General features: G+C 43.8%; 3 protein-coding genes across 11 annotated transcripts; 2 read left to right on the top strand and 1 right to left on the bottom strand.

Annotated features, from left to right (window-relative positions):
* Nucleotides 1-7,776: 7,776 nt before the first annotated feature.
* Nucleotides 7,777-41,329, bottom strand: timm50 (translocase of inner mitochondrial membrane 50 homolog (S. cerevisiae)). The gene is made up of 11 exons (XM_084950416.1): nt 41,075-41,329; nt 39,279-39,435; nt 36,026-36,057; nt 29,968-29,989; nt 23,292-23,350; nt 22,984-23,103; nt 19,059-19,163; nt 18,744-18,842; nt 10,691-10,847; nt 10,383-10,489; nt 7,777-10,306 (listed from the first exon to the last, which is right to left on the bottom strand). The coding sequence occupies exons 1-11, from the start codon at nt 41,279-41,281 to the stop codon at nt 10,208-10,210; spliced, it is 1,164 nt and encodes a 387-aa protein (XP_084806542.1). The 5' UTR covers nt 41,282-41,329; the 3' UTR covers nt 7,777-10,207.
* A 4,647-nt stretch (nt 41,330-45,976) lies between these two features.
* LOC146372848 (NACHT, LRR and PYD domains-containing protein 3-like) lies at nt 45,977-79,464 on the top strand. Of its 7 annotated transcripts, none has more exons than XM_084950652.1 (18): nt 45,977-46,556; nt 53,147-57,465; nt 57,571-57,774; nt 58,328-58,389; nt 58,532-58,553; nt 60,855-60,965; nt 61,061-61,174; nt 61,496-61,574; nt 61,717-61,945; nt 63,468-65,253; nt 65,361-65,534; nt 65,621-65,791; nt 67,550-67,723; nt 71,061-71,234; nt 71,339-71,512; nt 72,959-73,132; nt 76,731-76,777; nt 77,692-79,464. In XM_084950652.1, the coding sequence occupies exons 4-18, from the start codon at nt 58,365-58,367 to the stop codon at nt 78,261-78,263; spliced, it is 4,026 nt and encodes a 1,341-aa protein (XP_084806778.1). In that variant the 5' UTR covers nt 45,977-46,556; nt 53,147-57,465; nt 57,571-57,774; nt 58,328-58,364; the 3' UTR covers nt 78,264-79,464. The 7 variants fall into 7 exon arrangements, with proteins under 7 accessions (XP_084806778.1, XP_084806777.1, XP_084806780.1 ...); XM_084950651.1 differs by having other exon boundaries at nt 53,315-57,465; XM_084950654.1 differs by having other exon boundaries at nt 53,315-57,465; nt 57,579-57,774.
* Nucleotides 79,465-83,858: 4,394 nt separating this feature from the next.
* On the top strand, nt 83,859-102,921 carry clip3 (CAP-GLY domain containing linker protein 3). Of its 3 annotated transcripts, none has more exons than XM_084950297.1 (15): nt 83,859-83,969; nt 88,041-88,454; nt 90,004-90,143; nt 91,782-91,875; nt 93,042-93,203; nt 93,290-93,408; nt 93,799-94,035; nt 95,556-95,606; nt 95,866-96,001; nt 96,627-96,782; nt 96,866-96,997; nt 97,149-97,272; nt 97,543-97,610; nt 97,724-97,796; nt 98,025-102,921. In XM_084950297.1, the coding sequence occupies exons 2-15, from the start codon at nt 88,064-88,066 to the stop codon at nt 98,077-98,079; spliced, it is 1,938 nt and encodes a 645-aa protein (XP_084806423.1). In that variant the 5' UTR covers nt 83,859-83,969; nt 88,041-88,063; the 3' UTR covers nt 98,080-102,921. The 3 variants fall into 3 exon arrangements, with proteins under 3 accessions (XP_084806423.1, XP_084806425.1, XP_084806424.1); XM_084950298.1 differs by lacking the exon at nt 83,859-83,969 and adding an exon at nt 87,006-87,777; XM_084950299.1 differs by lacking the exon at nt 95,556-95,606.
* The last annotated feature ends 23,493 nt before the right edge of the window (nt 102,922-126,414 follow it).

Consider the following 126,414-nt stretch of genomic DNA (forward strand, 5'->3'; position numbering starts at 1 on the left):
AATAATCTTTCTTTATCTAACACTCGCCCTCAGGTGCAGCCTCGGAGCTGCTGTCTGAAACAAGCTCCTCGTTCCTCCGCTTTTGCGCCTCCAGGCTGCCGTAGATGAGGCACGCCTTACACACACTTCAACAAATGAGATTTCAATCTAGATTACATGCACCTTAGTGTGTGTGTGTGTGTGTGTGTCTGTTGGGGTCTCAGCTGTATGATAATGACCCACCTTCAGGCCGTGGAGCTTCACTGATGTTGCTAACTTGTCACCAAAAACAGAGCCATAAACTCTCTGCATACAGTGTCAACACATGAGAGTAAATAAGGCCTGCTGCATTCATTCATTCATTCATTCATTCATTCATGTATTACTGGTAATGCCTGAGCCCTGAGCTCACTAGGTGTTTCCAGGGGTGTTTAAATGCACACAGACTTGAGTTTTAACCAATCAAAGCTGTTGTTGCTGCGTTGCTGTGAAGGTGCCAGTTTTCAGCTGGCTGTGTTCTGTTTGCAGCTAAACAGCTGCTGCTGCTGCTGCTGCTGCTGCTGCTGCTGCTGGTGGTGGTGGTGGTGGTGGGGTCTAATCTACAGAGAGAACTTTAAACCAGTTTAACAGCTGTGGAGCTTTAAGGTGACTTTTGAAAGTTACTCTGGTTAAATTTAGAAGAATAAACCTGATCTCAGAGCTCCTCCGGAGCTTTGAGCTCACAGGTTTGAAGAGCACTTCCATAAACACCGATTTCTGCTGTCAGCTGTGAAAATAAAGACACTCCTGCTCACTTTCAGGAAAATGTTCAGCGAATGGACCGAAACACAGAGCTCAGGCCTCCCCTTCACCTCAGGTGTATGAGGAGGAGGCGCTCATGCTGATGAGCTGTAGCTTTTGTTGGGCTGCCACCCCCACCACCCAACCCCCCACCTCCACCATTTGTATTTGAATGAGGGCAGCGCGTGCCTCTGCTGGTCCTGAATTCAGCCCCCCTCCTTCCTGGCACGAGGCACGCTTCATCACACCCTATTGTCTGTGTGTGTGTGTGTGTGTGTGTGTGTGTGTGTGTGTGTGTGTGTGTGTCGTAGGGATGAATTCTATAATATAAACCAACAACAACAGATGTTTGGCTCGAGACGAGTCGGCAGAGTCTCAGGGAAACAAGAAGGAGGCGTGAAAACTCCTCCGAGCTGTAAACTGGATGTTTCACACATAAACCGGTCACATGACCCCAGACCATGTGATGTCACTGAGGAAGAACAGGAGGAAGAGCTGAAAGTCAGAGCATCATTTTTCCAGCTGTGCAGGCTTCAGGGTGAAGGTCTGATCTTATCCTCAGACCACAGCACAACGTCTCATTTCAAGAATCAAGTGCAGTTTTTCCCAAACCCTAAAACACGTTTGCAGAAACTTTTGACTCGGCTGCACATCCGAGTCCAACAACATCCCAGAACCAACTCTGCCGTTTGGTTTCATACATGTGCAAAACCACAACGTGTCACAGCTCTGCCCCTCACATCGTCTACAGTTCATATTAACCTTCATCACGTCGTGCTGTTTAAGCAGGGAGCTCAGTGCTGCTCGTGAATCTCAAGGAGGATGTGCAGAAACATCCAATCAGAGCTGCAGGTGATCGACATGCAGGTGAAAACTGCTCAAACCACATTCTCACATAATTTATTGAATCTGCTAGAAAGAGAGGAAGTGCTTTAGTGCACGAATGCATGTTTAAACATTCGAGTCAGACCGTCTCAGTCCTGAAGCAGCCGCCTGACGCTGGAAACACGTCAGCTTCATGCAGTGTTTGTGTATGGATGCACGGTGGTTGGATGCATCGGGAGGGGTGATGAGTCAGAGTACCGGGCTGTGGTCGACTCCTTTGTCACGTGGTGCGAGCAGAATCATCTGCAGCTCAATGTGGCAAAGACCAAGGAACTGATTGTGGATTTTAGGAAGACCAGGAAACCCTTGACCCCGTTTCAATCCACAGGGTCAACGTGGACATTGTGGACGACTATAAATGCCTCTGGGGTTAAAAACACTACTACACTTTACAGGAAGGGCCAGAGTCATCTCTATTTTCTGAGGCGGCTGAGTTCCTTTAACACCTGTCGAACTATGCTCTGGATTTTCTACGAGTCTGTTTTGGCCAGTCCTCTATGCCGTTGCATGCTGGGGCAGCAGGTTGAGGTTTGTTGATGCTAACAGACTAAATAAACTGATCCACAAGGCCAGTAATGTTGTGGGGCTGGAGCTGGACTCCCTTAAAGTGGTGTCGGAGGCGAATGTTGTCCAAGATAAAGACAATGTTGGACACCCCCTCCCACCCACTCCATGACGTGCTGGCTAGCCACGGGAGCACGTTCAGTGAGAGGCTGAGGTCACCAAAAAGCCCCACTGAACGACACAGGACATCATTCCTGCCCGTGGCCATCTCCCTGTACAACTCCTCCACCTAACACACTGTAAACACTGCAATAGTTACACCCTTTCTCTTTCTTATTCGGTAATGTTGCTGTCAATTTTCAAGATATTTACTTATAATCACACCTGCCAACCCTGGATATTTATTATTTGTTGATTTTTATATATTGTGCTATTCCTTATATCCTGACATATTGTATTGTTAAATAGTTTAGTCTGTTTTTGTTAATGTTACTGTACTGCAGCAACTGCAACCCACATAAATTCCTCAGGGATTAATAAAGTATGCTGATTCTGTTATCTGTGTGTGTGTGTGCGCGCGTGTGTGTGATTTATGAATGAAATGATGAAAAATGGCCTCCGTTTATTAAATGAGTGAGTTCTAATGTGGCGCATGCGTTTCTTTTTTTACCTGATGAGCACGTGCAGCGTCGGCACCCCGGGGAGTGAGGGCGCGTGCACACACCAGCAGGAAGCATCAGCGGACAATATGCACATATTCAATCGCGCGCCATCTGCTTATCGATCAGACCTCCCCCTCCTCCTCAGACACACGCGCGCCACGCGCTTCGCCTCCTCCAAATGAGTATGTGCGCGTGCCCCTGCGCACGGGAGCGACAGGTTGATGCAGGTGAGCCTCAGTTGCTGCTTTTGTTTTGGTTTTGTTCAAAGCTTTATTGATCAGGTGAAACGCCGCGGACTGCGTCACAGCATCGCAGGTAAAGCTTCGTTTACACTGAGCGAAAGTCAGAGGTTAAAGGTCAGCAGGTTTCCTCGTGTGTCTGTGTCTCTGAAGTGAGGAAGAGGAGGCCCAGTGCTCCATCAGCCCGAGCTCTGCTCCTCCTCCTGAGGAGGTTTTACTGCCGCCGGAAGGACCTGAAAGGCTTCACACCTCCATCGCCTCCTTTTGTCCTCCAACACGTGCCCAAATGGCCCGACGATAGGCGGCACGAGCTTTTGTTCAGGTGAGACGACACATGGCGTGTGCCGCCCGCGAGGAGGAGGAGGATAAAGGAGGTGTCTGGGGGGGAGGCAGGCCGTGGGAAAGTCTCAGGTGTGAACAGCTTGGTGCGTTCACAAAAGTGAGCGAGGCGTCAACTCTGACACCTGAGCAGACATGCGCAGATAAACAAACGCTCTGCATCAGGAGGAGGGGGCGTAGTCTGGAGGGTCCTGAAGGAGCAGGCAGGTAAATGACAGAGCACGGTGAAGTCTCACCTGTGAATCAGGGACTGTGTTAGCCCCGCCCACACGAACAAAGTTACATTTTTTATTTGTTTAAAGGTTCATTTAGTTAATTTTATAGTTCACTGAATTTATGGAATTCATAATTTAGTCTCTGAAAAATGTTATTCTACTGTAGACGTTTTTTACTCAGTTTTTTTAGAATATTTAATTTATATATATTTTTATATTTTCTTATATATTTAAAGAGTTTTTTCTTTTTTTTTCTTACTTTTAGACTCAAAATTTTCATTTAATTTTCTTACTTTAAATATTTCTCCTGTTTTTTTGTTTTTAACTGTCATATTATCTCCTTTGTTTTATTTTACTTTTTATAATTTACTTGAGCGCTTGTCTTGTGAGTAGTTTTACCTTTAGCAGATATTTCGCTTTGTCATATTGATAATAAAATGTTGAAATTATCCCCCTGGTGTAAGTAAAGTGTGTTTCAGTCTAAATGCGACACCTGAGCTGGTTTAGTGTTTTTGGGGCTGCAGTCTGCTGCCTTCTGTTAGCGTGTGACAGCTGAACAGCCGTGAGCTGCTGTGAGGCAAATGGAGGAGTCATAAAGCTCTGCGGCAGCCTCGGCGTTCCCAGGTTCACACCTCCACACTGAGCTGTGGGAAGTCTGAGTGAAAGCACATTTAGGTCCCAAACCTCCCAGCCTGCACTCAGAAACGAGCCGCGGCTCAGATCAGTGCAAATGAAGCCAAACTTTGTGTTATACATATGTATATTTAGTGTGTACATGTGTGTGTGTACATGCCTATAAATAGGAATAGTAGTGGTACAATAGCTATATCAAGCTATATAGTTTATGTCTTCCATATTTCCAACCATATCCATAATCACATACTGTGTATGCTACCATTGTATATAGTGTATTATCTTACTTTTTTTCATCGATTGTACTTATTTGTACTTTTGTATTTCCTTCTGATATCTGTACCTGAGCTGAGGTGACGCAAAAATTCCCCCGTTGTGGGATCAATAAAGTCTTATCTTATCTTGTTTGTGAACATTTCGACCACATCACGTGTTCTTCTTCGTCTGTCTGCCCTTTTATCTCCGCTCTTATGTGAGCTTTCTCAGATCGGGGAATCAAACGAGCAGCTCAGGGTCCAGTCTGGCCCACTGGAGCTTTTGCAGTGTCAAAAATGCAGTAAACTCTTGAATTTCTCAGAAAAACACAGCACAGTACCTGCTGAGGCGATGACAGCATGGGTGGAGATACTGTTGGAACGTCTGTAGATATGTAGATCATGCATGTAGATGTAGATCATTAAATGTGAACTTTTACTTCTTATGGAAGTTTGACTCCTGGAAGCCTCAGACTTTGAGTCATGGCAGTGAGTTTGGGATGAAAAATGAAGCTGTTATTAATCAGGTGGTTCTTCCATAATCTGATGGTTCTTTCTGTGTTTGTGAGTCCATCAGTTTTAACAAAGATCTCCAACACCACTGGCTGACCTACAGCCCAAACCATGACAGAGCCTCCACCGCAGCTGGCTGCAGACTGACTGCTGAGCCTCTCTCCTGTCCATGATGTGGACCCATTTCTCCATCAGACCTGTTCCTCTGATCTTCAGCCCAGTTCTTGTGTCATTTTCATACCTCCAGCCTTTCCTTCAGTTTCCTTTCATTAAGCACGGCTTCCTGACAGCTGCCCATCCACTGAGACCATTTTGCTGAGGCTTCAGTGAGCAGTAGATGATCGTCTCTCAGGTTCTGCTGTAGAGTTTTTTATAAACAGGTGACCGTCACAGATTTGTTGTTTAATTAAAGGAAAACCTCCAACATTTGGAAGATGATCTTTGATGAGTCTTTTTTGTGGGTGTGTTTTTAGCATGAGCGGTTTTTATCATCTGGGAGTTCATTAACGGTTTAATCTCACGGTCTGAATGACGTCACCAGAAATGATCACAAACTGATCAGCTGCATTGATCTGTGAAAGAAAACCTATGGACCTGATGGTTTCTGTTTAAGGTGGAAGCGCCACAACTTAAAAAGGACACACGCACACACGTGGAGCGGCGGATTTGGGCGCGCGCTCGCTCACCTCACTGCCTGTTTGCAGGTGGGCACTCTCACAACATCATGTGCTCGTTGTGTCCACGTTTATTTTAAAGCAAATCAGGACATTTCCAGCATTTCAAGCAGGAACCAGCAAATAGTCGGTGTCGGGATGATCACACCTTCCTGCATCAGTCAGCAGATGGAAGGAGGGGGGCGGGGCTGATGCTTACCATTAAAATGGAAATGAACTTTCCATTTCTGGTGTGAAACGGGAAGTTCACGAGCCTCACCTGGCCGTCAAACACTAATCAGCTAGTTAACCAATCACAACAAGTCTCTGCAAATGAGTCTGAACTTCAGTCACATCGTTTCTGAGTTCAAATCCTCTGCAGTGGTGCACAGACGCAAAACTACATCAAATCTTTCGTTGTCATCGTGGATCTCACGCCACGTGCACAGAGACGAAAATCAAAGCTTCATTTTTACTGAGAACATTTCAGAAGAACAGATTGTTACTGTTGTTATGAAATCGTGCTTTTGTGTTCCTTTATGAATGTCGGTGCTACATTTAGGAACACAGCGTGCATTCGTGCTTTATGTGCATCAGTTTGCATCAGCAGGAAGTTAAATCTCAGACTTGGAGAACAGGACTGAGAATTGAAAAAAAGCTCCTGGATCCTGCAGATCTGGATCTGTGTCATGAGTCTGACAGAGCATCAAATGTGATGAGTTTGAGCTGAGGAGCCGTGCTGGCGGGTTGTTTTAATCACACTGAACTAAATGTAGAAAAACACTCATTTTTCTCTGCTGCTCATTATAAACGGACGGGTCATTAAATGTGAACTTTTCCGGGATGCACTCGTACTGATTTCACACCAAAATAAAAGAATCTGGAGCTATTTTTGTTATTATGCAGCAACTTGAGATTTCAGGGCCCACCTGTGATTAAATGAACCGCCCCTGCTCTGTGAAGTCAGCCCGTGGTTTCCTTATTTAATCCTGTAATCTGTAAAAACAGACTTTTTAAACCACTCCATCCTCAGCAAACCGTAGCATGTGGGGGGGCTCATCACCCACTCTGGATAAATGAAGATCTGCTTTAGTTTGTGTTTGACTTTCTATTTAATCTGTTTGCCTTAAACCCCGAGCAGCCCACAGCTCCCACTGCACAAACAGCAAGAAAGTGGAAAGTTACTGCTTCAATTATTTAAAGACGGCCGCCTCCCCTTTGCTAAGAGTCCAAAGTAGAGTTTATGAGAGGGATTTATTATGTCTAATATATTTCCAGTTGAGTTTGGCAGGACTCTGTGTGTATTTGCACTTTATGAGCAGTTAGGAGGGTCAAATATTTGGAATCTGAATGGCAAAGTGTTCCAAATATGCTATTTATACATTTATTCACACAGGAGTGTTCTGGGCTTCATCGCTGCCTGAAGCAAACACCAGGAAAACATGCAAAAATAACCCTGAGCCTACCCAGCACATAGCCTGGACCAATTCATACTTTTCAGTGATAATTTAACACGTATAATACATATAAAAACAAATTACACCGAGCTAAAAAAAAAAATCCTGAACGATGTTTTGGTGTCTGACAGCGGCGGGACATCTGCATCTCACAGGTGGTAACTGTCCCGGCGCCTTCACGGGACATAAACGTGCTGTGAAGAGAAAAACATATTTACAGGTTCTGGGCATCACGGGGCTCCTGCTGTAACTCCAGCAAAAAGCACATTTCTCACGTTCGGACCAGCGCCGGCCTCATTTTCCGTACGTTAAACGTATACAGCAGCGCTGCACATGTTCTATTAAAACTCAGCACGAACGCTTCTGCGAAGCCCGAGGAGCAGCCAGAAGATCAAAAGCATCCCGGCCGTGTCCTCCTCTGTCCAACGCGCTCAATAACAGCATGTTTCAGATGCATTTGTTAGAGGGAAGCATCCTGAACCAGCAGAATCTCATTAGAAGAGGGAAAATTCAAAGCTTGTAAACAGCGAAGGGAAAACTATAAAACCTAAAATGATTCATATTATGAGCCTGAATAGACTGAAACGCCAAAGATTCCACCGATTTACACTTTAAAAAGACCGAACAAAAACAGGAAAATCCACACATCATCACGCTGGTCGGTTTGATTTATTCTGGGTTTATTACCAATGGTAAGTTTACATCAACATGCATATTGAGACAAATGATCTCTGGACTCGTTGCTCTGGAGAAAGAATAAAACTCAGAGGCCTCGGAGGGCGGCAATCATCGGTTTATCTGCAGCAGATCTGACTGAAAGTCTTTGTTTTTTCCTAAATGAGTGTAAACCAGAAATGCAGCACGTCGTCCTCTTTGTAAAACACGCTGCTGTTTAAAGCCAAGAACGAGCCACCGCATCAGACTCGTGTACAGCGCCGTGCGCAGGTCTTACGCCTCTCCTCTAATCTTTATACTCTGCAGGAAAATGAGAACCAAGTGCAGCGATTTATTGAAACACGGTCTCTATGAGGCAGAAACAGGTAAAGACACGAATGCATGTTTAAACATTCGAGTCAGACCGTCTCAGTCCTGAAGCAGCCGCCTGACGCTGGAAACACGTCAGCTTCATGCAGTGTTTGTGTATGGATGCACGGTGGTTGGATGCATCGGGAGGGGTGATGAGTCAGAGTACCGGGCTGTGGTCGACTCCACAGCCCGGTACTCTCCAGCACAGGCTGTAAAATCTCTCCAGGCTTCTTGAAGGACACTCAAAGCTCTTCTGTTTTTGTTCTGCTCTGCCGGGATGACCCCACACTGCTTCAGTAATGCTACGCTGCAGGAGGCTCCACTGTGCGCTTTCACTGCGTTGGGATCATGGTCAGGCTTTGCAGAAGGATCAAATTCAGTCTGATGGTACTTTGTTAAAACTGATGAATCGAACGTCACTGACTGAAATCCAGACCCGGCCTCCACTGTGGCCTCACTGTTGGACCTCCTCTGTACATATCGCCACAGATTTGGACTCATCGCTCCTTCTGACCTGTTGTTACCGATTTTCAGTCCAGTTCTTGTGTAGTTTGGATGGTTCAGCTGAAGGCTCTGTGATTTTTAGGCTGAACACTTGTTTTGTCCAGTTTCCTCAAATTTTTTAAGGACACACTGCACTCCGTGCGAGATCCGCCAGGTTTTCTGCTAATAGTTCAGAGAATCCATTGTTGGTCCATAAATGACATTTTATGACAAACTACTATCTTCAGGATTTTTCACAGATTCAACTAAAGAAACTAGAATAAATCATCGGTTTGTGTGACAGGCTGCTTTCATCAAAGAGCCTGAAGATAAAATTTAAGATGGATTCTGGCAGGTCGTTATGTGCAGAGACATAACGACTTTACCTCGGAGCCTTTATGATGCCTGAGTGATGAGGTCAGAGTTAAATGGAAACAAAGAAAAACGTCTGAAAATGGTCAGGTACGAGGACTGGACTGGAAACGAGGGAACACTGAAGGATCTTCAGAAAGCTGGAGGAGGATTCTTTGTGAAAAATGACAAGTCTGACTGCTTGGAAGCAAAATAGAGAGAAATGAGGGGTTGCTTAAGACTTCTGCACAACTGTGTACAGCATAAGAACCAGGCGTGGCTCGGCATGCATCTTTGGTAGCTTCGTCACGTGGAGGTGATCTCTGTGGATCGATCACATGTTCAGTCAGGGTGGCAGGTCGGGTCAACACTTCAGGCTCTCTGACGTGTTCCCGAACACGTCTGCTGGTGGCCTAATATTGCTGAGCTATGCAAGCTAACGTGATCTAGTTTGATCTAATGAAGCCCTCATAGGACCAGACCAGGTACGACAGGTGAGCCACCCCGAGCCAAACACTGTCGCCAAGATTTCCTCCACTCCTCCAAAACAGTCTGTTGTTCTTCCTCAGAGTCACGTCTCATCCACCAGGATGTGCTCACACAGACAGAACATCAGACTTCAACCTCTGTGGAAATGAAAGACCTCATCCCTCTCGCTGTTACGCCCTGGACGCATATTCGTCTACGCCACAGCGCCCGACGCCGCTTGGCGCTCTGACATATTCACCAAACTCTCATAAATGCTACTTATTGTTTATTTGTATCATTATAAACAATATTCATGATGTGACGTTCGCCTCCAACAGCACAGTCTGAGACACACACACAGGAATAGAAAATAAAATACACATTCTCAAAGTGTGGCAGATGACAGCTGATCTCAGGTCAGATCCAGCGAGTGGCGAGGCGACCGGAGCTGGAGTGGCGACGGCAGCGCTGATTCCCGATCAGCCTCCAACCACCAGCAACCAGAGTTTAGACCGACCTGGATCCTCTCCATCAGAGGCTTAAAAATGCATCAGGTGTCACAAAGATGAGGCCCCACCTCCACAAAAACCAGGAAGTGCAGGGCCAGTTAAAGTCCTAGCTCCGGTCCAGCGCAACAGCCCCGCCCACTGAGACGTCCGTGACGGCGGAGACCGTTCGCCTGCAGCACACGGGTCTCTCCCCTCCTCTCTCTCCCCTCACCTCGGACGAGTGATAGGTGGAAAGCGAGCAGGGGAGGGGGTGGGGCTCATTGCTGCTTGGAGCGCCAAAACCGCGAGGCGATGGAGCCGATCGAGAGTCCCTGTTTCTTCTGCTGGGAGAGCTCGGACAGACGCTGCTCCTCCTCCTGACGGGCAGAGAAAACAGAGTCAAAGCTGTTCCAGGTGAAACCTGTGACAGGTGCGTTTGATTTCTCCTCCTACCTGTGCCAGCTGAGCCTGTCGGCGCTTGAAGGCCTCGATGGGGTCTTCCTCCAGCGCGTAGTTCTCCAACACCGAACGCACGTCGTCCACGCCGCTCATAGCGATGGCTGATGGAGAGGCGGAGACGGAGGAGGTGAAACAACAACAGACAGGAAACACGGCAAGGTCAACCAATCAAATATGAGCTTAGTGACAGTAGAGGGATGCACTGACGAACACAAGAAGCAGAAGTCAACTACAAAAACAAATTAAATTAAAGAACGGCTGGGTGACAGGACGGTCCCTGAACGCCTCGCCGTGCGTCTTACTCTTGAGGAAGTTGGCGAGGTCGTAGAGCGTTCGGTCCTCAGAGTTTCCGTCCCATTTCTTCAGAGCCAGGCCGTTGAAAGGCTGCAGGCTGAACGCCTCCCGCTTACAGTCCACCACGATGACCTTACTGCTGTCGCGGTTCAGACACGACACATCCTAACAGACACACACACACACACACACACACACACACGTTTACTCTCCTGCTGCAGATAAAATCACTAATTCGATGACTGATGAGAGAAACGCCTCCTCCATCACTCCAGCCCGACTAAAGTTGACACTGGTGATCTTTCATGCCTCATCAAATTACCTTAATGACCCTTAAGGTAACACTTGCTAGCCCCAGCTGGTGTGTGTGTGTGTGTGTGTGTGTAGGTATTTTTCAGACTCAGGATGTGGTTTTGGTGCCATGGTTACAACTGGGTTATGGTTAGGTTTAGGCTCAGGGTTAGGCATTCACTTTTGATGGTTAGGGTAAAGGGCGAGGGGAAGCATTATTTCAATTAGATGTCCCCACAAGGAATGAATACCCGACGTGTGTGAGTGAGACAGATGGAGAGGGACTCTGTCTGTGGCCCAATCATCCTCCACGTCCTCACAGCTGATGAAAGAAGGCCGCTGTTCTCCTCCACGTTGTGTTTGTGTGAAGGAATCAAGCTGCCACTGAAGAATCGGACCTTCTCAGTCTTTTATGCCATTGTGGAGGAATTTTGCTCTTCTTTCCAGCATTGCTTCAGTTCATTGAGATTTGAACGGTGGATCTAAGCACAGCTCTCTGAAGGTGTCAGCAGGCTGGCCAGTCTGGACTTTTTCTTTTTCAGCCATTCTGTTGGAGATTTACTGCCTGGCTCAACTCAGCGACTGCAAAGTGCTTAAATCGTCATCCCTCGTCCACCTGTCGGTATGAGGCGTTTGTGCGGAGTTTGGATCTCTGCAGTTGAGGACAAACCTCTCCACATTGGTATCATCCATTTGAAGGACGCTGTTCCAGAAGTGGTTTATTCAGCCTTTGTAAACCTCAGTTAAGGAAATGGCCTCGTAGCCCTCCCTCAGCAGACGCTTCTCTAAGATCACTGCTGATTGCAGACCTGCAAACTGCCCAAACCTCTGCTTTTATAGGGAAGCTTGAGCTTTCAGATGATCAGTTAATCAGTGCATTTGATAGTCGACACCTGGCTGCTCCTTTCCCTCTTCCACATATTGTTTGTGCATTTCGTCTTCGTTTCAGGTACATGAATAATGACTATGAATGTATGTGTAGAGAAGATGCAATAGAGCAACATGGCGTGGACGTCTGACAACGATGGTCTCTGATCTTAATTAGAGCTCTTATGATGCCATGTAACCAATAAAAGCCGTCTGAAGCCTGTCATGTTGAATGTTCTAAATACTTGTCGATTCAAACTGTGAAACATTGGCTTCACTCTAGAACGGCAGCTGGACGGGACTAAAGCAGGAGTTTGCTCCAGGTTGGGGGTTAACTAACACACACACACACACACACACACACACACAGTTACGTCAATGAAAGGTCGCGCCCCGACAACTTCCCCAGCACCGCACTTCTCCGTCTTTGTATGAAAATTCCTCTCGTCAAATCTGCCGTGCGATGTTATTGGCAGGCGCCATCTGTGGCTGCCCTCTCCGTTGGGAGATTAGAAATAGGAATGACATCTACTGCTGTGCAGCGTCCAGCAGAGGAAACTTTGCCGTCACAGAAGCTCACAAACACCAGCGTGACTCCCTCCTGCGAGACCCTCGGCTCATGTTCTCGGCAAATTGGGCAGCAGCATTTTTACAGAGCCGGTGAAGTGCTAAGAAATTGTCGTGGTTCGAATTTTGAGGAAGAGACATACGACTGGAAGTCCATAGTGGGTCAACACAAATTATTTTATTAAAACACACAGTACAGTGTGGGAAGAAACTTGCAACAGCAATCTTACAATCTTCCTCGAGCAGACCGCTCCCCATCCTTATATTACCCTGATGACATCACAGTTAGATCTTACTCGAAATGATAACAGTTCAAAAAGTTCCCCTTATATAGACATCCGATACTACTTTAGAGACAAACAAGTGTGTGATATGTTGTGCAACTTTGTGAGACTGTGTGTCCAACCGAGAGATTGTCCTGAGACGACCTCCCTGTTCTTAATACGTGCGGGAGTGAACGTGCGTGTTTTACATGACTCTCTATGTGCATGTTGGTGTGGGCCTGAATCTGTGTGTAAGTGAATGTAGAAGGCCCTACTGGACCCACAGCTTCGAGAGGTGTGAATACAATAATTTGGATACCATTTGCAACATCTTAAGCAGATAGAAAGAATGATAGAGAACAACAATAGATTAATTAAAGTGATGATAAACTGTACTAATAAAGTAACGATGAAACAATGACAGTGCATGTAACTGATAACAAAGTCAAAGTGACCGTAAAATAACATGTTTTTCTTGACAAAATGCTGCACACACTCACAACTACAGTTTAGGTAAATGTATTATGTACTGTACTGCAAGCTGACAGTAAGATTCTACTTATCCCAATCATATCAGAGCCTGACTCCGCCCACTGCATGGTCTTGAAAAAGACCAAAACATTTATTTGGGTCATTTCGAGCTGGATGGCTCCTCCTCTCCAACATCTTCTCCCTCTGATGTCTTGGGGCACTGCAGTAGTTGGCAGATGCATCAGTTTGAGGAGTCCGCTTGTCCTGTTATTGATGGACCAGCATGCAGACTGAAACAGTGGGGCCAATACTTAGGCACACTTAGCTAGTACCGGGTTGAACCTTCTTTTTCCTTCAGAGCCGTTTTAATTCTTCATGTCTCAGATTCCTCGACATGACACGTGTCACACAGCTGCTGCACGTCTATGACCTCCCACTCCACTACATCATAAAAAAATGACTATTTGATTAAGATTAAGTGACTGTGGATGTTTGAGTGAACGTCACGGTCAAGAAACCAGTTTGATGATCTGAGTTTGTAACGTGGTGATTTATTCTGCAGCCACTCAGGACTGAGGAGAGAAGAGTCCACCAAGGAAATAACCCCACACCATCACACCAGCAGCCTGAACTGGTGACACAGGCACGATGGATCCATGCTTTCATGAGGTTTAGCCACATTCTGACCAGGTTTGTCTTTCCGGTCTTCTGCTGCCCAGATTTGGTGAGTCTGTGTGAGCTGTCGTCTCATTTTCCTGTTCGTAGCTGACAGGAGTGACACTCATTGTGGTCTTCTGCTGCTGTAGCCCAGCTCGAAGCTGTCGGTGCATTCTCCTCTGACCTCTGGTATCAACAAGTCATTTTCTCGCGGAGAACTCCTGCTCATAGGACATTTTCGAATTGGACCGTTTTCTGTAAACTCAGATGGTTGGTGGAAAAATCCCAGCAGATTAGCAGTTTCTGCACCGTTCAAAGTCACTAAAATCACATTTCTTTCCCATTCTGGTGCTCAGTCTGAACTTCAGCAGGTCTTCCTGGGCGTGGTTATATGCTCTACATGTACTTTAACCATAACTATTGTTGCAGTTCATTACTGCCTTTTTTAAACTGTATTTATTCTTTTTAACTGTATTGCTTATTGCACTGCAGAGGCTGGTGAGAAACAGTATTTCGTTTCAGGCTGGGTAACTCCATAAAAATGACTTCTTGAGTCTACATGTGACTGGCTGATTAAATATTTACTGAAACAATAAAATATCCTTGAAATTCAAAAAGCATTAAGTTTATTATTTAACTCTGTGCTTAAAAATGTTACTCTGAGCAGCTCTTTGTGGTTTCATTGGGATATTTTCTGAGTTAATGAGTGAAATGTACTTTATATTAATGTTAAATGTATTCTGAGTTTGTTATAACAGATTAAGGTCATTTTTAGAGCGAGAAGCGTGCACATGTACGTGAACCAATACAAGAGCTGGGATCCCTTCAGTGTGTTTTAGTGTCTGCAGACCTCCAGATTTGGGGTTTTGCATATATAAACTAAACATCAGGCTTAAAATTAATGATTTAAAAATAACGAAGTTAATCCAACTGTTGCGTTTCTTATCCGGCAGCAGCCAACAAATAATAAGACGTCTGATCCACTTCAGGCCAGCAGCCGACGCTCGGATGCAGGCCAGCCAACAATAGGCAGAGGAAGGGTTGACGCTGAGGTAATTATCTCATTGTGGTGTTAGTTTAATATTCCTGAAGGAATATCAGACAGTGGAGAATAAAACAGCTGGTAGAACAGGATCAGTACGCCTCATTAGACCGAACGTTCGCCACAAACCCAGATTATACTCTGAAATCAAAAGACAGCCATTGTTTTTCCAACTCAGCGATCAAGCATCCATGCAGAGCAGCTTTGCTCATTTTTAGGTGCGGAATAAGAAACAAAGCTAAAATAATAACTAATGTAGACGATGCACAAATATAATTACATTTTTAAGTTTTATTTAAAAAGCACCAAGCACCGCCAAGGTGCTCGTTATTGTAAGGTAAATATCCTAAATGATACAAAGAGAACCCCAACAGTCAGATGATCCCTGTGGAGCAAGCACTTGGCGACAGTGGGAAGAAAAAAACCCTTTTAACAGGGAGAAACCTCACAATCCACCTGACAAACGAAAGCATCCATAAAGACTGATCGGAGCTAAATATTTCCCCTAAATCTGAGGGACTCGGAAAAAACTGGAACCAAAACCGGAAAATTAGCCAAAATACATTTTTTGAAGTTTTCTCCAGTTACAGAAAAGAAAACAGACTTCAGATTGTGACTCTGTGATGTCTGTTTGAAGCCTGATGGTGTTTGTTTGGATCAAACTCGTCCACGGCTGCTAAAAGCACAGCCACAGGCATCATTAAACAACTGTTTTAATTTCACAGGGACTTAATAACTTTCTCTTGTTGCCATATACAGCACTTTAACTCTCTCTCAGCATCTGTTGCATTCAGCCTGTCTTGGCATTATGGAGATGAGCTGGTAAAGTGTGTCTTTGCTCTGGGAAGTAGGTTAAACCAGCTCCTTCCAGCCTCCACCCAGCTCTTTAATGCACAGAGATGGCAGTTGGAGGGAGACAGAAGGAGGAGGAGGACGAAGAAAGTGGGGTGAGGGAGGGTGAAAGGGAGGTGACATAAGAGGAAGAGGGGAGAAAGGAAGCAGAAGGTTAATGAGGCCTGAGAGGGAGAGCGAGGGGAGGAGGAGAAATCAATTTGTGCAGCAGAAGGCGAACATGGAGCGAGGACACGGGGGGTAACGCAGCACCGCCGAGCTGCTGTAACAGAGTTTAGAAACTTAAACGTCCTGCTCACGGTTTCATCTTCTGGAAGTAGCTGGAAAGTAAAAGTTTGGACACCAAACCTGATCAGGCAGTAGTAGTGGATTATCGATTAGTTTGGTCTGGTGGTGCAACAGAGGCGATTAAGAAACGAATGCTTCTTTGTTGTGGGCATAGAACAATGTTGTTAACTGTAAACTTCATGCTTCACTTGGATTTATCAGAAATATGTCCGCTCAGATTCTTTCTGTATTTTGTATAGAAAATGTGTTTCAGTGTATTTATAATTGAGCCATTTGTTAACTTTGTAATTTACTGTATTATTTAATTGGTTCAGTCTGTTACTGTCTTAGAGCAGGGGTCTCAAACTCGTGGCCCAGGGGCCACTTGTGGCCCACGTCACCCCTAGAATAGAATAATCTTTATTATCCCACGGATAAGAAATCTCGGCTACAGAGCGCTTACAGCACGGGAAAATAAAATAGAAAAGGAAGACACAAGGTGGTCCTATAAACATAAGCAACCAAAGTTCGTATATACAGGTAACAATGTACAGAATATGTATAGAAAAATTGAGAAAATTGTACAGAGATTTGTATAAAATGTACGGTAAACAAACAGCCTGGTGAGTAAGACGACCAAAAGCATGTTAAGCTGCATCACAGAGTCTGACAGCTGCAGTAAGAACGACCTCCTTCCTACTGCTGAACGAGCTGCTCCGTGTTCAGTCTCATGCAGGGGTGGGAGGTGATGTCCGTGATGGATGTTAGCTTAGACAACATCCTCTCCTCCCCAACCTGCTCGATGGACCTCAGCGGACAGTCCAGGACAGAGCTGGCCCTCCTGACCGTCCCTCTCTGCCACTCCACCATTACAGCAGACCGCAGCATAGAAACTAGCAGGCGCCACCACGGTGTCGTAAAAAACTATATTAATGTGAAGAAATAGAACTCAGTTTGACCCTTGAAGTGACTCTTTGTGTTCGGAGGATTTCTTTGTTGTTGAGTCCAATGTTGAAATAAGTTCTTTAAATGCTTGAATATGAAGCGACATGAGCAAAGAGCACAAACCTGCTGAGGCTGTGTTAGCTCAGTGAGAGTCACTTATGTCACGTTTGGGTTGTGTTAAATACGAACACAATGACAGCAGCAGTGCCGCCACGTGTGTGACGGACAGAGACGACCGATGGGTTTATTTGGCGCTTCAAGGCTTCAGTTAGTTAAGGGGGAGGAAAAAAATGTGTTCACGTTTGCAGTTTTGTTTTGTTATACAATATTTAAAATTTACAAAACAAACAAACAAAACGCTACAATTTAGGAAATATTTGTGGGCGTTTCCTTGTTTGTTTTTGTACTACTTGAACACTAAAGTGTCCTCCAATGAGACGGCAGTGTCAGCAGAGGCTCGCGGCTCATTTCAGTTTCAGACCCGTTTCTGAGCAGAGACGCTTTTATTACACAGAGCAATAAAACAATAAAACTGGGTTTAAAAAACTTTCTTTGGTCTGACCTTCAGGTAGAAACCGTGTGCGGAGGTACTGACGGCTAATGTAAATGTTATCAGTGTTTACCCCGACACTGGTAACATGATAACACACACCAACGACAGGAGGCATCGTTGGAGTGTTTTTCACTGCTGCAGGTAACGGGGATCAGAAACTAAACGACCACAGCACCCTGACCTCACCTGGAGCGGAGCAGCTCTATAAGAACCAGTCAACGAACCATAAACTACACAGTGAGTGTGTACGGACACCTCAGCGTTTTAATTAATGAAGGAAGACAACAGGAACAAAGACTACGTTAGTTATACGTGTTTCACTGTTAACAGTCGACTTAAGAAGCGAACGAGATGCTTTGGGATGATTTTAGTTAAACTCGTCACGCCCCGCCCTTCACAGAGGGGGCGCTGTCTCGTTTTAAAATTTACATTGTGAGATTATAATATTATCTTATGCCACGTTATGCCCCTGATTAATGATTGTGAGGTTATTATGTAGTTTTAGTTTGCATTATTCTCCTGAATTAGAAGAAGGTGATAACTATTACATTTGTTAAACTGATTGGTATTACATTGGACTGCTGATTTATTGTGAATGAATGATATTGTTTATGATGCATTATACTGCTGAGGTATAAGAAATACTGTTTGCAGAGTCAGGACTTTGCTTTTTCTGATAGTAGAGGAGCACATTCCACGGGAGCTTCACTCCCGCCGCTGTTAAAGGCAGACGAAACAGGGAGCCAAGGCCACAAGTCAGGCTCGTTAGGAGTTAGGAAAATGTGAATGTTTAGGCTTTTACGACTAGGTGGGGGTCAACAGTGGCTATAAGAGTTTGAGTAATGCTCCACCATTTGGAGATCGATGCTGTCGGTGGGCAGTGTTCATCTCCCCACGCGTGTGTTCATTAAAATCATTGTTTGACCGAAGCTCTTCTGGACCAGTGTTGTTTTTTGTGCTCACCCTCAACAACCCGTAACAACATCAATCCAGAAATCAGCACTGAAGATCGTTTAACACATGAATAGAGTTATCTAACACAAGCTGAACACTTCTTTAACTGAATCTCAAACTTTGACACTTTTTATTATTAAATGTGTAAAAAAAATTAGTTTTTGAACCACTGATGTGAAACATGAGATTATTCAAGAGCAAAGGTTTGTTGGTCAAAAACACCTTTAAATGTATGTTAGTGTCCTTTAAGTCAATATTTCTGTCATGTCAGGCTGACATAACACCACACAGACGAACACCTCAGCAGTAACCGCACACACACACACACACACCTTGATATGATGTCCCTCCACGTAACGTGTTGCGTCTCTGAAGAGACGGTACATGACGAAACCCTGAGGGTCGATGCTGTCGATCAGAGGATACGCCGTCTGCACACGAGAGGAAGCACAAAGCATGGATGCAAAGAGCTGATTTAATGTGTCGTCACGCCTCAGATTAGTAAATAAGACAGAAACACGCTCCTCCCCCCACGTGAGTTCAAAGTGGTACGATCCCATTAAAGAGGGCCGACCTGACGGCTCGTGTGGGAGCAGCAGGAGAGGGAACTGTAAGCTGTCTCTATGAGCAGCTGCTGAAACGCTCACCATGCCGGTCTCTGCGGTGAAGACGACGATCTCGTAGAGCGGCGCCACCTGCTGGAACAGGTAATCGATGCCCGGACGTTTCTTAAAGCGCCAACCTGTTGCCAACTGCAGAGAGAAAGAGCAGCTGTTTAAACACATCTGGATTGAAGCGTAGGGTTTCCAGCTGCTGCTCATCACGAACAAAGTCCTGCAGCTTTTTTTGCACTTTGGTGGACGCGAGCAGTTTGTTTCCCTTTCTGAGTTTCTCTGTTTATCATAATAAAGTTTTATCACATATATTGTTAAGAATACAACACAACACAGTGTCTGTGAGACCGGAAAAGAGTCATTAATAAAGGTTACATGAATCGTTTTGCAAAAGTATGAACGCGTGAGGCACCGACAGCTGCAGGAAGGAGATCTGACAGCCACTGTCTGGGCACGCTCAGAGGTCGTGACCTCGTCGCTCAGGCTGCTTTGAGTTAAACAGATAAAACAAGCTTTGTCCCATTATCACCTGTGTGTGTGTGTGTGTGTGTGTAACAGGAAGGAAGGCTGACACGGTCCAGCAGGTGAATGTGTTTGCCTGCTTTAACCGGCGGCAGGTGTTGGCTGCTGCGCACCTGTCAGGTAAGAGGCCTGTTTTACACGAGTGAAAAGGAGCAGACACTGAGACGAGCGGACAGGTGGTGGACACGCCTCCAGCACATCCTCCACCTGTCTCTCCTGAACTGTAACCTGTTTGTTAAAGGATCATTTCAGGATTATTCAGTCTTGAGGAGTTCACTGTAGCTCTTTGTGTGCTTCAAGTTTAAGGGAACGAGGACAGGAAACGAGGACAATAAGAGGCCAAACAAGCTCGCAGCAGCTTTCTAAAAAACACCAGGTGAGGAGCCGTGGAAGCAGGAAGCTACGTACCACAGCTCTAACTCTGGTTTCTTTGTTGGCGAACGGCCACTTGTCAAAAGGAGAAGACGTTTTAATGCTGCACGTGCCATTAAAGCGACTAATGGAGTTCATCTCCTGAGACGCTATTTGGCCAAACAATTAATATCCATTCTCTTCCGTTTATGTAATTCAAGGTCACAGGGGGAGGAGCCTATCCCAGCTGTCTCAGGGTGGGAGGCGGGGCACACCTTGGCCAGGTCGCAGGTCTGTCACAGGGATAACACAGCATCCATCCCGTTTTGGCTGCAGCAGGTCTCCTTTCTAGAAATCTGGCTAAATTTATTAGACCCTCCAAAACGTGACGATCCAGAGTTGCAGTCTTACACGCTTCTCTGCAGCTTCTCTCCTCCTGTTTTCCTCCAAAGCCCCATCAGAAAACATTATCTACAGCTACTCTCAGTACCATTGATATTTATTTAGTCTTCATCTCCAGTTCAGATCGTTCTGAGTAAACGTCAGTGATGACTTCCTCCAAACCATCAACGTGTCTTTTAGACGCCATCAGAAGACGTAGCACACACGCTGTGACACTATGCTGATGACACCCAGCTCTATCTGTCCATGAAGCCAGATAACACACACCAATGAGTTAAACTGCAGGAATGTCTTAAAGACATAAAGACCTGGATGGCCGCTAACTTTGTGCTGATGCCCGTTTCTGAATGATCACACCACCAAGCTTCTTACTGATGGTCTTGTAGCCCAACACAGCTGTGCAGGTCTATGATGAGCTCTTTGGTCTTACCCATGGTGGACAGGTGTGCTTTATACTAGAGTTGGATGTCTCGACGGACTTTGGTCTCGGTCTTGTTTCGGTCTTGCTGTCTCAGATCGACATAGTGGTCGGGAGAGAGTCGCTGCTCAGCTCTCACACAGTGGCTCAGCTATGCTCCAATCTAGAGATGGCACGATACCACTTTTTTATGTCCGATTCCGATATCATAAGTTTGGATATCTGCCGATACCGATATGAATCCGATATAGTGTGTTTTTTAATCAATAAAACGTTTTTTTAATATCTTGCTGCTTTTTGTATAAGTTCATACTCAAGTTAAAAAACAACAACACTAAAGCTATTCTGTTATACCTGTATGTAAAAAAACAAAAAACAAAACACACTGCACCCAAAATATTTCATAGATCAGCAACACTGATCAATCTAATAAACTTAAACCTACTCCATCCTCCCTATTCTGGTATTTTAAAGAGTACTTAGCAGAAATATTAAGCAACCTAACTAATAGGGTTGCAAACTCCCAGCAAAAGAAAATAGGGAACCAGCCTCTTCCTCATGATGCTTAATCGACGTAATCAACTTTAATTTGATGCAGGGTGAAAAAAATTCACAGAAATAAATTCTTTTTCAAGAATAATTAAATAGATTCAACATCTTTCTTCAACAGAACTGCAGACTGCACAGATGGTATCTTCCCAAAGGAAAAAGTACTATAGCTTACTAGGGTTTATTAGACTTAACAGTTACTATATACAGTAATGGACTTCTATACATTTACATCAGATTAAAACTTTGGGTGTAAGATTCGGATAATTATTTATTAAAAGCTCGACATTTTAAATGAGAATAAGAAAGAAAAGTATGTCTTTGTGCCCCCTTTTCCCTGTTCATGCCCTATCGGCCCCCCTGGCTAAACTTTGCTAGATCCGCCCCTGCACAGTTACCAGCCGTCAGCTGCGTAGAAAAAGATCCTGGTGTAGAAAGTAATATTAAATACATTCTAACAACAGCTTATCAAGCTTAAACGTGCTGCTGTTGTTCAGCCGCTGGTTTCCTCTTTCTGGCGCAAAGTGAGACAAAAACAAACAAGAGAGACGGACTCACGACAGAAAAGCCGATCAGCTGATCATTGATCAGTTTCACGATTGAAGTAGCAGCAGGAGAGAGAGAGAGAGAGAGAGAGGCAGTCGCTCCATATATCGGTTGTTAAGCTTAATGCTGGAATGCTTTACAAACATTCAGAGATGAACTTACACACTTGCTTTACTTCTCTCTGGGAAAACTTCCTCGGAGATGAAATGTTTGCTAGCAGGCTACAAACACACACAGCCGCTCTATCACGTGACCACACTGCTCCGACGTGCTGCGGTTATGAGCCGAGTTACGCCGTGTCGCAAGTTTTGTGAGGTGCTTTTTTTGATATTTAATGGATCGGATGACATTTTTTATTTCTCTCCGATATCCGATCCAGTAATTTAGGTCAGTATCGGACCGATACCGATACGTAATATCGGATTGGTCCATCTCTACTCCAATCCTTCCATATTGTGGCCAATCACATGCGAGGATATAGGATAATATCATTATGTGAAAAACAGAGGGTGAGAGACGCGACAGTCAAGTGGAGCGGGCGTCTGTCCTCTCAGTGAGTGAGTGAGACAGTGGACAGCGGTGAGGAGGGCTGTGCGAAAGCAAAAACACATAAATATGCCCGACACCCGTAAACGAAGCAGCATCTGGCTGCAGTTTAAAGACTTTTGTCTCGGTCTTGACTCGGTCTGTTTTAGACTTGTCATGGTCTCGATACCCTCTGGTCTTGGTATTGTCTTGGTTTAGGCGGTCTTGACTACAAGTCTACTTTATACAGATAAGGTGCTGGGATCAGGGGTATCTGTAATTGACCGATTATAATCTGTGGGGCTGGTTGTTAAGGATCAAATACACCACGTTGTTGCTTTGCTCCGAGTTCACACCTCTGCAGGGCTGACAGAGCATGCTTCTTCTGACAGAGCATGCTTCTTCTGACAGAGCATGCTTCTTCTGACAGAGCATGCTTCTTCTGACAGAGCATGCTTCTTCTGCCTGCTGATTCCTCACCTTCATAACGTTCTGAAGGAAGTTGGAAAAACTTGACTAATTTAACTTTAACAGTTTTTAGTTCTGTTCAGTTTCAGTGGGATTGCTGCAGTGTTACCCTCCAGCTTCCCATTGGACCGTTTATAATCTACAAAGGCCGTAAAGCTCTCGGAGAAGCAGACGTACCGACCACTCCGGGTGCAGCAGGACGTCTGTGAGCTCCAGCACCAGCGTGTAAGGAGGCTGGTAGTACGGCTCCTTCAGAGGGTCGGGGAGCAGCTTCGGGCTCGTGGGCTCGATGATCATCTGACATCATCAACGAGAGACAAACAAAGACGAGGTCACAGAGAGCCTCTAAAAGTCCTAAACAGGTAATGCAATAGTTCAACTGGCTGAACTAAAGCTGGGTCTTCACTTTAATCAGATCTTAATTGTTTGATTGTCATGAAAGTTTGTTCTGGATGTTTCCATGCACCGACGCTGACTGGACTCACCTGTCTGTAGTCCTTAAAGTATTTGTAGGTTCTTCGTAACTGTTGGATGACCGGAGGGTCTGAAAGAAAAGGGAAAAGTGCTCAGTTACATAAGTGAACTGACTGTGAGACGGAGGCTGACGGTGCAGTAAATGCTGAGGTGTCTGCCGCAAAGAAACAACAGCTGAGCAGGGAGATGATCAAAGAGGATGCGGGACTCCTCTGTTAGCTGCTTAGAGCCCATTTAAAGCCGACAGATGACTGAAAGTGAGCACAGCTGTAGTTCTAATGGCTTCTGAAAACTACATCTCCCTGAGGGGATGCAAACAGCTGATAAGATCTCAGCGAGTGCGCGTGGAGCTGGACTTCCAGCCAAGCCAAGCCGACGCTGAAGCCGCAGGTCTCCGACAGCTCGGCAAACATCACATATTCAAGTCATCTCCTCAAAAAGCAAACGACCATTTAATACGGAGGGGAAGATCTATTCTGTTGGGTGCGATTTCCTTCTACCAGTTTTGAACAAAGCAGCAGTAATTTTGGGGGAAATGAGACATTTTAAGATCTTTTTATTTAAATCTTTTTCTCATTTTTATTCATCGAGGTTCCCACGGGAACCCTGGTAAATAACAGCAAAACACACAGCATCCATGATCTTCTTCATACATTTCCGTGAGATGATTATTATGTATACACTTGTATTAATTTGGCAATTTTTAAATTCACTTTTAGCTTTAACAAATACTGGAGTAGCAGGAGGAGATCTGATTGGTCAGAATAAGACCCAAAGCTGAGCTGATTGGTTTTTATCAGCGTGGTGATCGGGGGAGACGATGCCGAATCTTTGTGCTAATGACTACTAAATAACAATGACTCCATTTCCCATGGGGTGGTGGGCTCATTACTGCACACCTCTATCCCTCATCTCCCTCTAAACACAAGCACTGAGAGACGCACGCTGTGCTCCCGAGGGACTCAGTCCCCCAGAGTTCATTGCAGGAAGCGAGGGAGCCATCTGCCTGATGTGATGACACGCTGAGGAGGTGGACACACACTGTGTGGAAATATGTACATGTATATATGGTTAATAATTAGAGAGGGGCGGAGCAAAGGAGAGAGTGCATGACTCCAAATTAGAAGGTCAAGCATCCATCCATCAAAACACGGACAGCAAAGATGGAGCCACCTCAGATTCCTTATCGTGTTCCACTCAGCCCTGTGAAGACGAGGTCTTCATTCCCACTGCACCGCTCTGCTTTGTGTCATTAACAAGAACAACAGATCTTTTAAAAGAGGACGGGAAGGCAAACAAAGCAAGCTTAGAGCATCCAGTTTTCAAAATAAAAGACCCTGTGGAGACCTGGATCGCTCTGCTCGAGCTCCAGCAGTGAGTCAGTCCTCATTAAAACTTTACAGCAGAAATAAAGGTGTTTGCAGCCTAATTTCAGCGTTCAGGTCCTGACAGCAGCAGAGAGGCTGACGTTTCCCTACAAGCCAATCACATTTCTATTAGAGCTGACATCACGGCTCATCTTGGCCCGACTTTGACCACCGTCCGAGCTCAAACACTGCAAAAACAAACCTTTACTGTCATTTAAGAACTTTAGTAATCCTGTCCTGTCTGTATTACTGTAGATTACTTTTCACTGTTTGGACCACACAGTCTTCCTCAGCTGGGCCGTCTCTCATATTCTTGCTTCCTTAATTGGCTTCCAGTGAAATCTGGTATTTATTTGAACATTTATAAATAATGTGCAACACCCTACATGGCTCCTGCTTATATCTCAGATCTCCTCTGATCTTATTCCAGCCGTCTGCCTCGCCGACCATCTAATCCACCACGTCCTTTTATATCCACATTTTGAGGTTGGATCACTTTGGAAAAGACTTCCTTCTTCCATCGGAGCTTCATTTTAAACATCAAGCTAGCTCAGTTTGTTCTGGTTAGATCCCCTGTACCGTTGTCTGTGTATGATATGTTGGTAATTCTTTAATGTTTGCTTTTATCCAAATAATAAAATACTGTAACTGTATCCAATCATTACTAATTCACCAACAATATGGCTGCTGAGTGAAATTCTGGGATTTCATTTGGATGTTTTAAAATTGCAGACACACAATCTTAAAAACAGCTGCACCACGTGAAGCTCTCTTCCACAGCATGTCTTCTTCCTGTCTTCCTTCTCTCACCCCAACCGGTCGCAGCAGATGGCCGCCCCTCCCTGAGCCTGGTTCTTTTGGAGGTTTCTTCCTGTTAAAAGGGAGTTTTTCCTTCCCACTGTCGCCAAAGTGCTTGCTCAGAGGGGGTCATATGATTGTTGAGTTTTTCTCTGTATGTATTACTGTACGATCTACTGTACAATATAAAGACCTTGAGGCGACTGTTGTTGTGATTTGGCGCTGTATAAATAAAGTTGAATTAAAGATGTCCAGAAGTAAACAAGGAGATGACCATGCAGGGGAGACTGACCACACTTAAATCTAGTTTCTGTTTTGATGTATACTCATATACGCATGCCATTTACAGACATAAAAAAAAGACAAAATGCCAACAAATATCCAGAAATATCCACAAAATAGAGAAAAAAGTCCAGACAAAATAACCAGAAAACACAAGAAATGACCTCAAAAACAGAAAATGAGACCAAAACACCTGCATTAAGATCCTAAGAAGCCCAGAAATAACAGAACAAAAATCAAAAACATGAAATGGCCCCAAAGAGACAGACAACAAACTCTAAGACACACAATGACCTGAAAGGAAAGATAAAACCTCCAGTGAGCATCTGCAGAAACGCGAGTGTTCAGATTACACACGGGGAAAAGTAGTGTGTGATGTCAGAGAAGGTATGTCCATCTTTTACATACAGGCTGTGGGGTCCTAGCAAACAGATGGTGTGAGTAATGAAATAAAAGAGGAGCAATAATATCCTCGAGGCTGAAGAAGAGGATGTTTACGCGTGCAGGCAGCGTGGCTGCTGAGTAACCTCTCCCCTGGGAGCCCCACCAAACACACCAGGAAAAGTGTGTGTGTGTGTGTGTGAGAGAGAAATCTAGGACGCCAGTGTGTGGGGATATCCTCCACAGAGGGGAGGGGGATTAATCTGGGCTTTTATCATGTTAATGGAGCAGAGGAGAGGTGATGGAGGTGGTGATGGGGGAGGAATCTGTCTTTCTGACAGTTTCTACGACAGAGGAGGAAGGTGGTGTTCGAGGCAACACCAGGATGTTAACCACATTTTACTGGATTACACTGGAATTTGTTTCAGGTGTCAAAATGCAGCCAAAGACACACCAAAGACTTCCTCACCAAATCTAATGAGTACACAACGTGACTGGTTTCGCTTCCTAAACGAGAATATTTTCCCTTTCTTGACTTTTCTTGTATTGTTTATGAGTTGGAAAACATGCAACACATGACCTATTCTACTGTTTCCAGCTCTGAAACAAGCTGTTTTAGCACCACCTTAGATGACCCTGTCTCTATGACCTCACAAAGATCCAAGAGAAGAGAAAACAATCTGAATCTGAGTGTTAAGAGCAGAGAAGCTCAGTAAGTTTTTACTGTTTCTGAAATAAAAAGGTGGGGGAGGAGGAGGTATGATGAAGACGACAAAGAGAGCGGGACAGAGGAGTAAGGGCATGAAGAAAGAGTTAAAGAGGGAGGTGTGTGGAGAGATGGAGTCTCTGGCCTTAAACAAAAGCCACGGTGAGGACGGGCATCTGCTGCACAACGCCACCTCCTCCTCCTCTTCCTCAGATATCAATCGTTTGCTTTCTCTCCGGGTGACAAACGACGGCACGCCGTGGCCTCTTCAATGTGTTGATACGAGGCCCCCGGGCTGACCGCGAGGGGTTATTAATGCTCCGGCAGCAGGACGCAGTACGAACGTGTCAGGTTCAAACACCACGGAGGGCTCGGCGTGGACAGAAAGACGGTTTTTAGGCTTTCAGCGCACACATCCACCAACGTATGAACAGCAGACATCCAGGGGACATTTTTAGGGCTGAAAGGCATTAAAGAGCTGTCAATGTGCCCAATCACAGTGTCACGATATGAAGCAATGTGAATATGAAGTGCATTCTGGGTAAATGTTGAAGGCTCATATCAGAGTGTTGGACAGGTGGCAGGACGTGAGATTTCCCCCTTTTCACCATCTCCAAGTCGTCTGTTGCTCTGAAGGTAAAACTCTGCATTGTGTGCGCGAGGCGTGTCACATGCTGGTTGCTATGGTATCCGACGCTCCTCAGCATCACAGACGCAAATGCCGCCACTTGGCACGCGAACAGATTCTGCAGCCAAACGTGTCCCAGAAGTCCCATTCGCACATCCATCGCCCCACTCACCTTCTGCTGCTCCCTGAGGAGGAGGAGGAGGAGGAGGAGGAAGGTAGAATATGAAAAGGAGTGAGGACTGAGGAGGATGAAAGATGTGGAGGCGCGTCTCCCTGAGGGGTGGTGAACTTTTAGGCCGCTCTCTAAGCTAATCAGGGATCATTTGCCCCTGGTTCCTAAGGTCCCGCAGGTCATGATGTGCATGAATCCACCACTCATCACCATTCTGACTTTTCTTCTTCTCCTCGCTGTGAATACATTAGGAGCCCCTCAGACCGCATGTGAGAACTAATGATGAAGGTCGGCTCTTCTTCAGCATCTTCAGTGTTCGTCGTAACTGATGGTCTGCTGTCAGAGAGCGTGAGCGCCAGCAGCGACTTCTACTCACGAAGCAAACCGGCTGCAAACACCAACGAGCAGTTTTCTCCTTACAGTCAGTATTAATTAAAATAGCAATAAAGTCCTTCTGTGTGCACAGTTTACACGTGACGCAGATCAGTTTTTGTCCGCTTCCATCTGCCGCGGGTTCGTTTCACGCGGCGGCGACGGCGCTGAAACTGAAGCCGACTGAGCTTTGAAGCCTGCAGACTTCTGTTTCACTTTATTCTTGCTTTGGTGTATGGATGTGGATTTAGATGCATCTGTGCGGCTAATGACCGTAGTGCTGTCGTTCACTCTTGTAAAAGGTTTGAATTTTCCTGTTTAAATAAAACAGACAACTTCTAATTTAAAGCTTTAGTTATTTTTTTTCCACTATAGATAAAATATCGAATATAAATCTGACAATGTTTTGTGCTTTAATCGTGCAGATTAACAGCTTTATGTAGAGACGTTAAACTCTTTTCTCATGTCTGACACGCCGAGGACACGGAGGGAAAATGATTATCTCTACAAAACTTTCCTTCTGTACAGAAACTTGAATTAAAACCAAAGTTTTGTGTATAAAAACAGTTTAAGAGTCAAACTGCTGGTTTAAGAAGATAAAACTGTGACGCGGTGAGCTGTCCACACTGTAAATGAGTGTGTGGTGGACAGCTGTGAGCGTCACATCAGCCCGGATCTAATCCACTCATCAATACTCAGTGTCCCTGAGCTTCAGTCCAACCTCGTCCTTCTGTTCATCAATCAATCGATCAATCCACACAGCCTCCCTCTCTCCCGTCTGTCCAGCCTCGGCATCGCGAGCTGACAGGCAGAGAGGGGGCGAAGGCGTCACCCACAGAGGGAGGAGAGACGGAGGTTTGCAGCCAGATGAGGACAAAGTGGACCTCAGGGAGCGATTTAGGCTGGAAAGGGAGGACTGGAGGAGAGGAGGAGGAGAAGAGGAGGCAGATTGGACCCCCGGGAGGAAGAGATATTGACCATCTGATTATTAGGTTTAATAAGCAATCAGAATAGCTTTTTAAGAAAGAGAGCAGATCAATGTGAAGAGCAGAAAGGCCAGAAGAATGAAGATTTACTCTGTTTACATCATGTTCTTCCTCCTGCATGTAGAAATGATGCAGCTCAGGGATTCACTCTCCATTCACTTATGAAGCACAAAATGGGAATTTAATTGACGTGAGCCACACATGGAAGCCGTTTAATCATTTATAGATATTAATCGTAAGATGAACTTTGTCGTCTTTGTTTCTAAAGCTTGGAAAACACGTCAGGAGAGATTATTTCTTTATTACTTCATCTTTAAATTAAGGTACCGCTTCAGTTTTATTGTTATAAACATCTTGTGAACCTGTTTGGGCGCGGCATGTAGTTTTCTGCACGACTCAACAATAAAACCAAATCAATAATGACTGACATGCATGAAGAGGTGTGCAGACGAGCATCTCGGATTGAGCAGAGGACCACACCCCGCCCCCCGGCAGTTATTTAAACCCCGCAGCCCGTTACTGTGACCACGCACGGCCACTTCTAAAAGCTAAAGGTGGTCCAGCCTGCTACTGGTCATCTGTATGTATGCAAACCTACTGCTGCACAGAACTGCACCTCAGCTAACGAACGCAGCTTTCCACACTCACACCTTCAGCATGCCAATGGTCTCCACATGTATTTTTAGCATTACGCCCATTATTCTGTCATCTTGTTAAGAGGCAGCGGGTTAATGGAGGAGGTGAGGTGTAGTCTGTCTCGCTGGATGGAAATGTGTGCATTTGTGCTGACAGGCAGCTCAGGGGTGGGCGGGATGAATGATGGGGCATATGGATGATTGGAACAAACACAGTGAGAACAGTTGGCACCGAGTGATCAATCATTCACACAAACAGAAAGCAGAGAACGCTCCGCAGAGAGCGCCTCAGCTGTGAGCAGTAAACACAGTTTAAGATCAGTTTAAATGTCAGAAAAAACATAAAACGTTTACACTCACCTTTGTCGAACTCGTCTGGAATCTGTGAGGAGGAGCAGAAAGGAGGTGGTTACAAATCTGCTCTCATCAATCACGTCTGCTCATCAGAGCTGTGAGGGCACCGTAAACATGCAGCTCCACATCTGTCTGCTTACTTATACGTGTGCTGATACACTGCAGAAAATAAAAGCTGAAGGGATGAATTATGTTTTATGTTCATGACACAGACTCAGACCTCAGGTGAGACAGGTACTGATCAGCTGATTATTAGCCAACAGGATTCAAATGAGATTTACTTAGAAACAAAACAGCAAAAAGCTCAATAAAGTCTGAATAAAATACAATAAAATGCATTTATTTATCGGGACAAAATAAAACAGAGGTAAAAATAAATAAAAAACTATCAAGTATCACAGGTATAATGTATAATTACTTATGTGGGACATGACTTCTATGATTCATCTACAGCTTCGTGACTTTTTCTGGGTGTAAAAACTACACAAAGATTTGTTTTTAAAACTTTTAAGAAGGACTAAGAAAATCTTTTTAGAGATAAAACAGAAATATAAGATAAGATGATGAAGAGAGATCTGAAGTCGGATCTGTGATGAAGGCCTCCCCCTGGTGGACATGCAGCGACACTGCAGTTACTACACTGGACCACAGGTACGTGTCACTGACTCCATTGGACTTTGCTCACTTTAAGACTTTTAGGAGTTTATTCTGGAAATAAACACTCTGGGATTAGAGACACGAGACTTTACTGCAAAGCAAAAAAGGAATGACAGTGTGGGCTCTTCATGGGAATTTATTACTGATCTGTATGAGACAATAAAATCTCCGACTTGCATCCACCTTTGAAAGATTTTCCAGGGATGGCAAATAAATAACCGTCCTCACCTTCAAGGTTTAATCAGTGAATAAGGAAAAAAATGAAATAACAATTAAACGTCTTATTTTAATTATATTAAGAGCTTTTTCTGTTTTCCTGGGAATAATCCTGATATTCAAACAGATTTCCAGGATTCCTACCAGCTGATGCTAAAAATGCACTTTGCTATTTTAATTCGACTCTTTAATGATTTTAATGTAATTCTGATGGGCAGATGTGTGAGAAAAGGGTGGATGCGCATGAACCTCCTCTGGTGAAGCTCTTTTCTTTTTACAGAGTGGAGAAAATGGCTAATTAGAGGAGTGCAGATGCCTTTGTGCGGGGGTGAAGTGATGTCAGAGGCGAGGAAGAGGCCGTTAAACCCTCATCGACACCTCGGTGCCACTGCAGAGCAGCCTGGGAGAGCGGGACGGGTTCCCACACTCCCCAAACTCGACGTGTCGAGGACAGAAAGTACAAAAACATCCCAGAATCTGAGCTGGCAAACGGAGACCACCGGCTGGACGCGATTCATCATTTAAACGTGTCACGCTGGCAACAGAGAGCCCTCAAACACACAGATAACTCCACACACACACCCAATAAAAGCAAATCATTTCACTGTTCTAGTTTGTTTAACAGGCCAACCTGGCTGTGCAGGAACCTGCACGACTAGAACAGGAAGTAGTTTTCGGTGGTGGAGCTCACGTGTACGAAACATCAGAACTGTTTTTCTTTGTAAAAACGTTTCATTCTTAGAAAACTGAGATCGCTCGAGGACCGTTTATCCCAGCGGTGCCTCGTTTGTTCACACACGCCAGCTCAAACTTTATGCCCACGAATCAAACGCGTTTCATCAAGTCTGGGCTCGTGGATTTGTGTTTGTATTTGTTGTCATTTATGGCCATAACCACGCTGACCTCACACATGCACTGACCGTGTCACCCCTCCACACACAGACTACACCAGCTACGAAGTTACGTCCACCTGCAGAGCTTCACTCACTGCAGAGCAGTGAGAAACACCAATAACCCATAAACGTCGTCCTAATGATGAGAACCTCTCATAACATTTATATCTGATATAACTGACGACCTCATGATTACTTGAGTATGTAAAGACTTTACATTTTGTAGTTATGAGAAAGTCATTATGAAGTCAAAGGTTATCATTTCGCCTGCATGACTTACAGCGAGCCAAACCCTGCAACAGGCCAACAGCTTGTTCTTTAAATGTCTTCAGGAACACCGGGAGCTGGAAGAAGCCTCGGTGCTCACCACTTCTCCCAAAGCTGTCGGAGAGCTCCGGCAGGCGGCTGTTTGCTGCTCTTAATTCATTTGTGCTTCATTGGATTTTTACCCCGACGGCCGCCGAGCCGACCGTAACGTGTAAATCTGTTCAAAGTGAGTCCTCTGAAGGGTTTCTCCTCCTGACAGCCGGGTCATGTGACCTCACGAGGGGGGCAGGCTAGCAGGAAGGCGTGAGAAGTGTGCCTCGGCTTTGAAGCGGTCCGGCCCGCCTGCTGGCTCGACAGGATACAGCCGGAGGCTTTAATGTGAGAGAGCGGCCCTTACGGCGCAGCACGGAAAAGAGGCCGGCCTGCGGTTCCCGTGTCCTCGCGGCGCTTCAGAAGAAACCAAACGGCGCTGATTTTAGAACATTTACAGTTCCATCATACTGACCACAGTGTTAAATAACAGCAGAGGGTTCCCACAGGTCCGCTCAAGTGTGAGACCTTGCATGCAGACAAACCACAAGGACGTCCACAAAAACCCTAAAAACAAACCTGTGCGTGTCAGCGTGTCAGCGTGAGCCGCGGTCAGCAGCTGGACAGCAGCAGGTTTCCCCACGCTGCTTAAACAGCCAACGCTCTGGTTTAAGAGTATTTTAGATGCACTTTCACAGATTTACTCTCACAAATATTTTCACACATTAACGGGGCCTCCATGTTACTCCTGCCATGTGCACTAACGCCCACGAGCACCACCAGGGCGCTTTGTGCTGGGTTTCATGGTAAAGTTGGGCGATATCTAAAATTTTTCCAGCAGATATTCATCAGTCCAATAAATGATGATAGGCGATATATTCGTGCAGGTGACTTTTTGATGGGCGGAGCAATGTAATCATGCACGGACTGATTTGGGCGTTTAGAACACAGAAGAAGTCCAAGCATGGACGAATTAGTTGCCAAAAAAACCCCAAAGTCGCCCATCAGGGATTTTCTTTGGCTTTAAACCAGATGAAAGAGGCAAACCTGAGGGTGTAACCAAAGGGCTGTGCCGCTGGTGCACGCGTACAGCACCAGCAAACACGACTAACCTGCATGAGCATCTACGTGTCCACTATCCGGCTGAGTATGCTCGGCTATCACCAGCAGAATAGCAAAGTGCTCTTGCTAAAACGGTTGAATATTAACCCTGTCATGCATCAAGTATGACAACCTCAATCAGGACTTTTTTCTTAAGTATTTTTTTATTCATCTTTAGGCATGAAAAAAAGATTTTTGAACTTCTAAGAGGTTAGAGAAATTTACATTTAATTTAAATAAGAATCTTTTTGTGCACCAACACTGGCTGAACAGTGGGTGGCAGGGCTGGCTGTCCACTGTAGTGACCACCATGAACGGGTTAAATGGACAGCTCAGGTGGACACAGTGCACGCTAGCTGTATCTAAATATCTGTCAAAGGAAATGATGTCGCATCATACTGTGGAAAAGGATCACTCGTTGAATTGCTGAAAACTTTTGGCGAACAACATGTGCTTCCAGGACGGAAATATTTAATAACATAAACAGCCCTGTTACCCGTTTCACCACCGACCGCTTCTCTCAGCTTCAACCAGCATTATTAGCAACGACCGGTGAAAGGCTCAGCCGGTCGGCAATAAATTCCAACCTGAACGTCCATCCCAAAGTTTTAATATTGAATCGTTTCCTTTTGACAGTCCAGTCGGTTTCAGCAGATGAAGATACTGATGACGCCCCTCAGCCTCCTCACAGACACTGCTGTGGTATCACTCAAAAGTCCTCGGTGACTTTCTTCTCGAGTTACAGCATTCACAAGATTTTCAGAACACTTGACCTTTGACCTCGACATCACTGAGATTCAAACCTGTCTGAGATTTTCAGTAGATATCCCCTCCACCACCTGCAGTATTAATTTCACACCCCTACGTCACCTACCAAACTTGTGTGTCCATGCTGCCCGCCCACCGCGCGGGGTGACGACAACACCTCACAGCAGCAGGTAAAAACGTCTAAACAGTGAAGTGATCGTTTCATTTCATTACGTTTGTAGAAATGTGACATCGAGACGAATCACACCTGTGGTTTCAAACAGCAGAGAGATCAAACTTTAAACTGTGGAAAATAATTAAAACTTTATGACTAAAGAGCAGCTGAAACACACACACACACACACACACACACTTTCTGGGAAGTGTTTTCTGCATAAACACCTCTCCGAGCGCCGGCACACGCCACCGTTAAATGCCCTGAAGACGACAGTTTGAGGATGAGGAGTTGGTAAGTGTTAGCGCAGACACACTGCAGAAGACGGGCGTCACGGCGACATGAGAAGTGTGCCGTCTGATTGGAGCTCCTGACAGGAAGTCAGGTGAGATAGGTGTGCCCTTTGAAGAGAGAAATCCTCTCGCGCCGGGACAAAGAGAGCTCATCCTTCCCACATCCACACCTCATCTCATCACAGCCGGCCTCAAACTGAAACTATCCTACCTGACCAGACGGTCGATTCACATCCTGTCAGTTAAAGCTTGCACGGTCAGGCAGATCAGATTTTGAATTACTAAATGTACGATTTCTAATACAGTAAAATACATAATCAGGGTAAAAAAATGAAACACACCAGTTTCCTCCCTTCCAGTTTGGATCGTAGCTGATCCTGAGGTGGATGATTCACACGGAGATAAAGCACGACGCTGCCGTTTCCGGTGTGTGACTGATGCCCAATCAGGTGTGCTTCAGGTGTCCATCACTCTCTGCACGTCTGTTACCGAGCTGTCTCAGACGTCCCGAGATAGACGACCGGCCCGACCCACTAATCAAACCCAGCTTTGCACCAGAACAACCCCCCCCCGTCCGCCTGTTTGCTTTTCATTTAAATTCAGCTCGAGGACATCTGTCTGTAAAAGGACACTTTAGAAAGCTGTAAGTGTGCAGTAATGAAGTGCAGAGCAAGTTTATGAGTCAACTGAAGACAACAAACGACTGTGAAGTTACTGCAGGCTTCAGTCTGAGGTCCTTTTCTCCGACGCTGATGTCCGCGGCCGGCTCTTCTGTTCCCGAGCTTCAAATACACACCGAGCAAACGACACGCTCGCCTCTTTGTCACCAACAAAAGGATCCTAATGAGACTGAAGTGTGCCCTTTGAAGTGGCCATTAACACCTCCAACAAAGATCCTGTCCCTAAAGACCAGGATCACAGGAAACCGCAAAGCTCAAGCCAACCCCCCCACCCCTCTAATCTGACAGCTTGATCCAAGTCTTCAGCTGTTATTACTTTCAAGATCACCATCAGCTCAGGTCTGTCACACACAGACACTGCTGATGTCTCCAGATGCTAACAAACATGTGTTTCCATCAGTAAACACTGCCCTGTATCAGTTCACCACAGAAACACATCTGACTTGCCTTTCAGCTGGTTAGCAGCAACTGAGCTGAGCAAAGTAAGAGCGAGGAGACCATCTTATTACCTGAACAAAGCAAAGCTTCTGCACTGGAAAGGCTGGTTATCTGAACACAAACATGTATAATCTGAAGGCGACGGATGGAGCTGCGCATGTTTAAAATGCTGATGCTGCTCTCGCAGCCTGCTGAACATCTGGATCACCGTCTGGCTGGAAGTGCAGGTCGTTGTCCTGCTGAATCCCGTTACAGTATGAAAGCGGACAAAAGGTGAGATAAGTGTGCTGCTTCCTCTCCCACAGCGACACCTCTCACCCCTCCATCACGCAGCGAGCTGTTAAGTGTGCTCCTCATGCGCCAGATACCTGATTTGAATCTGAACAGGTGACTTCACAATCAAACACCGTCGCCTTAAAGCATGAGCACGACCACACGTGTGTGTGTGTGTGTGTGTGTGTGTGTGTGTGTGTGAGTGAGTGAGTGAGTGAGTGAGTGAGTGAGAGAGAGAGAGAGAGAGAGAGAGAGAGAGAGGGGGGGGGGGGGGGGGGAGACAGTAAAACTTACCGTGTTTCCTTGTTCATCCACTGAATTTGTGCCTAAAAAAGAAGAAAAATAAATCAGTTTATTGCCTCCATCCATTCTCTTCCACTTATCCTGGACAGGTCACCAGTCTGTCACAGGGCTAACACACAGACAACCATTCACACCTATGGGCACTTTAGAGCAGGGGTCCCCAATCCCAGTCCACAAGGGCCGGTGTCCCTGCAGGTTTAGATGTGTCCTTGATCCATCACAGCTGATTTAAATGGCTAAACGACCTCCTCAACATGTCCTGAAGTTCTCCAGAGGCCTGGTAATGAACTAATCATGTGATTCAGGTGTGCTGACCCAGGGTGAGATCTAAAACCTGCAGGGACACCGGCCCTTGTGGACTGGGATTGGGGACCCCTGCTTTAGAGTTACCAGTTAACCCGTCCCCACTAACTGCATGTGCTTGGACTGTGGGAGGAAGCCGGAGTACCCGGAGAGAACCCACAGTGTATCACCTGTTCAGGTTATTTACTAGATTTGAGGCAGGTGACACGCACACTTCACAATAATGCTTGAACCTTCCAGCAGAAATATTAGCAAACACAAAGAAATCATTAACGAGTGTTTGTTTTACATGCAGATTTTAAACTGTATTCACTATGAAAACAACCAAACCATCCAATAATCAACAAGCACCAACAGCAACATCTCATCTCCTCCCGGGATGTTCGCTTGTTAGAAATGGTTAAACCACTACACCGTGGAGCCGCTGTTACACACATTTAAAAGCTTCACTTATTACATTTCCAGGTAGGTGCCCTGCAGGTTAAAGGTCAGGTTACAGATCTATTTATACTCATCAGAAGCGAGCAGCTGTGGTTTGGGCTCTCTGATTTCTGTAAGCCTGACAAGATGAAACTCAGCGGTGTCGGTGTTTCCTGTTTCAGCTGCGTCTTCTCCTTTGCCTGCACCGACACCGAGGTCGTTTCTGAGTCAAGACTGCAGTGAGGCCAGGGCCCTCAGGTGCTAGCACACTGTCAGAGGCTGTGGTGGCTTCACGTGCTGCTGGTAATATCACACAGCGCCACCTCAGCCCTGACACAGGAAGAGAACAAGTCAGAACCAGAAGTTTTCAAACTGTCTCCCGCCGTGTCTCTGCCGATCTCTGAGCTTCTGTACCGACACGTCGTTACAGTCGTGGCTTCAGCACAGTGCTAACCTGCACACTGCACCAGGTTACCACAACCAGAAAAATAACTTGCACGAGCAGCTGGAGTGACCGAGGTGCAGGTGTGGAAGTGCTGCAATGGGCTGTGATGACATCACACGCATCACTAACTATGATGCTGATTATTATTAGTAACTCAGCAGCTCTTACACGAGTCTGATCACTGTAATAACCTCCTTTCAAAGAACCAATCACAGTCTTTACATATTTATGTTCATTTAAACCTTCGGTGCAGTCGCTCTGAGCCGAAAGCTACAAAGCAAAGCACAAAGAAACACACAGAGAAACAGCAGGTTATAATCCTGAACATCTCCAGGTATGAGCCACAGAAAAGATGTGATTAAAAACAAAATTATCCACCATAAAATCCCTTCTGGCATTCTCACAGTGCAGCACAAATTTCACAAACAAAGGAGAAAGTCAAAGTGAAAAAGGTGGAAAATCTCCAGGAGGAACGAACTTCAAAAGGATCCAAAATACGATCGAAAAGCGTGGAATTAAAGACATAAAATCCAATTCCTGTGAAGACCGAGGTCACAGAGACGCGTGCCACTGTCTTCAAAACACGCAGAGAAAAAGCAAATCAAAGAAAAATAAGAAAACCTCCAATAACTTCATGAACGACTTGGTTCTGAAGAGGACGACTCCCCAAAGAAATCCTTCCTCCTGTCCTCACCCGAGTCCGACTCCACCAATCAAAGATTACATTTCCATCCTCTCCTCCTCAGACTCTTTAAACGGATCACTCTAGGTCCATTTTTCTACTCGACAAACCTGTCAACAACGCCCTTCACCATCCTCAGTCTGACTCTCCTCTGAAGGACAGGCTGCTAGCTCCACCCATCTGTCCCTGCAATCAGGGAGCCAAGTGTGAAAACACCAATCACACCCACCTTTCCATCAGAGGAAGAGGAAGTTCAGAGGCCCAGCGCAGCCAGAAATACAGATTATACCTGTTCTTTTGTTATTTTGAAGATGGCTCAAAGAATAAAGACCTTCTGCTGCATCTCCTGTTTGAAACGCCTTAAACTGACGTGTTTAAACCCAGCAGCAGAACCAAACATCTGATCCATGTTTCATCCGTGACCAACAACCACGTGCTGGGTTCATGTTTTCAAACAGGGGTATGTATAAAAGCGCCCGGCCGAAAAGCCCACGGTGATCTTTCCAGGAGTTTAATATTACTGACCCCCAGGTAGCTGTGGCACATTTATTCCAACAAAACCGTCATTAAAATCTAAAGAGAAAAATACAGAGCTGCCCTGCATACATAAACCCTTACAGCACACTCGCATGAAGGAAACAATAAAAACCCTCTCTTCCTTTAAAAATGCCACACCACACTAGACTCTGTCAACTATTCGTTTAAAAACGCTCCTCAAACCTTTTCAAGAATTTCTGTTTGTCCTCAAACAAATCTCTTCTTTTCTTTACAGGGAAGGTTTGACATGATCAATCTGATCCAGTGGGAAACATCTGGATTACAGGCTTATTCTTGACTTTATTCCAGGGGTGGGGAACTCCAGGCCTCGAGGGCCGATGTCCTGCAGGTTTTAAATGTGTCCTTGATCCATCACAGCTGATTTAAATGGCTAAATGACCTCCTCAACATGTCGTAACGTTCTCCAGAGACCGGGTAATGAACTAATCATGTGACCTAGAGGGTCAACACACTTGAATCACATGATTAGGCGTCCTGCAGATCTAAAACCTGCAGGACGCCGGCCCTCGAGGCCTGGAGTTGGACACCCCTGATCTAACACATTTAAACTCTGCAGCTCTTGAATGTTTGTCAAGTTTCTGGGTAGAAACCAGGTAGAAACAGCTTTGTGTCTACTGAAATTTATTTTCAGCTCCTTTGTCACATCACCCCTACAGAAAGAGGTTGAACCGGATTTGAACATAGAGACCTGCTGCTGAGCAAGCTGATTGGCTGACAGTGACCGTGTTTCCACCTGTGAAGCAAACCGGCTGAAACTGACGAAGTGAGGACGCCGTTTCAGGAGAGGCAGCAAAGTCTCTCCCTCTGAGTGCACAGGACGAAGCTTAAAGACTCACCGAATATATAAACGATGGCAACCGCGCCGCCGACTCCCATGAATCCCGCCAACCGTAGCACCATCTTCTTAGCGTAGGTCGTGTTCTCCTTCTGCTTCCTGTCCTCTGCCTTCTCGCCCTCCCTCTCGCCCTCCCCTCCCTCTGGAGGAGGCTGACCCTGAAACAAAAACAAGCGTTTCTGTTTGACTCTGAACTAGCATTAATGAAATGTGCAGCACTGATGCGCTCACCTTCAGTCTGAACTGAGAGGAAAGCGTTAGAGACGTCAGCTTCATTCAGTTTAACACAAGGAAAAGTTTTTGCATCTCTTTTAAACAAACAAGCAAAAAAAAAAAACTTTATTCCCAAAAACAGAATTTACAGAAACAATAAAAACTGACAGGAGGTGGTTTGGTGTGGATGCTGGCACAGTCGACAGCGTGGAGGAGAGCCGTGCAGGGCAGTAGAGGAGTGCTGCATGAGTGCTACATAACAGCCTCCATCGTGCTCCTCGTGCATGTTTCGGAGCAGACTGTCAGAATCAGACTGCATGCAGCAGGGCCCGTATTCACAGCACAGTGCAGCAGAGGACAACAACCAACAGTCCAGCTCTGGTGGATGAGAGCAGGTTCACACTGAGCACAGGAGACAGGTGAGAGTCTGGAGACGAACGTTATGATACCTTCAGGCTCATCCAGCATGACTGGTTTAGCTGGATAAAGTCCTCAAACCCAGTCTCAGACCTGATGCTGCCAAACAGAACTGCAGACTGCAGCACGCACAGATGCACTGGTCCATGTCTGGGAGGAGATCACCCCCAAAACACCGTCCATCATCTCATCAGGAGCATGCCAAACTAACTGAAAAGGCATGGATGTGTGAATGTGTGCAAATGTTATACAGCATTTAAAACAACACAGACTGACAGAAACCAACATGGTCTAATGGAAGGCTGTTGATTTCCTTCATGTCCAATTAAATTCATGGATTTTAACAGATTTCAGCACTTTCTGTATCTGCTGCTGGGAAGAAGTGGAGTGGCAATTAATTAGTCTTTAACTAAAACCCTTATTACAGTTCGTCTGTAGATGTCACACTTTTATGTTTGGAGTCTGTGGGAAACACACGGTTAGGAGTCACGTGGTGGGTGGCTTCCTCCATGACCAGACACCACACTGAGCTGCACGGGGAGGAGGGTGGGGGTCTGCTCTGACCTTCAGAGCGAAACAAACCTCGGCTGTTAACGCGATTTATCCCGCAGATAAAATCAAGCTGTGGCACTGACAAACACACACACAGCTGCGGGTGAAGGGCAGGTAACCACAGCAGTGCCAGCTGCACTCACTGTCACACAGTTAGGGTTAACCCTACTGTTTACTGTTCAGAGGAACACACACTGTGAGGACACTCACGTGAGCCGGGCTCAGGTAATCTGTGTTGCTACAGCCAGACTAGATAAACGCATGCTAACATTAGCATGCTGGCTAGCTAGTTAATGCCAGGTTCATTCATTCAGCAGACAGCTGAGCCCGCGTGGGGTGGTGCTGTCATAACGTCACATTTCTGAAGATCACGTGTGTCGCGACAACCACCACAAAACATACAGTTCAGTCCGTCTGGGCCCGCGTGGGTCAGGAAAATAACTTTATGTAAGCTAGCTGTCAGTCTGAGCTAAGGTTGGAAATGTTCGTTCATGAGTTGATTTACATCACCAGGGCAGCTCGTAAGGGCGGGGTTTCACGGTCGGACCTACTACTTAATACAGTTACCCCCGTCGACGCCACTGAGTGCTGTTAAGGTTGTAAAATGAAGCGCACCTGAGTCGGCTGCTGGAGTCTCTCCTGGAGGATCGCCTGAGCTAACCCGCTCGTCGCACTGCCCGCTGCGGCCGGCGGCTTGTCCGTGGACAGTGTCCGGATGACGTCCACCATGGCTGGGGCGGAGGCACCCGCCGCCGCGCTCCTGAGCCGGAGGAGGCCCCGGCTCGCCCGCAGACACATGGGGAGCACACACACAGCCGACATGTTGGAAAGTAGCACTACAGCTAACGCAAATGACGCGAGTAAGAAGGACAAAAGCACCCGATTGGCCGAAGCCCTGTGAGGGGCAGGCAGACGCCCCAATCAGAGGAGTGGAAAGCCACGTGGGGCGCTAGGTGGGAGGGCCTTTTAGGGTTGGCACCAATCAGAAGAAAGAGTGAGTCTGACCTTCGATTGCGACATTAACCCTCATATTCTCCTCAAATATTACTAACACGTTTTACCACCAAGAGATATTTGCCTCAAGAAAATGGTTTGCATATGGCTGATGAGCAAGTGTTTGTGTCAGGCACTTTGTTTATTTATTGAATACATAAATGGCCCCTTGATAATGAAACTCTAGCGCCACCATCAGGTCAAACTTTTAATTTTAGATTTAATTTTAGATTTATTTTCTAATTATGTTTCTAATCAGGTGCTTCACCAGGGGATTTACCTCTGTATTTTTTTGGCAAATCTCTCTTTGACAAACGTCACTCCCTGGACAAAACCTGACCTGTAAATAGAGGTTTTAACCCACTTGTATAGCATAAGGTTTTATGATGGTCCCAGACCATTTTCCTCTCTCTCCGGTGTCTTTTCCCGCTGCCCCGCTTCACCTTTACAAACGGCACTTTACGAGTGACAGGGCAGAGGTCAGGAGACCCAGACTCCCCCTTGCACGGTATCGGTCAGTGTTGGCAGAGATGAACGGGAGAAATGTTGAAATTCATCTCGAAGGACTGAAATGTTAGGAAAAATTCTCGTGAGACACACAGAGTAACGAGCTCCAACGCATTTATTTTACTTGCAAGGAAGCAAAAACAGTAAACATCAAGAAAATATATCAAAGCTTTCAGAGCACAAATCAAAAATAATGCTTACATCAGTTAACCATTACTATACACGATCTTAGTGCAAAGAGATGCCATGATGGCACATGCACATGAAAAACAAAGTATGTCTGAATTCAGGGTGCTGAGGTTGGGGTCATCCTGTAATCTCTTACAAAGTAAGTAAGTTAGTAAAGGGTCAGTTCTACAGGCAGAAACACGGGTGTGCCGTGGGCCCAGTTTCACCCACCGTGGCCAATTTGTACATGGAAGAAGTGGAAAAGAGGGCTTTGCTATGAAGTCATTGGTTCAGGGATGTGGATGACACCTGGGTGAAAATCACATCTCAGGACGTTCCACAGTTCATTGATCGCACAATGTATGAGATGATGCATAAGCGTCCACTGTGTTGACTGCAACTATTACTGCAAAACACATGCATATGAATAGCTGTCCAGGGTTAAGATAACTAAGTTAGGAGAACTTAGTCATCATGAGTACACTGTACCATCTAATTAGTTTCTAGAACTTAAAAAAATATGCAAACTGGTTGCCTCAAAAAAAAAACGAAGTAAAATTCACTTAAGATGACTAAGTTAGTTCAACTTATTCAATTTGAGTACTTAAAATAACTTGATTATTTTCAGTAGTACTAACCCAAGTACTGAACAAGAGGCCCATCGGTTTGGTACTAAATGACTGAACTCTACTGGTAAAGACAGGTTAACCTATTATAATTTACTTTCCATTTCCAATGCATTTCCTTTCAGAATTGAAAATGTTATCAATTCTGCTCATGTTCAGTTGAAGTGCTTAAAAAATGAATAAAATCAAGACTGAACACTCTCAGTCGGTTTTACAGATAATAAACATATTTTAACAGGTGAACAATTTTACGACCATATTTAGTTTTTAGTTGTTTCGCTTTTGTACGTGGAGCCAAACATGGTCAACATGCAAAGGGCTGGTTTCCTCATTCCTGGTAAAGTTTTCTCAGGGACCGTTTGGAGTCGGAAAGTGAAAAGTCAGTTCTTATAAACCGCTCTTAGATCGACTGACTGCATCTAGAGATCAGATGCTCTATTTTCATTGTCCACTTTTCTTGTTTGCACCATTTGTTCTTTATTTTTCTCTCACTTTCTGTTTTTTAGTTTTCTTTTTCTAAACTTTTCTTTCTACTGTCTTTTCAGCTGCTGGCACTGTAGAGTCCCAGTGTTTACTGCCCAGATGCGTATCACATCTGGTAGGTGTGTTTCTTCAGGCTGAACCCCTACCATAAAGCTCTACCAGTTAAAATAAAATTTGTTTGTTTGTGTTGTAGATCCGGACCGTGGTCCGCCTGTTAGCGCTCTCTGATCTATGGTATCAAAAATAAGGTGTCGTCAATACAGGGAGTGCAGAATTATTAGGCAAGTTGTATTTTTGAGGAATAATTTTATTATTGAACAACAACCATGTTCTCAATGAACCCAAAAAACTCATTAATATCAAAGCTGAATGTTTTTGGAAGTAGTTTTTAGTTTGTTTTTAGTTTTAGCTATTTTAGGGGGATATCTGTGTGTGCAGGTGACTATTACTGTGCATAATTATTAGGCAACTTAACAAAAAACAAATATATACCCATTTCAATTATTTATTTTTACCAGTGAAACCAATATAACATCTCCACATTCACAAATATACATTTCTGACATTCAAAAACAAAACAAAAACAAATCAGCGACCAATATAGCCACCTTTCTTTGCAAGGACACTCAAAAGCCTGCCATCCATGGATTCTGTCCGTGTTTTGATCTGTTCACCATCAACATTGCGTGCAGCAGCAACCACAGCCTCCCAGACACTGTTCAGAGAGGTGTACTGTTTTCCCTCCTTGTAAATCTCACATTTGATGATGGACCACAGGTTCTCAATGGGGTTCAGATCAGGTGAACAAGGAGGCCATGTCATTAGTTTTTCTTCTTTTATACCCTTTCTTGCCAGCCACGCTGTGGAGTACTTGGACGCGTGTGATGGAGCATTGTCCTGCATGAAAATCATGTTTTTCTTGAAGGATGCAGACTTCTTCCTGTACCACTGCTTGAAGAAGGTGTCTTCCAGAAACTGGCAGTAGGACTGGGAGTTGAGCTTGACTCCATCCTCAACCCAAAAAGGCCCCACAAGCTCATCTTTGATGATACCAGCCCAAACCAGTACTCCACCTCCACCTTGCTGGCGTCTGAGTCGGACTGGAGCTCTCTGCCCTTTACCAATCCAGCCACGGGCCCATCCATCTGGCCCATCAAGACTCACTCTCATTTCATCAGTCCATAAAACCTTAGAAAAACCAGTCTTGAGATATTTCTTGGCCCAGTCTTGACGTTTCAGCTTGTGTGTCTTGTTCAGTGGTGGTCGTCTTTCAGCCTTTCTTACCTTGGCCATGTCTCTGAGTATTGCACACCTTGTGCTTTTGGGCACTCCAGTGATGTTGCAGCTCTGAAATATGGCCAAACTGGTGGCAAGTGGCATCTTGGCAGCTGCACGCTTGACTTTTCTCAGTTCGTGGGCAGTTATTTTGCGCCTTGGTTTTTCCACACGCTTCTTGCGACCCTGTTGACTATTTTGAATGAAACGCTTGATTGTTCGATGATCACGCTTCAGAAGCTTTGCAATTTTGAGACTGCTGCATCCCTCTGCAAGATATCTCACTATTTTTGACTTTTCTGAGCCCGTCAAGTCCTTCTTTTGACCCATTTTGCCAAAGGAAAGGACGTTGCCTAATAATTATGCACACCTGATATAGGGTGTTGATGTCATTAGACCACACCCCTTCTCATTACAGAGATGCACATCACCTAATATGCTTAATTGGTAGTAGGCTTTCGAGCCTATACAGCTTGGAGTACGACAACATGCATGAAGAGGATGATGTGGACAAAATACTCATTTGCCTAATAATTCTGCACTCCCTGTAAGTCTTATCAGGAAGTCATTCTCAAGAAAAAAACAGCTCAAAATTTGTGATTTTCTAACTTGTCCACATTATCAGCCATGAGCAAAACAAGCCCCTAACACCCCTCTCCATGTTAAACCTTAAAGCTAGGCTGGAACTGAATTGCAAGAAATTGTAGGAAAACAAATAGTATTGCAAGAAGAAACTACTTACTTCAAAAAGTCAATGAAGGAAGGGCAACAATTATGGTGATACTGACAGTAATGGGCAGTAAACTGAAGTACTGTCCTGCTGCACCAGGGTGGAGTCAGTCATGCTCCAGAAGAGACTGAGCGCAAAGTCCGAGCAGATTCATCAGCACGTCTAAATTTCAGGTGGAAAGTAAAGCCACGTTCTTTTCAAACATTAGTATTTGATCCATCTGCTGACACTGTAGTGCCCCTTCCCTGTATACAATAGAAACATATGTCTATAAAATCACCAAATCATCACGTCAGAGATTTGACTCACCTGCAATTTGCTGAAAACATTTCAAAATGAGTTGAAATTAGTAAGACATTTGAATATATGTGGGGTTATGAAACTTAATTATTTTAGCTTTTATTATTATAAAGAGACACCGACTTAAATATTAAAACATAGCTTCCAGTTAGGTTCTATAAATCATTAGCCATTGATTAATTAATAAAAATTAAGAAATGCATGCTTATATACGCTGCTTAATTGTTTATGTGTGTTATTTGTGCAAGAATTTACAATACTACTACTACTAATAATACATTTTATTTATAGGCGCCTTTAAGACCCTCAAGGTCACTTTACAACAGCGCAAGAACAATAGAAGCAGTAAAATATAATAAGCACAGCACAATAAAATATAGACAAAAGGTAAAAGGTTAAAAAAAGAAAAGGAAAAAAAAGGATGCAAACTATCAAAAAAAAATTCACAATCTGTATTTTTCACTGTTGGTGGAATCCTAAGTACCTGGAGAGAACATGCAAGATGCAAAAAAAATAAATCAGCCTCAAATTTACCCTAACTATGAAAATATTAGTGTTTACTCTGACATAACAGCTGGATTGATTTAGATTATGAGATAGGCGAGAAGAGGGAGAGGTGAGTGAGAAGACGGAAATCTAAGATGCTTGGAAAGACCAATAGGGCTTTGGAGCGTGATGTCACGGGGGTGGGCGTGGAAAGGATTTTGAGCTGATGCGCCATTTTCGGGGTCAAAACAAAGCGCAAGCGAAAAAGGAGCGAAGGCACACACAACAGCCACGGTTTGTGTTTGCTGTGTGGTCCGCTGCAATGTTCGATCACACGACCGGCAAGAGAATAAGCTTGAAAAGGGTTTGTGTTTTCATTCTTTCCCCACCTGGAAGCAACATGAGGCAGCTCGTGTATCGATGTTACCAAACAAAGGCGTCTAGCCTGGATAGCAGCTGTGAGACGAGCTGATATCCGGTTCTCTTCCATCTCCAAATATCTGTTGGTGCTCCAGACATTTTCATTCTGGTAAGTTCTAAATATGTTCATATCTTTATAGCCTATTAGTAGTGATGGGCAGATGAAGCACTGAAGCTTTTCATCCAATTGGTTCACCCCAGCACAAAGCTTCTTGAAGCTTCATTTGCTCTAGTAGGACACCTGCTGGACGTAAAAATATTAGTTGGCATGAATTTGAAGAGTGTGGCCTTTTGCACACAGCCTGTAAATGTCAACAACAAAAGGAGTGTGTAAAACATCTATATTGTAGTGATGCAGTATACTGTGTATATTTATACTGGCAGTATGGAAAATGATTATTTGGAAATGCTTAAAATGGAAATGATCATTTACTGGGAGGTGAGGTGTGGTTGGGTGTGGACAGTGGTGGTGCTTTTGTAACGTTGAGGTATGGACAGCTACCTGTTCACATTTTATTCTGTAAAAATTAAATTTTCACTGCTTTTATGACCTTTTTAGTGGGGAGAACATAGCTAGGATTTAATGATTGAACAAATCTTTTAAATCCTTTGTCCTCCACAATGCTAAATGGCTGGGAGTCCTCAATCACCATGCTAACCAGGTCTTCATCAATTTGAGATTGTTCTGAGGAAAGACAACAAAACCAAAGCACAAATATAAACATTCCCACACAGGGGAGGACATCCTCCTCTTCTTAGCCGGCTCCATTCTCTCCTGACTTTCTCTCCTCACTCTCATAAACCTCCAAACTGTCTCCAAACTCTCACTAACCGCAACTCTCCATCAAACACCCACATTTTGAATGGAGTCTGAGGGGTTTATATCGCTGTCATAGCTCGCAGCAAAGTTCGAACCACTTCATGAACCAGTCACGTGGTACAGCCGGGCAGCGAGGCTTCGGACGTCATCATTTTCAGCTCCTCCCATAAATGAAGCAAGCCTCGTTACGCGCATCGCGGAAACGCCCCCTCAATTACTCGACACAAGCTTTGAAGCCTCGATACAGAACGTCACATCACTACCTATTAGTCTTATTTTCGATGCACTCTGAGCTCATAGCAAATTAGAACAAACATCCTACTGAGTGATTTTGCAGAACTACCTTCTATTTATAGAGTTGCTAATTATTTGGCATTATTGCAGCAAACCAGCCAATGAAATGGATGAAACATCATGACTGGGTTCCAGCGCTACACAAGGGACCTGCTTCAAACATACCACCATGCCAATCAGATTACTTCTTCCATGTCAGGGTGAAGAGGTGACCCTTCTGGATAAGATGGTGAAGGTTTGCTGCGTTTGATGAACAGTGTGGTAATAAAACCAGGGAAAAATGAAACCTGCTCCTGTTAAATATTCTTAAGTCTTGTGCTCTATAAATAGCCGTATTTTTTTCAAAAGATACAGTAAATAAAGTTATGTTAGTAATGTTAGTAGTGGGTGATATCATGTAAACACTGACATGATTTTGTGTAAACATTTTGTCTTTTATAAACTATAAATGACATGGATTCTACACTGTAGAACATCACATCAGTTACAAAGTGGTTTTAATTTTTAAAAAAAGGCAAAAATTAGTTTGTTTCTTTATTCAACTTTTGAACTGTGGGACTCAGTCAGTACATATTCAGTTAATGCAAATTATTTACATGGCAGTGCACTACAGGCATAAATCTAGACCCCTATATAAAACATTATGGGTCATTCCCACAACCCACAGCTTTACTGTGTTCCAGCAAAGTATCCAATAGCAGTGACAACTCCTCCACAGTAGCAGGTGGGATTTTTCTGTTTTGAGGACGGCTTCTTTTACCTGTCACTACGGATGGTCTGTTTATGTTTTGATCAAGAGCCTTTTTTTGGGCAGCTGAAGAGGAGAAGTCTATCTTATGGCCAACCTCTGGCTGTATCTTGGTCACATTACCCAGCAAAACCCAGTATGCAGGTTCTGTAACAGTCCTTGTGCCACGATCAACACTGTTGCTTCTACATTAAACAGAAGAGCAGTGACGTGGCTGCAGGTCACCACGACTCCGGCCTTACAGGTGCAGTGGGCGGCTTCAACCTTCCCTGTGATGCTCACAGTGACCCGTGGCTGCAATGCTGGTTCATTCAGTCTTTGAGAGTGCAGGACCTGAAACATACACAAAGTTAATTTAAAGACAAGAACTATGAGCCAAGGCCGACATAAATGTGTTTTATCTACTTTATCATAAATGTAACAAAGTGTTTAGAAAGTTAGCACATACATGTCATTTTTCATTTCTTTATGTGTCCATCTATAGAACGCTGCATGTTATAGTGTAAATCTGCCTGTTCTCTGTCAGAAACCTGCCTGCAGAAAATGAACCTAAAGTATGCAATGCAAGGATGTAATCACTTCGGAGATGGAGAAAGCATAAAGTGACAATTATGAATCACTTAATATGATAAGGAGATTCTGCAGGTCATTAATCAATGTATAAAACTAAAATAAAATCTATTTTTAGTGACACAGGATACAAACATGGAAGCAAGATGTGTAATTAGAATTATATATAATAAATAATTAATTATTGCAATTTCTTTAACCATAAAGAATAACTAAATCCTTCAGGACAATGTCACATCAGTGCACTGAACTCACTATGTTATCCCTCTAACAGCCTCCACATGTTCTCGCTGTAATTTCCCCTCATGAATGAATTTATGCTGCACTAATCTGAATGTTCGGAGGGAAATCAAACGCATTTCACACGCAGTACTCGAGCTGACTTACCTTTGTTTGAATGACGACTTGTACGCGCTGATTCCACAGATAAGGTACGAGAATATGTCAGGCTACGTCAATAGCGGTTGGTCTTCAGGGTTTCTACTCCACGGGCGTATTTCATATGGGTCCACATTTCCAATGCACGCTATTTTCTGCAAGTACCGCTGCGTCGCCTCTGGACGCAGCCGGTGTCCCTACAGTCCATTCTCTTTTCAGCTGCTTTTAAGCATCTTTCTTGTAGTCGTCGTTCCAACGCAGTGTGTTTGTTTTGATTTGTGGACCTGGAAAATGGCGCCGCGTTCCCACTAGAGGTGGGAATCACCATACATCCCACGATACGATATTATCACAATACTTAACGCACGATACGATATTATTGCAATTTTTTTTAAATATTTTGCGATATTCAAATTCTGTACATAAAGGTAAACTTTATCAATATTCATTTTATCTAATAACAAAGTCTCACACTCAGTCTTTCTCTCATTTCAGTCAGTTTTATTGTTGACAAACTGAACGGTTTGTATTACAGTCTAGTCCAACTTAACTGAATGCAACCATCTGGTACAATTATAGCTATTCTGAACTATGCAATTTATGAAAACTGTGCAGCCCATTCAGCAACTGAAGAATTTGAAAGTAAATTAAAACAAAATATAATTTTACATTAAATAAAAAAGTTTTAAACTTAATTAAAATAAAACACGTCTTAAATTAAAATAAGTAAACTGTCATGTTTATTGCTGCCAAAAAAAAGTTAAACACATTTGGACAGTGTCAGGATGTCAGGAATGTCAGGATTCTTGCTCAGAAAAAGGATCAACATGCTCTGAAGTCAGAGCACAAAAACCTTTTTTGTAACAAAATATCAATTTCTGTTGTCCCTGTATCGATACATTATTAGCAAACAAAATATCACGATACTACACAGTATCGATTTTTTTCCCCCACCCCTAGTTCCTACAATACATTGCGGCGTGATGTCAACTCCAAAGCCCTATTGGTGGAGAGTCCTGGATTGTGAAGTCCTATTGGGAGTGTTCCTAAGAGGTTTCATTGACCCACTATTGATCATTTGCCTCATCACATCAACCAAGTGTGAAAAAAGGTGTGGGTTACCATCAGAGGTTTTGGGTGAACCCATTGTGAGAGCTTGCTGAGGTCAAATGGCCCCAGGATGTGAGTGGGTGTTAAGGCGTCTGGGAAGGATCTCAAAAGTGGATTATAAATGGCAGACAGTTAGCGTCGTAAGCCCCGCCCTCCGTTCAAAGATGGTCGTTCACAGTGGACATAGATGGCTTCTTTGTGAACTGGTTTAGATTTCTGGATTCCTTTGGAGAGTTAACCCCTGCGTATTAGCTTAAAAACACTACAAAGGGCCAAGAATAAAGGAGGACAAGATCTACCTAACTTCCAACACTACTTCTTAGCCAACGGGCTACAATTCATCCCAGGATGCCTAAATCACAGCCACTTAGATGAACCCTAGCTAGACACAGAACAGGCACTATGCAATATAAATAGAGACCTCAGACCTACCATTCATTAGCTCAAACATCAAATAACATGCATGCAAAAGCATCAACATCAGCTCCTCTCTGACAGCATGGTGTCTTCATTGATCCCAAGCAAACGTGCACCCATCTGGAACAACCCTAACATACTACAGAACAATAATATGATTAACTTCACAGACTGGAGTCGTAAAGGAATTAAATACTTGGAAGACATATTCGAAGGAACAGACTTTATTCCATTTGACAGATTAGTTATAGAATACATGATTAACAAGAATAGATTTTTAGAATATCAACAAATTAAGTCTATAGTAAAAAAGAAATTTAAGCCTAATCAAACGCCATCAAGTGTGGTACAAATTCTTTTACATCCCTGGGTACAGTTAATAAAATAATACATAGAGTGCACTATACAGATCAGTGGATGTTCAGGATGGGTTTTACGTCTTCTCACAACTGTTCGCACTGTAAAGGCAATGCACCTAAAAATTACATCCATGCTCTTAGGTTCTGGTGCTGGATATGCGAAGACTTATCAAAGTTTTTTGAAATGTAACATTCCAGCCTCCCCTTCAGTTTGCTTTTCGGGTCATTTAGATGATGTCACTGTGGAGATGATTACAGTCCACATGGCTCTCGCTGCCTTATCCATTGCTAAGAAGACTGTCCTCATGAAATGGAAAATAAAAATAATTTTAAGTTTAACCAATGTAGAGACCGTTTGTTGGACCATTGCCAGACAGGAATCAAATAAACAAACAAAAAATAGATTCTGGGAAGAGACAATGGAGTTAAAGTCAAATGCTCTGGACCTCCTCTCTCAGAGACAAACGACTGCCACGACCAGGCACTAACACTTTTTATTATGGGTGATAAACAAGATTACTAAAACAGATTAAGGTGGCCTTAGGTCTGATCTCGGCTCATGTTTCTTCTTCTGCAACTTTCTGGGCATCTCCTTATTTGGAGACACTGCTTCACCCATCACCATGGCAACCACCTCCTACCCTCCAGTCAGATCTGCATAAAGGAGGAGTGTATGGTGCATACCATCGCATAACAACTGATTTATCACCTTAGCTATATTCCACAGAGAGGAATGCTTCTCTCTGCTCATGTCTGTTATCATCAGAGTGAATCCAAAATGATTCCACAATACACTGTGTGCAGTAAAAGACAAAACACAAATATGTGGTGCTAATTATGCGACATTAGCCTTACAAGATAAAAATAAATCCCAACACTTGTCTTTAGTTGCTCACAGGTTCTTGTACTTACAAATTGGTTCAGTTTTGGTTGCTTTATGTTTTGAAATGTTGCATTTACATTTTTCTTTACTTTAAATAGTAATGAATTTATTATAATGATGCATTAAAAAACTGCATCAACTCTATGCCTTGAAAGCAGTCAGCTGACTTTTTCTATTTAGCTTTTTAATTTTTTAATGTATTTTTTCTATTAAAGATTTTACTATTATTATAATATGGAGGTAATTTCGTGCCAGATATGGAGGTCTCCCACTGTAGTTGTTTGATTTTGAAATGTGATGTCATGGTCCTCCAATTCTCCCTGGTTTCCTGTCAGTGCTTGTTATTGGCTGTATCCCAATTCAGGGTCTGCAGCCTTAAAGTACGCAGCCTTAACGGTCCACAAGGGCCGCGTACTCAAAGACTGCTAAGGCCGGAAGTTCGAGGCTTGTGAAATGAGACGGTCTAGCCTCCGTCGCGCGCCCAGGTTGCCTAGCAACCATGATACTAACAGCTGGAAACGTTTCATACAGCTTTGTTTGACAGAAATGAAGGAGAAAATCTTTTGTTCATTTGTTTGTTTGTTTCTACATGAGCTTTGATCATTCTCTGTAAGATTCAGCTCAGCTATTGAACGGCGTATATTTTAAAGTAAAGGCTTTAAAACCAAGTTAGTACAAACGTCACTAATGTCACATAACTTTGCCGACATGTGGCCAACAGTAATGTTTTAATGTTCTTCGTTATTAAACATTTGCACATAAATAAGTGACATAATATTCAGTACTTACTTAAAGTTTACTCTTCGGGCGCCCCTCATCCGCTGTTTTTTTTTTCGGCAAAATTATCCACACCCACCGCCGCGCTATGCATTCTGGGATATGTTGGGCCACGAAGTCTACACCGCCACGTCCTTAAAATTCAGGGAAATAAAGGACGCATTTGAGGGCCGCATTTCGAGCAGCCTTCGAATTGGGACAGCCTTCATCGCGTTGCTGTGACGTAATTGGCCTTAAAATGCGGCCTTTAAGGCTGCAGACCCTGAATTGGGATACAGCCATTGTGTGTCCCTCTCTCCCTCCCATCCTCACTCCTTTCCGCCTGGGTGGTGTTGCATTGCAGATTTCCACCTTCAGCCAACGCACCTGCTGGCAATCAACTCACCTGCTGCTCATCATCCCCATCAGACTGGTCACTACGGCGGCTGAGTTGTGGTCATCGCTGGCTCGTGTAGCCCCAGCTGTCACAGTATGTTTAGCTTCTAACCTGTTTCTCTTCTCCTTGGTGCAGACCTTCCCTGATCCCTCCCTGTTTCCCTTGGACCCTGTCGAGCGAGTGTATTCATGAGTGAGCGTCAGCGTGGAGTGCAAGTTTGGTCATGTAAGTGACTGGCTTTGTGAAGACAGGAGTTTGGGCGTGTTTCCCTTCTCTGGATTCTATGGAGCTCCTGTTCCCTTCACCATTGTATTAGCAGCTGGTGTCACTTAAATAAACTCACCTTTATTGTGAACATTCAGAGACCCGCGTTTGAGTCCTGTCAATCATCTTGACATGTGAATGGGCAGATTGAAGGCTCAGTCTGAAAGCCCAGAAACAACCTCCATAAAGTAGCTCTGCTTTTGTCACTGTGGACTGTTACCAGTATTATTTGTGTCACAGTAAATATTCAAATTTTCTTTAGATTTCTCTGTTCTCCAAGCCATATCAGTGACATATCAGCAAATCAGTTCTCTCTCTGTGGCACTGTTAGCTAAAAGTTAATAAATTAACACAGGGTGTTATTCTGAGGTTTTTTAATTTTCCCCTTTTTGATACAATGTAGTGACTGACATTAAAATGAAGCAAAATCTTACAAATTTAAAGGAAGGAGATAATGAAGAATTCAGAACTGATGAAAAATGGCAGGAGTAACTGTTAGGTAAGTCACATTGGCTGGTAAAAGCAAAGAGAAGTTCCTTCAGTGGGCTGGTTTCAGTCATTATGCAAATGTACTGTTTATAAGATTGGGGAAACCTGCAGTCAGCTGAGACTGAAGAAGTCACTTGGATGAGTGATGAAACGTTTCTCCCACTGAAAACGCTACGTCCAGATGAACAGAATCAACTATTTGGAGATCTGCTTACCTGGATGACTGAGCATGCATCAAGACAAAGAGAAGTTAACTTTTATTTAGTGATATGACCAAATAGCGAAATGGACTTTTTGGGAGGAAGTCTGCAGAATTGAACCAAAAGCAATCTGGAATTCTTCTTCCCCTTTGGATTTTTTATTTTTTTTGCAAATTTTTGTTCAGGCAAATATGTTGAAAGAAGCCTTTAATTGTCAAAATTCTTGTTTTGGACCTCTAATAAAATCAGTCATGTCTGATAGCTTGTCTGATATTGCTAAAAACCAAATTTGCTACCCTCTTCACTCATTTGGATGAGCAATTTAGGTTCTCACCACAGCGAGGACGCTGGTAGGTCAAAACTTGGAGTATCCCTAACACTTATATGAAGGAACAAATAACAGTGTATGGAGAAGAGCCATAAATATCACTTTATCATAGTTCAATAAGTTTAAAGTGATTTGTCTTTGAAAGCTTTGTTGTAGCTTTACTCTTTTTTCAATATAGTGTATTCAAAGTTCCTATTTTCAAATGGGTTCAAATGGAGCGTTCCAACATATACACCAAATTTGACAATCGTCTTATTTAACCTGTTTGTCTGAAACAGGTCTCTCAAACAGGTCTCTACCTGTATAAAGAAAGGTTAAATAAAATAAAATTGACTTTATTCAAACAAAAGCATACAACATCACTCTCAAACTGAGATTTTGAAATTTAGCATTAGTCCACTTTGTTTTTTTTCTCCTTTCTTTCAGCTCAATCTTCAATATGCTTTGTCCACTATCCCTCCTGACATATTCAAACCATCTCAGCATTGCCTCTTTATTTGTCACTTGGGTTTGGTAAAAACAAACAAACAAACAAAAAAAAACAATATTCAAGTACAATACAGATAGCTGAAAATTCTACTTAAGTACAGTAGTCATACCTGGGTCCTGGGTGAGCGACCAGACAAAAACATTCAAAAAGTCCTAGGAGTGAAGGGAACAGTTTACCCAGCCCAGGATAGGGTTACCACCCTGGAGCCAGGTCCGGGGAGGGGGCCTGGGGGCGAACGTCTGGCAGCTGGGCCTTAGTCCATGGGGCCCGACCAGACACAGTCCAATAAATGGACATTAGCCCAGACTCCTGTCGGCCCATCACCAGCAGTAAGCACTCTAGGGGTCGGGTGCAGTGTGTGCTGGGCAGCTGCCAGGGGATTCTCACAAACCATCAAGCGACTCAGGTTGGTTGACACACCTCTACAATGTTGCATGTAGATCGGGGCGGAACCTCTTGATTGGCAGACTGGGGTGGTGTTTTCTATCTTCAAGAAGCGGGGACCCGAGAGCATGCTCCAACTATAGGGGGGAAATCACACTGCTCGGCCAGAGTTCATCCATTAGTCGAATGTCGGATACCGGAGGAACAATGTGGTTTTCGTCCTGGTCGTGGAACGCTGGCCTTGCTCTTCACGCTCTTGAGGATACTTGAGGGTGCATGGGAGTTTGCCCAGCCAGTCGACACATGTTTTGTGTACTTGGAAAAGGTATTCAACTGTGTCCCTCTGAGTGTTCTGTGGGAGGTTCAGTGCCCACTCCAAGTCAGGGACCTGGAATCTCCTCCCCAAGTGGAGGACTTTAAGTATCTCTGGGTTTTCTTCCCAAGTAAGGGAAGAAGATGGATTGGTGCAGCGTCTGCAGTGATACGGACGCTGTACAGGTCTGTCATGGTGAAGAGAGAGCTGAGCATAAAAGTGAAGCTCTCAATTTACCGGTCGATCTACATCCCTACCCTCACGTATAGTCATGAGCTGTGGGTAGTGACCGGAAGAATGAGATTGCAGAAACAAGCAGCAGAAATGAGCTTCCTCTGAAGGATGGCTGGCCTTTCCCTTAGAGTGAGGAGTTTGGCCATCCAGAAAGGGCTCAGAATAAAGCCGCTACTCTGCCACAAGAAAGGATGCAATTAAGGTGGTTCGGGCATTTGACAAGGATGCCTTCTGGGCATCTGCTGGATGAGGTGTTCCAGAAATGTTGGAGGGAGGAGGCCCTGGAGCAAACCTGGGACACGCTGGAAAGATTATTTCGGCTAGCTAAGGGAGGTCTGGGCTTCTCTGCTTAGACTGCTGCCTCTGCAACTCGGCCCTGCATAAGCAGTAGAAAATGGATAGATTAAGAACCTTAACAAAATATTTGTACTTTGTTACTTCTCACCTCTGCTGATTACTGTCTTGACCCAGTTCAATACCAGTCAGTGAAGCTCTCCCAAGAACTGCTGATCAATATCTTGGTTATGTTTGGATTGATCTGTGCACTGCATCTACTACAACAATTATCCCAAGAACTGAACATTACAGTATTCATTTGTACAGCAGTCTGGATCCAGGTAAACTGTTGTCGAACAGATCCTGACTCAAGAGTCTGGGTCACTGTATCACAGGACAGAATCTTGTTTTGATTTCTTTTGAAGGAATAACTGGACTATAAGAAATTTCAGAGTCATTATTTTGAATATGAATCTGTCACAACGGAGCAGGATAGACTCACGCACAGACTGCGAATCACAATAAACAGTTCTTTATTAACACAACTCCAAGTGCACCATATACAAGTGGGGAAAAGGGGGTCCACTGCCGGTCCGCTCACTCCACATTGAAATCCTCCTCCTTCTACATGCCACACTTAAACTGCCACACTCACGTACAGGTTCTGAAACAGGGTCTCAAGACGGGGGCAAGGAGAATCTATATACAGGGTCAAGGTATTTAATACTAAGAAAACATGAATAGAACTCGAAATGTTGGAAAGGCCAGAATTACACTAAGGAGTGTTACACAATAGTCCAGCGACGAAGGGAAGTGGCAGACAGACAGGTTGATGAATCACAGGTGAGTAATTACTTGCAGGTGCGAGGACCAAAAGCAGGAGCCCATGATGAACTCCGCCCAGGCAAACTGTTGCGAGCAGGGAGGAGAGAGAGAGAGAAAAACCAGAACAAACACATGTAGCCTCACTGGGCCAACTGGGCAGACACAGGGACCATGACAGTTACCCAAGCAAAATAACAGAAACAAAAGAGTTGTGTTGTCATGGTCCTCCTGGATGTCCCCGTCCCCTCTCCCTCTGGTTTTTCTTTCTTTTTCTATCTGTCTGTGCTGTGTGGGTGCACTAACCACACCCTGTGTTTTAGAGGCGGATCTTCTGCCTACTCCAGCCAGACTGGGCACACCTGTTTCTGAACTTGTGATCTGCCGCTCCCTACTGAGGCTTGAGGAAGACGTCCATTTGATGCCAGACTGTTAGAGATTGGTGTCTCAGTATGGAAATGTCTTGATGCATGCTCAATCATCCAGGTAAGGAAATCCCAAAAAGTTGATTCTGTTCATCTGGAGTATGGAAATGTTTGTCTGCTTTTTCTGTGAGAGACTGCAACTTACCTTCTGCTTCTTTCTGCGTAGATATCTAGACCTGGGGTGTGAGTAAAAAGGAGGTTTAAGGATCTGTTGAACTGGCGGAGTGTCGTAACTGAGGAGTTATGGATCAGACGGCTTGAAGGTTCTGCTATCGCTGGCAACTTGATGTTCTAATTGTAAAAAGACAAAAACGCACTGAACTTGGATTCTGAGTCTGTGTTTTCAGTCAGAAAACCTCAAACATGACAGGTATAGTACATGTACATTTTAAAACAGGAGTTTGCAGTGTAACTAATCAACTAAGTGTTTTATAAAACATGTTAGTGAACTTGTAGTCAAGGTCCTAAACTTCAAAAAAAAAAAAAGGTTTGGTTTTTTGTTTTTATTGTGATAAACTTCTTCAAATTTAAAATTGTATTCAATTTTGGTTATTGTTATTGTGTCCACTTGTAAATAACATTTACGTTGTGCAAGTCTTACTTATTTTTCACTTTTTCTTTGTCATGCCACCTTTGTGCTGAACTGAATTTGGGTTTTAGCCCTTGTTGTTTATTTTTCTTGTCCTGGAGCTTCTAAATTATTCATTTTTGTCTTGAGACTTCTTTAAAGCTCTTGTAATTATGCACCCTGCAAGCTTCTCCTTTTACTACATTTCAGTTAACATTTGAACACTACTCAACAATTCTGTTTCTACTTGCTCTTGCTGGACTGGTTTGACAAGGTGTTAGAACTCAAGGGGCATAAGTAGCGTTTCTAATGCTGTTTGAATCTAATGAACTACTTTTGCAACTATCCCACTCAGATAAGTTTCCTTAGAAGTGCAGTATGCAGATGATCTGATGGATCCAAAAATGAATAACTCCAGTAAGTCCTATTATTTTCTTTTTCATATTTATTGTTTGTTTTTTTGTTTTGTTTTGTTTTTTGAGGACTTTTAATAATAAAATGAATAATTAAAATGATCTTCAACCTGAGTGCTAATTTAGTTTTTTCTTTTCGCTCTTAGGTGCATCCTCTAACAAGAAAAGGTAATCCCATGTTTATATCGTGCTTTCATTCCCTTAAACACATTTGTCATGTACTGATGAAGCTCATGATCTGAGTTGTTATGAAATTGAACACATTAAACTCCAAAAAAAAAGAAAATTTATGGTTTTAATTTAAGTGGTGTACAAAGAGTCATCCTAAGGATGGTCAAAAGTAGATGAAAATTAAGGACTTGGATTAAAGAATTGAAAGTGGTTCTTTTGAGGCTACATTAGTCAAGTCTGGTTTTACTGGTTTCCCATATGCTAGCTCAATCCAAACAAGTGATGACTTGTTAAACTGAACCTACATGTTCCTAAAAAATATATATCTATATAACAATGCTTTGTATGTATATTTATCATATAAGGGTTTCAGTCTTCATGCTCCAAGCTTGTGTCCTCTACCAGAGGCCTGGGAGCTTGAGGGTCCTGCTCCTTCTTCCTGATGTTGCTGTCATTCGGTATCACTACAGCTATCATTACAGCCGTCTGCTTCTGGTTGTCTACCACCACTATGTCCAGTTGGTTAGCCGCCACCATTTTGCCCATCTGTATCTTGAAGTCCCAAAAGATCTTTGGTCAGTTATTCTGCACCACCCTAGTAGGAGTCTCCCATGTTGATCTCAGGACTTCCAGTCCATACTCGGCCCAGATGTTCCTGTATTCTACGCCGGCCACTTGTTTGTTGGGGGTTTTGTTTGTTTGCTTTTTCATATATATGTAAATATTCATCATGAACTCATGGGGATGTGGTGAACAACACTAAAGGTCAACTTCAAGCCAATAGCATCAGTTAGCGGGATCAAGTGCGGGATCTACCAAGGAGATTCTCTGTCCCCCCTGATGTTCTGCAGGGGCCTGAAGAACAATATGGGCCTCGACAAAGGCATCATTTGGACACACCCCATTTGCTTGATACAGGCCTGGGGGTTTCAATGTCAGGTGTTGTTTCCTCCAAACTCTCCCAGCTCAGCGTGTCACCAGCTACCTGTCAGTGGATCACCAGCTTCCTGACAGACAGAAAGCAACAAGTGAGGCTGGGGGAGATCACCTCTGGAACCCGGTCCCTCAGTATTGGTGCCCCTCAAGGATGTGTCCTCTCACCACTACTGTTCTCCCTCTACACTAACGACTGCACCTCCAAGAACTCGGCTGTCAAACTCCTAAAGTTTGCAGATGACACCACTGTCATTGGCCTCATTCAGGATGGTGATGAGTCTGCATACCGGCAGGAAGTTGAGCGGCTGGTACTCTGGTGCAGTCAGCACAATCTGGAGCTGAACACTCTTAAGACTGTAGAGATGACAGTGGACTTCAGGAGACATCCCTCAACTCTGCTCCCCCTCACCATATCAGACAGCCCTGTGTCAACTGTGAAGACCTTCAAGTTCCTGGGTACAACCATCTCCCAGGACCTGAAGTGGGAGACCAACATCAACTCCATCCTCAAACAGACCCAGCAGAGGATGTACTTCCTGAGACAACTGGGGAAGTACAGTCTTCCACAGGAGCTGCTGATCCAGTTCTACACTGCGGTCATTGAGTCTGTCCTGTGCTCCTCCATCACAGTCTGGTATGGAGCAGCCACTAAACAGGACAGGAGCAGACTGCAGCGGACTGTACGGGCAGCAGAAAGGATCATCGGCGCCCCCCTGCCCTCCATCCAGGATCTGTACCTCTCAAGAACCAGGAATCGGGCAGGGAAAATCATCACAGACCCCTCACACCCTGGACACAGACTTTTTGATCTGCTGCCCTCTGGCAGACGGTACAGAAGCCTGCAGACCAGGACCACCCGACACAGGAACAGTTTCTTTCCCCTCGCCATCTCCCTTCTTAACAGTTGACCTGTCACACTGCTCCCACTGCCAGACTGCAGCTGCACCTTATGTACATTTTGTAGTATTCATTCCACCTCATTCATTTCTGTATTTTATGTATATAAGTTTAGATTCGTTATTTATAGTTGGTTTACACAGCGTTGTATATGTATGTGTAATGTGTATATATAGACACGTGTGTGTGTGTGTGTGTGTGTGTGATTTAGATTGCTGTGCTTGAGAGCCACCATCTACCGGAACCAAATTCCCTGTATGTGTCTGCACATATACTTGGCCAATAAACACGATTCTGATTCTGATTCTGAACATCACTAGCAATCAATAAACATTTTCAAATTACATCTGCCTGCCTCTGAATGTGTACATGTGGGTCATGCTCACAACTACAATGTGTTTCTCTGGCAGACATTAGCATTCTGATGCGCTTTTTTTTTTTTTTTTTTTTTCCCCCTCTCGGCAGTCACCACAAAACATTAAAGTCCCCTGAACCCAGCTGTGCATCCTGGAAGAGTACTTGGTCAAAGTCTGAACCACTTACATTTGAAGATGGACAATCTCCTTCCAAAAAGACGTGAGCTGTTGCTCACATTTCAGTGTCAAACTTTGCACAGTTTAACTTGTTGTTGTTGTTGTTGTTGTTTCTGATCCTCATTTATTGTATCTCAGCAGAGATCAGGAGAATCCTAGGTCCCCTGAACCCAGCTGTGCATCCTGGAAGAGTACTTGGTCAAAGTCTGAACCACTTACATTTCAAGATGGACAATCTTCCTCAAAAAAGTCGTAAGGCTTCACTAACTGAGAAGGGGGGGGGGTTGTCTTTCTGTTAGCATGATTAACCTACATTGAAGTGAGACATGTCATTGTGTTCTCTTCCTTTGATTTATTTACGCTGTAAATTTGGCCATTTTTAGATGTGAATCTGTTGCGCTCAGTCTGTTTTGTGACAGCTGCTCACAACTGCAGGCGGTCATGCGATCGCAACTGTGTTAGTTAAACTACGTACAAATCTTTCTGCTATAGATAAGCATTATTTACTATTAACTACCTGTAGGTACTGCATGTAAACTATGACACATTACGCATAGTTTCATTTCTCTGCAGAGATCATGGGGATGGAACCGAGTCTGCCAGTTTTCCATCTATCCATAACAATCCTCAAGACTTGGACTCCATATTTCCAGTATGTGATTGTAGAACATTTTTCACCGTCTTTAAAATCATTGAAAATTTATCTGTTTTGATGATCCTTGCAGTGCTATTAAGACTAGTGTTGTCAACTCCTACAACATTGCCTGATTGTGGTTCTGTCTGTTCTGTTACAGTTACTTCAGGAGAACATTATAGCATTTGTGAAGAATGAACTGCAAATGATTCAGACTGTTTTGAGTCAAGGAAACTCTGACTATTTAGAGACTCAGAAGAAGCACGAGGAGGTGGGAGATTTTGGTGAAGAAAAGCAGATCAGGATCAGGAGAACGGCTTTTCTTAAGATCACACTGCAGTTTCTGAGGAGAATGAATCACAACGAACTAGCTGAGTCCATCCAGAGCAGTAAGACATCTTAATAATACTGAGAAACAAATGATGATAATTAAAATGACAAAAGCTATGACATCTAATGATGCCACAGTGATCCATAATACTGTCATGGATTGCTGTGTGGTGGGCAGGAAGTGAACCTCAATGCAGGACTCGTGAAAAAAGGAAATAAACTCAAAACAGGTTTAATACTTAAGTCTTTCAAAATATACATGCAAAAAAACAGAAGATGGGCCTGGACCACTAAATTAGACTCTAAGGAAACACAGAACTAGGGACCACAGAACACTGAGGACAATGGGCAAATAAATACACATGGTAATGTGACTAGTGGGGAGAATTCACTCCCCACTACATTACAACTCCATTACACATGTGTACCGTATTTTTCAGACCATATAAGGCGCATTAAGCGAAACAAAACAGTCAGATAAGTCAAACTTTACTCAACTCATTCTTCTTGCTTCCTCCACTTCCGTACCATTGATTCATTAATGTTGAATTCTCAGGCAGCTGCTCTATTCCCATGTAGTTGCAGTATATTAATGACTAACCTCGTATTGTGGATGGATTATCTCAGTTGTTCTCCTGACTGAAGTTTGGTCCGTTTAAAGCATCCTGTCTCTAACCATCGGGAACCCTCACATTAACTTTCATTGAGTGGAAAAAAGTTAGCGTTCATCCTGCAGCTTCACCGTTTATGTTATGCTAATGTAGCTGTGTAGCTAGCGATCACGTAGCACATCATTATATACCAGCTAGTCCAACTTCAGTTACCCTACAAACGTCACTGCTGTTTAGTTTTCTGTCTTCATTTATGTTGGAAGTGACAGCAGAGCTGTACGTTTGAATTTTCTCACAAATCTCTCAGTCAGAACATGCTATATCATGTTTAGGTGGAAGCTAGCGAGCTAACTTCTAACGCCGTTAAATTAAATAAATTCTGTTTTCATGGACGCCTGGATGTTAAACTTAATTGTTACACCTGGTAAAGCCGCAACGCTGATCATTTTATTAAAGATGAAAGAATTTAGACAGTTTTTAACTCTCAGTGATGCCGCAGTGTTCGTTTGACTTTGGGACCTGAAGCAGAAGGAATTTAGGAGCCAGATTACTCCGTGAGGCTCCTGACTACGGCAGCCGTAATGCTCCGACAATCCATCAAGCGGTGCGGCTTTGTAGCTTAGGAAAGTCATACTAAAACATTTTTGACAGATTTTTGAGCTCCGTGTACCACATAAAATCAGTTCGAGGTCAGTAAGTACAACCAGAATTCATCATAAGTCGCACCAGATTATAAGGCGTACTGTCGATTTTTGAGAAAATTAAAGCATTTTAAGTGCGCCTGAAAAATACAGTACTCAAATATGTATTTAAAATCACTGGATTCTGTTTTTATTTGGATTTTACACACTGTCTAAACTCTTTTGAAAATGAGGTTGTATCACTTTTGCCATTGTTACTGCAAACTCCACTCTGTGTTATTACTGTTTTGTTTTATGTTTTGTTTTTGTTTGTTTGGTTTTTAATTCAGAAACTAACACAATGAACTGCCAGCGGAAAGTCAAATGTAATCTGAAGAAGAAATTCCAGGTTTTGTTTGAGGGAGTTGCTAAAGCTGGAAATCCAACGCTCCTCAATGAGATCTACACAGAGCTCTACATCACAGAGGGGGGAACTGGAAAAGTCAATGATGAACATGAAATCAGACAAATTGAAGCAGTATTTAAGAAAACAGCCACAACAGAAACAACAATCAAATGTGAAGATATCTTTAAAACGTCATCTGAAAGAGATGGGCCAATCAGAACAGTGCTGACAAACGGAGTGGCTGGCATTGGGAAAACAGTCTTAACACAGAAATACACTCTTGACTGGGCTGAAGACAAAGCCAATCAGGACATTCAGTTTATATTTCCATTCACGTTCAGAGAGCTGAATGTGCTGAAAGAGAAAAAGTTCAGCTTGATGAAACTTCTTCATCACTTCTTTTCTGAAACAAAAGGAGAAACCTACAACTATGACAAGCCCCAAGTTGTGTTCATCTTTGACGGTCTGGATGAGTGCCGCCTTCCTCTGGACTTCGAAAAAAATAAAACCTTGACTAATGTCAGAAAGTCGACTTCACTGGATGTGCTGCTGACAAACCTCATCAGTGGTAAACTCCTTCCCTCCGCTCGCCTCTGGATAACCACACGACCTGCAGCAGCCAATCAGATCCCTCCTGAGTATGTGCACATGGTTACGGAGGTCAGAGGGTTTTCTGATCCACAGAAGGAGGAGTATTTCAGGAAGAGATTCAAAGATGAGCGACAGGCTAGCATTGTCCTCAGCAATATCCAGACATCGCGAAGCCTCCACATCATGTGCCACATCCCAGTCTTCTGTTGGATCACTGCTACAGTTCTGGAAGATGTGCTGAAAACCAGAGGGGGAGGACAGCTGCCCAAGACCCTGACTGAAATGTACATCCACTTCCTGGTGGTTCAGGCCAAAGTGAAGAAGGTCAAGTATGATGGAGGAGCTGAGACATATCAATACTGGAGGAAGATGACAGAGTCTCTGGGAAAACTGGCTTATGATCAGCTGCAGAAAGGAAACCTGATCTTCTATGAATCAGACCTGACAGAGTGTGGCATCGATATCAGAGCAGCCTCAGTGTACTCAGGAGTTTTCACACAGATCTTTAAAGAGGAGAGAGGACTGTATCAGGAAAAGTTGTTCTGCTTCGTCCATCTGAGTGTTCAGGAGTTTCTGGCTGCTCTTCATGTCCATCTGACCTTCATCAACTCTGGAGTCAATCTGCTCTCTGATGCACAATCTAAATCCAAGTTGTCCGAACTGTTATTTAAGGACAGCGCAGCTCCAAAGTTTTACCAGACTGCTGTGGACAAAGCTTTGCAGAGCCCAAATGGACACCTAGATCTCTTCCTCCGTTTCCTCTTGGGTCTTTCACTGGAAACCAACCAGAGTCTCCTGCAAGGTTTGCCAAGGCAGCAAGACAGTTGCTCAAAACCTAAACAGAAAACAATCCAATACATCAAAAAGATGATAACAAAAGTCTCTTCACAGAGAAGCATCAATCTGTTTTACTGTCTGAATGAACTGAATGACAGTTCTCTAGTGGAGGAAATTCAAAAATCACTGAGGTCAGGAAGACTCTCCACAAATGAACTATCACCTGCTCACTGGTCAGCACTGGTCTTCATCCTACTGTCATCTGAAGAAAATTTGGATGTGTTTGACATAAAGAAATACTCTGCTTCAGAGGAGGCTCTTCTGAGGCTGCTGCCAGTGGTCAAAACCTCCAGCACAGCTCTGTAGGTTGATTTTTATAAATAACAATATATAGAAGCATGAAAGGGGGGGAAAAAAAACATAATTACTTCCATTTGTAATATTTGTAACTTTCTGTTTTTCCCCCCAGACTAAGTGACTGTAAACTGACAGACAGAAGCTGCTTATTTCTGGCAAACGTTTTTAACTCCCCATTGTGTAATTTGATTGAACTAGACCTTAGTAACAACAACCTCCAAGATTCAGGAGTGATCTCACTCTGTGCTGGACTGCAGAATCCAAACTGTCAACTGAAAACTCTCAGGTGTTTGTTTATTTTATTGTAAGGAAGACTTTTATTTCAATTTCAGTTTCTTAAATAAAACCAAATTTGTTTCTTTTAACATATAGGTTGGACCAAAACAGCCTCACAAGCGCATGCTGTCAGGATCTCTCATCAGTCCTCAGCACCCAGTCCAGTCTGAGAACTCTGTCCCTGAATTATAACAAGCTGCAGGATTCAGCAGTGAAGCTGCTTTCTGATGGCTTGTCCAGTCCACAGTGTGAACTCCAAATTCTCGGGTTAGATAAATTTTACATTGCTCATTGTGTGTGTGTGTGTGTGTGTGTGTGTGTGTGTGTGTGTGTGTGTGTGTGTGTACACGTATATAGCTCTGTATGCCGTCTCGTCTTCCCCAAAGATGAGCCCCACCATGGTGGTATCATCTGCAAACTTAATCACTGCATTGTTGCGTTGTCTGGGTGGGTACTGACACAGTCATGTGTGTACAGAGTGTACAGTAGGGGACTTGGTACACAGTCTTGTGGAGAGTTGGTGTTAAGGCTGGGGAAAGATGAGGCCCCACTCCAACTCTCTGTACACGGTCTGACAGGAAGTCTCTGATCCAGCAGCAGGTAGTTGAAGGAAGTTCGATATCCAGCAGTTTTATTATTGGTCTGTCCGGGAGTATCGTATTGAAAGCACAGCTAAAGTCAACAAGGAGCAGCCTGTTGTTCCAGGTGAGAGATGGTGGTGTGGAGTGTTGTAACAATGGCATCTTTAGTTGATCTGTTAGCTCTGTATGGAAACTGGAGCGGGTCGAGTGTGGGTGGCAGGCACAGGGTGGATCACATTGATACAGTTTCTCCTGTACCGTGCCATTGGTGGCGGGAGTCTTTTAAATCACTGGCTAACGCAGAGGAGCATCAGTAGTGAGTCACGGATGGGAGTGGGCTTTCAAAGCTAGCAGGGACACCACTATGAATACAATACATAAACATTTTAGAACCGAGAAACAGCATGCCATGACACCCAGCGCCATCTTTCCTGTGTTTCCTGAGTTCTTATTATGTCCTCCAGAAAGCCGTAGAAGTGGTGATAGTCCAACGTAATGTTCCTTGCACAGCGTAATCCCAAACTCAGAATATCACTTGTTGTTCCTAGAGTATTTGAAAGTAGAATGGGAGGCTTCAGTTTTCAGGCCCCTCTTCTGTGGAACCAGCTTCCAGTTTGGATTCAGGAGACAGACACTATCTCTACTTTCAAGATTAGGCTTCAAACTTTCCTTTTTGCTAAAGCATATAGTTAGGGCTGGACCAGGTGACCCTGAATCCTCCCTTAGTCATGCTGCAATAGGTGTAGGCTGCTGGAGGATTCCCATGATGCACTGGGTGTTTCTTCTTCACTCACTATGTGTTTATACACCTCTACATTTAATCATTAGTTATTTTCAGTCTCTGGCTCTCTTCCACAGCGTGTCTTTGTCCTGTCTTCCTACCCACACCTCAGCCAATCACAGCAGATGGCCCCGCCCCTCCCTGAACCTTGTTGTACTGGAAGTTTCTTCCTGTTAAAAGGGAGTTTCTTCCTTTTCACAGATGCCAAAACGTTTGCACAGTGGGGGTCATATATAATTGGGTGGATGGGTTTTCTTGTTTGTTTGGGGGTTTTTTTTGTATTATTGTAGGATCGTTGCCTTACAATATAAAGTGCCTTAAGGCAACTGTTGTTGTGATTTGATGCTATATAAATCAAACTAAATTGAGAATTGATGGTAAGTGTTGTAACTCGTCCATATAGGGATAAGAAGTTTATGAACTGTACAGCCTATGCTTTGGATGTGTAATGGATGTACTGTTGATCCAGTTTATGGAATAGTAGGACATTTTATACGTTTTTTTTGACAAGCTTGAATGTTTTATGAAGTGATGAATATGAACAGCAAAATGCCGTCTGGATATAAACAGGTTTTGTGATCAGTGGTATATCTTGGAATTCCATTGTTTTGTTTTGGGGTTAAACATCTGAATCAAAACAAAAGTGTTTCTTTTAAAATCTAGGTTGGAAAGAAACTGCCTCACAAATGCATCCTGCCAGATACTCTCATCAGTCCTCAGCACCCAGTCCTCCAGTCTGAGAACTCTGTCCCTGAATTACAATCTGCTGGAGGATTCAGGGGTGAAGCTGCTTTCTGTTGGCTTGTCCAGTCCACAGTGTAAACTCCAGATTCTCAGGTATGATGTATTTTACATAGAGGGAGTTTCAGTGCTCATCAAGACTCTTGAATATGCTCTCTCTCTCAGACATTACATACATAGAACATTACAGACAATGGTAATATTTAAATATTGAAGTGAGTGTGTATGTTATATAATGCCTGTAATTCTATTAAACCCAGCAGTGAGTATTTGTGAGAGAGCAAATAGTAAGTGCAAAGAAGGGGAACAAACAAAAATAAATAAATAAAGGCGTAACACCCGTCCCACGTTCTATTGAGGGGGTCCTGGGTTCCTGTTGTTACTTTCCTACTGACACTCCCTTTTTAATGCTTATGGTATAAAATATGCAATAAAACTACACTATATGGAAATAAACCACACACAAGCAGGTCAATTATAAAGTTAACTCCACTTTAGTGAATGATTAATTAACAACAACACAAAAGAAAATAAGTAAAATTAATAAAGTTTGTTAAACAATGGTGAGGTATCTACCTCAACAGAAACAAAATAATCAAATAATATTGTGGGCCCACACGTGGGACCTAAAACAATGTGGTCGCTTCACTTGTTGCCAAGCAGTAAAATAAAAAGCACGTGCAAACAACAGTACTCACACCTCCAGGCAGTTCAAGGGGATAGCGGGGAAACTGGGTCAAGGCCACCAGCAGCAGCGGCAGCAGCACTCACAGTCGTCTCCACGTGCTCCCACGTGAACACACAGCTTCATCACAGCAGCAGAAGGGACCTCTCTGACACGCCAGCAAGACGTCCGTCTCCTCCTACTCACAGTAGGGTACAACAGATTTCCACTCCAGCTAAATATCCGTCAACCCGAAAATAAGTTCGTCGCCCTTCTATAAACTCCGCGTCCACTCGACACTGCTGTCCATCTTTCGTCTCTCTCACCTCCTGCAGAGCGCACACGGCTCCCCACTTACCCCCACCCCCTCTACCTGAGACTACTTCAGGGTTCACTGGAGCTGTAGTACATATCAATACCATATCAAAAATAATGACATAAACCTCAAAATACAAATAAAAAGGTTGTGCATTTAACTGACACACATCACACACCTTACAGGCATTTGTACACATTATTGAACACAGTCAACATTTGCATTTAACTATCAATATAAATGAACTATTTAAATAATGACCTATTTACATAGTCAGGGCTACAAAGGTAACATAAAATAACATGAAAAAAATTCAATTAAATGTATTTCTATAGTGTCAAATTACAACAACAATAGTGTCAAGGCACTTTATATTGTAGAGACAAGATACTACAATAATGAATTGAAAAACTCAACAATTTGGGTTAGTGTTAGCCTCCTAACCCTCTCAGCCTCTGAGTCACTATAAGAAGAAACAAAATTACAATCATCTGCAGTGGTTCTGTAGATTCCCAAGAGCTTGACAGAAAAGGCTGGTGTTAGTGCTCCACATAATATGAACCTAGAAAGCAGATGTGAGAATAGTATATGGTTCAGACTGTGACTACATTTATGGGCGATCGTGGCTCAAAGAGTTGGCAGTTCGTCTTGTAACTGGAAGGTTGCCGGTTCGAGCCCCGGCTTGGACAGTCTCGGTCGTTGTGTCCTTGGGCAAGACACTTCACCTGCTGCCTACTGGTGATGGCGCGATATGGCAGCCTCGCTTCGGTCAGTCTGCCCCAGGGCAGCTGTGGCTACAACTGTAGCTGCCTCCACCAGTGTGTGAATGTGAGAGTGAATGGATAGTGGAATTGTAAAGTGCTTTGAGGGCCCCGAAAAGCGCTATATAAATGCAATCTATTATTATTATTATTATTATTATTATTACATTGTGATGAGATGGGAACACACCCTTCCTGGCTTTGCTTAACAAAAAAGCAAAAACTGATGTAATTAGTATTTCACACGAAGGCCACAAGAAAGGTGGACATCGAGGCTGCAGATGGATCCTCTCTCATGCCCTGGATTGTTGATTACCTGACAGGAAGACCACAGTATGTGCATCTTCAACATTTTGTGTCTGACTAGAGGATCAGCAACACAGGGGCACCACAAGGCACCGTCCTCGCCCCCTTCCTCTTCATTCTACACCACAGACTTCAGCCACTGCACAGAGACCTCCGTCTTCAGAGGTTTTCTGCCGACTCTGCGGTGGTTGGATGCATCAGCAGGGATGATGAGACAGAGTACCAGGCTGTGGTCGACTCCTTTGTCACGTGGTGTGAGCAGAATCAGCTGCAGCTCAACGTGGCAAAGACCAAAGAATCAACTGTTGACTGAAAACTGATGTCATTGTGACCATTATGACCTTAGCCTCTTAGAAAACAACAGAAAATCATTTGCAAGAAATTCAGGAGTGATCTTTGATAGCAATTTAATCTTTGATAAACAGATGAACAATGTAATCAAAACTAGCTTCTTTCATCTTCGCCTCCTTGCAAAACTTAAGCCTTTTCTCTGCTTCAGAGATTTTGAGAAAGCGATCCATGCCTTCATCTGATCTCACCTCGACTTCTGTAATAGCCTCTATTCTGGTGTTACCTCGTCATCTATTGGCTGACTGCAGCTAGTCCAAAACACTGCAGCGGGGCTCCTAACTGGCACACGCAAGCGAGATCACATATCTCCCATACTTGCATCATTACACTGGCTGCCAGTCAGTTTTCAAATTGATTTTAAGATTTTAACACTTGTTTTTAAGACGCTGCATGGACTAGCTCCTGCATATCTTTCTGATCTTCTAACCTGGTATACTCCTGCAAGATCTTTGAGGTCTGCGGACCAAATGCTACTAGTTGTCCCAAGGTCCAGATTAAAACTCTGAGGAGACCGGGCATTTGTGGCGGCTGCTCCTAAATTGTGGAACACTTTGCCTCTGCACATCAGGACCTCCCCAACACTGGAGACTTTCAAAACCCATCTAAAGACCTATTTTTATTGTCTTGCTTTTAAATCAGTATGAGTCTGTTACTATTGTTTTTATTATCATTCTATGATTCTATTCCCTTCTAACTTTATCCTATTTTATGTCTTTTGCTTTAACTATTTTTATTGTACCGCAATCTGCAGGAAGTGCCAGAGTCGTCTCTGTTGTCTTTCAACATCTGAGTCGGTTTGTTTTAGCAATGTAAACATAGTTGTTATTTAGACCTAATTTTCCACCTAAAATCATCCCTGTACTCCAACAATGCAGCCACAATCTTTCAATGAGCACAGTCCAATAAGTACTTGCCAAAAGAAAAGAGGCTATAAAGAAATACAGCATTATGTATTGAAGGTGCTGTAAGTGATCGGTCCTAGAAAACTAAGATTGCACTGCTCAATTTATCATTTCTTCATTTTTACACTTTCAGGTTGTCTTTCTGTTTTCTATCATCGGGAAGTTGTGGTTTTCTGGCTTCAGTTTTCAGCAATCAGCCTTCCAGCCTGATAGAACTGGATATGAGCGACAATAGACTGTGGGATTCAGGAGTCAAGCAGCTCTGTGTTGGTCTACAGAGTCGATTCTGTAGACTGGAAACTCTCAGGTCAGAGTTCTAACTGTAATATTGCATGTTGATTTTTTTTTTCCATCATCCCCACTTTCTTTTTGTGTGGCTTAATCAGTAATGAAAATACTTTTTCTCCCCAGCCTGAGGTTGTGTGGGCTGACAGAGAAAAGCTGTGAATTTCTGGGTTCACTTCTCAGCTCCAAGGAGTGTCATCTGAAAGTGGTTAATTTAAGTGCCAATAAATTGCTGGATTCAGGAGTGATGAGGCTTTCAGCTGAACTACAAAGTCCTGATTGTCAAATAAAATCTCTCAAGTAAGGAATCCTTAAATCAGACAAATTAGCTGTGTTCTATGCACTGGCATACTTATCTTAAACATTGAGTTGCTTAGGTCTTCACAACCTGATTAGCAGACAGCAAGCTGTCATTTCTTGATGACATTTACAAAAATGGATTTCACAGCAGTGGGGAATACGTTTCATTACAGTAGATGTCTTTCTGAAAACGCTATAAGTATTGTTATTGTCAATGTCATGTGCAAACAGTGCAGAGTAGCTACATAAATTCTACTCACACGAAGTTGATTAATTAATTGATTGATTGATTAATTAATAGTTTTACATCCTTGCTGCATATATTTATTACTTCTAGACTGAACTATAATGTAATTCATTATTATCAGGATTTCCTAAAAACTCCCTGAAAAAGCCTTCAGCTGATCCAAAATGCTGCTTTCAGACTCCTGGCTTACACGGTTCCTACGCTATTTAAAAGTAGGCGGAGCCTTCAGCTGTGACACGCAACAGTTACAAAGGCAAATTTACATCATAGAGCTCTGCTCCAAAAACTGACACAAATGTAACACTGTCTGTGAAGCTGGATTTAAGAAATAAGTGCTTTAAGTTCTTAGAACAAGTTTAGCGGGTTGGTTGGTTTCAGCTTACATTAGTTTATGTTAGCTAATTAGTAACAGAACCAGTAACTCAGAGAAAAATAAGGACACTAAAACAAAATCAAAGGGTACACTTTTCTGCTGTCCCTGGCTGCAACAATGAGCTTTGTGTTAAGAAACCAAGGATATACTGTCCACTTTCACTGTCTGTCATTTAAGCAATTAGTGGTTCTTCATTATTTAGCTAGCGGCACTGAAACAGGAAAATCCAGCTGTTAGCCGTAATGTTCGGGTTTGTAAAGCATTTTATGAATGATGACTATGTGGAGGACGGCCTGTTTGAGTCCAGTGACAGGTGGTTCACTGGATCAACAACCTCGAGTCACACTTTTCCTGGTCTAGCTGGATGTACTGAGCAGCGCAATCAGCTGACGCGTATTTAATGCAATGAAATGGTCACTTTTCCCAAGCTCTCATATCCAGCTTCACATCTGTTTCACTTTTTGAGGGCAGGGCTCAGTGGTGTAAATTAGCCTTTATAAGTTTAGTGTTTCATGTCCACTTTTTTGATAAAGCATGTAGTCAGGTTCAGGTGACCCTGTATCCTCCCGGTGTAATGGTCTCTTCACTCGCTGCTGCAATCTCGTTTCACAGTTGTATTTACACACGCTTTGAGGTGCTGCAGTATTTCTGAACAATAAGAATCAGCACTCAGACAATATCACCACATAAGCAATGATGTAGGAGAAGACGTCAAAACTGCATATACAACTACTGTCTATAAACAGCATGTCTCTGAGCTTGCTTGCTCATAAGGGTCCATCTGACATACAATTAATTCTCTGCCTACTGTTTTTTGCTTTTGTAGTCTGTCAATCTGCTGGATAGGTGAGAAAGGATGTACTTCTCTGGCTTCAGCCCTCACATCCAACCCCTTCAGCCTGAAGGAGCTGGACCTGAGCTACAATCGTCCTGGTGACTTGGGAGCAAAACTGCTTTCTGCTAAACTGAAGGATCCCCAATGCAGCCTTGAGACTCTCAGGTATAAAGAGCCTTTTTGTCTTGTACAGATGTCTAAGCATCATGTTTGTGAACTAACCCATTATAATATAATGGGTGTATCAGTATAATCTTATTATTATACACCCATTATATTATATATCACCCATTAACCAGATAAAAGTTGATACTGATCATCTTCAGTGCAGAATTCAAGGTTGTGACATTCATGTGATTCTTACATGACTGAAAACAAGAACACTGTATTTTTTCAAATACAAAATATTTGTCGATGTGTCTCATTATGCTTTATTATGCATTTTCTCACATTATGTTTACTTCATCCATCCATGATCGGCTTCATGAGTAGTTGTGGGAATAGCAGCCTGAGTGTCATGAATCGGCTGTGGCACACAGGATGTAGGACCCAAAACACAGGACACTCAGACGGAGGAGTAAACTCAAAGAGGCTGCTTTTATTGCATCCATCCATCCATCCATCTTCATCTGCTTTATCCGAGGCCGGGTCGCGGGGGCAGCAACCTAAGCAGAGAGGCCCAGACCTCCCTCTCCCCAGCCACCTCCTCCAGCTTATCCGGGGGAACACCAAGGCGTTCCCAGGCCAGCCGAGAGATATAATCTCTCCAGCGTGTCCTGGGTCTGCCCTGGGGCCTCCTCCCGGTGGGACATGCCCGGAACACCTCACCTAGGAGGCGCCCAGGAGGCATCCTTGTCAGATGCCCGAACCACCTCAGCTGGCTCCTTTCGATGTGGAGGAGCAGCGGCTCTACTCTGAGCCCCTCCCGGATGGCCGAACTTCTCACCCTATCTCTAAGGGGAAGAGGCCAGCCACCCTTTGGAGGAAGCTCATTTCCGCCGCTTGTATCTGCGATCTCGTTCTTTCGGTCACTACCCACAGCTCGTGGCCATAGGTGAGGGTAGGGACGTAGATCGACCGGTAAATTGAGAGCTTCGCTTTTACACTCAGCTCCCTCTTCACCACGACGGACCGGTGCAGCGTCCGCATTACTGCAGCTGCAGCCCCAATCCGTCTGTCGATCTCCGGCTCCCTTCTCCCATCACTCGCGAACAAGACCCCGAGATACTTGAACTCCTCCACTTGGGGCAGGAACTCATCCCCGACCCGGAGTGGGCACTCCACCCTTTTCCGGCTGAGAACCATGGCCTCAGATTTGGAGGTGCTGATCCTCATTCCCGCTGCTTCACACTCGGCTGCGAACCGTTCCAGTGCGAGCTGGAGGCCCTCACCCGATGAAGCCAACAGAACCACATCATCCGCAAAAAGCAGAGATGAGATTCTGAGGCCACCAAAGTGAAAGTCCTCCACCACTTGGCTGCGCCTAGAAATCCTGTCAATAAAAATTATGAACAGAACCGGTGACAAAGGACAGCCCTGGCGGAGCCCATCACCCACCGGGAACAAGTCCGACTTATTGCCGGCAATGCGAACCAAGCTCTTGCAACGGTTGTATAGGGATCGAATGGCCCGTAGCAATGGGCCAGACACCCCATACTCCCGCAACACCTCCCACAGGACACCCCGAGGGACACGGTCGAATGCCTTCTCCAAGTCCACAAAACACATGTAGACTGGTTGGGCAAACTCCCATGCACCCTCAAGTATCCTCGAGAGGATAAAGAGCTGGTCCAGTGTTCCGCGACCAGGACGAAAACCGCATTGTTCCTCCTGTATCCGAGGTTTGGCTAGCGGACGAACTCTCCTTTCCAGCACCCTGGCATAGACTTTCCCAGGGAGGCAGAGGAGTGTGATCCCCCTGTAGTTGGAACACACCCTCCGGTCTCCCTTCTTAAAGATGGGGACCACCACCCCGGTCTCCACGCAACATTGTAGAGGCGTGTTAACCAGGACAGCCCTACAACGTCCAGAGCCTTCAGGAACTCGGGGCGGACCTCATCAACACCAGGGGCTCTGCCACCAAGGAGTTGTTTAACTGCCTCAGTGACCTCGCCCCCGGAAATTGGCGGGTCATTCCCCTCATTCCCAGACTCTGCTTCCTCCTCGGAAGACGTGTCAGTGGGATTAAGGAGGTCCTCGAAGTATTCCTTCCACCGGCTGACAATTTTCTCAGTCGACATCAACAGCGCTCCGCCAGCACTATACACAGTGCAGGTAGAGCACCGCTTTCCCCTCCTGAGACGCCTGACGGTTTTTCCAGAATCTCTTCGAGGCAGTCCGAAAGTCTTTTTCCATGGCCTCTCCGAACTCCTCCCACACCCGAGTTTTTGCTTCAGCCACCGCCCGAGCCGCATTCCGCTTGGCCTGTCGATACCTGTCGGCTGCCTCCGGAGTCCCACAGGCTAACCAAGCCTGATAGGACTCCTTCTTCAGCCTGGTGGCTCGCTTCACCTCCGGTGTCCACCATTTGGTTCGGGGATTACCACCACGGCAGGCACCAACCACCTTGCGGCCGCAGCTCAATGCAGCAGCTTCGGCAATGGAGACGCTGAACATTGTCCATTCGGACTCAATGTCCCCAGTCTCCCTCGGAATGCTGTTGAAGCTCTGCCGGAGGTGTGCGTTGAAGATCTCGCGGACTGGGGCCTCTGCTAGACGTTCCCAGCACACCCTCACTACACGTTTAGGTGCACCGGGTCTGTCCAGCGTCCTCCCCCGCCACCTGATCCAACTCACCACCAGGTGGTGATCAGTTGACAGCTCAGCCCCTCTCTTTACCCGAGTGTCCAGAACATATGGTCGCAGGTCTGGTGATACGATTACAAAATCGATCATCGACCTACGGCCTAGAGCGTCCTGGTGCCACGTGCGCTTATGGACACTCTTATGTTCGAACAAGATGTTCGTTATGGCCAAACTGTGATTTGCACAGAAGTCCAATAACAAAACACCTCTCGGGTTCAGATCAGGGAGGCCGTTCCTCCCAATCACGCCCCTCCAGGTCTCGCTGTTGTTACCCACGTGAGCATTGAAGTCTCCCAGCAGGACAACAGAGTGTCCAGGTGGAGCACCTTCCAGTGAGACTTATATGCCTCATTCTTACTTAACCTTTTAATTACATGTTGTATCAGGAAAAATGTAAAAAACACTTTTCACTAACAAATCGAACTATGGAAAGCATAAGCTGCATGAGACATGCGTAAAATACATATAAAACTGACTATTAGATTGCTTTTTTTTAATTAATTTTCATTTTGGAAATAATAAATGTAATTATTATACAGCACGGTGGTTAGGACTGTTGCCGCACAGCAACAAGGTCCTGAGTTCAATTCCACCATCAGGCCCGGGGTCTTTCTGTGTGGAGTTTGCAAGTTCCCGTGTTTGTGTGGGTTCCTTACGGGTACTCTGGCTTCCTCCCACAGTCCAAAGACATGTAGCTTGTGGGGATAGGTTAATTGATTAGTCTAAATTGCCCATAGGTGAGAATACGGGAGTGAATGTGAGCGCGAATGGTTGTCTGTGTCTGTGTGTTAGCCCTGCGACATACTGGCGACCCGTCCAGGGTGTACCCCGCCTCTCGCCCTATAACAGCTGGGATAGGCTCCAGTGCCCCCCTGCGACCCTGAAAAGGACAAGCGGAAGCGAATGGATGGATAAATTTAAAGCATGGAGGTCTGACATTTTTTACTCTTTGTTTCAGGATGGACTACTCAGGAGCAGAGAGGCTAAAGCCAGGTTTGCAGAAGTGTAAGTAATTCATTATGTCTTTTTTTAACTGGGAAGCTCAATACTATATTTAATTCCTGAAAATGTGTCAATAACAGTGTGTGCTATTTTGCATTAATGTAACCTACATGAACGTGTTATTAATGGCACCTGTGGTTAGTTAACTGAATAGTCAGCATCCTGCTGCACACAAAGTTTTTGATTTTTGTCAAAACAAAAACAAAATAACTTCAAGTGTTTTATTCATAAAGCGAAACTTTCAAAGCGCTCTTTAATATTCAAACATTGGACCATAAAAATGTATCCAAATTAATAATGGTCAATGAGAAAATGTTGTAAAAACAGGCTGATTTGAGATGGAATGACTCTCTATCTTCAGTCTAAAAAAAACTACCTTTGTCATATTGTTGTAGCTTTGGGCTAACTTCTTGGAATTGTGGACATGTCAGTAACACGTAAAGGTTATGATTGTCGTCTTAAGAACAATCTTGTGGTTAGAAGCGTATGTCAGAATTACTACAGTTATTTGCATAAGCGCACAGGACAGCAGACATCAACAGATGTTTTGTGGTCTGAGCAGCTGGATTATGTGTAAAACCAAAACAAATATATGTCAATGTGTATAACCCCAAAAGTTGATTCAGTTGATCTGGACGCAGCGTTTTCAGTGTTAGAAACGTTACATCATCATCAGGTGACTTCTTCAGTCTCAGCTCACTGCAGGTTTCAACCTTATGAACAGTACATTTGCATAATGACTGAAACTAGCACTGAATGAACTGTGAGGTCAGCTCTTTGACATTTCTCCAGATGAACATGATTTACTTACCCTGACGACTGAGCATGCATCAGGACAAATGTGTAAAACCTGTAAGCTGAAAGAAACACTGCAGTGATGAAACATCTCACAGTGTTGTATATTTTTCTTCCAACAGTTGCCTGCAGTCTCACACTGGACCCCGATACAGCTCACAGGAACCTTGCTGTCTCTGCAGACAGAAAGGCAGTACTTGGGTCAAAACGACCAATTTTACAGTCACGGTGGGATTTATTTCCGAGCAGTCCAGAGGTTTATTATAAGTGGGAGCAGGTGCTATGTACACAGGGTCTCACTGGTTTAAGTTACTGGGAGGTAGAGTGGAAGGGAACTGTTTCCATAGGTGTAACTTACAAAGCTGGACCTGACAAAGGTCCAGATGAATCCCGGCATGGAGGAAATGACAGATCCTGGATGCTGCTCTGCAAAGATAATCATTACTCAGCGTGGCACGATTACAAAGTGACAGAAATACGACTTTCTCGCCGCCCCGCTGGTTTTCAAAAAGTTGGAGTTTTTTTGGACTGGCCAGCTGGCATTCTGTCCTTCTTTGATGTCTCCTCTGACACTCGGCTTCACCTCCACACCTTTTTCTGCAGGTTCACTGAGCCCCTCTACCCTGCACTTTGGTTCTGGTTTACACTTGAAATGTACAAGTGCTCAGCAGCTTTGTGTGACCTGCAGGGATAGCAGTCACCAAATGTAAACAACTACTCTGGCTTAAGTGCCACACAGAACAACCTTTGTTTCCACACTGTGATCACCTGACCACATATTTTGAGACACGTCAGACTTTGATGCAGAAATATTTTATGTTTTTCTCTGAAAAAAGTGTTTGATCACGAAGTCTCTGACCCTAATGGTTAAGACTGGAATTTAGAGTAAGTGGAAGCAGCCATAGTCAGTCTCTGCGTGAATAATGATTCCATCATAAATACCTGCTCATTATTAAGTTAGCCCAGAGATTAAAGACCTGTTCTGCTCATGTTCACTTCTAAAGTGTTTTTCTTGGACTCCAGCGTAGCTTTGTTCAGTTCATTTATCTTACATGAGGACTTATATACTTGCCTTGTTTATGAATAATTCAGGACCTCATATAGCACATTGTTATATTAATTAACATTACATAGTTATATTTGCAATGATACAATAATGTGTTCTGTTAGATATATTTCATGTATCTGCTGATCATTTGTAATCTTTTGTTCTGGTCATGATTAAATCTAAATGCTTTTTAACAGAAGAACTGTGTGTACCAGTATGCTCTGCAATTCCCACAACGCTGCGTAAGCTGTGCAGGACTCAGAGTGACTGAAGCACATCTTTAGTCTTCATACTACATCCTGGGGCATACGTCACAAATCTGTGGTTCTGAATCTTTATCTGGATCATGTGACTCTTTCATCCAACTACAGTGTCTCTCTGTGGCTTTAACAAAAACAAATTACTACTGTTACTTGTTAAAAAGTCCTCCTGCCACCCTGCAGTACCTCAGATCCTAATATGCCTACACTGCACCTAAGGAGGCAGTGCTTCCTCTGCTCCGCAGAGCAGAGGTTGTTGAACTCATCAGAGCAGGTCCTCACCTACACATCAGAGATTCAGAGAGTAAAAAGGGACGTCCATGTTGTCAAACTTGAGCTTGGGGCTGTGTCCACAGATTGTCCACCCTGAATCAGAGATATAGGCTGTGTCTCAATTCAGGGGCTGCTTCCTCCTGAGGCCGCATTTGAAGGCAGATTACGTCACAGCAACGAGACGAAGGCTGCTTCAAATGCGTACTTCATCCATCCATCCATTCGCTTCCGCTTCTCCTTTTCAGGGTCGCGGGGGGCGCTGGAGCCTATCCCAGCTGTCATAGGGCGAGAGGCGGGGTACACCCTGGACAGATCGCCAGTCTGTCGCAGGGCCAACACACAGGGACAGACAACCATTCACACTCACATTCACTCGCACATTCACACCTAGTGGCAATTTGGATTTTCCAATTAACTTATCCCCACAAGCTGCATGTCTTGTGGGGATGAAAATGCGTACTTCATTTTCTCGAATTTGAAGGATGGGTCGGTGTGTCCTTCATGGCCCGACCTATCCCAGAATTCATACCCTTCATACTCTGTTACCCTGTTACCCACCAGCTTGATAGCTAGTCGGGAGGTCAAAGGTCACTAGAGCCAATGAGAACAGTGAACTCCCAGCACATCGTTTTCAGATCCCTGCGGTCTTTGGCTACTCAGGTTAAACGTGATATATAAGTCACTTAGATATCTTAAAAATGTTGTTGTTTGGCTTTTTTCAATGTTTGATTTGTTCCTGAGTAAATCCGTTTTAGTTTTCACACAGCTGAATAAACGTCAAACAGAAAACCGATTAAACAGAAGTGTGAGACGGTCGAGAGTTTACTCCAGTGTCCTGTTATATTTAGATAGCAATTTTAGATAAACTCCACCGAGACAGCGGTGACGCAGATCTGAAGGCTACACCGTCCAATTTCACAGCCGCTCACTTCCGGCCTACCCGACCTTCTGAGGACCCGGCCCACGTAGACCGAGAAGGCCGGGTCCTGGAAGGATGCGGCCTCTGAGTTGAGACAGCTATTGATTAAACAGACATGGCGTCACAACCAGGTACTGGCCAAAACTTTTGGAAGCGTTTCATTTAAATATTTTCTTCCGAGCCTGCAGAGCAGACAAGAGTGGCACTTCAAGACTCCTGACATTCTTGGGGGCAAAGCAGTTATGATTGTAGATCCACGGCTTCCCCGTGCACTGTGGCTGGTGGGATGAATCACAGAAACTTTCCCAGGATCAGATGGACTGCTCAGAACTTTAATGGTGGAAGTAAGTGGGGGTGGATACACCCGCCTTCTTACACTGCTTATTTATCTTCCTGCGTTACCAGACTAATGGAGGATTACTGAGAGATGACCTGAGCAGATTTCCACGGGAAATTCACCCATGTAGACACGTTGTTACTCCTGCCAGTGTGAGAGTAGCCATGTTGTAATAGTGAAGCATGTAGCCTGGCTTCACAGGCTATATTTCCATTTATACGTTCATTGTTGTTGTTATTGTGCAGAGCTAATGTTTACCAGACGGTGTTATCTGTTGTAATTACTGTGTTAATATACAAACCTGTGTTTGCTGACAGCTCCGTGTCATCATAGCGACATTATGTGAATATCTGTGTCCACTAGAGGGCGGCGTTGATCCACAAATGACAGATTTAATCCAGTTTAGCTGTGATTCTGTGTCTATGCCATCTTGATATTATATTATTATAAACTTATTATATCATCTGCGCTTAATATTATATTGTGTTATTGACGTTAATACTTAGTGTGAAAGACGCTGAATCATGGGAAGAGATGTTTTTATTATTTCTTCTCACACCGGTTCACCAATGTCACTTTCATTACGAGGAAGAAAAAATGCTAAAACTAAATTGCCCTTAACCTTTTTATTGAAAAGGAAAAGGAAACTCAAATTCTAGGGCATTTCAGTCGGAGTATGTTCAGTTTCTAATTTTGCAAGTTTACATTAGAGACACGACCCTGTGGTTCTTGGGCCCAGAAACAAAAGTCATTGGTTGTTTTCAGGTTTGGAGCATAAAAAAACCTGGAAAAGTCAGTCTTTTTTTTTTTTTAATCTCTTATTGTTTGATTTACTGTAAAAGTCTTTTTACTTGTTTCAACAAATAAGCTTTGGATCCCTTTCAGACTATACAGAATGCTGTGGTAAGACTTAACTTGTCTAGGTGTGTGCTGTGGCAGGCAGGATGAAGGATCCAAACGCAGCACTCGTGCACGAAGGAATAAACTCAAAACGGCAGCTTCATTGCTGGAGAAAACTCGAACATGTAATACAAGAAAACGAAACTAGAAACTCAAAACATGAAGCTAGAAAACAGAGAACCAGAACATCACCAGGAGCACAGAAGAAAAACACAGCACTGTAAGGGGAAATCACAGCACTTAAATACACAAGGGACTAACAAGGAAATGGGAAACAGGAGGGAAACACAGCTGGGACTAATCTGACATAATGAGACAAAGGGGAAAACTCAAAACTCAATACACTGAACACAGGACAAGAAACAGAAGACAGACAAGGAGACGTGACTGACTGGGGAGGAACACAGGGAAGACGCAGTGACAGAGAACTCAGACAAACATACAACACATGGAGACAAATAAGGAGAACAAGAATACAGAAGGAAACCTTGAGTGGAGACGCGACACCAGGAACTCAGGGGAGGCACAGAAACAGAACAGAAACCAGGAACTATAAATATAATACAAGCAGGAAGCAATCATTCAAATAAAATAACTTAAACCAAACACAGAAACAGTGGGTCACCAGACCCTGTACGTGACATAACTATAGCACTAACAGGAAATCACATATTACTCCAGTTTTGGCTTCTGTTCGTAACATAGATCTTAAGTTAATCTCAGAGAGGATGGTCGGAGGACTTCGACGGACAGTGCACAGGCTTTAAACAATCTAAGCCACATGCAAGTGTGAGAGAAGAAGCACTGATCTGCATGTCTTAAAGTAGTCATTGCTTGTATGGAGCTCAGAGGAGTTACATAAAAAATAATGCTGTTGGTAATTTTAAGATCAAACAACTGATTAAATTTGAGAACTTTAAACTGAAAGCTGGAAAGTGTAAGAGGAATAGTAACTATTAGACTAGAGGGAAGAAGCTCAAATGTAAGAATCTGGAGCCTCAGTAAACATGTAGGTGAAGGGAACAGAGGTGATTTAGATGTGTTGGGCAGGTGTGGTGTTAATGAGATAAATGCTGAAGAACAAATAGTGGGAAATTTTTGCAAAAAGAAGAATAAGAATGGAAATGACTGTGGCAAAGCCATAGTTCACTGTTCTTCAGGAAATGCAGAAGATTTAAGGAGGAAGTGAGGGCAGCTACAGCAGGGTCCAGTTGGTCCAGATGAAATACCTGCTGATGAACTTTTTAACCAGCTTGTTTAACACAATCCAGGAGAGTGAGAGGATACCGGAGGAACTGAGAAGTGCAATGGTACCGAGTTTCAAGAACAAAGGTGATGTGCAGTGCTGCAGTAAAACTGATGAAAGAACTGTTGAAACTAGGTTAACCCACGAGGTCTTTTAGGTCAAACTAACGTACTTCTTGAACCATTCACGCAATCGCAAAATTCAAATGACTCCTGAAAGCTGCAACTGTGCGTTTCAGTGATATTAGGGTCATTATGGTGGTTCAATGCCAGGCAAGGCGCCAAATCCAAATCTTGGCAACTAACACAGAAAACAATGCAGCAAAGAGCAAAAACAAAACCATTAAAACACACACACACACATGATCTGAGCCCCTTCTTGTTTGACAAGTTGACAGAAGAGGTGAGGCATGAGTCTCTGATATTTGCAGATGGTATTTTGATTGGTACTGAGAGTAGGGAGCAGCTGGAGAGGTGGAGGTATGCACCGAAGAGAAGACGAATGAAGGCCAGTAGCAGTAAGAGAGAATACACGTGTGCCAATGAGAGGGAGACGGGTGGAAAGGTGAACATGCAGGGAGATCTTGTGTTTGAGCTTAAATATGAAGGTCAACCATTCAAAACAACAGATGAAGGTGAAGAAGAGAGTGCGGGCAGGCAGGGTGGGGATGAGTGTCAAGCGTGAAATAATTTAATATGCCATCAACCTGGCTAGCAGCTAAATATGGCATATTTACATAATGAATACAGGTGCTCATGTAGATTAATATGCATTGTCCTTTTTAAATAAAAATAAATGGTAGTGAGACATGCTGTGATGTGTGGTTTGGAGATGATGGCGCTGACAGAATGACAGGAAGCAGAGCTGAACATGGCAGTAATGAAGATGGTAGATTTCAGTGTGAGTAACCAGAATTATACGGCGGGATGCAAACGTTTGGGCAACTTTGTTCATAGTCATTATTTTCCTGTATAAATCGTTGGTTGTTACAATAAAAAATGTCAGTTAAATATATCATATAGGAGACACACACAGTGATATTTGAGAGGTGAAATGAAGTTTATTGGATTTACAGAAAGTGTCATTTTTGTTCTTTAGCTCACTTTATGCCGCTGTGAGTCATACTTCGGATATTATAGTCATTGTAATCATACACGTTTACCACTTTTAAAAAATAGTCTAACGTCTCCTCAGACGTTTCATCGACTTTTAAAGTGTTTGCGGTGAGGCGAGCGAGCGAGAGAGGCGGTGGAGCGACGCAGACGGAAACAGCCAGAACCGTCTGGGCGGGGAGAGAGAGGGAGGACTATATACAGCGGCGGAAGGAGCGCAGCGTCACAGAGGTGAGTGCTGCGGAGCTGCCATCAGACAGGAGAGAAGCTCGTCACCCACTCATCAACCAGCGGCTTGTTCTCAGGTAAGTAAAACACGTCAAAGCGCAGATTTGAGTCCGAGCTGAGCTTCATTTACGGGCTTTGGAGGCGACGAGACGATGGAGGCAGAGCAGGTGCTTTAGTGAGGATGACGACGATGAGGAGGAAGGATGGGGAAAACAGCAGCAGCTCTCAGCGCTTCAAATCTCTTAAAGTGACCGGTGGGCTTTAAGCAGCCTGCCGATGTTTTCATTGTGTCACAGGGGCGTTTTTCCCATCCTGGCCTTCACTGCGCACATCGCCACAAACGCGCACCGAGCCCGAATCCCAACGTTTTCATCATTCAGCGTCAGAAACACGCTGCGTGGGGAGGAGACCGTGGGTTCGGGCATGTTCTGACTCGGTTTGCAGCGATTTTGTCTTCATGTTTGGTTTGATGTAAAATGGAGGCTGGATGGAGGAGGAGGAGGATGCTGAAGCTGCCATGGCCTCCTCCTTTCCTTCCTCCCTTCCTCCGCCTCTCACGTCACGTGGCGTCTAACAGCTTCTAACCACCACAAACCGACAAAAATATCGCGCAGCTGTCACGTTATAAGCGCTCAGGTCTGCGTGTCGGTCAATCTTTAAAACGAGCTCTTTGCTGGGTAGAGCGGAGCGTTCCCAGTATTCCCAGTAAGAGATCGATCCTTCTCCAGTCTGCGAACTGAGTGGGCCGATCTAAGAAAACACGGACATCTTTGAATGTGCATGAGGAGATTTTCTGGGGGGAAATATCCATAATATGTTGGAAAGTATGGATATTTTAAATAGTGCGCAGTTTGTCATGTAATCTGTAAAAGGAGCTGTTTGTTGGTGGTAACAGAGGTTTCCCAGTATTCCCAGTAAGAGGTCGATGTTGCTCCAGTGTGTGAACTGAGCCGGTCGATTTGTGGAAATTAAAATATTTTTGTTCAGGAGGAAAATTGGGGGAAAATGTTCGTTTTGGAAAGTAGGAGTATTCTTGGACATTGTGTTGGAGGAATATTGCAGGAAAAAGAGGAAAATTTGCTTCCACGAGAAGACATTTAAAAAAAAGTGAAAATACTTTCGTGTGGTCAGATTCAAGGCTCGCTGGAAGGTCTTAGGAAAGTCGGAACATTATGGAACATCTGGAGATTTTAGAAATTTACTGGAAAGTTTGAATTGTTAGAAAGCAGGAATATTATGGGGGGGGCAGTTTGTTAGCTATTCCTTAAAATGAGCTTTTTTGGGGTTGTATAAAAAATTCCCTGGAGTGTATTGATGATAAAATTATTATTGGGAAATGTTTTGCTACTTTGGAAAGCTGGGATGTTTGGGGCATAAGCAAACTGCTGCATGTGTTTGTTTTGCTAATGAAGGAACATTTTGAACACAGGACAATGTGGTTATCTTTAAAACGGGAACATCTTGGACATCGTGGAGATTTTGGGAAATAGTCTTACGTGTCTGAACACTGACTTTCTCCTGATGGTGCACATAGAAAAATCTAGAAGAGCCTGTGACTGTGAACGCGTTTGTTCCTGTTTGAGAACATGGATGTAGCACAGTGGCCTCCTTAGAGGCCACGTGCTGCAGTTTGTACCTGTAGGGACAGAAACGGGCTTTTTGTTTCTCGGTGTCTTTGTCCAGTCAACAATAATCTGGAATATAATCCAAACTCATGTTTATTTAACACAGATGATCTCTGTTATCAGAATGCTGAGCTTGGCTGTAACTTTGGTGCTGCTCAGGCTTTCATCAGGAATCTCTCATTTCTTTATTTTGTTTCAGTAAATCTACATGAAGTCGTGTTTAATACATGTGCCATAAACATGAAGTGAATAAATGTAACATGTATGTGCGTGTCGCCTTCACTGGTCCTAAATCAGTCCGGATCATTTGACCTGGAAGCGATGCTTATGCACTTCACCTGTGTGTGTGTGTGTGTGTGTGTGTGTCCACGCTGACTCATAGGGTCGTGTTGCGTAACCTCGATCGTGGCCTCAGCTGAGTCCTGTTGTCGTTGTGTCCCGCTGGGATCTCAGATTACATAAAGCACTGATAATGAGCTTAATCAGAGAAATTAAACCCACTAAATGGTGCACAGAGGGAAGTGTTTATCCCACTGATGCTTTTCAGGTCATTTTCACGTGTAAACAGCCCACAGTGACACGTTCAGGCCTGTTCTGGAAGATTCTGCAGATACATGAGATCCATGGCATCCATAGACTGCACGGCTGCGTCACACAGACATTTGATAAATAACGTGAAGAAATAAAGAAAAGGCTGCCTTCAGCGTCTGAAAGCAGCCTAAACCTAAACGCAGCACACTCTGCATGATGCTGACTCAGTGATGGATGCAGTCGGATGGATTTCAGCATCGTGTCCATTTGCTAAAGTGGATTTAATCCAGTCAACAGCTAATGATGGGCAGGAAGGGTTAGCGTTAGCCCTCTAAGCCACTGTGCAGTGGGTCAATTAGCCTGCTTTCAGCTCTTTCCTCTCTCTCTCACTCCCACACACACTCACCCTCTCTCTGGAGTTATACTTAGCACTCGTGTTGTGATGCTGAATGGAAACAGAGACAACAAGACGCTGAAGGAAAACAAACCTCGGCCGGTCTCAGCTGCATCCCGGCCACGCCCTCGTGGCAGAGCCGTGCGGTGGTTCAGGCCGGGAGCGGTCCGAGTCCAGCACGACAAACTGCTGAAATGTTGTGTTACTGGCAACAAACTGCGTCACTGATTGAATCTGGTTATTTAAAGTCATTCTGCAGCAGAAACCTAAAGTAAAGCTGTTTGAAGCGCGTCACAGCACAGCTCAGAAACATAATGTGGTGCTAGTGGAATAATTATGTAATGTTACACTGTTACAATAAATATGAAACTGATGTCAGCAGGCAGCAAGTTCAGTTTGGCTTCAAAAAATGTATCAAAATTCACCAATCTGCACTTCTGAAACTCATAAGAAAAAGAAATAAAAAAAGAAAAAAGAGAGAAAAAAAAGGAATAATTATGTAATTACAAAATGTAATTATTGAGTAAATACCAAGTAATAACTAAGCTCGAGCCCAGTATTAGCAGTAGGTTTATCTGAGTAATGTTAGTTTCATGTAACAGGGTAATAAGACCCAGAAATCATACAGCTTCAGGTGTGATATTAAGGTGCAGACGGTCATTGTCTTTATGTGCTGCCAATAAAGCTTTATTTTGAGTGTTGAATTTTGCAGTGAAACTTGGTGAACAGAGTGTTTGTGCACACGAAGCAGATTTAGTCTGAAACAGTAACTTTACCTTAGATTCAATCAAACATCTGAAAGGTGAAGATTTTCTGTCTTTTTGGAGCAAAGAAAATGAGCTTTTATGTGACGTAGCAGCTGAATGTCGTGTTTTCTGAGTTGTTTTCAGGTTTTCTGTTTCATTTGTTTCTGGGTGAAGTTTGGATTTCCTGCTTTGATCTGTGTCCCGTGTTTTGTGGCTCTGGTTTCTCTGACGTCGTGCTTCTTATGACGAGGTCGGTTTCGTGATATCCTGTGTTCTGGTTCATATCGTGCTTATTATCTGCAGCAGTCTCACCCGTGTCGCAGTTTTGGACTTCTTGTGGTTGATTCTGTTTCACAAAATGCGAATATTAAACCAAACAAGAGGGGTAATCATTGCAGCTAGAAGTCTTTCAGGTCAGTTACAAAGACGGGCTGAGGTCACGCCAGCCGTGGCTGTTAGCACACACCTGTCTTCTCTGATCAGACTTGTACAGTCAGTCAAAAAGTGTGAAGGTCCAGCAGTCTGATGGAGTAAAACATCAAGGAAACAAATGACTGAGCGAGGCTGTGAAACCTGGTTCTTCATGAAGGTCAGTCAGACTGGATGGTGTCCTGACCGAGGACGTAAGGCTCCCTGAATCAGGGATGTCCTTCGTTATTAGTATTTACTACTCACTGACAGTTTGTGCTCTCCAACATCCAGCTTCCTGTTTGAATCTCTGCTTGTATTCTCATTAGTGTTTGAGGAGCACAAACGCTGAGAATTCCTGAATAAAATGTGAGCAAAATGTTGTTTAAAGGACAAAATAATAGAAAATCTCATGAAAATCTGTTACTGCGTCCTCTCTGACAGGCCCTGCTGCAGAATCCCTCATCATGACAAAAGAGGAGAACCTGGAGGTGCAGGAGAAGGAGAGGCACGACCGGGAGGAGCAGGAGGAGGGGAGGGTCCAGAGAGAGGAGGAGGAGGCGCTGACTGAAGAAGAGGAGGAAGAAGTAGAGGAGGAGGAAGAAGAGGAAGAGGAGGAGTATGAGCTAGAGGAAGAGAGGGAGCAGGAGGAGAGGACAGAAGTGGAGGAGGATGAGGAGGAAGAGCAGCAGGAGGAGGAGCGGGAGGAGAGAGAGGAGCGCGAGGAAGAGGAGGAGGCTCCGGCCGAACCGGAGCCAGAGCTCGTGTCTGTGTCCGAGTACCAGAGTCCGGTTCACGAGCCGCGGCGCCGAGCCATGGTGCACCCGTCCGCCCAGGCACCGCTGCCCAAAGACTACGGTACGTCATACCACCTTAAATTCAGACACCTTAAATGCTGCCAGTCACGCTGTTAAAGTGGAGACTGCTGGAGTCACAGATCACTGTCAGCACTCACAGTCTGTCTGATCGACTGATCGGCCTGTTGTATTGATGACAGCCAATCACTGTTCAGTAAGCAAATCACTGCAGTTCACGGAGCAGCACAGCAGAGGGCGCTCTCAAGCTAATGCTCAATGAAGAAGATTGAACAGATGTTTAAAATAATTTATTCAAACTAGATTCTAGACAAAAAGATCATTTTTATTAAAAAAAACTTTATTGCTTTAGATTTTCCTACAGAGGAGCTGACTTTTACTCTTTCAGCATTAACTCCTACTCTGTGCACTTCCTGCTCCCTAGGGGGCGCTCTGTGGAGCTGTAGAGCAACAATATAAATGTGAGGTAAATGTTTGGCTTTAATTTTTAGATGTTTCTCACAGGTTTCTGTTGTATCTGAGTATTACTGATGTTACAGCACCACAAGCTGCTTAATGGCAGCTGCCATTTTGATTTGGGGCGTGAAGCAAACAGCAGCAGAGACTGTGTAGCTGCATCACCTTCAACCACCACAACCAGCTGCTTCTTCTTCTTTAACTTCTAACGTCCGGTTATCTTTTGGGAATGGGCGCCATTGAGGGAGGACGTCCTTAAGTGACCGATCAGCTTGCATTAGCAGAATGCATTTTATAGATAAAGTTAGACATTGGTGGTGTTTTATTTCAGTCCCATTCATAAGACCTTCTCCATCAGTACCTACTCGGATCCACTGATTTTCCATTACAACCCAGTGTGCGTGCTTGTCGTCATAGCAACATATCTGCGTGTCCCACGACGTAATTAATGACACGACTGCCACAACAAAGGTGGACGTCGAGGTGACGATATACCTGCTGCTCAGTCTGTGGCTTTTCTCACACTCTGGATCACGGCGTCGTTTTTGTGGCCGTTTCCTTCGTTGTCAAGCTTCAAAAATGGTGGTTTTGATTTTCGTAAACAATCGAGTGACGCTACTGACCAGCCAATTGGTGGGATGAAGTCTGACGATGTCACATTTTAGTACCTGCTCGGATCGCTAGGAACCGCGAGTGAGCAGGTACTATGACCTAATGGAAAACCCTGAAAACTGTAGCGAATCGTGCTGAGTCGATCGAGTAGGTACTAATGGAAAAGGGGCTATTGAGGACAAGCTCATGAGCGCCCCCTGCTGTGCCTCAAGATGAATATGCAGCTGATTTCCTTCATTGTTATTAGCAGGAAGTGGAATGGCTCTCCCGGAGCTGCTGACAGTGAGTCGCAGTGGGGCAGGTTGTCAGGCTGATGGCAGTGAAATAAAAGCCTCCTCAGAGCTGCAGAGCCTGCAGGAAGAGAAACTGCAGCACTCGCAGGTTATTTCTGATTTGATGACGGGGACAGATTCTTCTTGGTGTCACCGTCTGGAACGATCTCCTGCCTGCTTTCCTCGCTCCTTTCCGTTTACCTTTCTTTGTCTCTTTAAGCTCATCTGTGATTTCTTCCTGTTTGCGTGCAGCGTTCACCTTCTTCGACCCAAATGACCCGGCCTGCTTGGAGATCCTCATGAATCCCCAAACCACGGTCCCTGAGCTGTTCGCCATCGTGCGACAGTGGGTTCCCCAGGTGCAGCACAAGATTGACATCATCGGCAATGAGGTGAGAACATAAAAGTAAAAAAAAAAACCCACTAGAAAACCTGCAGTTCCTCTAACGTCCACTAGAGGCGCCAGCAGTGAGTCCGTCCCCACAGATTCCCCTGTTCAAACTTTGCAGCAGAAATAAACACGTTTACAGTCTGATGCATTAAAACTTGCTGCTTTCTACACATAATTTCCTGATTCATAAATTCATAGTTAATTTTTTAATAACTTCCATTAGGCTTAAACTTTGGAGCTCATGTCTCCGTTTTTGAAACCTCGGCAGTGCTGCAGCTTCTCTTTCAGTCTGTGCAGCCTGCTGCAGTCCTCTGTGTCACTGGCTTAAAGCCAACACTGATTCATTGTCACATTGACCCAGATTCAACCCTCTGGACACACACACACACACACACACACACACACACACACACACACACACAGTGATGTCTCTCTGAGCAGCTCCTGTCAGGCCCTTAAAGCCTGAATGCTGAAAGCTTCTGTTCAAAGCACAAATTATGGTCCATGCAATTAAAAAATACAGGCTTGGAAGATTATTTATTATTGATGATTGATTTGGACTGGATACCAGATAACAATGTGGAGGCTCTTCCATGTGATAAAGTGTCCCAGGCTTTCAGACACCTGTATGTGCACTTTGATTACATCACCAGCAGCGTCTCAAAGGTTGTTGCTGCCGTTACTTTATTTTTAGTCAAAAGTGAGAAGAAGCCGCTGTGCCACGTTTTTAGCGACCATGGTGACCAAGGCACAGATACCATGTAATTGTTGCTAAGCAACATGCAAATAACATCCTAGAGAAGATTGGATGCGCGGGCCCCACAGCTGGACATGCTGTTTGTCAGATCACTGCACTGAAAATGCTCCAAAGCAAACCTAAAGCAGCAGCATCCATGTGCATCATCAGGCCCATCCGCTCATCGTAACCTAAACAATTATTTAAAAAATCCATCCCTTAGGAAGGGGAAAGGTTTATGAAGGGGGCATTATCTGTACAGACCTTCTGTAATGGTCACACTGACAGCAGCGCTGCACACAGAGAGATGGTGATAATGACCCAGTTAAAATGGCTGCATGGAAACAGGAGGCAGAGCAAGTGGTGCAGAGGGAGAGGGAGCGATGGAAAGTCAGTGAGGCTTCACCGTGACTCAGCGTGAAGCCGACTCAGCCTGGAGGAAAGAAAAACAAGGAGAGAGCGGCACGGCGACGATCGCGGAGAAGAAATCAGCCAACGAGTTGGAAGGCTGGCGGCCAGCACGGCCAGGATGTGAACTCAGGGTTTTCCCACTTTAAAGTTTATTATACAACCATAACATCACCTGTAGGAGCGATATACTGATGTTAAATAAAATATTAGAAATGTAGTCCTCAGCTATCTGCCCCTCCTGGCTTTATTTAACGTTTTTGTTTGGTGTGACAGGAAAGTGACGCCTAAAAATCCAGAAAACTGAAAGCCTGATATCAGTAACTGCTGTGTGAAAACCAGAACATGCTCTGACATGATTAAAAACCCAGAGTACAAGTGTCTCTAAACAGAAATGGAAAGTTCCAGAAACCTGCACGTGCAGATATCAGTTTGTAAAGTTTGGGTGTGAGATCTCTGGTCAGGTTACCTGTAACTGTCTTTCCTCCGTCTCAGCTCCTGAAGCGTGGTTGCCATGTGAACGACCGCGATGGTTTGACCGACATGACGCTGCTTCACTACAGCTGTAAGGCCGGAGCTCACGGAGTTGGTAAGTTACTTTATTTGATACTTATTAGGGAAGCATCGGTCTAGAGGTGCACCGACCGACCGACCAGAGACCAGGATCAGACAGTTTCAGACTTAATTAGCCTGTTTCATATATGTGCAGCATACACACAGCGATGTGTTCAAATACTCAGTTGCAGGCTGTGGCTGTTAGCGAGCTCTTCGCTGTGAGTGATGAAGACAATAAACCTCACGAGACTCGTAATTCACCCTCAGCCAGCTGACTTTTAAACAAGTTAACAAAGTTATCCAAACCTCAGCCGCAAGCTAGCAGCCTCGGTATGAGCAAAGGATCAAGGCGGCTACGAGCAAAGCTACAGAGACGAGTGAAAAACAGAAAAAAAGTTGCTGGCTGGTGAAGCCCAGTTCGGTGAGGTCGGGTATCCGGATACAGCTCATCTCACTTCACTTTCAGCACTTTCATTAGTTCAGTAGTTTAAGTGAGAGAAACTCTTGTAACTCACCACAGTTTATGTTTAAAAAGATTCTTTAATTATGAAGAAAAGCTGCTTTTTTGGTTCTTAGAAACATCATCTAAGTCAGCAGGTCACATTTGGAAAACATTTTCCAAGAAAACTGGAGTCAGTGCGTCTCTGTTAATCATCCCAGAATAAATGTCTGACAAATGACTCTAAACGCTGATATCAGCCCAGAATGTCACAAATCTTCAACTTGACCATCCTGGGTCTAACCCGACGTTACTGCTGATGACTCTGACTCCACCCGCGAGAAAACAATAAAACTATTTACATATTTTTCCCATAAACCTTCTGTGAAGAGTTTGTGTTATTACCTGTGAAAACGTGGACCTCAGAGGGTTGAATTCTAATAATCACAAATCACATGAAATAAAAAATCCCAACGACGCAACAAACCAACTTCAGTCCAAAGTCACAAATCCTTCCACCCTCGATTCAGAAGAGATTTTACTTCAGGAAGAAGAGCAGAGGAGCGATCCTTGTTTCAGGTCCCACGTTCCTCTAGTTCGTCCTGATGTAACAACTGGGAATAATGCCGACTCCAGCTCTCACGTGGTTCCAAGTTATTGTACAGGGCAGCTGCTTGGACCTGCTCTGGGGCGGCCGGCGTCTGTGCGTGTGGTGGATTCAGCTCCTCTGCGTCTGAGTTTCGTCCTCGTTGTGTGTGCAGGCGACCCGGCGGCAGCGCTGCGTCTCACCACTCAGCTGATCTCGCTGGGCGCCGACGTGAGTCTGAGGAGCCGCTGGACCAACATGAACGCCCTGCACTATGCCGCGTACTTCGACGTCCCGGAGCTGATCCGAGTCCTGCTCAAAGCAGCCAAACCCAGAGGTAATTTCTACACCAGGCAGTATTTTAGTGATCGTTCTGAAGGTAACAGGAGTGGAGGTGAGATTCTCCTTCCGTGTTCTCCTCAGTCCTGAACTCCACATGCAGCGATTTCCACTATGGTACGGCTCTCCACATCGCCGCCTCCAACCTCTGCCTGGGTGCAGTCAAATGTCTGCTGGAGCACGGAGCCAACCCCACCGTCCGGGTAAGGACAGCTGTCCTTACTTACTACTGGGGGCTAATTAAATGGGCTCATCTCCAGCTCCATGTTTGTTTGTTTTTAATTCATGAATTCTATTAACGTAGCTTTGCATAATTTTCAGTTCAAAGTAATCCTTCTTTACCTTGTCCCAGTCCTTGGTGCAGACCCTCAGGTCTTTTTAATTCTGTAACAAGCCTTTTTAGCTTCTGCCAAACTCTCCTCTGATTGGCTGATCCAATCTGTGAAGGTCTGAACTGCAGGTGGAGGATAAGGATAATAAGACTGCTTCAGCTCCTTGAGTTTTTTGTGCTGCTGTTCCTTTAAAGTTGAAATCCAGAGACCCTTAATGGTGATTTATCGTCTCAAATCTGGCTTTCTGACTTGTTTCTGCAGAACGATAAGGGTCAGGTTCCAGCAGAGGTGGTTCCCGACCCAATGGACATGAGCCTGGACAAGGCGGAGGCGGCAATGGTGGCCAAAGAGCTGAAGCAGCTGCTACTGGACGCCGTTCCACTGAGCTGCAATCTTCCCAGAGCCACGCTGCCCAACTACGACAACATCCCAGGAAACCTGATGCTGGCCGCTCTGGGGCTGAAGCTGGGAGACCGCGTGGTGCTGGACGACATGAAGGTCAGACACGCTGAGATCAAACTGGGATAAATGGATTGACGGACATTGAAACAACAAATCTTCTGTATTTCTGCATAAACATGACCTAAAACATCACGGTTCTAAACCTCTGAACATCCACCAGGTCGACAGTGACCTCTTTAGGGTTAGAGGTACAGTTTGGTTCACGTCTACTCACATGACATTTGTGCTCATATGCAGACTTGCAACAAAAGACCGAATTCATGTAAGAGACTAGATTTGGAAGGTGGCATCTTCTAGTTTCTGAGCCGGTGCTTGTTTAGCGTGTCGCTCACATGCAAACTACCCCTAAGATGTTCTGTGGCAGCCTGGTGGATGGAGGTCAAGGAGACTCAAAGAGATGCAAGTACAGGAAATTACATTAAAATGTTAGGTTTGTACTTTCTAATACTCCAGAGGGTTACAGGTATGTGGACCTTTGCTTTGGATATTTGCTGTGAGCCACCTCGTGTATCAAAAACTACAAACAAGCTTTTCAGGCAGCTGTTGAGGGATTTGATCCCATTCCTGGCAGGGAGGGGCTCTGAGTCAGGACGTCTTCTTCTTTGTAGGATGCGATGATGGTTCTTGTGTTGCTGCACGGTTCAGTTCACAGACAGGTCTCCTGATATTTTCTGCTAATTATAATTCAGAATTCATCGTTTCATTGATGATTATAAGCCATCTTAACCTTGATATGACCACCATGCCTCACTGATTTAATGACGTTCTCATGGTTGAATGCAGCATTTTCTTTCTTCTTATCGAAAGCCAGAAGTTGTACTTTGGTGTCAAAACTCTCATTCCAGTTTCCCTCCTGCCTGGAAACTAGTTTTGTCAGGTTTTTGGAGTAATGCTCTCCAGGTTTGTCCAGTGTTTCCTTGATGTTCACCTGGGGTTTCACACCTGGATTGATCTGGGTTGACATGTGGAAGGGAACGGTGGTTTGGAATTTGCTCCGTAGGTGGATTTTCGAGCAGTTTCTGCAGGATTCTGTTCATCTGGACGTTTTCAGTGGGAGAAACGTTTCATCATCATCAGGTGACGTCTTCACTCTCAGCTGACTGCAGGTTTCAACCTTATACACAGGACATTTGCACAGTGACTGAAACCAGCAGCACTGAAGGAACAATGGCTTTACTTGGATGACTTAATGTTTCTCCCACTGAAAAGTCTAAATCCCGACGAACAGATTCAACAGATTTACTTACCTGGATGTTCGAGCATCAAGACGTCATTTTTGGCCAAAAGTTACGTCGGCAGATTTTCAGAAACTAGAAGATGTTACATTTCAAATAAAGTCTTGTTCGAATTGCAGTTTTTTATTAACAGCTTTTACATTTGGGCGTTTAAATAGGACCCTGTAGCCTTTGGGGGGGTTGCCTGTGGATGTTAAGAGGTTAATCTGATCAGCAGTTTCTTTTTAACAACATGTAAACAGCAGTGTGTGTGTGTGTGGTGCCAGTTTGTCCTTCAGACTGTGCTTCTTGAGCTCTGAACAGTGTGTTTTCACTGTGTAGCCCCACAGAGACCAGAGCAGAGACGACAGCCCGGCTGCAAAACGCAGACAGGTTGGTTGGAGTGGCTGGATTGTAGACTAACTGAAGTGACTCACCACGCTGACAACATGTTGTCTTCCTATGAAATCACCGTCACTCCATCTGTAGCGTTGATGTCACATTCGTCCCTTTCATAAAACACAGCAGCAGACACCCAGACTATCTGCCCCCATGCAACCTAACCAGAAAAAATCTCTTTTGCAGTCATGCTCCGAGAGTGCGAGAGGTCACCTCTGACTCCGCCCTCTCTTTTTGTTTCTGTGTCTCTCAGACTGGCACTCTGAGGTTTTGTGGTACTACAGAGTTCGCCAGCGGGCAGTGGGTCGGCGTGGAGCTAGACGAGCCAGAGGGCAAGAACGATGGCAGCGTGGGTGGCGTCCGCTACTTCATCTGCCCTCCGAAGTTAGGTGAGAGATTTGTGGTTTCTACAGGCGAGACAAAGACTCCTTTCATTTTGTTCCCGTTATCTGAAATCAAGTCACCGTGTTACGTAGCGTATTCTAGGCGACTTTTCCCAGGATTTTTCCAGTTGCTCCGGGTTCTCACAAGTGAGTTCTGATCTGCTCCCCATTGGATGTTCCCAGAAAACCTCCAAAGGGGAATCAGGCAAACCTAACTCAAGTTTAGTAACAATTCCTGAATCTGCAGGAAGTGACTGTGGCTCTTCAAGACCTCCAAGCTTTAGAACATCCAGCGAATCAGTGAATACATCAGAGAAGGTGACATCTAAAGACGTCATATCTCTGTTCCTCAAAAGCATCGCTAAAAAACACAGGAGGCAAACACGAAGAGTCCTTACCTCATTTCACCGTTTAAAGTCATCTTCTTGTTCGTGTTCAGTCGGCTGTCCTTGCTGCAAGTCCTGGTCTGAGCTCTTTGATTTCATCATAAACAAACTCCCTGACCGACTGTTCTTGTGGAGGTTTTTGGTGAAGAAGTGAGACTTCTGGAGGAGCACGCTCGTCATCTTTTCAGCATGGAAACAGGAGTTGTTGCTGTTTCTCACTGCGGTGATCTTCTTCTGCCCTGCAGGGATTTTCGCTCCAGTTTCAAAGATTTCCAAATCTGTGGACCAGACGCCTTCATCAGTCACTTCCACCCCAAGAACACCCCGCATGGATCTGGCCTCCCGCCTCGCAGGAAAGACCAAGAAGGAGAAAGAGAAGAAGGAGAAAGAGCGAGAGAAAGGTAACCGAGCTACAATCTTTGCTAATAGCTTCGTTCGATTAAGTTTATCTGTGCTTCTCATCAGTTTTGTTCTGCATTCTCAGCCCAGAAGAAGAAGGCTTCAGTAGCCAGTCTGGATCCAGAGGGAATGAATGTGGAAGTCGGAGATCAGGTTCTGGTGGCCGGACAGAAGCACGGCATCGTTCGTTACTTTGGCAAGACAGACTTTGCTCCAGGTGCGTTTGCAGGCGGTTCTCTGAACTGTGCACACGTGGAAACTTTTAGGACTGTGTTGTCTGTCCTTCTCCAGTCCTGAGAAACTTTGCACTAATCCTGCAGAAATGCTTATCAGACAGAGCAGCTGTGACCGGATCTGTGTCCCTGCAGGTTACTGGTTCGGTATCGAGCTGGACCAGCCCACAGGGAAACACGACGGCTCGGTGTTTGGGGTCCGCTACTTCAGCTGCCTGCCCAAATATGGAGTGTTTGCTCCGCCCTCCCGTGTCCAGAGGTGAGGATATGTCGAAGGTACCGTGATGTTTTTGTGTGTGTAATAAATGAGAATGGAGAGATAATCAGCTTCAGGATTAATTAGTTGGAAATGAAAAAGATTAAATATCTGAAAAAAACTGAAAATACAGCAGAACATTAAAAGCTGTGGAAGCTTGGCAGGAAGTGAAGCTTCAAAGTAACCAGGACGATGTGACATTAAGCCTTTTTAAAATGATTGATTCCTCCGAGCGACGCCTTAAAAGTCACCAATAAACACTGTTGTTGTCAGAATCGGAGGCCCTAAGGACGGCTCGCAGAACGACAGCTCCACGGTGAAGAAGGTCCACCAGATCACCAGTAAGTGACGACCATAGTGTTTTATTATTATCATTCTTTACCCCTGAAAACCGTATTTGTCTTTGAAGACTGTCTCCTTGTTCTAACAACCGTTGTGTGCTTGTGCGCTGCAGTGTCACAGCCGAAGCGTAACTTCAACACGATGCGTTCTCCTAAAGACCTCACGTCTGAGAGCTCCATATCCAGGTCAGCCCTGCTCCGTCACATTACAAACAGTCCTGCGCTCTTTGCTGTTCGGCTTTCTTGGACTTTTTGACAAGAGGAAATTTTGGAAACGGTTGAATTTGAGCTTTTAAAAGAAAAGCAAAATAAAACTGTGTTTTCACATTTTTATCAAAAGTCCAAATAAGTCCAGCAAAGCAGGCAGGATTAGACTTACTGAACCCTGCTCTTCCTCCTCCTCGTCTCCTGCAGGCTGCTCTTCTGTTGTTGGTTTCCGTGGATGCTGCGCGCTGAGATGCAGTCCTAACTACGCCCTTCCTCTTCTCTCTTCTACTCCACCACCAGATCAGTCTCTCCGCTGTACTTACTCTCCATCTTCTACTCCTGCTTTCACCGACTTTCGCCGTCGTCAGTCAAACTTCTCGTGGTGACCCCGTCCCCCTCCTCTCTTAATCTCAGCCCAGAACCTCCTAATTTAGCCGTTCTATAGCAAAATCTATAGTGCCTTGTATCTGATCAAAACGTTCCGCATTCCTTCGAAGAAACCGAGAATCTGATTCCTCCAAAAAACCCAACCTTTCACGTCTTATCACCTCATCGTCCCAGCTCGGTATTTGTCCGTGTTGTGCTGTCATTCGGGGCCTAACAACAACCACAAAACGTTCGTTTGTGCTGCTACATGCTTTTGTTTTTGCTGCTACTAGTTTTGGGTCTTTTTAGATTTTCTCATTAATGCCAAGCTCGGCACAAGCTAGCTCAAACGTGGACAATAATGCAGATATTCAGCCTGTGCTTTGTGGTTTGGCAGATGTGTTTGTTAAATTCTCAGACGCTTTCTGCGTAAATGAACAAGAGCAGCGCACGAGAGCTCAAACAGTTTGTGCAAAATAAAGTTTGTCTGCTCGTCTGAGACCAAGAACCTCTGCCGTCTCCGCTTGAGTTAAGATGTAAAAATCCTGAGTGCATGGAGGGAAAATCCCAGAAAACATCCCGACTCCAAACTGTTTGAAAGTCAGAAGTGAAAACAGGCTTAACAGCTGCTGGTTTTTACTTGAACACAGCCAATAATTGTCTGTAGGAGACTTTATTTCCACTGCAGATGTGTGAGATAAGTAAGTGGTTCTTGGCCTCCGGGTTGACTCGCTGTATGTGGAGGAGTGTGGATGCTAACATTTAATAACAAGAAGAAGCTTTATCTTTAATTTACATTTCCAGCGATCCGGACCACAAAGAACAGCTGGATTTGATGTTTATCCTGCTGTTTGTCAGCCGTTAATCTTTAAAGGTACTTTTTGCAAACGTCTGGCAGGAAATGCAACGAACATTTTCACCACAAGGTGGCAGCGTTTCATCTGAGCTCCAGTGTAGTTTTCCACCAGCACTACAGTCGTCTACATGCACAAAACGATTTTTGTGCTCCAACTGAATAAAACAAGTCTGATTAGCAACATTTGTACGAATGTTGAGCTTATTTTAGAATTTCTCGTGAGCAGTTTAGGTCCACCTGGTGGTCGACAGAGGTATTACATCAATTTGCATCTGCAACATAAATGTCTTTGACATAAAGGCGTAAGCTGGTTTATTTTTTGAAGGATTGAATCCGCTTTTGTCCAAGAATTCTTTACAAAAAGTACCTTTGATTATAGTCACTGCTAATCAGCGTACTGCCAAATACTCTGACTTTAACACTAATAACAGGCTCCAGTTGTAATCTGTTAACCATAAACTGCTAACTGACCCAAACCATTTCCGGCCCCATTTCATGAGACTGTCATGTCTTTGTGTTGCCTCTGAACACAAGCTTCAGTTCCAGCTAAATGTGATGTCCAGTCCATTCTGGGTTGAATATGTCTTTGTAATATTAAGTGTCCCTTCATCAGCGCCTCCATTTCGAGGTTTTTAATGACCTTTACTTAGAAGTTTAACCCCCAAACGAGCTCCAGAGTCCAAATCTTTGATCTTCCTCTGACCCTCCTCTCTCGCTCCTCTCTCTCCATTTAAATAAGACTTTGGTATCTTTTGTGAATGTGAGCATCCGCGAAAAGAAAAACACAAGCTAACCTAAATGTGTGCTTAATGGTAAATCTCTGCATAACTGAGAAACAGCAATATGTAAACAGTGTACCTATCTCTGTGTGGAAACGTTTCCTGTGTTAATGTCTCGTTACACTCTGTGAGCACTCGATACAGAGAGATGAACACACTCGCGCTCGGATGGCCGAGGCTGCTGGGGCGAGCCCAGAGAATAACCGGACAAGCGAAGGGATGAAATCCATCCTCAGATTTGATCCAAGTCAAGTGGAAAGTGACCCAGATGCCACCAGGAAGACCGTGGAGCGTATTTGGTGAGGTCAGATCCTCAGTTTGTGCACGCTTCATTATTCTGTTATCTGATTCTTGGACGGAGCATTCAGATCTCATGAACAAGACCGGGGAGATTTGGTAACTTGTTTCCAGAGATGTAAAACTTTAAATTATGAGAATTATGAAGTATGACCAACCACCTTCCTGCAAACACTGGTTGAAGGTCATTTTAGAGAATGAAGAGGTCGTTAAGAGCCTCTCAGGCGGGGCTTGCCGGTTTTTCTCTCCGTGTGCTCTGCAGCCTCGGCAAAAGGAGACATTTGTGGTTGCTCGTGCACACTGCTGTGGATAATGTCCTGTTTGTGCCCGTGGAATCAGCTTCAACATTATACTAACGAGAACTGCAGTGCTTTTGCTTTTCCACTCACCGGGCGCTCAGTTTAACTCAGTCAGCTGCAGGATTTAGTCCATGTGGTCACAAACCTTTCATTCCTGCTTGAACTTGACCTGAGCCTCGCCTCTGAATGACTTAACCAGCGCCGTGTCAGCCAGACGAGCGGTAGGTTGAGTCATGTTGCGTTCGCCACGGACACAAACTGGTGTCCTGGTAGGACTGTAGTTCATTTAAGCTGCTTTAAGGATGTCCTGAAATCATCATGGATGAGGTGAACACAAAAAGTCAGTCCTGCATCCATCGAGTTGTTGGAACCGTCCAAAACTGTCCTGAGAAGCAGCTTTTTGAAAAATGGGAGTAGACGTTCGAGCGACGTGCAGATGACTTACTGCTTTACCTTCACAAATAAATATCACAGCCACAGCCCAAACAAGCCAGACGAACCGAAGTCAGTCCACGTGTTGTATTTGCATCTGTTTATAGTTTCGCACTGGAAGTTCATCGCTACAAGTCAGCTGTCGTAGCACGGCGTTCGATGCTGAAGCTCCACCCAGTCGGGCGAGCGTTAGTGGACCGCAGTGATGGTGGAGGTTTGTCTTTGTACAGTAAACGTACAGTAACAGTACAGTCGATATGTCGGTTTGAACGTAGCGTACTGTGTAGATGTGGAGCGTCACCAGTTATTAATCTCACGCTAAAGGAAGCGTTACAGACGTTTTTATCACCACATATTTTCACTTTGGTTTCTGTATCCAAGGCCGTTGCCGCTCTTTTTGCCTGATTTAGCTCTTTAACTACAAACTCTCACTTTGTCGTTTTTGTTGATTGGATTTAAAACATGGTTTTACTTTAAGATTGGTTTCCTTACTTTGAGGCAGCAGGAATGTTTGAAATTTTGCGTCCTTGTCGAGATTCAGCCACTGAAACTCCGTCACGTCGTAGCCATCATCTTCTCCTGATCTAAACCAAAATGTGACTGTAAATTAAAAATGTTCTAGAAATGTTTCCACTTTTTGGTTTCAAATGAAAATCCTGTTTGATGCCTTCATCGCCCACGCTGGCTTCGTTTCTCCACACTTCATCCACAACAAGATGAGATGAAGTTAAATATATGTATCCTGAGAATCGTGATCAGGGATGCACCGATCAAACTTTTTCAGCTCCAGTGTGGTAGCCTGGCTTTGGGTGTCTGCTGATATCGAGGACTGACCCAGGAACAGTCTGGAATGAGGAAGCAGTGATCTTTACTGACCTTTACTGGAGCTGGAGCCTGAAAGTGAAAATTTAAAAGCAAAGAAGAGAAGCTCCCGTTAGCCTCGTTATGAGTGTTGACGTTGGTCCACCAGAGGGCAGCTTCCCTGATGAAACACAAACCGAACAAAAACAAGATTATGACAATATTATCTTATTAAAGACTCACAAATACACACAACAGATATTCAGGAAATCTGTTTGTATTTCAAATGTCTGGAAGACAAAAATATCATTGGTTGAACTGATTTGTGCGTCGCGTCTGTTACTTTAGTTTCCTTTGGTCCTCTCGGTCTGAGTGCTCCTCACATGCACGTTTGTATCATCCACAAATAAAAGCTGTTTGCATCGGAGGTGTGAAAAGCCTCTGACAGGCCCTTGCTGATGGGTGGTGTAAACTACATACAGCTGAACGACTTGTTCGGCGTCAGACTGACAGACAACCCAAATATCCGATCAGTGCATCCGTGATCACGGTTGGTTCTGGAGAAGCGTTGTTATTATGTCGTATGAGCACAAACACGGCGATCGTCTCTCATCTTCCACAACTCAAGATGAAGCTGAGTCAGAAGTTTATTGTCAGTCGCCTCTGTCATTTCTTTCCTCCTGATGTGAAGCCGGGAGCCGTTGGACAGTTTTAGCGGCTCAGCTCTTGTTTGCAACATAACTTCTCTGCAAGCAGATTTTCAGAGCTGCACTGCCGCCAGCGGCTGCTTAAAGGAAAGAAATCGGTCACGTTTGGATCGGCAGGAATGGAAACTGTGATTTGTAGTTAACTGAGAGAGTCGGTGTCCTTTAAAGAAGTGACGGCTGTCTGAGGATGTAACGTCGAAATCACAGAAACGAACTCGGCACTGCTCGTTTCAACATTCGGAGTCTGAAGATTATACAGTATATAGCCTATATTTTGATAACTTCACTAAGTGTACTTTTTGTTCTCTGGTTTTGTAAAGTGTGCGTGTGTGTTACTTTAGTCCATGTGTGTGAGTCACTCCTGTTTCCAAAGTGTGTTTAAAGCCGACAGGCGCTGAAGCAGAAACAGGAGAGAACGAGCATCGACGTCTTCTTCCTAACAGATCCTCACTGCATGCTCTCTCTCAGTATTTTCTCATTCGGGTTTTCAGTGTATCTTCTCATCAGCATGGAAATGCTTCTAATAATAACAACTATGAATATAATAAAGATTTGATGTTTTTCTAACCCTTCTGTCTGCTGGAATTTTTATCTGCGTTCAGATAAAATCAGGTGAAACAGTAACTAATAAAACTGATACATTTATTATCTTTTTTATTAGACTCATCAGACTATAAAAGGATTCATACTGACACTTTGTAGCCAATTATCAGAGCACACCCACAAAATCTACAGAGTGAAAATTATTTATATACATATTTTTTTATTTTAGACCGACAATAAATATAAATCAATTCATACTTCCAGCATAATTACATGTTGATTTTAGTTTGATGGGATTCTTTGTGCTTCTTTCTCACCGTGAGCTCCTCCTTGGCTCACACAGGTGTCTGTAGACCTGGGGTATCAAACATGAGGCCCTTTGGAAAATGTGAAGGAGGAAAATGATTTTGGATTTTAAATGTGGTTTGTTTGTTCTCTGACGAAGACCTCACCCACAGCCATTTATAATACACCAAAGAAATGATAGATTTCTGTAATTTTACGCATTTACTTCTTACAATTTAAGCAAAGATTTAATAAAAAGAGTTTACTACATTTACTGCAGCAACATTTCTTTGTCACAGACTGTCCTGTGTGTACCCTGCCTCTTGTGCTATGGTTGCTTGGCAGCCTTGTGTTACTCTTTTAGTCTCCAACAAAACGACGTCACGTAACAGCTTATTTTACTCCAGAAATATGAAGACCACAATTAAAATGATTAACAGTGACACCCAGTGGCCAGTTTTCAGAACACACTTTCCTCTCGTCACAGTCTTCGTCGCTACTACGACACAAACCCCAGTCTGGACTGGCCATCGTTTTTATGGGCCGATGGGGTTTTATTTCTTTTCTTTTTTTTAACGCTATAAATGAAAGGTGGTGGATTGGCCAGTTGGTCATGATCGACTCTGGGCTGGACCAATTACAGCCGAGGAGGTCGAACTTTAAAGTGGAGGTGAAAAGGAACGCGATTTGTCCCCGTTCCTCTGCAGCTAGAAAGTTGCTAATTCAATCATGAAACTGATCAATGATCAGCTGATCGGCTTTTCTCTCTGCGCCACAAAGAGGAAACCAGCGGGTGTCGCGCTAAACAACAGCAGCACGTTTAAGCTTGATCAGCTGTTGTTAGAATTTATTTAATATTACTTTCTAGTATCAGCTGATGTTTGCTGGAGCCACAGCTGTAAAGCTGCTGGTCATGATGTCGGTTTGGATATGTGGTGAGAGGGAAACATGAAGATGAAACAGGAGATGTCCTTACTGAATCATCAGAGCTGTGATGGAGAAACAGGTTTACCTTTTAGGTGACATGGATGAGTTGAAGTTATGAACTGTTTCTGAGAGACAAATAACACCAGGATCCTTTTTCTAAGTAGCTGACAGCTGGTAACTGTGCAGGGGCGGGTCTAGCAAAGTTTTGCCAGGGGGGCAGGTAGGGCATTAACAGGGAGAGGGGGGCACAAAGAAATACTTTTCTTTCTTATTCTCATTTAAAATGTCTCGTTTTTATTAAATAATTATCTGAATCTTACAACCAAAGTTTTCATCTGATGTAAAGTGTATAGAAATCCATTATTGTATTCAGTAAATATATCCTAGTAAGTTATAGTATTCTTTCCTTTGGGAAGGTACCATCTGTGCAGTCTGCAATGCTGCTGAAGAAAGACGTTGAATCTATTTAATTACTGGAGAAAAATAATAGATTTCTGTGCATTTGTTTTATACGTACATTAAATTAAAAACGTTTTTGTCAGTTAAGCATCTTGAGGCAGAGGGTTCCCTATTTTTTTTTTCTTTTCTTTTTTTGCTGGGAGTTGGCGACCCTGTTAGTGAGGAATATGTAATTATAAATTGGGTTGTTTTATATTTTTAAGTACTGTTTAGAATAGCAGAATAGGGAGGATGGTGTAGGTTTAAGTTTATTATAAAGGCTTTATGGCTTTTCCTATAATACCTGGTGGGCCGGTCACTAGTCAAAATGCCTGGGCTGATTTTTTTGTCCCAGTCCAGCCCTGCAGTAACACTACCTGCCATGTGTTCCTGAATTTGCATCAATACAAAGAACATTATAAATCATGTTGCTGATTCTGTGAATAAAGGCACAAACACACAGAACTGGATTTTATGGATTTTAATCATAACTCCATTTATTTTCAAAAACCTCTCCAAGTTACAAACTCTGCTTCAAAGGTGCGCATTGTTTTTTTTTTGTTTTTTTGAATGCTCAAAAAAAAAGAAGAATTTTATAAATTAAATTTTAGGCCAAACATTTCATCATTCATTCTTCCTGAGGTGAGACGAGGCTCAGAAATGTGCAGCGTAAAGTCTTTTCGTGTACTGCCACCAGGGGGCAGTGTCATAAATAAGGGTCGTGTTCCTACTGGCCATTAAGAAGAATGCAGGTTTGAGGGACTTCGGCTTCAGGTGAACAGCAGGCGGGCAGACTGGGAGGTGAAGATGTTCTCGGAGAAGAAGAGCGAGCTTCACTGGCGCTTCCTCCGAGCTCTGCGGTTCTTAAACCACACCTGGAAACGAAGGAGACACAGAGTTAGTCTCGTGATTCTAATATGCGTGCGCATTTCGGTCTGAGAGGACAGTGCAGCTTACAAAAATATAACAGTTCAGTACCAAAACTGTAATCTTGAACTACAAACTGCAATCTTCAAATATCTTCATGTATTAGAAATACCGGGTACCACCCTGGAAGGTCTAAAGTACCTAATGTTTCAAAAGGCCCAATACTGAAAACTAGTAACCAGTGTAGTATTAGTACTGGGAACTTTAAAGGGATTCAAAGGTACTGGATCACCGTAGTATCGTCCATCTTCACTGATACTAAACATTTAAAAGTCTTCGAACTTTTCCAGGCAACTATTTTTTCTCCTCTTATTTAATGAGTCAGTTCTACAAAACATGAAACGAGTCAAATTTAGTCAAAACAATTAAGTCAAATTTCAGGAATATTTCAGTTTCCCCCATCAGTGAGTCTGCTGTCATTACATGTACCATTTACAGCTCCTGCATGAGACATTTTTATTATTTTTTCCGTTTCAATATGCAAAATCCTAAAATTGTTAAATAATAACATAAACTCGGGTTTAATGATGTTTTTCTAAATAGTGAATTCGTATGTTGTTCATTCCCTGGCTGCTCTGTGCGCAAAGATTAAAAAAGGCCTTTAATACATGTAATAAAATACCCTTATTATTTTTAATTACTTGAGTCAAAGTAAAATGGAACTTGGGAGCCTTTTGTGTAACTTGGAGGGATTTTACGCACGGACGGTCACTCGTTCGTTCCTCACGGCCTCCTGACAGCCTCACACCCCAAATCATCATGTCGGACTCACCCTGACGGTCTCCTCGCTCAGCCCGGTGCGCCTCGCCAGCTCGGCACGAGTCTCCACTGAGGGGTAGTCCGTGATCTCGAACAGCGCCTCGAGCTGCTTGATCTGACTGTCAGTGAACACCGTCCTCGTCCGGAACTTCTGAAGCGACTGCGGGGGCACCGCCGAGGGCTGCGGGGGCACCGCCGAGGGCTGCGGGTATCCGCTGTAAGCCGCCAGAGGCTGCATATCTGGGGGGGAAAGGACCAGAAATGCTTTTAGCGAAGAAAGAACCAGACAAAACAGAAGCATGAATATCACAGCAAACACATCCTGACTGTGACTAAATCCGAAAAATAATAAAAGTTTCCCATTTTTAAAAAAATAGTCTCAAAGTTTTGGTGAAGAAATAAAACTTGAACTCTGAGAGTCTCTGCTTACCGGCACGGTTTTGGCTGAAGTGCGCGTAAACTCCGGGGTTTGAGTAGAAGTGCTGCTGATGGACAGCGGGTCTGTAAAGCGGGAATCGTTCCTCTCCGAAGCTCATCTCTCTGCACTGCTGGCAGCCCATCGCCCGTAACGGGACCTGGACCGGCGAGGGAGCTCTGACATTGCCGATGACCCCCCGGTGATACCCGTCCGGTGGAAAGTCCTGCAGCGGCGGCCTCGGGCCGAGCTGCGGGGAAAGGATGCGCTCGATGCTGAAGTCCGACACTCGGCCTCGGTCCATGGTTTCTCTCTGTGACCCGAGAGCTCCAGCGTCCACTTTTAAACACCTTCGGCTCTTTAACATGTTAATCAGCTCCTGAATTAAGACATGAGAAGAAATCTGGACTTTGATTTGACCCCTGACCCTTTGATGGTTTGCAGTGGACAATGACTGACAGCAGCTCCTGTAATGGGTGTTACCTGTAACTTCAAAGAGCTCCTTCATCAGTGATGGCGCAGTTTTAGCTGTTAAAGAAGTTTTTGATTAAAAGTTCAACTTTTGTTTCACTCTGAAAAGATGAAAGACGTTGGATCTTAATTAACCCCAGTTTGTAAACGCCTCAGAGACAACAGCCAAGACTGGAGCGAATCAAACCCTCATAGATTAAATGTTAATGAAACCACATTATGTAAAAACCCATAGTGTACACAATGAAAGACACACTTCTATACATTTGGAAACTCTGTGTAAGAACAGAATAGTTTGATGTAAATACATACGAGATTTACTTTTCATCTCACGACGTTTTACATTTAACGCTCTTCAAATCCCTTTAGTTCCGCTTAACTCCTCTTTATTCTTTAGCTTTGAATATGACTTAAAATAATATTCGAGATATGTTTAGTAAGTAAATTTAAAACGGGTCTTTTACCGTAAATTATCTGTATTTTGACAAACATTTTAACATACAGGAGAGAGGATCATTATTTATGAAAGCAGGCAGAGCGAATAATACTGGAAAAAAACTTTAAATGGTTTTTTTATCCATTTTATTTTTATTAAACACTCTAATAAAATTCGTTTATTTATGTGTTTTTATTTTATTTATCTTCCGTCACACAAGCAACCAGATAATTACTTATTTTTTTTACGTACTTAAATGAACATTCTTGACAATGTAGATATAGATAGATAGATAGATAGATAGATAGATATTTTTGTTGTATTTAATAAGTGACAATGGAACGATTTATTTTAATTTGATTTAATTTTAAATTATTTATTTAATGAATTTCATATGTTGTATATTTATTTCATTCTTTATTTTTTATGTATTTATTTCTTGCAGTGTGTGCTGGTGACCACCAGATGTCGCCGCAGTCTAGTCTAGTTACATATACAAATCTGCTAACAGGCAGATGGGCCTCCTGCACTGTTACCAATAAAGTTTTGTTTTTTTTTTAAAGAAAAGTTTAATAAGAAATAAAAAAGGTCACGTGGTTCCGAGAGGATGAAAGCTCTGGAGTGAAACCAGCGTGTTTGTGCATCGCTGCTTTCATCATGTGGAGATATCACAAACTGGAGACATCAAAGCATCAAAAGCTCGATGAGCTTATCTCACTTTTTTCTGGTTTGATCATCTTAAGTCCAGCATGAAACCCAGCAGGGATCCAACACTGAACACAACCATAAAAATAAGGTTCAGCGCCTCAAACTGCTCACAGACAATAGTCTGATGAAAGTTTCCATCAGAGGTTTAGAGGAGCTGTCACATTTGTATATACAGTTCAGAACATTTTACAGTTTTAATCACAGGTAGAAAGCACCGTTTTATTGGCCTCATCACGTCAATCTCATCTTACATACAGGCTAATAAGACCCCTGCATGAACAGGACAGTGAAGGAAGGTCAATCAGTAATCAACAGCAGATCAATGAGTTTCCTCTCTTTGAAGTCTCCTCCTCAAATCTGACGGATCGTTAAGAAATGAAAAGGAGAAACTGACAGTTAAAGAGCAACTTCTCAAAGATCAAAGGGAACATTTAAACCTGTGCAGAGTTTCTACAGAGATTTGATAAGAAAAGCCTGGATTAGAGTCTAGAAGCTGAGCTTTTTAAAACTGTGTTTTAAATCACATTTAAAGGGTTACTGGTAACATCCAGAACAGTAAACACAGCCTAAAACACAAAAAAGAGGAGTTTGATAAAATAGAATATAATATGATCAAATAAAGTAGCTCATTAAAGGAAAAATACATAAAAGTGCTTATCGTCTGTGTAAAGTCTGAATATTATAGAGGACGACAAAATGCTATAAAACAATAAGGGCCCCTGTATTTAAACTGGAGGAAGGTTAGAAATATAGCTTTAATATGCAGCTTGTGTTTGTATCAGGGGAGCAGATTTAATTGGTCCGTTCACAGAAAGCTGGATTTGTTGGCTTCTCTGTGTTTTCTTCATCAAGTAAGCAGATAAAGTTCTGCAGATGATCCTCGTGTGGCTTTGGACGTGAAACTGAAGCTGTGAAGATACAAGCCTGAGCAGCAACGTGCAGTTCCTCTAATGTCCACTGGAGGCAGGCAGAGGGATAACACGGCTGCTCAGCTTAATTGTGCTAACGAAGTCAGGGCTCCAGTTATGCTGGACGATGTTCTGCCTTTACTGTGACATTTGCATCGTGTTTGTTCATCTCTGATCGTAAAAGCTGGAGAAAGGAACGAGCTTGGTCTGAAGCATCAGGAGAACGGCAGAGGTCACACAGGGTTTAGGCAGCATCCGCCCCAACAACTGGCATTTCTCGTGATTCAGCGCGTGCAGATGAACGATAGTGGGTGCGCAGGCCCCGCAGTCGTGGACCTGATCTTATTTTGTCGTGCGGGTTTTAATTTGCCTTGCAGCTTCCTTTCCCCTCTGTGCCTGCTGACTGCTTTACGTCTGCCTCGTCGCTCTCAGCGTGAATCAGCAAATCGCGGTGATGCCCAGACTGCTCTCCGAGCTGGGCTCCAGACACCCAGCCCCTCCCTCCCTGCTTCGCTGTCTGGCTCTGGCTGCTGGTCAGTGAGCGCGGCGGGGGTTCACTCGCAGGGCTTTCTGGGCACGTTTCATTCCTCATCTGTCGTCTCCTCCCTGCGCCTGCAGTGCTGCTGCCCAGTGCTCCTCTGGGCTGGATCTGTTCATGTTTTGGGGATGTGTGTCAGCACTCTGCAGCTCTGCACAGGTTTACTGGCTGTCTTTTTATCAGCTGCTTTCAGGGGTCCTTCAGTCTGTGTTTGGGCTGCTTTTTAACTGTGTTGTTGCCTCAGCAGCACAGTTTTATGACGCCTCACTCAGTCTGTTTTTGGAGGGTTTTCAACGCTGGTCAGCAGTAAAAGGCAAACAGCAACGAGACAGCAAAGCTCATTCCAAAGTTCCTCTTGGCATCTTCTCCACGAGTCACAGACAGAGAGCGGAGCTCGGTCGGGCTGCAGGCCTGGGTACTGGCAGGGGGGCATCGTACCATCTTTGAACCCACGGTGACCTGCTGCTGCACTTTAATGAAATAAAAATAATTCCCAGATAAAGAATAAGACGCAGTGGCGATTCATACCACACCAAAGAATGAAGTGAAAGATTTCTATAACTTTATTTCTTATAGTTTAAGCCCAAAGGGGCATCTTTGAATAGTTCCACATTCTGACTCCACATAAGATCACAGTGGGCTGTGTGTGCAGCTTCAGTTTTATTCATGTAGCACCAAATCCCAACAACGTCAGTGTGCTTTATGTTGTAAGACTCTACAGTGTTAAAGAGTCCAGCAATCAGACGATGCCCTCTCAGCAGCGCTGGGTGACAGCGGGAAGGAAAAACTCCCGTTTAACAGGAAGAACTATCCAGGAGAGGCGAGGGGCAGCCATCTGCGATCAGCCCGGGGAAAGAAGAATACAACGTCCTGACATGTACATGTTACATGGACTGTAAGAATTTTGTTTTTATTTTTATTGTTCGATTTTTTATGCTGTCTGAAACAAATAAGACCTGGAGTTTCAGGGGGAGGAGCTGTATTAATAAAGGTTAAATAAAAATAATCAGCAGTGGAGTATGAACATCTGGTCAGAGGAAACAGGTGAAGGCGGAGAGGAAATGCCCAGGAAAGTTTCAGAAAATGTGTCCACGAGCTGTTCACCTTCTTTAAAGATGCTGTGATGCTGTGATGAGGCACAAAAAGATGAGAGCGAGTCTGAGGTTTAAGCCTCGGCCTGGAACCCGGCGATGACCCGAATCATCTGAGGACAGGAGACAGAACGAGGGGGGGTAAGAGTGACGCTGGTTATTTATCGATGAGGACAGCAGAGGATCGCTCCCCTCTGTCTGTCTGCTCGGATCAGCTGAGGAGGGCATTTGGGATCGTTATCAGAAACTGTTCAGAGCTCAGTCTGTTGTTCTGCTGCTCTCTGAGTCTCTGCTCCGTGGATGACTCATCATAGAGAGTTTGGAAATACTGAGTCTGTGTGTCTGACGTTTACATGTAAGTGCCTTTTTTCATTTTTAGAAGAAACTCTGGAAGGAAATCACAGTAAAAGACTTCTGTGATGCTTTAGCGTGTTCACAGTTACCCGGACCTCATCTTTAACGTCCTATTATTTGTAACTGCAGTGATGACATTTTTATCAACATAGAAAACATTTCTAATTAATGAATTATAAATGTGGGCCCCTGGTGGCTCATGGAGGTACTGCAAGTAGCACAACTGGTCTGTCATGAGAACTTAGAGCAAATCAAAAACAAGGAATACATTTTTTAAATTTTCAAATAAAACCTTTTTATCATAAATGTATGACGTTTACCTCCAACTAAACTGCAGCAAATTTCTGAAAAATGAGTTAAAATGGAATTTGGATTTAAATTGTCCTTAAATAAGAGAACAAACTGTCCCATCCAAGAGGGTGGAGCTGAAGTTTAAAGTACCTGTTAAACTGTTAAACTAGCTGGCTCGACGTGTTCATGTGGTGTTAGCTTACTGTGTTACTTTCTGCTTGGCACTTTAAAATCAAGCCTGAGTTTCGTTCTTTTAAACTGTGATTTGACTCTTTGGAACAAAACGAAACTGTGCAGCTCAAAAGTCCGTTTTCCTCTTCCTCCTGTTTGCATTTGATTTCATGGATGTTGCACCAACAGAGGGTCTCTCTCTCTCTCTCATTTTTCAGCGTACTTACATAATGACGACTCTGAGTGATTGTTCACAGACGCTGCAGTTCACCGTTGTGACCAGCAGGCGGCGGCGCAGACAGGCTGCTGGTAAAAACCATTATGTAACGTCTGTGTTTTCCTCTTTTATGTTTTCACCGACTTATCTGTCATTCAGCTTCCATCGCTCTCTCTCACACAGCACACCAGTCTTTCTTAATGTGGCTCGCCCTTTCTCTCTGTCTCTCTGCGGCCACCTTACACCTGTTTCCGCCTTAAATGTAACGTATATAATTTAAAATAACCCTCGAGAGACTTCAGGCTCTCTTCTCTTTGTCTCACAGACACACACTCGCTAGACAGTCATTAGACAACTGTCCGACCTTCACAGTGCTGCATACCCCACAGGACACGCACACACACACACACACACACACACACAGCCTCCATCCTGCTGTGCTGCTCCACACCTGAGGCGGTACAGAAGTCTTTTTCTGAATAATGTGATCTCTCTTCAGGCGCACTTGATTTAACTCAGCTCTGCAGGATTTTTTTCTTCTGCAGAGACCTCAGAGAGATCCGCCCGTCTTTACTCCTTCTAATGAATGAAATGCGCCCCCAGCTTTCCACGGAGCTGAGCGCTGAACTCTGCTTCTAGCAAGGATGAAGAAGAAAGAGACACAGAGGCTGGATGGGACAGTGCTGGTTGTGAATAAGTCTTTTCAGTCTGACATGATTGTAAAGTAATCGTCAGATTTCAAAGCTCTGACACTTCCTGAACTTTCAAAGACGTTGACCTCTAACGGCACCGTGGAGCCTGGATCAGGTCTGACTGCCCTCAGGGCCAAACTCCATCCATCCATCCATCCATCCATTTCTGCTGCTTATCCAGGTTCAGGTTCCAGGGCCAGCAGTCTAAGTAAAGACCTCCAGACCTCCCTCTCCCAACCAGCTGCTTCACTTCTTCCAAGCCATCTAAAAGGGGTAATCTGCACATCCTGGTTCTGGTCGATGTTTAGCGTGTGCCCTCTGAGTTGAACGTCCCTGAGGTGAACCATGAACCATTGGAAGGTGGAGGAGTGCATTTACTCTCAAGTCCTCCTGAATGACGGAGCTCCTCACCCTATCTGTAACAGGAAGTCCTTTAGTGGAAGCTGATTTCTGCCACATTCTTTTAGTCACTCAAAGTGATGTTCAAAGGTGAGCAGTGAAATGCGGGTTGACTGCTCACTAATGCAGTCTGTCAGTCTCCCTCCTTCCCTCCCTTTTGAAAAAGACGCTGAGATACTTAAACTCTTCCACATTTCTAATCTGGAGTTAGGACTCCATCATTTTCCTACTGAGAACAAAGGTCTTAGACCTGGACATGCTACTTCTCACCTCTGCAGCATCAGGTCATCAATCAACCACGTGTGGCTGCTGCTTTCTATGGAGATGATTCCTCGTGGTAAAACAAATAAAGGCACGCTGGTGTCTGCACAGATCCTCAGGCTAAAGGTCTGATAACAAAGATTAACATCACTGGGACCCAAGCAGAGGCCAGTGGACTCACGGACATGGAAAGAATAATTCCTGTTTTACACCCATCAGAAATTGAGAGCGTGAATGTAGCCTAGATTTCAGGTAACGTGCAGGAAACAGTTTTACTCTGGATCTGTGGTCCCAGGGTTGTATCTCTGTTTGTGTTACTCGTCTCTCAGTGATTCCTGAGATTAGGGACAAAACAGGTTTTAATTTTCTAAAATATATTTTATGATTTTTCAAAAACATATTTATATATAATTGTTACACAAAGTTGTGGCTGTCTCACCATGTTTTGGTACAATCTCCCAGGTGTAACATTTTTTAATAATTTGTGTTAGTGCAAGGTTTTTGTCAATGCCGTCAGACACAAAGAAATGCAAAAATATATATTTTAAATTAAGTTGTTTCAGCTATTTTGACTATTAGCAGCTTCTCTGTTCTGTTTATGCACACATGTTTTCAAAGTAATTACCACATTTAAAAGTAAGATTGTTTTGGCTTTTTATTATTAGAGTTACAGACATACATATTTTCAGAAGCTTGTATTTAATCTCTATAAGAAACAATCATATTAAGCAGAATGCAAATTACACATTTATTGAGAAAATTACGTATTTTTATTGGAAGATCATGAGGGAGGAAAATATGTCTCGGTTCTCCAAAAGAGAAAAATTAAAAAAACTCCATATTATGGAGTTGACAAGGTGCTGACGGTGGTGACACACTAGTAGAAAATGGTAAATGGTAAATGGCCTGTATTTGTATAGCCTTTACTCATCCTTAAGGACCCCGAAGCGCTTTACACATCCAGTCATCCACCCATTCACACACACATTCACACACTGGTGATGGCAGCTACATTGTAGCCACAGCCACCCTGGGGCGCACTGACAGAGGCGACAAGATATAAAACAAGATATTATTTCTTTCAAAATGACCATTAAACCTTTACAACCTTTGTAATATCACAAGACACATCATAACAATTCTGTTTTTGCACACGTCAAGTTCTACATCTTAATCGTTCACCAGCAAGTAGCTGCCTGCTCCTTGATTCCTAAAGTTCTCTGTGGTTGTGTGTTTAGACGCTGCTGGACTTTCTCTCCTTTTGTCTCTGTGCTTGTTTCCAAAACCTTCTCTTCTGCCTTTTTTCTCTTCCTTCCAGATCACTGATGTTCTTCATTTTTCTCTCTTTCACTCTATTTCTCCATCTTTCCCTTTATGAGAAACTCTTTCTTCAACTCAGGCTGGCTGTTAATGTTTTCTCTCCTTCTTTTTTGATCCTCCCTGTTCCTTCTCTTTCGTTCCTCTACTGACAGCTTCCCCTTTGCTATTCTAGCCTGAAATGTACCATTTTGTAATCACTATAATTTTTCTGAACCTTATGCTTTTTCACAGATTAAGGATGAATATTCACAACACAATTATGCATTAAGCAATAGAGATGCTATCCGGTCTTTAAGTGTGATGTCATTAGCCGTTTCCAGGTCCAAACTCCACTGCAGATCCCAAAGTCAAAGGAACTCTGCGACATCACTGAGAGTTACAAACTGTCTAAATTCTTTCATCTTTAATAAAATGATCAGTGTGGCTCTACCAGGTGTAACATCCAGGCATCCATGCAAACAGAATATATGAAATTTAACAGAGTTAAAGTTAGATTGCTTGTTTCCACCTGAACATGATACACCAGCTCTGCTGCCACTTCCAACATAAATGGAGACAGAAAACTAAACAGCAGTGACGTTTGTAGGGTTACTGAAGTTGGGCTAGCTGCTATATAGTGACGTGCTACATGATCGCTAGCGACACAGCTGTGTTAGCATAATATAAACACAGTGAAGCTGGAGGATGAACGCTAACTTTTTTCCACTTGATAAAAGTTAATGCAGGGTTTCTGATGGTTAGGCTGACAGTGATCACTGGCTGTTTTTAGGGGCTTGTTCAGATTAAATAGAACAAGATAAAAAGCATTAAAACATTTTAACAGCACAACAGGCTTAATAAACACAGAGTAGTTTGGGCCTGGAAGCAGGATTCATACATCATCACTTAAAGAACAGCTCTCGGGCACAGCTAGCTCAGTAGATGCCACATGATCGGAAGGTTGGATGTTCAAATCCAACGAACAGAGGCTGTCCTGGATCGGTAGCTGCCCACTGCATCACTGAGTGAATGGGTTAAATGCAGAGGACTAAGCATGTTCCTACAGGATTAATAAAGTATACATAAACAATGAGATTCAAGATAAAGCAAATTTGATAATATTTGACACATCTGTGAAGCAGAAATATCAGTAAAATACACAAGAAGTAATATATCTGAAATATTAGTAAAAATAACTTAATATAATTGATGAATAGCACACATTTGTCAACACCATTAGAAAAAGGGTCAACACCGTCAGACAAAAATCCTGATGGTGTTGACACAATACCCGACTTTCTCTCATAACACATGTTTTTCTGACAGAAGCCATCTTGTTTTTCATCAGTTGCTTATGGCCTCAACAATCTACCTAAATGAGGCTGTTTTTACAAGAAAAATAATTAAATCTTGGATTACATCGACTGTGGTGTTGACGCACTATGGTTGTGACACAGAGTTTTATCAGAAAGGTGTGCAATAAATGAAATAAAAACAAAAACATTATCACAGCAGTGACCTCATGGCATGTGTCTCAAACAGGAAGTGGTAAAGGGGTCCTCAGAGTGTAAGCTGCCCACAATAATTCCTGATTTTTTTGTACTTTTAAAAAAATCTGATGGTGTTGACAAAAACTCTGGACACGATTTTAATCACTTAAAAAATATTAAAAAATAAATTTTCAATTGCATATTTTGATATTATATAAGGTATTGACTTAAATACTCAGTGACGAGAGCCATGATGTTTAATTTTACATTACTTTTAATTTTTCTTTCTGTATTTTAATATTATCACACCTGCTTCTGGACAATGGATTTTTAAGGTACTGGTAATGTATTGTACCATTTAAAATAAATAAATATGTATAAAAAATGCAAAATCCTACTTTTGTTGTATAAACATTGCCTTGGTTTGTCTTTTAGGCAGTTGGGTAACACTTGTATGCATATTTTTAACCACAAAATTGGGTTTTATCTGCCGGACATGTTTTGTCCCTTATCTCAAGAATCACTGCTCTAACTTAGAGCTGACAGTGATGTGCTTCCACACAGTCCTCCAAAAGAACAACAGCATGTCGAACAGCAGGCGAGGACACCGATCAGCTGGTGAAATAAAGAAAAGGATAAAGACAGGATTACACACACACACACACACACACACATGCTCGTTTTGATATCTTAGAGAGGACATCTCATTGATGCTGAAGGATAGGCCCTAACCCTCAGCCTAAACCTAAACATAACCTAAACCTAACCCTGACACTAAAACCAAAACTCGTGAGGACGGGCACTTTTGTCCTCACAAGTGACTGTTGGTCCCCACAAGTATAGTAACATTCCCATTTTTGGTCACAGAGGGACGTTTTCCTGTAGACGTCTTTTTGCAGCCACAGGTATCGCCCCCTGGTGGACATTAAAAGGCTGTATGGCCATTTTTACTGTGTGTGGTTGTTCACATATGTTTGTCACTGCTCCGAGGGGCACAGACTGACTGTGTCAGCCTTCCAGGGACGAGTGTTAGTCAGTATTTGAAAATGACAGAAACAAATGTTCATTTCTCAAAGATCAGACGGTGTGTAAAAATGCAGACCTGAAAACTGTCCCACCATGAAGCAGTTTTAATGTTTGAATCATTTAGTTTGCAGAAATGAGACAAACAGACAATCATGAAGTGACTCCAAGCTGTTGCATCAGTTTCTTTATTCTCAGGTCTGTGGAGCCGTCTCGGCTCTTCAGGTGCGATTAAAATGCAAATTTAGCTCCAGTGCACGATGCGTCGTGGTCGCCCGGTGAAAATGTGAGAAAATGTCAGCGATTAACAACAAGGACAACAAAAACAAGACATTTGACCCTTTTTTGTCATTTTTCTCCTCTTAGCGTGTCAGATAAAATGCAGCTAAAAAGGTCGCAGCCGATGTAGCTGTAAAGGTCAGGAGACGCACACACACAGAGCACAAGTGTACAGTGAACAACACAAAGAACGGCCGAGTGGAGTTCAATCCCGCAGCGTGTGTTCACGGGTGGAGTTGGGTCAGGCGTAAAGACTGGGTAGTCTAACTGCCTTCTCATTGGTCGGTTTTGGGGGCACATATGGAGTCCTGATTGGCTCATTTGCATCATAACAGGAGCTGTTACTGGCTGACGGCCTGACAGGCGGCCGTGCCATTGGTCAGTTTAGAGAACAAAAGGCTGTTTGGGCATCGAGGCGGAAAGGTGAGGAGGTCGGAGAGTGTGCTGAAGCCCACATGTTCCCTCTGCTCTCGAATGAATCGCACACAAATCAGCTCCAGGAAATGTGAGCCTGAAGGCTTTTATACCAAATATACAAGCTGCAATTTTACTCACACATCCATCCATCAGTAACACTGGTATGTTCTTGGATTTCAAGCTAAGCACCATGAAAATCCATACGTTAACATTACCATTCATTTTCTTCCACTTATCTGATTCATGGTCACAGGGGCCTGGAGCTTATCCCAGCTGTCACAGGGCGAGAGGCGGGGTCACCCAGAGAGCCAGGCAACCGTTTAGACCTACGGCCAATTTAGAAACGCCATGCACGTTTTTGGACTGTGCGAGGAAGCCGGGGTACCTGGAGAGAGCCCGCACTGACACAGAGAGAACGTGCAAACTCCACGCCACGGCCCCAGACGAACACAGGACGTGCTAACCACTGTGCTGTCCTGTTAATATGACGCGTGTTAAATATAAAAGACTGGAGAGAAGCACGCAAAAAACTGTTTCTAAGAGAAAACGAAACCTCGGCGTTATCATCGCACCCGGTGGTTTTAGTTCTGTGTTGTGTTCCTCGTCTTAGGTTCAGGCAGGTTTGATGCCCACTGGGCTGTTTTGGGTAATTTAATTGTATTTTGTTGCAGAGATATCGATAGAAGCTGAAATAGCTGAACTCTCATGGAATATCACTTTGATCCAGGAGCTGATGTCCAGCCTGGCCTGAACCCAACATGACATACAGATTACTAGCTAATGTTAGCGCAACATGCACAACATGAATTCATGTAACTGTCATACTCAGCCGACTTATTTCGGTAGAATAGAAACATTAGATTAGAAGACGTCTTTTAAGCAACAATACAAAATAACTTCCAACATATGTAAAAAATGGTATACCAGTCGGGGTGGACAACTATACTAAAAATGCTGCCACCGTGTGGTGAAAACTTGAATTTATTTATTTTTAACAGTAAGTACCATTAAAGGGAACCTCTGTCTGTCCATGCAGCTGTCAGATAGTGGGGATTATGGGAGTGTGACGCATCAAAGGCAAGAGAGACCCGAAGATTAGAATGAACGGCAAACAGATCGCAGCCACTAGCAGCTCATTCTTCAACCTGTTCACACAAATCCACAGTATCCATCGCCTCATCATCCGAGTGTAAAACACTAGCTGCATGTCAGGAAACAAATGTTAAATCACATGATTGTGAAATCGATTCATTTCAGTAGTAAATATGTTTCTTGTTGTAGTGACTTTACAGAGACGCGTCACAAGTTTTATTTTAAAATCGTGATCTACAGCCGCCTCCAAACAAGGAGTTTTATTAGGAATATGTAAAAATACTCTAACCACAGGGAGCGATGATGTTATTTACACCACTGCTGAGCCCTCCTGCCTCCAAGTGCAGACTCCTACATGAGAGGTGCACACGCAGTAGATGTTTGCCCTACGCTCTATGGTCCCTCCTGCACTCTGGGCAGAATTGAAATAACTGACTGATATCTTGAGTGTCTGTACAATGATCTCAAGTTTCCTTTAAACCTGAAAGCTGAATCTTCTGGATTTAGATGAATCTCTTAGGCCATAGAAACCCTGGCACAGAAAAACTGTTCTGTCGCCACACTGCCTGAAGTTTAATCAGTGCTATCTCTGCCTCTGAAGCAGACCCTGATGCTAAAGCTATCATAGATACTCCCATTCTCTGCCTCAGGAGCCTTAGCTCACTGAAGCCAAGAGATGCAGCCCCCATCAAACTGCCATCAGCTAATCCTCCACAGCCGCTCTGTAGCATCTTCTCTCCATCAGAGGAATGCACTCAGCTCAGTAACGGCTTCATCCCTATCCACCGGTTTAAGTTGCTCTTAGACCCAAGTGAGGCTAATCAACCACTGAAAACAACACATGAATATTCATGGACAGGAGTGCACGTCATGATCCTGGGTTTTGTATCCAGCGTTTTCTGTTTTAAGAAGAAGAAGAAGAAGAAGAAGAAAAACCCTTTATTGTCCTGGTACAACGAAATTATAGGTGCTCCACGCCAACCGTGCAGGAGTAAAAACTATATATATAGTAAAGACATCAGGAATAAATAGTAAACAGAAGAGATTTATACAAACTAGAGAAATATATACAAAACAATAGAAAGGCACACACTGGAGAGCAAAGTGCTCGGAGGTGCAAAGAAAAGACTCGTCTGAATAGAGTCTGTACGTGAGTGATGAGGGTTACTCAGACCGAGACTCAGATTGGTGAGGTGGGTGGGCAGGGGTGGGGGGAAGGTGTTTGTTTGATTCTGATGAAACTAATGTTTTACTCAAGGGTAACCATGGATACAGTAATTCGGAAGCTTTTGGCCCGTACCCCATACTTCTCTAAGAAGACAATCTTCCCCATTTCCATACTGAACATTGGTTGGATGTAGTTCCTGTACAACCACAGCAACAGGTTGGTTTGCATTCCTGACAATAAGTCAGATTAGTGCCCAGCAGCACCTGACTGTGGGCTTTCAGAGCGATCCTTTGTCACAGATGTGTTTGAAACTTTACAGAAAGAAGTTTCAGCTAGCTAGCTGGAGGATAGCTAGCTACCCGGGGCAGCTCTGCTCAGACCGTTGTGTCCTGACCCGGATCCAAACAATAAGCACAAAGATGGATGGATGGATGAAACGCAATGCAAGATAAAATTACTCAAACTTCATAGTCGACTTCACTTCAGTCCTTAGCAGCAATGCTACAGAGGAACCGCCTGTCCTAATGCGTAACCCTTTAACATGGAGTGTATCATATTTAATACATGAGTTCGTAGACGTCTACATCAGCCCCTGAAAAGCCAAAATAAATTGTACAGTACATTTTAGTAAATAAAAAAAGAAAAACAGCAGAATGTAGCCAATGTAAACAAATGAAAACTCATAATACAAATTAATATTTACCTTTTACCTGATTCTGCTCTCCCCCATCCTCCCCCCATCCTCCCTCACCCTCTGCTTAGCTGAACTAAATTCATGGTTCTCTTCTAATTTTCTCAAACTCAATAGTAATAAATCCGAGCTTCTCTTGGTCGGCACTAAATCAACATTATCCAGAACCAACAGTTTGTCTGTTACTATCAATAACTCGCCGGTCTCTGTTACTTCCTCTGTGAAAAGCTTGGGTGTCATCCTCGACAGTACTCGATCTTTCGATTCACACATTAATAATGTCACTCGGTCTGCATATTTTCAGTTGTGCAACATTAATCGTCTCCGTCCTTTTCTCTCCCCACATGCCGCTGCCATTCTTGTCCACAGCCTTGTTACTTCCCAGATCGATTATTGTAATTCACTTCTTTTGTGTCTTACTCAAAAATCTATCCACAAGCTCCAACGCGTCCAGAACTCTGCTGCCCGTATCATCACCAGGACCCCTTCTGTCCACCACATCACTCCTGTCCTGCAGCAGCTTCATTGGCTCCCGGTCAAATATCGTATCAATTGTACACATTTAAGGCTATTCATCATCTCTCTCCTCCATGTCTCTCTGATCTGGTTCAGATCACCGCTCCATCTCGATGTCTTAGATCTTCTTCTTCCCTTTCTCTCTCCGTCCCCTCCCCCCGTCTTGCCACCATGGGGAGCAGGGCTTTCAGCTGATCTGCTCCTCGACTCTGGAATTCCCGACCTCCTGATTTAAGAAATCTCGCTTCCTTCTCTCTCTTTAAGTCATAACTCAAAACTCACTTGTACAAAACAGCTTATCCCACATAACCTCTTAACTCTGCTATTTTAAATTAGTTTTATGTCTTTTATGATTCTGTAAACTGCTTGCTTTTATGTTGCTTTTATGTTGCTTTTATTATTCTACTGTGTACAGTGTCCTTGAGTGTTCTGAAAGGTGCTTTCAAATAAAATGTATCATTATTATTATTATTTTTTTTTAATTTGTCATTTTCAAGAAAATAGAATTTTCTGGGGATTATTTTATGGTTCAGGCTTCAAAAGGTTAAAATGAGAAACAAAAATAAAAAGGTTTTATCGATTAAAGGAAATACTGGAGAACAGAACCCAAACTTTTCTACAGTCGTTCATGTTTATTGGATGAAAGTTAGTTTCAGCTGCCACTCAGGCCTCAGCTCAGTTTGAAGAAAATATTCAGTCAATCAAGATTTTTGTTTTGTTTTGCACATCAGGTGAGTTTTGTTGAGGTTCAAGCACCTTCAGCATCACTGCTACAGTAGCAGTCATGTGATTAAAGGTTATAAACTGACAAAAACAAGCAACACTGACTCTTTGTGTGAAACTGGAAATAAACAACAACTTCAAGTCCAGTCCAGTGTTTTGTCTGCCCAACTACCCACCCCAAACTCCTCATAACCACCCATTTCTTTCATTTTTTGTTCCCTTCACACCCTCTGCGGGTAAAGAAACATCATTAAAGAAAAAAGAGGTGGATACGGGCTTTAAAGCAACGTCTAAGCCTCATAAAGGCACCAAGCAGGATGGACAGTTCAGATATAATTATTGAAAGTAAAAAAATATGTTTATGCACTTAACCATAAGAAAAGCAAGTCCAACATAATAAGAGCAGTGATCAGTCCATGAATTATTATCATGGTGAGCTGAGAGAGCCAGAATCAGCGTGAAGGCGACAGATGGGGCCATGACAAGGTCATCCATTCGGCTCAGTGGCACCAAAAACTGAACTTGGCAAGATTTTTGTGTAAACAGTTGTTTTGGGCCAAAAATGACAAAACAGAGCAGAGGGAGGTGATGTGGATTCCTTCCTTGGTCCAAATTCAAATCTGCTTAGTTTTGAGTCTGAAAAGCAGCTGATCAGAGTGTGGCTGAGAGCAACCACCCAGCAGACAGCAGGAGACCATTAAATATGAGTTTATCAAACAGGGAACTTTAAAAACTCATGGATGGCTCTGGTGGTTAAACCTTTTGAACAAAAACAGCTTCCCATGACTGGCAGATGTGACAAACCAAGCAGCTACAACCTAAATTTACCAGCTCCCTGGCTCGTGTCGGCCGTTAAATTCCCTTTTACTCGTAGCCATAAATACAGCTCATTGTCCTGGTGGGATTGTGTTGGCAGCACGCCGTTCGCCGTGGCCGTAAATAGCCTCAGAACCAGCATCTTATGTAATTTCCTACTAAACCTCTCTTTGAAATACGCCGCCTTACGTAACTGTCCTACAACACCGGGTCTCATTTACATAATTGTATAGCGATAAACTCATTGCGCTAATCTATGGCCCAGAGTGTGTCCCCTCATTTACATATATGCAAATGAGCCTCACGTGTCTACAATTCCACAAAATATGGCAGGACTTTGATTTCTTCTGTCTGTTTTAATGTGTTTGTGTGTGTATGTGAGCATGTATTCATATGTTTTGTGGGGACCAAAATCCTGGTCCCCACAAGTTCAAAAGTATTTTTGAGGCTCAGTTTTGTTCTGCTGTCTGCCCCCACAACAGATAATTTGACTCCTCTTCAGCTGTCAGATTCAGCTCTGTGTTATAAATCTGTGATTTTGGACGATGATGATCATGGATGGTTAATCATCCAAAGTGTCGTTCACGTTATAGTCCAGAGATGCTACGTTACAAATGAAAAGTGAATGCAGTGTTGGGCGAGTCTCACGCCACCCCTCTTCTCTTTATATTACAGACAATATATTTATTGAAATGTATGAAAACATAAACTAAAACAAAGAAAAAGAAAAAAGAAAGAAAAGGAAAACAGTGACGCTGTTATCAGTCAGATGCTTTCCGGATAGATCTGATGGTGTCGTCTGCGTTCGTAATTCCATCAGTTTCGAAGGATCTCCAACATCACCGATTAAAAAGCCAAACATGACAGAGCCTCCAGCGTGTTCACAGATGGCTGCAGACTCTGACTGCTGACCTCCTCCTGACCGTGGATCCATCTCTCCATCAGACCGGTTCCTCTGGTCTTCAGTCCAGTTTCATACCTCTCCCTTCGTAAAGCACGGCTTCCTGACAGCCGTCCTTCACTGAGACCATTTCTGCTGAGACTCCAGAGAACAGCAGACGATCAGCCGAAGGTCCCGATCGTCTCTCTGCTCTCGTCTCAGCTCTTTGCTGGATTGTTTTCCTGTTTCTTTCAGACACTGTTCATTTGTTGCAGACAGTTTTTTAGACGTTACACTTCTTTTGCCCAGCTTCCTCAGAATTTTTAACAGCTCTTTTGTTTGTGCAGAAATACTCTTTTATGCTGTCAAACTGTGTTTTCTTTGAGATTTTTTATAGATTCAACTAAAGAAATTGTTTAAAAATGTGTTGTGTGACAGGCTGCTGGTAACAAGGTGTCTAAAGATACTTTTTAGACCTGGTTCTTTGCTCAGTCCTCTGCGATGTGTAGACAACGTTGTTCGTGCGTTGAGCTGGGAGCCCTTCATGCTTGAACGATTCATACGTCTGCGTTATCATTCCTGTGAAAAAGCAGCTCGTGTCCAAAGGAAAACTCTGACAGGTCTCCAGAAGGAAAACTGTTGCTCAGGAGCACTTATCAGATAAGACATTATCAGACATTTGGCTCCTTGGAAGGTTTGACTCAAGACTTTTGCACGGCTAACTGTATCTCCCTTTGTAATCTCACTGATAACAAAATCAGACAGGAAATAGTTTGTTAGCTTACCAAACCAGCAGTTAACACGATCCATGATGCTAACTCATCTCTCCAGCCTGATATCAAAGCCACACATGACATGGTCACCTAACGGTAATCTGTCTTCTTAGACATGAACATCACATCTCATCTCCATCACCAACACCTTCAACCTTCAAATGTGGACTTTTCAGCTCTTTACAAGTAGAAAATGTTCATCTTGTATACACTGACACGAATTATGAACACGTGAGACCAGAGAGACGAAAATTTGCTTTCAGAAACACGAATCAGATGTTTGAAGGTGACTGTTTCACAGAGCGCTGTGACATCAGCCTGCAGAGACTCGAAGAACATAGTCTGAGGTACGTCACATGCAGGCTCTGTTAGCTGTCAGATGTGTTTCATTCACAATGTAAGGGCCTCCACGGTCACTTATAATGGTTTTCTGGACTTACACCAGGCTAGTTTCAGGCTGGCTCAGACGCACGATGGATATCTGGGTCAGTTTTAGGAAAGAAAACAGCAAAAAAGAAGAAAATATACAAGAAGAAAGTTTTAAAATAAGCATGTTTTTGTTCATCTCAACATCTCACATTTCCTTCTATCTGAACACTGGCACCAAAACATTATCTTGCAAAATTAAAGACATTTTTAAACTGTCAGGTTTTGAAATGTCTGCCTTTTTTGTCCTCACTGCTGAGGAAACGGCCCGTATGTGCAGGCAGCTCATTACGACTGTAGTTACTGTGCAAACTCAGAGAGTGACATGAAGACGTATATCACACGGACAAAAGAAAGGAAAGAAAACATCAGTTCATAAAGGACTGCGAGTTTTTTCCATGGTGATGTTGTCACTGCGCGAGTGCTGAACAAACACCTTCCCCTCTGCACATAAAACGCACAAAGGTGTTGTATGGGCTGCCTGACGAAGCCTCCGCCTGGGCATGTTTTCACACAGGGGTCAGGACGGCGCCGGGAAACGAGGCGAGGCCGGCCACACGGGCTTCACTTTTCCTTTTGTGGCCTTTGAATGTTTTTAATTTCAACAGTTATGTACAAAAAGACCAAAAGCTATAATTAAACTACACAAAACACTAAAAAAATGAATAATTATCTGAAAACAGCTGCAAATCTGGTGAAACTGCTGGTTCAGGTGGACGCTCACGTCTCCATCCCGCAACGTTTCAATCCTGATCATGAAGCAGCTTCATGAGACACAAACACCAACACTTCAGAAAGCAGCACGTGTTTGTGCTCGTTGACACGGAGGGTCCGAGTTTTCCTCACAGTCACAAATATTCATGGATTTTAATAAGAGCTGATTTGTCTTCAGTAGGGATCTGTTACCACGGCAACCCAGAAAACAGGGCTTTAAAAAATTCCTTGAACCGAAAACACAAATGTTTTCTGAGCTTTCTGCTGGTTACGTCTAACGAAATTGAAATTCTTAAAACTTACAAAGTTTTTAAGGCTTGACTTTAACTTTATATAATTAATAGTGAGATTAAAATAGTCTGTAGCAATCAGCTGTGTGAGGAAGTCGAACTGAGCTCTCCAGGGTTCAAAGGTCGACTTTTTCATCCACTTAAAGTGCAAAAACTAAACATCGTGTACATGGATGTGTTTTAAAACACACGTGAAGTGTTGTGGCTGAGCTGGAGAGGAGCAGGTGCCCGTAAGCACAAGTGTTGTGTTTCATGAAGTGCTCTGAGAGTGTTGTGCAGTTTTCATCATAAACGTGTTACTGTGTGTGAATGTGTTTCAGGTTTTGCTTAAAGACTAAATGCGGTTCAGTGTCGGTGCTCTGGCAGCTCAGGTGAGCACAACAATACCTGAATAAGGTTTATAATTAACGCTGTGATTATAAATGCTGCATCATCACATGTGAGGCCTTGGAAAGTGTGTCTGCTCATTAAAAATTAAGCTGCGTGTTTACAGTTCTGAGCTAGATGGTTTCTGAGTTTTATTGCTTTATGGTTTGATTACAAATTGAAAGCAGGCCAGGCTGACGTGGCCACGTCCCATTCCGAACTCGGAGCACGTCTATGCGTCCTTAACAGACACCTGTGGACCGAGG

Source organism: Perissodus microlepis, chromosome 14 (genome assembly GCF_051167445.1).
Source record: "Perissodus microlepis isolate ML-2025 ecotype Zambia chromosome 14, ASM5116744v1, whole genome shotgun sequence".
Taxonomy (NCBI): Eukaryota; Metazoa; Chordata; class Actinopteri; order Cichliformes; family Cichlidae; genus Perissodus; species Perissodus microlepis.

Coding starts and splice junctions, on each gene's coding strand:
- LOC146372848 (XM_084950652.1), top strand. CDS start 58,365: ATGGATCCAAAAATGAATAACTCCA. Junction 61,175..61,495: donor CAATCTTCCTCAAAAAAGTC/GTAAGGCTTCAC, acceptor ATTTCTCTGCAG/AGATCATGGGGATGGAACCG. Junction 65,535..65,620: donor TGTCAACTGAAAACTCTCAG/GTGTTTGTTTAT, acceptor TTTAACATATAG/GTTGGACCAAAACAGCCTCA.
- clip3 (XM_084950297.1), top strand. CDS start 88,064: ATGACAAAAGAGGAGAACCTGGAGGTGCAGGAGAAGGAGAGGCACGAC. Junction 95,607..95,865: donor CGGCTGCAAAACGCAGACAG/GTTGGTTGGAGT, acceptor TGTGTCTCTCAG/ACTGGCACTCTGAGGTTTTG. Junction 97,611..97,723: donor GAAGGTCCACCAGATCACCA/GTAAGTGACGAC, acceptor TGTGCGCTGCAG/TGTCACAGCCGAAGCGTAAC.
- timm50 (XM_084950416.1), bottom strand. CDS start 41,281: ATGTCGGCTGTGTGTGTGCTCCCCATGTGTCTGCGGGCGAGCCGGGGC. Junction 23,104..23,291: donor ACTTTAAGGACTACAGACAG/GTGAGTCCAGTC, acceptor TGATGATGTCAG/ATGATCATCGAGCCCACGAG. Junction 19,164..22,983: donor TGCTGCACCCGGAGTGGTCG/GTACGTCTGCTT, acceptor TTCTCTCTGCAG/TTGGCAACAGGTTGGCGCTT.